We start from the raw sequence: 118,593 nt of genomic DNA on the forward strand, positions 1-118,593 counted from the left end.
TAATTGAGTCCTCATATGCGTTATTGTTGGTAGATGTAATCAGTAGTAGTCTCTCTGAGGTGTCGTGAAATAATTATGGCCGCTGTGGGAACAGAGACAAATACAGTGTTTACAATGGAGAGTGTCACTTGGTCCCTTATGCAGGCTTAGTAAACAGAGTAGAGCATGTCAGTATTTCTCGGTCCTATCAGTATGGGTAAAGTACATACATCTGTATTCATAGGTGGCCATGGGTGGCCCTGTGGCCTCAGGGTCACAGTCAAGGTGGGCCTGACCCTTATGATTGTACTTCCACATATCAAATCAACCACAAGGTTCATAACTAAACACTGAGGCTATGAGTCACATGCACAGCACAACATCTCATCTATTCCATCTACAGAGTGGACCCTGGGCCTCTCCTTCACTCTCAACCACCCAGTCAGCCATACAACCTACCACCCAGACTGACCAACCCACAACTCCAGTCATCCATCAAGCCAGCCAGCCACCTTGCCAGGCTACCAGAACCCAGCATCAGCATGTGTAACTGATCATAAATCCTCAACCGACACACCCAGAGCAAATAGCAACTAGCAGGCCATAAACAGATCAGGTACTGCTTATAAAGAGAGAGATAATTAGTCTCACTGACTTCCAAATAACAATCAAATAGCAAGCACGCACAGCATTCTGTCATGGTTATTTCATCATAATTGTTGATGTGTAAGTATGCGCCAGACCTCTGGACCTAATCACAACAGCATCTTGACTTGCATGCTTCCAACATTAATCTCGGATACAGGAATGGAAAGTCTGTCTTCTGTACTATATTAGTGGAGAATAGTGGAACTTTAAAATCCCTGCAGATATCGCAAGATTGCCCACAAGAGGGCACTGATGTTAACCTACATGCAACAGTAATGACGAATGTGAAACCAGGTCACATGGTGAGCCTAAAAGGTTAAACTTTAGAGATATTGCTATTTTTTTTAAAGAGTACTTCAATGAACAAGGACATAAATTATTTTGATTTCTACTCCATGAGTTTGCAAAATTTTAACATTGTAACGCTTGCCTTTGAAGTGAACCTTCTGGTGTAAAAAGGAACTGTCCAACATGTGTGATCATTATTTTCCAGGAACAATACAATAAAATCGGCTACATTTATTCGGAACCTCAACTATGTGGTTCGACGAAAATTCTCAGACTACTTGGACCCTCAAGAGAGCTGGAAAGACGTTCTTGTTTCTATACACAAACCCACAGGGGAGCCGAAGTACTCTCAGGTACTCGCATTTAAGGTCATGTGCTAGTCATCTACTGTACTTCGCTGATGGGAGTGACACCAAAGTTGTCATCTTTCATGACAAAATTGTTACCTTCTATCAAAGCTGTCTGTTACTTTGCAACATTAGCATTGTAATCATCAGATGCTGGTTTTTGGTTGTTCCAGTCATGGTCTGCTCTATTCTTGAACCTACCTTCAAATGACAGGAGATTTGAAGCTGGGGGACATCTAACAGCACTGTGGGAGAGGTGGCATCTTGATAAGCCACAGGTTAATGGCTGCAGCCAGTATTCTGCTACCGGGTATACTACGGTCAACGTGTGTGTTTCATCAAATATCTTGTATTGACTGTCTATTCCACTCGCTGGTCGTCTTGTATAGATTTCTTATCTATGATTTCACCCAGACATAAACAACCTCCGCTCAACCATCCCCCAGCCACATCCCAGCCACCTGTGTCTCCAGGGGAAAAAGAGACGGTAAACAACGCTGAAACCAGAACCTTGGGAAGGACAGAGGAACAGCCACTTCCAGACAGCACCTCAGAGCAGCAGGAGGACCCAATGACACTTCAGGTTTGGACTAATGTTGTATGAATTGCATATGCATGTGTTATAACCACTTGAGGTGTTATGAGCACCCAAAACATAGTAATACATGGGGTTATATAGATTATAGGTTATTTTACTAGATATGGTGACAAGAAGCTATTATAGATTGTGTTTAGTGAAATTTGACTGATCGATTGATCCTGTTCAGAAATGTGTCACAATGCACACAATATCCAGTAGATGGCAGCATTTGTGCAGTGCTCAAAAAAACGATGGTAGTGTACCAAGACTATCCCTTATGAACAGGTTGGTCCATTGATTCTCAGGTTTTCTTAGGCTTTCTTTCCAAGAGCTGAAGAAGATAACTGGTCATTTTGATGAGAGGCCAGTGAGTGACGGTGGGAGCAGACTTGGTGAGGGCAGCTTTGGAACGGTCTACAAAGGCCTCATCAATGGTAAACCTGTGGCAGTGAGGAAACTACTCTCAGTAGGTGCCAATATTATCTGTGGCAATAACACTATTCATATTGTACACAGAGTATACAAAACATTAAGAACACCTGCTCTTTCCATGACATAGACTGACCAGGTGAATCCAGGTGAAAGCTATGACCCCTTATTGATGTCACTTGTTAAATCAACTTCAATCAGTGTAGATGAAGGGGAGGAGACCAGTTAAAGAAGGATTTTTATACCTTTAGACAATTGAGACATGGATTGTGTATGCATGCCATTCAGAGGTTGAGTGGGAAGGTAACATATTGAAGTGCCTTTGATAAAGGTGTTCTTAATGTTAGGGTTAATGTTTGGTGTATTCAGTGTGTGTATGAGTTCTCCACATTTAATTAAACAGCACATTCTAAAAGGTTACTAAAACTTCAGTTTTTTACTCTTTTAGATGGAAGACATCTCACTAGAGGAGCTAAATGTTCAGTTCATTCAAGAGGTCCAAATTCTTATGGCATAAGTGTCTATTTTCCTCTCTTCTACTGTTCTATTGTAGGGAGTCCTTATAAACTAACTGACCTACTGTGCGACCATTTCATAACCATTGCAGCTCTATTTCTTTAACAGAAGCAATAGCTAGTGTGTGCTTAATATCTCAATAACGCAACTTAATGGGTCTCTACTGTAATAACATCAACAGAGAAATGTCCTGAGAGAATAGCTTTTACTTAGGAGCTGTCCAGATATCGGTTTTAGATTGAATGGATATTACTAGATTTGATTTAGCTTGAATTGTCTTTATGGTTTACTGATTTGGAAGAGAGATGTTTTACAGGTGCTTTCCCTTTAGGATGAATATGTTTGTGTGGTTGTAGGACCGTAGCCCTCCTATGTCCTGGAAACAGGAGATGTCTCACTGCCTTGGGAACAGCCAGAGGCTTGGATTATCTGCACAGCAGCAACCATGTCCACAGAGATGACAAGAGGTAACTGGAAGTTTTTAATAAATGCCTTTCCTATGCCACTTGATCAAATATTTGACATTTTAATCATAGTCAGACATGAAAATGAGTCTCCGCACACTCAGGATCAATGCACAATTTTCAATTTATTTAGGCAGAGTTTTTGGTCATCAGACCTTCATCAGAGCATGACAAAATGCATTTTAAATTGTGTATTGATCCTGAGTGTGCGGAGACCTTTTTATTTCAGCGTTACTCTTTATCCCCTGCACCTCAGCTAGGGGCGGATGTGCGACAGATCCTCTCAAAAACCATAGACAGACAACCTTGTCATATCAGTCTCAATAGTAGTTATTCATGAGTTCTAAACATTTGTGTCTGGCTGCAGAAATATTTTTCTGGATAAAGCATTGACTTTGGGCTGACACAGGCCTCGGCCATGCGGTCGTCTTCGACAGTGATGACCGAGAGGATTGTGGGTACAACAGCGTACATTGTAAATGAGGCATTCTGGGTTGAGATCACTCCCAAATCAAACATTTACAGTTTTTGGGTGGTACGTTGTACTTTACACAAACACAAATCTATGGAACTAACACAATATAAAGACATTATACAATGTTGTGTGAAATCCACACCAGCACTGATTTGATTATCACCATTGTGACACTACATGACAAGCAATTGCGACAGCACCTCATGTGGCTACACCCCTAAACATTATGCCAAACAGGTCAAGCCTTTCACACTATCACTTTAAATACCTAAATATAACCCAGAAGATACAGTGACAACAATATTGAATTGATGATGAAACTGCAACGTAAGTCAAACTCATGAAACTGAATTGCCAGTTCAGCGGTTTACCTCAGTGCCAGACTCCAAAACCTACTGACACACATAATTGTTGGACCCTTAAGTGAGAATTAATGCAAGTCAGTTAAGAACAAATTCTTATTTACAATGACCGCCTACTCCGGCCAAACCCTCCCCTAACCCGTACGACGCTGGGCCAATTGTGCGCCGCCTTATGGGACTCCCGATCATGTCCGGTTGTGACACAGTCTGGGAACAAACCAGGGTCTGTAATGACGCCTCTAGCACTGCAATACAGTGCCTTAGACCGCTGCGCCACTCGGGAGGCCTGCACTGAAACATGCACCTGTGCCCATCTACCAGCCAATTCATGTCAAATTAAATACCAATAAATTAAAGGTTGCTGCTCCTCAATGATAAATAAAGAAAACATGTTGGTAAATGTTGATGGAGGCTTATAATGGAAAGTGTGGGAACAGTACTGTATGACATAAATTATGTACTCTGTCAGCAGTCCAATGTGAGGCCAGGTCATCTGTGTGTTGGACTGATTGAACCTCATCATAAACCAACAGCTACTGTCAGTGTTCAGCCTGAACCCTGGGAACAGTAGCGTACAGTATCTTAGACATAGCCTGCTATATTATTAATGAAGGGTAATAGAGGGCTGTTGTTGGCTAGAGCCGGAGCCAGCCAGGTGGTTAATCTAAGGTCTCTGTCATCCACAGGTGTTGCTAGAAATATTGTCTGGAGTCCTGCCAGTTGATGAAAATCGTGATCCTAAGTTCCTGGTGAGTAAGCAGAACAATGGAAGCTTTCTCTTTAGTACTCGTCTGTCTTCATCATACAGTGGGATGAATGCATATGATCTGAAGAAAGAAAATATTTAACTTTTTGTATTTACTATGCAGTGTCAATCAAAAAGCTAATTACGCAGAATTACTTAGTTTCTACTCTTCGCTCCCTGTTGACCATAAGGCCACATTTGTACAGTATACAGTAGATGGCAGACAGTGTTGTATATCTCATCTGTCAGTGTGTTACCACTGCAAGCAGTAGCTGAAGGATGTATTGCTGCTGTTGATTGGTATGACTTGTTATGACTGTCACAGATGAACATGAAGGATGAGATAGATGAGGAAGAAATGGCCCTGGAGGACAAGAGGATGCTGTCTCAATGACAGAAAGAACAAACAGCCACTGATGAAAGAGATGTGCGATGCCAGTACAGTTGCTAGCACTTTAGTTGACAGTACTGTCTCCACTGGTATATCAATGGGTACTTTGTGCTTCTTAGTTATAGCTGGGAGCCAACGCTTACTACCATGTGCTTAATTGTCTTTCTCACATTGAAATAATGTAAATATTTTAATAGGTCCTGACGGAGCTTGAAGATGTTGTCAAAAGCATTTCACTGGAACAGCTGGGACCCGAGAGGGAAGCAGACAACATGGAGACTATCCCATGCCTCCCACTTTTTCCTTAAACAAAGTTACTTTGCTCTAGAGCAGTGACCAACATTTTTACAGTCTTCTGTATTTTTTTTTGCTTTAAGAATAAACAGCATATTTATTTTTTTATATATGGAAAAACAGAGCATACAGTATGTTTGACGTAAATATTTTTATTTTTAAAAAGCGCTGTTTTAAGAAAAATAAACAACTTAAGACCAAACATGACAGTTCTCATGAGAGTGTATTCCCTTGTCCGAAGATGAGGTGTTAAACTAGTGATTTGCCAAATTCCATTTGGAATCACTGTCTCTGGGACTCCCACCTTGCATTCACACCATAGGAGCTGGCACAGTAGCATACTTAGCTCTGATTAGCATTCGAGGAAGCTATATCAATGATGTGAAATACTGGAAGCCCCTGTTCTCTCCGTTACGTGACCCTCATTGACACCATAGATAGACAGATCAGTACAGACAAACAATACCTTTTCATCACAGACAGAGCAGAACACCTACATGTACAGCACTTGCATAGAAAAATACGTTTCTCAGCAGATGTGTTTTATGTAAACCACAGTTATCAAAAAAGAAATGTTCCAATATAAAAACAAAATGAAAAATGACAGGAGCAAATATTACATCTTTAAGGGGGGTTTGGACCTCTTCATAGCTGTGCACACATCGATGGAGACATTTTACCAACTTTAGGTACAGGAAACACATAACAAATTGGCATTGATCTAAGAGGAATGCAAGGAATGATTGCAAGCATGTGAACTCAACTCATGGAGGGTTCGTCACATTGGCACAAATTCACATTAGTCGCACTAACATATTTTTTTATTCTCGGCAACAGTGTAAAAACCTTTCTTACTTAACTTGTTCTAACCTCTGAATAGCTCAGTAAAATACTTTGAATGAATCACAGGCTACAAATGGACATTCTCAAGTGTGTGTTTCAGCTCAGTTGTCCATTGGCGTGCATAGTTCAGTCTCTGGGTGGGCTTCGAGGGTTTAGAAGTTTATTTTTATTTTATTTTATTTTTTTACAAGAGGTTGTTTCAAATAATCTTTCCCTCCATCACTTGGAATGTTCCATTATGGAGCGTGTGGGTGTGTGGCGGGAGGGGGGGGGGTCTGTTTAGTCATCCTCTTCTCCATCTCCAGGCGGTCTGGTGATGCGGCGTCCTCCCTTCTTCCCAGCGGGGCCCTTGGGCTTGGCAAAGGCCTGCTTGTGTGCGTGCTGCTTGGGATGGACTTCCTCATACAGGAAGTCACCAGTCAGCTCTTCCCCGCTTTCAATCTCGAGCTATGAACAGTCACACACGAATAGTGAGGCGTTGGACTGTTAACCAAACCAGGGTTGGAGTCAATTCCATATAAATTCAGTAAATTTAGGAAGTAAACGCACTGAGAAAAAAATGTTAAAATAGTGTCAGTTTGCATCGCGAATTGAAACGAAATTAACCTGAACCAAACCTACTGATTTTTTTATGAACCCTAAGACACATGGAACACTTGTATTGGTGTTAAGATAAAACAATTGGTGTTTTGGTCCTTACCTTCTTCAAAATGTCAATTTGCATGTTGTTCTCCACCATGTCCACCAGGGGATTTTTGCAACTGGAATAGAGCATCCTCTCTTTGATGCTGCACTTGTACCCCGGCATGGAATAAATGAACACTGCAAAAGGCAAAATAACAATGGAGGATGTCTCATCACAATCACAGATATACAATGCAGTAAATATGAAAGATGTATTTTGTATATAGGTATGATGACAGCTGTGCTTGGTGTCTTCAGTTGGTTCTCTTCTATTGTTCTTTGTGAAAACAGTGAATGTAAATATATTCACCTGTGGACTCCAGGTAGTCTCCCTCGTGGGAATGATTGTAGCGGAAGAAGTGATAGCGAGCAGACTCTGTGGGGATCCTCTTGGGCAGGTCTTTCACCTCGGTTGGTTCAGTGTTAGACAACCTAATGAGTTCTTTGGCAAAGTCTATTTCCTATCGAGAGTAAAATTAAACCGTACTATGAATTAACCAGATATGACAGTCGGACAATTACGCTCTAATAAAGTGTCATTTCATCTTTGTGTGATTTATTGAATAGCTCTTTTGATAATATGCCCATTATGAGAACAGGGCAGAGCCGGTTCGACGTGTCACAATTATGCCTTTGTCCCCAAATCTGATCTTGTGACACAAGCCCTTGAATTTCAATGAGAACTGACACAATGACATTTTGGTAAACAAAGAAGAACCACATCGTACTGTTCTCAATAGAACTCCTGACACCAAAATTCCTTTGACAGTCTACAGAGAAGCCTGAGGATAAAAGAGGAACAGAACTTGTTCTCAACTGACTCACCTGGAAAAGCGACAGAGGGAGAGAAGTACTTACAAGTTGTACGTAGTTGACTTGCTTGTCTCTGAATCGTTTGAGCGCCTCGAATGCGTCTCCATGCATGGGGAACGCCACTCCCTGCAGTGTCTGCTGCTTGGTGTCTACACTGATGTCAGTCTGCACCTGAACACAACACAGAGAAAACAATGTAAGACAACTGAACCTTTACCATAGTCAACACACAGCTCGCTAGTGGTAGTGCTAGTGATTCCATCAATATTTCATTTAACCAGGAAGTCCCTTTGAGGTCATTACATCTCTTTCCAAAGGGAGAACTGGCCACCTTAAATGAATATGAAGTAGATATGAGGCAAACAAATCCAGAACATTTACTTCCTTACTTTCTACTGTTCAGATTCTCCACATTGGGGATAATGACTGATGGGGCTGATGTTTCTATATCTGGACAGGAGAGACAGGAGTGATGATAAAATCACCTTAAAGACTGGAAATGGAAGGGGATTATACTGATGGATTGCACCTATTTTTAGAGCCCTGCTGGTTCCCTCGGAATTAGAAGCTCTGTCGTGTACACATGATTGAGCAGCCGATGCAGTGCACCCACCTCATGTACCAGAAGGATTGGGGGTTTATCCATCAACTTAGTCAAGGCAGTCTCTCTCTCTCCTGGCACATGAATGATAAATACAGTTGAAGTTTACATATACCTTAGCCAAATACATTTAAACTCAGTTTTTCACAATTCCTGACATTTAATCCTATCACCACCTTATTTTAAGAATGTGAAATGTCAGAATAATAGTAGAGAGAATGATTTACTTCAGCTTTTATTTCTTTCATCACATTCCCAGTGGGTCAGAAATTTACATACACTCAATTAGTATTTGGTAGCATTGCCTTTAAAATTGTTTAACTTGGGTCAAACGTTTTGGGTAGCCATCCACAATAAGTTGGGTGAATTTTGGCCCATTCCTCCTGACGGAGCTGGTGTAACGGAGTCAGGTTTGTAGGCCTCCTTGCTCGCACATGCTTTTTCAGTTCTGCTCACAGATTTTCTATAGGATTGAGGTCTGGGCTTTGTGATGGCCACTCCAATACCTTGACTTTGTTGTCCTTAAGCCATTTTGCCACAACTTTGGAAGTATGCTTGGGGTCATTGTTCATTTGAAAGACCTATTTGCAACCAAGCTTTAACTTCCTGACTGATGTCTTGAGATGTTGTTTCAATATATCCACATAATATTCCTGCAATCTATTTTGTGAAACGCACCAGTCCCTCCTGCAGCAAAGCACCCCCACAACATGATGCTGCCACCCCTGTGCTTCACGGATATGGATACTTTTTTACCTGTTTCCTCCAGCATATTCACAATATCCTTTGCTGTTGTTCTGGGATTGATTTGCACTTTTCGCACCAAAGTACATTCATCTCTAGGAGACAGAATGAGTCTCCTTCCTGAGCGGTATGACGGCTGCGTGGTCCCATGGTGTTTATACTTGCGTACTATTGTTTGTATAGATGAACGTGGTACCTTCAGGCGTTTGGAAATTGCTCCCAAGGATGAACCAGACTTGTGGAGGTCTACAAATTTTTCCTCTGAGGTCTTGGCTGATTTCTTTTGATGTTCCCATGATGTCAAGCAAAGAGCCACTGAGTTTGAAGGTAGACATTGAAATACATCCACAGGTACACCTCCAATTGACTCAAATGATGTCAATAAGCCTATCAGAAGCTTCTAAAGCCATGACATCATTTTCTGGAATTTTCCAAGCTATTTAAAGGCACAGTCAACTTGGTGTATGTAAACTTCTGACCCACTGGAATTGTGATACAGTGAATTATAAGTGAAATAATCTGTCTGTAAACAATTGTTGGAAACATTACTTGTGTCATGCACAAAGTAGATGTCCTAATCGACTTGCCAAAACTATAGTTTGTTAAGAAATTTATGGAGTGGTTGAAAAATGTGTTTTAATGACTCCAACCTAAGTGTATGTAAACTTCCGACTTCAACTGTACATATTTCAAAGCCTCTTTGCTCCCACACAGATTAATGTTGTTTATCTTCCTTTCAAAAGCTGGTCAATTGGGAGAAATGCTAGCCTGTTTTCGCCTGTCTAGCTTTTTATTGATTGTATTTAGGAGTGTGACTGAATGCTTCTCAGACCACTTCCTTATATGGAGTTGGATACATTGTTCATGTCAGACAGTCACAGCAACTAGGTTGTTTCCTCTTTAAGAAGACTGACTTTGGTTTGGTTGGAATCACGAGCCACTGTGTGTTACTTTCTCTTTGGTTAATCACATCTTACAACTACCAAGAGAAATGCAAACTTGACCAGCTTCATTGTTAGTAGCAAGTCAAGCACTGGCTATCACATAACAGTGTACCCTGATCTTATCAGTGGAGCCAAGCCCAGGCAGTGGTGTGACCTTGTCCAAGTGCTTTCCTGGACAGAATTAATGCAAAGTATCAATGCAAATGAATGATCATTCATCAACTTTCAAAGGTGGCCCCTCATGTAGGCTGACTATACAGAACATTTTAGTTCAAGACCAGTGTATTTAGTGGGAGATCTCAACAACAACATCCTATTGCTTACAGTGCATTGTGTGGGTTTTTTTTTTACACACAGAAAACACCTATTTATATAGCTATGAGTCTCGACCCATACAGGGGTAATAGAGAAAGGGGATACCTAGTCAACTGTACAACTGAATGCATTCAACTGAAATGTGTCTACCTCATTTAAACCAACCCTTCTGAATCAAAGAGGTGCGGGGGGCTGCCTTAATCGATGTCCGCGTCATGAGAGCCCAGGGAATCATTTTGGTTGGAGGTTAACTGCCTTGCTCAAGGGCAGAAGAGCATTCGAACCAGCAACCTTTCGGTTACTGGCCCAGCGCTCTTAACCGCTAGGCTACGTGCCGCAGTTAGTTGTCCATCTGCCAACTTCCTGTAGTTCTAATGAATCACAGCACCTTACCAGTGACTCTTAGTGCCAGGTCGGCATTTTGCACAGCTGTATTGCTGACCTTGTGGTCTTATGGGGGAAGGTATCACCAGCCGTCATTAATATTCAACACTGTCTTTCGGATTGAACACAATTCAAAGCATATGCTATGAGTTTACTGTACATGTTGCTATGAGTTGCTCAGAATCACTCCCACTATTAAGAGAAGTTTGGCTAGATGTCTTGGTTTCAAAGCTTATAGGTTTGAATGCACACCCATTTAACAATGACACTTTCAACCAACAGAATTACTTTTGCACAGAATCACTTTTAAACATCACAGGAAGTGTGAATACTGTTCTCTCTGTGTGTATTTGTGTGTACCTCACTGAGTTTGATCTGTCTCAGTTCCTCCTCAGCAGCAGTGAGTGGTAGTGGTGCGGCCTTGGTCACCAGGTACTTCTTGTAGCCACTCAGAGACACATCCTCCTGGGGGAGTGGGGATAATCAGGAGGGGAGAGGGGATAATCAGGAGGGGAGAGAGGATCACATACCAGTTAGCCTTTTATATACACTATTATAAACTGGGTGGTTCGAGTCCTGAATGCTTATTGGCCGACAGCCATGGTATATCAGACCGTATACCACGGGTATGACAAAACGTTTCGTTTTACTGCCCTAATTACATTAGTAACCAGTTTATAAGAGCGATAAGGCACCTCGGGGGTTTGTGATATAAAAAAAATTGACATATTTCCATTACAACAACCTGAATGACAAAGCAGACAGAAAATCTGATCTTCAAAGTTCATTTCAGAAAAGCATAAGAGGATTTCACAACACAATCTAGGCTAATACAGATAATCTAACCAACCTTTGTAGTGCCAAAGAGCTCATCTTTGATAAGCCCCCCACCAAATTCCTTCTTTAGTGTGGCCCTGGTAGCAGCGTATAACATCTTATGTCGCACCTGTTTGAAATAGAATGTATTAGTGAATACACAAAGGGTACTGGAAAAGCAGTCTGTTTACATTTAACTATACCATCCACTTTCTATAACTCAATGACATTCAGTGATTTTATTAATTTCTGATTCTGATCTTGCTGCTGCAACATAAGCCCCCATTCTTTTTCCCCATAGGAGAGCAAACTGTGCCTGGATAATCACTAAATAAATGCATCCCATTTGGATGTTTCAGTGAGTACTTTTACATGCACAGTAATCATTTCTATATTAAACTGATTATGGCAGGTAGGCAGATTACTATTGCATAATGTAAACAGTATCTTAAATTGGATTACGGTCAAAATCGAAGTAAGCATACGCCAATTAAAACACCCGGTGTTCTGTGAAATCCTTTGAATTATTAGGACATGTAAACACCTTACTTCGCGTTCTTGCGATGTATTTGATCTGCGCATGTGCGAGCACCAGCCGAGCGAGCCTCCCTCTTTAGCGCGAGTGAAGTGAGTTCGGAACAACTGAATGTATGCATCTTAGAAGTAGTTCACACACAAACTTTTTATGTCCGAACTCAGAATACAATTTGCTTCACAAAAATTGTATGGTCGCTGTGGTATAACGTTTATTTTGATTGCCAATTTTCTGCATCAAGTGGCCTGATTTCGGGTGTGTCCATGTAAACAGGACTATTAGGGAAATCATTCTTCTTGAAAAGCATGTAAACGTTTTAAAGAAAGTGTTATATTAATCTGACTATCCACAATAAATCGGAGTATTGTGTGCATCAGGGTTTCCGTTATGAAAAGGTGGCACCGGACAATTGAGAAATTTCTCAGACCCATATGCATTGGGTGCGTACCCTGATTAGGGCGTCCACCCACAGTGCTCAGAATGACAGAAATCACATTTAGATTATGGTAATTATTTGTAACAAAACATGCAAATCGAGGACGCAATGACGTGTGTCCTTACCACGCACTTTGAAGATGTTAGAATAACTGTCCACATGTACTTTTCCACAGCCAACAACACGAGTAGCGAAGAGAAAAATCACTAGCCTATACATAGGCGGCGGGTGAGTTTCTAGTTTGAGGAAGCAAATTTTCACCATAAAAATGCACCTTTATAATAAAGCATTCCATGCATCATCGCATTTGCAGATTTATGTAAAATAGCCTACTATTCGTAATGTGAGAAGTAGATTGTATACCGTAGTCTTAATTTAGGCTAATAATGTAACTAGGCAACAACCCTACAGTGCATTCAGAAAGTATTTAGACGCCTTGACTTTTTCCACTTTGTTAAGTTACAGCCTTATTCTAAAATTAATAAAATCGTTTTTTCCCCCCTCATCAGTCTACACGCAATAACCCACAACGACAAAGCAAAAACAGGTTTTTAGAATTTTTGCATATTTATACTTAAAAAAAAAAACTGAAATATGACATTTATATACGTATTCAGACCTTTTACTCAGTACTTTGTTGAAACACCTTTGGCAGTGATTACAGCCTTGAGTCTTCTTGGATATGACACTAAAAGATTGGCACACCTGTATTTGGGGAGTTTCTCCCATTCTTCTTTGCAGATCCTCTCAAGCTCTGTCAGGTTGGATGGGGAGCGTTGCTGCACAGCTATTTCCAGGTCTCTCCAGAGATTTTAGATCGGGTTCAAGTCCGGGCTCTGGCTGGGCCACTCAAGGACATTCAGAGACTTGTCCCGAAGCCACTCCTGCATTGTCTTGGCTGTGTGCTTAGGGCCGTTTGTCCTGTTGGAAGGTGGACATTCACCCCAGTCTGAGGTCCTGAGCGCTCTGAAGCAGGTTTTCATCAAGGATCTCTCTGTATTTAGCTCCCTCGATCCTGACTAGTCTCCCAGTCCCTGCCGTAGAAAAACATCCCCACAGCATGCTGCTGCCACCACCATGCTTCACCGTAGGGATGGTGCCAGGTTTCCTCCAGATGTGACGCTTGGCATTCAGGCCAAATAGTTCAATCTCGGTTTCATCAGACCAGAGAATCTTGTTTCTCATGGTCAGAGTCCTATAGGTGATGTTTGGCAAACTCCAAGCGTGCGGTCATGTGCCTTTTACTGAGGAGTGGCTTCCGTGTGGCCACTCTACCATAAAGGCCTGATTGGTGGAGTGCTACAGAGATGGTTGTTCTTCTAGAAGGTTCTCCCATCTCCACAGAGGAACTTTGGAGCTCTGTCAGAGTTACCATCGGGTTCTTGGTCACCTTCCTGACCAAGGCCCTTCTGCCCCGATTAATCAGTTTGGCCGGGCGGCCAGCTCTAGGTAGTTTCAAACTTCTCGGAAGTTCCAAACTTCTTCCATTTAAGAATGATGGAGGCCACTGTGTTCTTGGGGACCTTCAATGCTGCAGACATTTGTTGGTACCTTTCCCCATATCTGTGCCTCGACACAATCCTGTCTCAGGTCTTCGACCTCAGGCTTCGTTTTTGCTCTGACATGCACTGTAAGCTGTGGGAACTTATATTGACAGGTGTGTGCCTTTCCATATCATGTCCAATTGAATTTACCACAGGTGGACTCCCATCAAGTTGTAGAAACATCTCAATGATGTTCAATGGAAACAGGATGCACCTGAGCTCAATTTTGAATCGCATAGCAAAGGGTCTGAATACCTCTGTAAATAAGGTATTTCTGTTTTATTTTCTTTACAAATTTGCACATTTAAAAAAAAAAAATTGAATCGCTTTGTCATTATGGGGTATTGTGTGTAGATTGGATTAAATAGAAGTTTCCTCATCATTTCAGAATAAGGCTGTAACATAAAATGTGAAAAAAGTCAAGGGGTCTGAATACCTTCCGAATGCACTGTAAATATAACTAAATCACTGTTCACAAAAAATACCGTTTTTTGCATGGCTGAGCACTTGTAGCGTAGAAGCCTGGGCTATAGGCTATGTCAGATACATTTCTTATTTCTTTGCACAGGAATTACACATTTCATGCAATGCTACTACACTTTATGACTGGAGTCATTAGCAGAATCTTACATTTCTTAAAACAACAAATTATAGGGTAGCCTACTCTGCTGACACTGACAAACAGACCAAGAAAAACGACGTCGTCCATATAATAGGCCTACGAGAAGGGGAAACACGATTGGAATATGACGTCCATCTAAACTGGAGGAGGAAATTATTGTCCAAAAACAAACTTTTAAGTGCCACTGACCCAACGATAAAGAGTGAATATGTGAACTGCGTACTCACTGGAGATATGGCCGATGCTCTCCGCTGGTGCCAATAAGATAGGCTATAGGCCTACTGTTGTTCGCTCAATTAAGTTAGAATTTTGATAACTAAAAGACAGATTAGAGTATTTTCATTGTCTTCTCTTTAAAGCAATAACTATTTGCTTTCCAAACAATGTTTTCCCGCGATTTAATTTAGAAATATTGCGATATACCTGGTTGGGTCTCTACTTTTCACTGACAGTCGCAACTCAGCAATCATCTATTTGGTATTTGCCGCACACGCTGCCCAAATTGTGCATGCTGCCTTTCCTTCCGACTGTAGGCAATGCGATTTAAAACAACTTATTCATGTTTTAAGGCTAGGGGAAGGTAATGATCCACTGTGTCCAAATCATGCTTCAGTAGCATATTTTGAATTATTTTATTTAGTTCTGTACAGACAGAAGATTAATTAGGCTATATCATTTTGGTCATTTAAATACATTTACTTAGGGAAAGCTCAGCTTCCCCTAGCCTTATGGACGTGCTATAAGTTTCCAAAGTGGTGTATGACGCATTGATGAAGCCTGCCTTCCGTTGCTTATGCATTTGAAAGGCATGTAAATGGGAAGCGTGCTTCAATTACCAGTTGGGAAATAAAAATGGTAGCTATTTTTAATCGTTGCCCAAAAACTATTTTTAACACAGGATTGCATTTAGAATTGTTGCACAATGATTGGGCTTATAAAAGCGCTGACTAACAGATTTTCTGCTCAAAGGCTCTATCTGTATGCTGTGCGTGTGTGATGAGATATTTACATTTGTATATATTTTTTTATTTAACTAGGTAAGTCAGTAACCAAGATATAACAAATATACACGCACCAATTCAACTCCACAAAATTATGCAAACTAACCCACAGACCGGAATGCATGACCAGTCAAATGTATTTACATAAACTGCTATTTCCATCAATGAATAGACTAAAGAGTATTATTATTTCGCAATGGGACTTTATTTCTTCTCCCAGACAATTGGCCAGTGCCAATTTTATTTATCAGCTTTTCAAAAAAATAAAAATACTTCCAAAAGCCAGCTATTGGAAACTCTGGTGTACATGTAACTGTATTCAGTCTTAGAACATGTGCAAGTGTTTTGAAACCTCTGCAGCTTTCCAGACAAGCCTGGACCTGTGGCACTCAGCCTACGGATAGTGGGTAGGAATGTCGAGCCCTGTCTGCTAGAGTAGGATGCAGTCAGTTCTCCCTCGGTCTCTAGTCTCTGCCACATGTTATTCAGCCTACTACAGCCAGGGCACATTTCTCTCCTTGTCTGTGCATCATTCCTCTGTCTTAATTGTGCCAACTCATTCAATCTGGTAATGCTAAATTCCTTTCAGTCTCTGCCATTACATCAATTTGCAACAGTTGTGATGTTATCTGTATCAAGAGGTGGTCAAAAGCTAAATGTCACATTTGCACTTAAGTACAAACTACATATAACCAACAACAATCAGTAATAAACACAAAACATATCTGCTAAGGGTCTGTTGTGAGTCGTGAGCATGAAGAGACTTGTCATTAACATGACCGTGCAACATAATTAGCAAACATCTGTGTGTGAGAGGAGTTGCTTACAGGAGAGTGGTCAGGTGACCAGGCCATGAAGATCCACTCATAGCCCTGGTTGTTGGAGGAGTCCAGTCGGTACAGGATATAAGATGGCAGGTCGTCCTGTAGTAGAGGCAGGACTAACGAGTCATACTCTTGTTCCCATGTCTTTGATGCTTGCCTGGTCTCGCCCAAAGCTAGCTGCTCTGTAACACAAATATTATTAGAATTTAGTGGCTGAAGATTCAAAGTGAAAACATAATTTTGGTGAATAGAATCTCTCTGGGCTTTCCAACATTTCAGAAACTGTTTTAATTCTAAAAAAGATCTGTAATATATCCTTGAGAGACAACCTTGGTGACAAACATTAGATATGTTTATGGTCAGATCAGTAAAAAAATAAACACTTCTTACCATCCTCAATCACAATCTTTAAGAGTCGATATTGGTCTCCACACCTCGCACTGGCAAAGATGTCCTTCACGTCGTTACCAGCTAGAAAAACAGTGGGGAAGTGAGTTTGGTATCGGCACAAACATGCAATGTGTTCTACGATGGATGTTTCATAGTAGAAGCCTCACCACTGAAATTGGGCTTAAAGACATTTTTCAAGCTGTAATGACTTCAGTTAAACCCATGTTAAAACCTTCCAAAGAACAAACCATGCAATTATCTTCAGCCTTATCTATTTAAAACAATCTTTGCCACAGAAGTTTGGTCCACATATAGAGTTGAAGTTGGAAGTTTACATACACCTTAGCCAAATATATTTAAACTCAGTTTTTCACAATTCCTGACATTTAATCCTGTCTTAGGTCAGTTAGGATCACCCCTTTATTTTAAGAATGTGAAATGTCAGAATAATAGTAGAGAGAATGATTTATTTAAGCTTTTATATTTCTTTCATCACATTCCCAGTGGGTCAGAAGTTTACATACACTCAATTAGTATTTGGTAGCATTGCCTTTAAATTGTTTAACTTGGGTCAAACATTTCAGGTAGCCTTCCACAAGCTTACCACAATAAGTTGGGTGAATTTTGGCCCATTCCTCCTGACAAGAGCTGGTGTATCGAGTCAGGTTTGTAGGCCTCCTTGCTCACACACACTTTTTCAGTTCTGCCCACACATTTTCTATAGGATTGAGGTCAGGGCTTTGTGATGGCCACTCCAATACCTTGACTTTGTTGTCTTTATGCCATTTTGCCACAACTTTGGAAGTTTTGGAAGACCCATTTGCGACCAAGATTTAACTTCCTGACTGATGTCTTGAGATGTTGCTTCAATATATCCACATAATTTTCCTACCTCATGATGCCATCTATTTTGTTAAGTGCACAAGTCCCTCCTGCAGCAAAGTACCCCCACAACATGATGCTGCGACCCCCGTGCTTCACAGTTGGGATGGTGTTCTTCGGCTTGCAAGCCTCCCCCTTTTTCCTCCAAACATAACAATGGTGATTATGGCCAAACAGTTCTATTTTTGTCCCCATGTGCAGTTGCAAACCGTAGTCTGGCTTTTTAATGGGGGTTTTTGGAGCAGTGGCTTTTTCCTTGCTGAGCGGCCTTTCTGGTTATGTCGATATAGGACTTCTTTTTCCTGTGGATATAGATACTTAGTGATCTGAGTAGAGATTTCCTCCAGCATCTCCACAAGGTCCTTTGCTGTTGTTCTGGGATTGATTTGCACTTTTCGCACCAAAGTACGTTCATCTCTAGGAGACAGAACGCGTCTCCTTCATGAGCGGAATGACGGCTGCGTGGTCCCATGGGGATTATACTTGCGTACTATTGTTTGTACAGATGAAAGTGGTACCTTCAGGCGTTTGGAAATTGCTCATAACGGGCCACAGTGGCTCGTGGGTCTGCGTACCAACATCCATACCCCTCCCTTTCCCTCGTGACAGCAGCCCCCCTCGTGATAAATACATTTAGTTTTAAAGTTAATTTCCTGCAATTTTATAACTAATTTCATGCAATTCTACTAATGTTGCCATGGGGTGGAAAGAAATGTGCATTTTCACAGCTAATTTCCTGCAATTCTATACATTTTTGCCATAGGGTGGAAGCAAATGTTTGCCGTTTTTAATATGACAACTGATGGTCACTGGGCTCCTCCCTGGTTGGTAATTAGACCATGCTTATTACAAGGTCAGATAGCTGGCCGCTAGACTAATTTACCAATCTAAAAATATTTTACTAACATGGGCTAATTGAGTGACTGCTGATTCACAATCACATTTCTAAATTGCACCTTGTGTATTCTATTATTTTAACTCTCAACAGTATATCGCGACCCCGACTGAGTTGCCCATCCCTGGCCTAAGCCTATCCCTCACATAAGCCCATACTGAGTATAAGCCCATAGTAGGATGAACGCATGCGACCTACAGCAATCTCCTTCCCACTCACAGATTTGAACAATGTGGCACACCACTATTTTACATGCATGTCGTCAAGTTCACCATATGAACCTTTTAACCCAAGTCGTGTGCGTGTTGCTTGGTGAGTAGGATCTTCACTTATTCCCCCCCAAACAAAGGTCATAGTACAAAAACAGGATTTGAAAAAGACAAAAAACACTCCAATCTTTTTCTGACAACAAGCAGGAACGTTGGTGCCAGACAGCTAAAATACAAACACACATTGGCAAACTGGAGCAAGGCAATCAATCAATCAATCAAACACACACACACACACACACACACACACACACACACACACACACACACACACACACACACACACACACACACACACACACACAACAGTATCACTTGCTTAAATAATTGTGCAAATGAAAAATACAATATTGATATCTGTCATTGGGTTGAAAGCACTCCGATACTTTGGTTTAGGCTATTTGTCAGCTAATTTCTTATGTAAATGTCTGTTACATTTGAATGCCAGATGTTTCAATAAAGGCGTTGCCCAAGTCAAAATGTTATTTTTTTACTAGAGTAGAAGCAGAGACAAACACACACTTTTAGGACACCTAGCTACATAACTACCGTTGCTACTTCTTAGCAGAGCATCAAATCAATTATCACAGATAGCTTGCTAGCTAGCTACCGGCGCTAGCTAGTACTTAACGTTACTGTACTACAGGATGAAATGGTGCATAAATAGTAAAACATTGTACATCGATTAAAAACAGATTTTTCAATTAAGATGTATACAGTTCAAACACACTAAGAAAGCGACAACATAACTTAAATGAAATAGCTACCTTGTATGCCCGTTTGGTGGGACATTTTGTATTTTTATCGCAAAAAAGGTTGATGCAAGCAGAGAACCAAGCCAGGATAAGGAAGTAGGAAGCGGACTAGGCTAAATTCATGTGTCGTCATCATCAGCAAGGTCACGTGGTTCAACGGTGCAGGGGTGACGACGAGGTATACAACAACTCGTATTATTAAAATCCTGCGTTATTTAAATGGTAAACAGCAAATGCGATGCTTTGACCTCAGGAAGTCTATTGATATTCTACACATACACGCTAGACTGGAGGAGCTAGCTATTTTATAGGCTACTACCAATGACTGTATATATGAAGTCTAACGTTACTTCTCTGTCTAGCATGAGGGGATGCCACATTTGTTCCATTGTATCCGCTCCAGTCTAGACTGAAATGTAACGTCTGATCTGCAATGTTACATTTACAATGTTACATTTTGCAATGTTACATTTGTAACTTTTGCAATGTAGCCTATTGTTTGTGATGCAATGCTACCAGTGGCAGACTGGGACAAAAATTCAGCCCAGGCATTTCAGCCACACCAGCCCACATCACACTTCTACATTCATGTGGATGCTACCATGATTACGGATAATCCTGAATGAATTGTGAATAATGAATTACAGACACACAAATTATATATGATATTTATGCCTCTATAACTTTCTCAATCATCAATATTCATGATTTTTTTCAGGATTATCCATAATCAGGGTAGCATCCACATTAATGCATAAGGGTTTAGAAACATATTCTATTCTTATTTACAATAAAAGTGACTCTAAAATGACACAATAGATTATTTACCATTAATTTCTATTGGGCACAAAATTATTTGAAACACCCAAAACAAACAGCAAATGCATCCAACAAATTTGTAGTCACAAGCTTCATGTAATTATTGTGTGCTAGGAATATGGGACCAAACACAAAACGTTTGACTACTTTAAAAAACAAATAAGTGAATTTGTCCCAATACATTTGTTTCCCTAAACTGGGGGGACTTTGTAACCTCATAGTAACCTCATTGTATCATTTCAAATCCAAAGTGCTGGAGTACAGGGCCAAAACAACAAAAAAATATGTCACTGCAAAAAAATGTGGCAAAGAAATTAACTTTTTGTCCTGAATACAAAGCGTTATCTTTGGGGCAAATCCGACACCACACATCACCGAGTACCACTCTTCATATGGTGGTGGCTGCATCATGTTATGCATATGCTTGACATCGCAAGGACTATGGAGTTTTTTGGGATAAAAAGAAAAGGAATACAGCGACACGCAGGAAAAATCCAACAGGAAAACCTTGTTCAGTGTGCTTTTCAACAGACAGGGGGAGACAAATTCACGTTTCAGCAATAACAGGACAATAACCTAAATCACAAGGCCAAATCTACACTGGAGTTGCTAACCAAGATAACATTGAATGTTCCCGAGTGGCCTATTTACAGTTTTGACTTAAATCGGCTTGAAAATCTATGGCAAGACTTGAAAATAGCTGTCTAGCAATGATAAATTAAATCAAATTGTATTTGTCACATGCGTCAAATACAACAGGTGTAGACCTTACAGTGAAATGCTTACTTACAACCCTTTAACCAACGATGCAGTTTTAAGAAAATACCCAAAAAATAAAAATGTAGAAAAAAGTAAGAGATAAGAAAAACAAATAATTAAAGAGCAGCAGTGAATAACAATAGCGGGGCTATATACAGGGGGTGCCGGTACAGAATCAGTGTGCCAATGTGCGGGGGCACCGGTGTCGAGGTAATTGAGATAATTATGTACATGCAGGTAGGGTTGTTAAAGTGGCTATGCATAGATAATAACAGAGAGTAGTAGCAGCGTGGGGAGGTTGCTAATAGTCTGGGTAGCCATTTGATTAGCTGTTCAGGAGTCTTATGGCTTGGGGGTAGAAGCTGTTTAGAAGCCTCTTGGACCTAGACCTGGCGCTCCGGTACTGCTTGCCGTACGGTAGCAGAGAGAACAGTCTATGACTAGAGTGACTGGAGTCTTTGACGATTTTTAGGGCCTTCCTCTGACACCGCCTGGTATAGAGGTCCTGGATGGCAGGAAGCTTGGCCCCGGTGATGTACTGGGCCGTTCACACTACCCTCTGTAGTGCCTTGCAGTCGGAGGCCGAGCAGTTGCCATACCAGGCAGTGATGCAACCCGTCAAGATGCTCTTGATGGTGCAGCTGTAGAACCTTTAGAGGATCTGAGGACCCATGCCAAATCTTTTCAGTCTCCTGAGGGGGAATAGGTTTTGTCGTGCCCTCTTCACAACTGCCTTGGTGTGCTTGGACCATGTTAGTTTGTTGTTGATGTGGACGCCAAGTAACTTGAAGCTCTCAACCTGCTCCACTACAGCCCCATCGATGAGAATGGGGGCGTGCTCTGTCCTCTTCATAGGTGTTCCTTTTGTCCAGGTGTGAAAGGGCAGTGTGGAGTGCCATAGAGATTACATCATCTGTGGATCTGTTGGTGCAGTATGCAAATTGGAGTGGGTCTAGGGTTTCTGGGATAATGGTGTTGATGTGAGCCATGACCAGCCTTTCAAAGCATTTCATGGCTACAGAGGTGAGTGCTACGGGTCGGTAGTCATTTAGGCAGGTTACCTTAGTGTTCTTGGGCACAGGGACTATGGTGGTCTGCTTGAAACATGTTGGTATTACAGACAGACAGGAAGAGGTTGAAAATGTCTGTGAAGACACTTGCCAGTTGGTCAGCGCATGCTCGGAGTACACGTCCTGGTAATCCATCTGGCCCTGCGGCCTTGTGAATATTGACCTGTTTAAAGGTCTTGCTGACATCGGCTGCGGAGAGTGTGACAGTTATCTGGAACAGTTGATGCTCTCATGCATGTTTCTTGACAAAGCCTGAAGAGTTTTAAAAATAACAATGTGCAAATATTGTACAATCCTGGTGTCCAAAGCTCTTAGGGACTTTCCCAGAAAGATTCACAGCTGTAATCCCTGCCAAAGGGATGTAAATACTTATGTAAATGGTATATTTTTGTATTTCATTTTCAATACATTTGCAAACATTTCTAAAAACATGTTTTCACTTTGTCATTATGGGGTATTGTGTGTAGATGAGTGACAAAAGAAACATCTAAAAAAATGTTGATTTCAGGCTGTAACACAAAAAAATATGGAATAAGTCAAAGGTTATGCATACTTTCTGAAGGCACTGTATATTAGACAAATAAGAAAATCACTGAATAAATGCCTTGTAGATGATCAGTGGCTTATATAATACCTTATAACAGCCTAACTACATATTTCAAATTATTGCATTTCAAGTGTTTCCCCTGCCCACATTAGATACGTGTTTAAATATGAGGCTACATATAATTCAACAGAATAAAACTGAGAGAGAGAGAGAGAAGGAGAGAGACACAGACAGTTCCTTCATGTTTTGTCTCTCTCTCCCTCTCTCTGTTCTTCTACTGAATTCAATATTAAACCTTCTGTGTTTGTCAAAGAACGATGCCGAGACTAGTTTATGTGGATGCTGGTAGTCTCTCTCTCTCCCTCTCTCTGTTTTCTTCTATTGAGTTCAATATACAACCTTCTGTGTTTATCAAAGAACTATATCGGGACTAGTTCATGTGGATGTGTATCTCTCTGCCAAGGAGTGACCAGGCTTTCAACAAATTAAATAATCTGGAGATAGGCGGGTCTTTTCAGCAATCAGTGCTGTGGCTATGTTATGTAATCCGACACCAGAGTTACTTCTTACTACAACTCATAAGCTCACATGCTGGGCTGAGACTGAGATTCAGAAGTGAATAAACATTGATAAAACAATAAAAAATACACAGACAGTCCCCAAATGGACCTTTATTGTAATACATGACAACTTGTGTTTACTAAAAAGCACTGTATGTATGCCTAGTAAATGACTATTGCCTTACCTATGTGTTATAAAAGCCAATCTAATGACTTGCTACGTTATTTTGTACACTAAGTGTACAAAAAGGGAGTTGCATCCCTTTTTCCCTCAGAACAGCCTCAATTCGACGGGGCATGAACTCTACAAGGTGATGAAAGCGTTCCACAGGGATGCTGGCCCGTATTGACGCCAATGTCTCTCACAGTTGTGTCAAGTTGGCTGGATGTCCTTTGGGTGGTGGACCGTTCTTGATACACACGGGAAACTGTTGAGCGGGAAAAACCCAATAGCGTTGCAGTTCTTGAAACACTCAGACCGGTGAGCCTGGCACCTACTACCATACCTTGTTCAAAGGTACTTAAATCGTTTGTCTTGCCCATTCACCCTCTGAATGGCACACACAAAATCCATGTTTCAGTTCTCTCAAGGCTTACAAATCCTTCTTTAACCTGTCGCCTCCCCTTCATCTACGCTGACTGAAGTGGATTTAACAAGTGACATAAATAATGGGTCATAGCTTTCACCTGGATTCACCTGGTCAGTCTATGTCATGGAAAGAGCAGGTGTTCCAAATGTCTTGTACACTCAGTATTTAATTAATACAATATCCAGCCAAAATATTAGACCTAACTGGCAGTAGTAGGGTAAATGATCTGTGTCAGTGTGCGTGAGTGTGTCTTTCTCTGTTTTCTACCACAGCAAATTATCTGTCATTCCTCACAGACACAGCAGAGACTTTTTTTTTGGTCTCTCTAACTTTTTTGGCACCACCCTTCCGTTTTTCTGTATTGACTGAGTGACTGACAGTGTCAGATCGGGTCTCACTCTCTTTGATGATGCGCATTTAACTTTGAAAGTGAATTTGCGCCACCACAGCAAATCAGAAAACTGGGCTGGCCCATCTTGGTAGGGGGGCTAGCCGTTTCCCACTGGTCAGCTAAATGGTCAATACAGACGATTATGACAACAGAGAAATAACACAAAAGTCTCAGGCTCATGGGCCACCGTACATGTCCATTTTTAAAAATAATTTATATATACTTTTTTGGTCAGTTTAAACCAGCCAACCCTAATAAAAGATGATCCCGGCCCTCTGGAAGTTGCCAGAATTGCCAGACCACCCATGAATGTTACAAAATAGCATTACATCACCCATTTAATGATATTTTCAGATTTACTGTTTAAAATCTAGTCACTATAAATTAGCCTGTTTGCTGTCTCTGTTCAGCTATTCTACTCCAAAGACTCTTTGGCAGCCCACTGGGCACATATGTCAATTCAACTTCTGTTCCACGTTGGTTCAATGTCATTTCATTGAAATGACGTGGAAACAACTTTGATTCAACCAGTGTGTGCACAGTGGGAGGAATGGAATGTTAGCTAAAGATAGGATCAGTCTGCACATTATAGTCAGTATCAGTAGGCTATTTGTTGGCTGTGGACAATAACTTTAACTATAGACTAGGCTAAATATAGGCAATAGGAAGATTTATTACACATTGCAATGACTAATAGCCCCAGTGCCTTGGGAAAGTATTCAGACCACTTGACTTTTTCCACATTTTGTTACGTTACAGCCTTATTATACAATTGCTTTAATCGTTTTTTCCCCTCATCATTCTACACACAATACCCCATAATGACAAAGCAAAAACAGGTTTTTAGATTGTTTTGCAAATTAATAAAAAATGTAAAACTGAAATGCAACATTTACAGAAGTATTCAGACCCTTTACTCAGTACTTTGTTGAAGCATCTTTGGCAGTGATTACAGCCTCAAGTCTTTTTGGGTATGACACTAAAAGATTGGCACACCTGTAATTGGGGAGTTTCTTCCGTTCTTCTCTGCAGATCCTCTCAAGCTCTGTCAGGTTGGATGGGGAGCATTGCTGTACAGCTATTTTCAGGTCTCTGAAAAGATGTTAGATCTGGTTCAAGTCCGGGCTCTGGCTAGGCCACTCAAAGACATTCAGAGACTTGTCCCGAAGCCACTCCTGCGTTGTCTTGGCTGTGTGCTTAGGGTTGTTGTTCTGTTGGAAAGTAAACCTTCACCCCAGTCTGAGGTCCTGAGCGCTCTGGAGCAGGTTTTCATCAAGGATCTCTCTGTACTTTGCTCCGTTCATCTTTGCCTCAATCCTGACTACTCTCCCAGTCCCTGCCGCTGAAAAACATCCCCACAGCATGATGCTGCCACCACCATGCTTCACCGTAGGGATGGTGCCAGGTTTCCTCCAGATGTGACGCTTGGCATTCATTCCAAAGAGTTCAATCTTGGTTTCATCAGACCAGAGAATCTTGTTTCTCATGGTCTGCTTTCCGGAACACCTTACAGAATCATCCCATTGTCTCAACACCCAACATGATACCATTCTAAATAGCTTAAGAACACCACTACATTAAACACAGGATGAATGACTTTTCCTCAAACTCAAATTGTCCTGAGACCACATTTTTTCAGTCGATACTGGCAAATTGGGACACCTTGGTTGGCAAAGAGGTACACTTAATTATTTATTGTAAAGAATGATAAATCAGAGAGTATATGAGTAATTTTAATATTTTAATGATAAACTTGAATTATAAATACAAATGAAATGTATTAAAACATTCTTTAAATCAAATCAAATGTTGTTGGTCACATACACGTGTTTAGCAGATGTTAGTGCGGGTGTAGCGAAATGCTTATGTTTCTAGAGCCGACAGTGCAGTAATATCGAACAAGTGATATCTAACAATTTCACAACATTACACACAATACACACAAACCTAAAGTAAAGGAATGGAATTAAGAATATATAAATATTTGGACGAGTAACGTCGGAGCGGCATAGACTAAGATACATTTAACATTTAAGTCATTTAGCAGACGCTCTTATCCAGAGCGACTTACAAATTAGTGCATTCACCTTATGATATCAAGTGGAACAACCACTTTACAATAGTGCATCTAAATCTTTTAGGGGGGGGGTAGAAGGATTACTTTATCCTATCCCAGGTATTCCTTAAAGAGGTGGGGTTTCAGGTGTCTCCGGAAGGTGGTGATTGACTCCGCTGTCCTGGCGTTGTGAGGGAGCTTGTTCCACCATAGGGGTGCCAGAGCAGCGAACAGTTTTGACTGGGCTGAGCGGGAACTGTGCTTCCTCAGAGGTAGGGGGGCCAGCAGGCCAGAGGTGGATGAGCGCAGTGCCCTCGTTTGGGTGTAGGGACATATCAGAGCCTGAAGGTACAGAGGTGCCGTTCCCCTCACAGCACCGTAGGCAAGCACCATGGTCTTGTAGCAGATGCGAGCTTCAACTGGAAGCCAGTGGAGAGAGCGGAGGAGCGGGGTGACGTGAGAGAACTTGGGAAGGTTGAACACCAGACGGGCTGCGGCGTTCTGGATGAGTTGTAGGGGTTTAATGGCACAGGCAGGGAGCCCAGCCAACAGCGAGTTGCAGTAATCCAGACGGGAGATGACAAGTGCCTGGATTAGGACCTGCGCCTCTTCCTGTGTGAGGCAGGGTCGTACTCTGCGAATGTTGTAGAGCATGAACCTACAGGATCGGGTCACCGCCTTGATGTTAGTGGAGAACGACAAGGTGTTGTCCAGGGTCACGCCAAGGTTCTTAGCACTCTGGGAGGAGGACACAATGGAGTTGTCAACCGTGATGGCGAGATCATGGAACGGGCAGTCCTTCCCTGGGAGGAAAAGCAGCTCCGTCTTGCCGAGGTTCAGCTTGAGGTGGTGATCCGTCATCCACACTGATATGTCTGTCAGACATGCAGAGATGCGATTCGCCACCTGGTTATCAGAAGGGGGAAAGGAGAAGATTAATTGTGTGTCGTCTGCATAGCAATGATAGGAGAGACCATGTGAGGATATGACAGAGCCAAGTGACTTGGTGTATAGCGAGAATAGGAGAGGGCCTAGAACAGAGCCCTGGGGGACACCAGTGGTGAGAGCACGTGGTGCGGAGACAGATTCTCGCCACGCCACCTGGTAGGAGCGACCTGTCAGGTAGGACGCAATCCAAGCGTGGGCCGCGCCGGACATTCCCAACTCGGAGAGGGTGGAGAGGAGGATCTGGTGGTTCACAGTACCAAAGGCAGCAGATAGGTCTAGAAGGATGAGAGCAGAGGAGAGAGAGTTAGCTTTAGCAGTGCGGAGAGCCTCCGTGACACAGAGAAGAGCAGTCTCAGTTGAATGACCAGTCTTGAAACCTGACTGATTTGGATCAAGAAGGTCATTCTGAGAGAGATAGCAAGAGAGCTCGCCAAGGACGGCACGTTCAAGAGTTTTGGAGAGAAAAGAAAGAAGGGATACTGGTCTGTAGTTGTTGACATCGGAGGGATCGAGTGTAGGTTTTTTCAGAAGGGGTGCAACTCTCGCTCTCTTGAAGACGGAAGGGACGTAGCCAGCGGTCAAGGATGAGTTGATGAGCGAGGTGAGGTAAGGGAGAAGGTCTCCGGAAATGGTCTGGAGAAGAGAGGAGGGGATAGGGTCAAGCGGGCAGGTTGTTGGGCGGCCGGCCGTCACAAGACGTGAGATTTCATCTGGAGAGAGGGGGGAGAAAGAGGTCAAAGCACAGGGTAGGGCAGTGTGAGCAGGACCAGCGGTGTCGTTTGACTTAACAAACGAGGATCGGATGTCGTCGACCTTCTTTTCAAAATGGTTGACGAAGTCATCCGCAGAGAGGGAGGAGGGGGGGGAGGAGGATTCAGGAGGGAGGAGAAGGTGGCAAAGAGCTTCCTAGGGTTAGAGGCAGATGCTTGGAATTTCGAGTGGTAGAAAGTGGCTTTAGCAGCAGAAACAGAAGAGGAAAATGTAGAGAGGAGGGAGTGAAAGGATGCCAGGTCCGCAGGGAGGCGAGTTTTCCTCCATTTCCGCTCGGCTGCCCGTAGCCCTGTTCTGTGAGCTCGCAATGAGTCGTCGAGCCACGGAGCAGGAGGGGAGGACCGAGCCGGCCTGGAGGATAGGGGACATAGAGAGTCAAAGGATGCAGAAAGGGAGGAGAGGAGGGTTGAGGAGGCAGAATCAGGAGATAGGTTGGAGAAGGTTTGAGCAGAGGGAAGAGATGATAGGATGGAAGAGGAGAGAGTAGTGGGAGAGAGAAAGCGAAGGTTGCGACGGCGCAATACCATCCGAGTAGGGGGCAGAGTGAGAAGTGTTGGAGGAGAGGGAAAAGGATACAAGGTAGTGGTCGGAGACTTGGAGGGGAGTTGCAATGAGATTAGTGGAAGAACAGCATCTAGTAAAGATGAGGTCAAGCGTATTGCCTGCCTTGTGAGTGGGGGGGAAGGTGAGAGGGTGAGGTCAAAAGAGGAGAGGAGTGGAAAGAAGGAGGCAGAGAGGAATGAGTCAAAGGTAGACGTGGGGAGGTTAAAGTTACCCAGAACTGTGAGAGGTGAGCCATCCTCAGGAAAGGAACTTATCAAGGCGTCAAGCTCATTGATGAACTCTCCAAGGGAACCTTGAGGACGATAAATGATAAGGATGTTAAGCTTGAAAGGGCTGGTAACTGTGACAGCATGGAATTCAAAGGAAGCGATAGACAGATGGGTCAGGGGAGAAAGAGAGAATGTCCACTTGGGAGAGATGAGGATTCCAGTGCCACCACCCCGCTGGCCAGATGCTCTCGGGGTATGCGAGAACACGTGGGCAGACGAGGAGAGAGCAATAGGAGTAGCAGTGTTATCTGTGGTAATCCATGTTTCCATCAGCGCCAAGAAGTCGAGGGACTGGAGGGTAGCATAGGCTGAGATGAACTCTGCCTTGTTGGCCGCAGACCGGCAGTTCCAGAGGATGCCGGGGACCTGGAACTCCACGTGGGTCGTGCGCGCTGGGACCACCAGGTTAGAGTGGCAGCGGCCACGCGGTGTGAAGCGTTTGTATGGCCTGTGCAGAGGGGAGAGAACAGGGATAGACAGACACATAGTTGACAAGCTACAGAAGAGGCTACGCTAATGCAAAGGAGATTGGAATGACAAGTGGACTACACGTCTCGAATGTTCATAAAGTTAAGCTTACGTTGCAAAAATCTTATTGACTAAAATGATACAGTACTGCTGGCAGTAGAATAGATACAGTAGAATAGAAAAGAAAATAGAATAGAAATAGAATAGAAAATAAAACAGTATACATATGAGATGAGTAATGCAAAATATGTAAACATTATTAAAGTGACTAGTGTTCCGTTATTAAAGTGGCCAGTGATTTCAAGTCTATGTATATATGGCAGCAACCTCTAAGGTGCTACTGATAGCTATTTAACAGTCTGATGGCCCTGATATAGAAGCTGTTTTTCAGTCTCTTAGTCCCAGCTTTGATGCACCTGTACTGACCTCGCCTTCTGGATGATAATGGGGTGAACAGGCAGTGCCTCTGGTGGTTGTTGTCCTTGATGATATTTTTGGCATTCCTGTGACATCGGGTGCTGTAGGTGTCCTGGAAGGCAGGTAGTTTTCCCCCGGTGATGCGTTGGGCAGACCGCACCACCCTCTGGTGAGCCATGCGGTTGCGGGCGGTGCAGTTTCCGTACCAGGCGGTCATACAGCCCGACAGGATGCTCTCAATTGTGCATCTGTAAAAGTTTGTAAAGGTTTTTGGTGCCAAGCCAAATTTCTTCAGCCTCCTGAGGTTGAAGATGTTCTGTTGCACCTTCTTCACCACACTGTCTGTGTGGGTTGACCATTTCAGTTTGTCAGTGATGTGTACGCCGAGGAACTTGAAACTTTACACCTTCTCCACTGTGGTCCCGTTGATGTGGATAGGGGGGTGCTCCCTCTGCTGTTTCATGAAGTCCACGATCAGCTCCTTTGTTTGGTGACGTTGAGTGAGAGGTTATTTTCCTGGCACCACACTCCCAGGGCCCTCACCTCCTCCCTGTAGGCTGTCTCATCATTGTTGGTAATCAGGCCTACTACTGTTGTGTCATCTGCAAACTTGATGATTGAGTTGAAGGTGTGCGTGGCCACGCAGTCATGGGTGAACAGAGAGTACAGGAGGGGGCTGAGCACGCACCCTTGTGGGCCCCTATGTTGACGATCAGCGAAGTGGTGTGGTTTCCTACCTTCACCACCTGGGGGTGGCCCGTCAGGAAGTCTAGGACCCAGTTGCACAGGGCGGGGTTCAGACCCAGGGCCACGAGCTTAATGATGAGCTTGGAGTGTACTATGGTGTGGAATGCTGAGATAGTGTCAATGAACAGCATTCTTACAGTACATAGGTATTCCTCTTGTTCAGATGGGATAGGACAGTGTGCAGAGCGATGGCAATGGCGATTGTATCGTCTGTGGATCTATTGGGGCAGTAAGCAAATTGAAGTGGGTCTAGGGTGTCAAGGTAAGATGGAGGTGATAAAACCTTGACTAGTCTCTCAAAGCACTTCATGATGACATAAGTGAGTGTTACAGGGCGATAGTCATTTAGTTCAGTTTCCTTTGCTTTTTTGGGTGCAGGAACAATAGTGGACATCTTGAAGCATGTGGAGACAGCAGACTGGGATAGGGAAAGATTGAATATGTCTGTAAACACTCCAGCCAGCTGGTCCGTGCATGCTCTGAGAATGCGGCTAGGGATGCCATATGGGCCGGCAGCCTTGCGAGAGTTAACACACTTAAATGTCTTACTCACGTCAGCCACAGAGAAGGAGAGCCCACAGTCCTTGGTAGCAGGCCACATCGAAATACGGACTCCACTTTGTCTATATACTGACGTTTTGCCTATTTGATTGCCTTACGGAGGGATTAACTGCACTGTTCATATTCGGCATTTTCCCAGTCACCTTAAATGCGGTGGTTCGCACTTTCAGTTTTGCGCAAATGCTGCCATCTATCCACAGTTTTGGTTAGGGTATGTTTTAATAGTCACTGTGGGTATGTTTGGTGACTATACACTTCCTGATAAACTCAGTCACCATATCAGTGTATTCGTCAATGTTATTTATAGCTTCCCTGAACATATCCCAGTCCGCGTGATCAAAACAATATTGAAGCGTGGATTCCGATTGGTCAGAACAGCGTTGAATAGTCCTTAGCACTGGTACTTCCTGTTTGAGTTTCTGCCTATACAAAGGGAGGAGGAAAATAGAGTCGTGATCAGATTTGCCAAAGGGAGGGCAGGAGAGGGCCTTTTAGGCATCCCAGAAGTTGGAGTAGCAGTGGTCAAGTGTTTTAGCAGCGCGAGTACTACAGTCGATGTGTTGATAGAACTTCGGTAGCATTTTTCTCAAATTTGCTTTGTTAAAATCCCCAGCTACAATAAATGCGGCCTCAGGATATGTGGTTTCCAGTTTGCATGAAGTCCAGTGAAGTTCTTTGAAGGCTGTCGTGGTATCAGCTTGAGGGTGAATATGTGACTATAACCAAAGACAATTCTCTTGGGAGTTAATACGGTCAGCATTTGATTGGGAGGTATTCTAGGTCGGGTAAACAAAAGGACTTGAGTTCCTGTATGTTAACACAATCACACCCTAAGTAGTTAATCATGAAACATACACCCCCGCCCTTCTTCCCGGAGAGATATTTATTCCTGTCTGCGCGATGAACTGAGAACCCAACTGGCTGTACGGACTCAGACAGTATATCCCGAGAGAACCATGTTTCCGGGTAACAAAGTATGTTACAATCCTTGATGTCTCTCTGGAAGGAAATCCTCGGGCTGAGCTCATCAACTTTATTATCCAGAAACTGAACATTAGCGAGTAATATACTCAGAAGCAGAGGGTGGTGTGCACGCCTTCTGAGTCGGACTAGAAGTCCACTCTGAATACCTCTTCTCCGGCAGTGTTTTGGATCAGCTTCTGGAATCAGTTCAATTGCCCTCGGGGTTACGAACAAAGGATCCGATTCGGGAAAGTCATATTCCTGGTTGTAATGCTGGTAATGCTGGTGAGTTACCGTCGCTCTGATATCCAAAAGTTCTTCCCGGCTGTATGTAATAACAACAAAAATTCTGGACTAATAATGTAAGAAATAACACATTTAAAAAAAACAAAATACTGCAAAGTTGCTTAGGAGCTAGAAGCACGGCTGCCCTATCTGTCTGCGGCATTTATTTGTGTAAATTGTTTGTGGAACTTTAAGAATTTAATGTACTATTATTATTATCATTATTATTAGTATTATACTTGATTATAATTATGATGTAGCCTATATGTAATTATGTAGCCTATAAATAAAATAAAATGGGCTTCATCTAGGCCTATCAGCTCAACATTCTCAACACTACACTATAGAGTACATTTTTTGTTGTTGAATGAAACCAGAAAGACCTCATCCCTCAAAAATGACAATTCATATTTTCATCAGGGTCAAATACAGCAAAATAAACTTTTTTAGTCATCATATACCTGTATGGTTATGAATATAGCCAGATAGGATTTTTATTGTTAGTGGGGTAATATCTTTCTAAGTAAAATGCAGCTATGCTACTGTAGCTTTTGCTAGCAAGTTAGCTGATAGCAGATTAGAGGAAAATGAAATGTAACATTTGATCCTATTTAGAAAATGTACTTCATAATCCCCAGAAATATTTTTTCTGCATTAAAATGGCCTAGAGGAGTGTCCCAGTTTGACAGTAACAGGTTGTCCCAGTTTGACAGTAGGTGATTGGCATACTGGTGTCACGTCCTGACCATAAAGAGCTCGTATTTTCTATGGTAGAGTAGGTCAGGGCGTGACTGGGGGGTTTAATCTAGTTTATTTAGTTCTATGTTGTTTTGGTTCTAGTTTATTTTTTCTGTGTTGGGATTTTTGTATGATCCCCAATTAGAGGCAGCTGGTCATCGTTGTCTCTAATTGGGGATCATATTTAAGTAGTTGTTTTTCCCACCTGTGTTTGTGGGAGATTATTTTGAGTTAGTGCATGTTGCACCTCTTTTGTCACGGTTTGTGTTTTGTTTGTAGTTTATTGTTTGCTTTGCAAAGTTTCACATTAAAATAAAAGATGTGGAATGATACACACGCTGCGCTTTGGTCTCCTTCCTATGACGAACGTGACAATTGGGACACTGTCAAAATGTCAATATTCTAAAAAGGTGAGAGTAGTAAGAAAACCATTTACAATCATTTTGATTTACAATTACATCCCATTACAAAAAACACTATATATACAAAAGTATGTGGACACCCCTTCAAATGAGTAGATTTGGCTATAAAGACGAGCACACAGCCATGCGATCTCCATAGACAAATATTGGCAGCAGAATGGCCTTACTGAAGAGCTCAGTGACTTTCAACATGGCACCATCATAGGGTGCCACCTTTCCAACAAGTCAGTTCGTCAAATTTCTGCCCTGCTAGAGCTGCCCCAGTCAACTGTAAGTGCTGTTTTTGTGAAGTGGAAACGTATAGGAGCAACAATGGCTCAGCCGTGAAGTGGTAGGCCACACAAGCTCACAGAAAGGGACCGCCAAGTGCTGAAGCGCATAGCTCGTAAAATTGTCTGTCTTCGGTTGTGACACTCACTACCAAGTTCCAAACTGCCTCTGGATGCAATGTCAGCACAAGAACTGTTCATCAGGAGCTTCATGATATGGCTTTCCATGGCCGAGCAGCCAGCGTCAGCTGGAATGGTGTAAAGCTCGCTGCCATTGGACTCTGGAACAGTGGAAACGTGTTCTCTGGAGTGATGAATCATGCTTCACCATCTGGCAGTCCGACAGACAAATATGGGTTTGGCAGATGCCAGGAGAACGCTACCTGCCTGAATGCATAGTGCCAACTTTGAAGTTTGGTGGACCAGGAATAATGGTCCGTGGCTGTTTTTCATGGTCCAGGCCCCTTAGTTCCAGAGATGGGAAATGTTAACGATACAGCATACAATGACATTCTAGACGATTCTGTGCTTCCAACTTTGTTGCAACATTTTGGGGAAGGCCCTCATCCCCAACACCTTTGGGATGAATTGGAACAATAACTGCAAGCCAGCCCTAATCGCCCAACATTAGTGCCAGACCCCACTAATGCTCTTGTGGCTGAATGGAAGCAAGCCCCGCTGCACTGTGGAGGCTGTTATAGTAGCGAAGGGTACCAACTCTATATTAATGCCCATGATTTTGGAATATGAGATGTTTGAGGACCAGGTGTCCACATACTTTTGGTCATGTAGTGTATGTTGTAATGAGACGCTGAATATCATTTCTTAGTTTTTTATAACCATAACATTATTTAACTCAGAACCCTATGCAGTGTCGATTTTAGCATGTAAATCACCCTAAATTTGCCGGCGTTCTATAAGAACTCCTCCGTGTTCTGCCACCAGCGTGCGCCATTCGCCCTCGTGCGACAATGTTTGCAAACACAGAAAGGGGTAAATATTTGTATGTTCTATGAACATCACCATGCCGTCAGTGGGAAACTCAATGTGTTTGCTATATTGCAATGCACTGATGGTATGCGCCAGTCGTGGGGATAGAAGCATCCAGCCATCCACCGCGCGACTCTCCAGCTGCATCATCATCATCATCATCATCATCATCATCATCACACATAGAAACCTGCGAGCCGCTCCGGCTGTGCAAAGCAGCGCCTCGCTGCCCTGCCACGCCGCTGCATGGACTGCCAACACAATGGCAGAGGATTTGGGGGTGCATCTGTTTTAGCAACAACAGATAGCATGGATAATCCCGCCTCAACCGATTCAGCTCTCGTCGTTACGATGATTAGAGCGTCACTGTCGCCTCGCGGGGCATGATAGGCAGGAGAGAGAGCCGTGCGGGAGCGGGGCTTCTCGTTTTGACAGTACTTTTTGAGAGGGAAACGCAAAGAAGCGTGGAACAGGTAAGTGCGTGGAGTGCGTGTCTGAAGGCCTATCCATATCAAAATACCATTGTGCACTGAGGTAGGTTTCAATTTTGTAATCAGATAATTCCATTCGGGATTGATAAAGCATATGGATTGAGTATTATCTGAGATGGGCTAGATGTGCCCTGTCATTAGACACAGCATCGCTTTTGTGACGATGGGGAGGTGCATCTGTGTATCCAGTTCATCGGATTAATAGAGTTGATGTCTGCGCCCACGCGGAAACTTAATTAGCATAATACAAAAATCCCCATCAAAATCTGTTTGTTTATACTAGAGAGATCTGTTTTTGGGGGGGAGTTGGCTGTCTCAACCCACCGCACCAGCCAATGGTGGCCTTCTGCATCTGCTGTGGAAGGAGGCCGAGTTACAGCGGTGTTTGTCAGATCATGAGACATCCCGAAAATCGGTCTTCTCACTTAAAGGTCTGTAGCGTCCGAACGGTTTGCTCTACTTGGGGCTCCCACAAGCGTCTGAGGTCGGTACCGCCGATCTGCCAACTTCCGTCTGTAGGTCCGAACAGTTAGGGCTACACACTAATACGTCCCCTCTATGGAAAAGGAAAGACTCTCAGGAACAGGTAGGCCTACATGGGTTGTTCTGCTCTAGAACGCTCACAAGCCTGGTTGTTTTGCTGTAAGACACATACAAGCCTCATAATACGAGTCTGAGGGTAGCCAGTACAAGTTAAAATTATTAATGGAAGTATACACTAAGTATACCACAGTTGTGTCAAGTTGGCTGGATGTCCTTTGGGTGGTGGACCATTCTTGATACACACAGGAAACTGTTAATAAGCTTGAAAAACCCAACAGCATTGCAGTTCTTGACACAAACCTGTGCACCTGGCACCTACTACCATACTCTGTTCACCCTATAGACAATCCATGTCTCAATTTAACCTGTCTCTTCCCCTTCATCTTCTGAGTCGCGCAGTGATCTAAGGCACCGTATCTCAGGGCTTGAGGCATCACTACAGACCCTGGTCTGATTCTAGGCTGTATCTGTCACGGTCGTGATAATGGACGGACCAAGGCGCAGCATGTGTTGAGTTCCACATCTTTATTAAAAGTAAAACTTCTCAACAATAAACAAGCACCGAAACGTGAAGTAACGTAGCGCAACAAGCACATACACAAACAATATCCCACAAATGCAGGTGGGAACAGGGACACGTTAAGTATGATCCCCAATTAGAGACAACGATAATCAGCTGCCTCTAATTGGGAACCATACTCAAACCCAAACAGAAATATATCGACTAGAACACCCCCTAGTCACGCCCTGACCTACAACACCATAGAGAACCAAGGGCTCTCTATAATCAGGGTGTGACAGTATCACAACCTGTCACACAATTGGCCCAGCGTCGTCCGGGTTAGGGTTTGGACGGGGTAGCCCGTCATTGTAAATAAGAATTTGTCCTTAACTGACTTGCCTAGTTAAATAAAGGTTAAATAAATATATATATATATAATGCTATGCTAACTTAATTATGCTAATTAAGGTTCCGCGTGGGCGCAGACATCGACTCTATTAATTCGATGAACTGGATACACAGATGCACCTCCCCATCGTCACAACAGCGGTGCTGTGTCTAATGACAGGGCCCATCTCAGATAATACTCAATCCCTACTGACTGGAGTGGATTTAACAAGTGACATCAATAAGGGATCATAGCTTTCACCTGGTCAATCTACCTATGTCATGGAAAGAGCCGGTGTTCTTAATGTTTTGGATGCTCAGTGTATATGGAAGTAGTTTTGTGCCAAAAAAGGGGTTAAATATGGGTAAAAAATATATAATAATTTCCTGATCTTTCTTATATCGCTCAGATATACACTACATGACCAAAAGTATGTTTTTCTGCTCTTTTGCACACCAGTATTTCTATTTGCACATCCTCATCTGCACATCTATCACTCCAGTGTAAATTGCTAAATTGTAATTACTTCGCCACTATTGGCCTATTTATTGCCTTACCTCCTTACTTCATTTGCACACACTGTATACAGATTTATCTATTGTGTTATTGACTGTACGCTTGTTTATCCCATGTGTAACTCTGTGTTGTTGTTTATGTCGCACTGGCCAGGTTGCAGTTGTAAATGAGAACTGGCCAGGTTGCAGTTGTAAATGAGAACTTTTTCTCAACTGGCCTACCTGGTTAAATAAAGGTGAAAAAAATATATTAATGTGGACAAATGCTTGTCAAACATCACATTCCAATATCATGGGCATTAATATGGAGTTGGTCCCCCCTTTGTCGCTATAATAGCCTCCACTCTTCTGGGAAGGCCCTCCACTAGCTGTTGGAACATTGCTGCGAGGACTTACTTCCATTCAGCCACAAGAGCGTTTGTGAGGTCGGCACTGGTGTTGGGCGATTAGGCCTGGCTCACAGTCGGCGTTCCAATTCATCCCAAAGGGGGTTCTAGAATGTCATTGTATGCTGTAGTGTTAAGATTTCCCTTCACTGGAACAAAGGGGCCTAACCCGAACCATGAAAAACAGCCCCAAACTATTATTCCTCCTCCACCAAACTTTACAGTTAACACTATGCATTCAGACAGGTAGGGTTCTCCTGGCATCCTCCAAACCCAGATTTGTCAGTTGGACCGCCAGATGGTGAAGCATGATTCATCACTCCAGAGAACGTGTTTCCACTGCTTCAGTCCAATGGCAGCGAGCTTGACACCACTCCAGCCGACGCTTGGCATTGCGATGGTGATCTTAGGCTTGTGTGCAGCTGCTTGGCCATAGAAACTCATTTAAAGCTCCCGACGAACAGTTCTTGTGCTGACGCTGCTTCCAGAGGCAATTTGGAACTCGGTAGTGAGTGTTGCAACTGAGGACAGACGATTTTTATGCACTACGTGCTTCAGCACTCGGCAGACCTATTCTGTGAGCTTGTGTGGCCTACCACTTTGCGGCTGAGCCGTTGTTGCTCCAGACATTTTACAAACTGACTTGTTGGAAAGGTGGCATCCTCTGACGGTGCCACGTTGAAAGTCACTGAGCTTTTCAGTATGGCCATTCTACTGCCATTGTTTGTCTATGGAGATTGCATGGCTGCGTGCTCGATTTTATACACCTGCCAGCAACGGGTGTGGCTGAAATAGCAAAATCCACTCATTTGAATGGGTGTCCACCTACTTTTGGCCATGTAGTGTAGGACAGACACTTTAAAACAAACTTCTTTTTGATAAATGTTTTGACTATCTGTTTTTCCATGTATGAATCTGTTATTCAATGGGCCATGGGCTTATAGCAGTAAGGACAAATTCAATGTTTCCTCATAAAATGTTTTTATATATATATATATTCTAAATCAAGTAGCTTAAAAAAATCCATATGTTAACTTATTTGTCATAAACCTCCCCTGAGTCATAACATCAACAACACCTAGGGTAGCACATTATACCAAGGGTACCACATTATACCACCACATGATGCTGGTGAAATGTAATATCCACATAGCCCAGTTTGACACTGCTGCATATCTGGGGCCTTACATCATCATACAAATTCCCAGTATGGATATTTTAGGAAACAGGGTCGGAGGAGACCGGAGGGAAAAGATTTGAGACCGCCAAGAATGTGCACGGCAGTGAGTGAGTGACGAGGTGGAGTCCTGGAGCGAATAATAGTCCACAGATTTAAAAATACTCACTGTCCTGTTGAGAACTGACCCAAGCACTGCCTGGCAGTGGAACCAAAATATCAGCATGATGGTGCTAAATCTGAGGGTGGGAACAAGACAAGCAGCTAGGCAGTGAATGTGAGGGAGCTCCAAGAGACTGCCTTGTGTGATACTGTATCTTTAGATCATTTTATTGATTGAGTGAATGGTCTCTGGAAAACCTCTGATGTCAAAGGTCATCCCTGGCGAAGTAATAGATTAAAAGGAAGAGAAATGTAAAATAAATACAAATGTGACACCATTTGAGGAGTAGATGACCATAATGATGCTCTGAAACTACACTGTTGACCCGACTGATAGACGTTTCTCAGATAATCTCAGTCTGGATGATAGACCACTTGTCTGTCCTGCTGCTCTTAGTGTGGTGATCACGCTACAGAATAATCTGAGTAGTCTGAATATAGAATAATCTCAGTCTGGATGGACGTCTCTAGTTTTTCCTCTGTAATCTCATGAACTCTGTAGTATTTCCACTGTAATCTGTTGCAGATTTCACTCAGGCAACAATCTTCTCTCCCTCTTCAGGTGGACTGTGGCTTGGGGTCCTTCAAAATGGATATAGATCCCTGTTTGCGGTACTATTTCCAGCATCCCTGGTCTCGTCTGTTTGTGGCCTACCTCGTCACTTTCTGCAACTTCCTTATCTTTGCTGAGGACCCTGTCTCCCACAGCCAGACAGAGGCTCACATGATAGTGGTGGGAAACTGCTTCTCCTTCATAGTGAACAAGTACCCTGGTGGAGGATGGAGCGTCCTCAAAGTCATCTCGTGGCTGATGGCCATTGTCACCGGAATGTTTGCCGGGAAGTTCATATTCCACCGCAGGCTCTTTGGTAAGTCATCAGTCAATCATTTCAATGTATTTATAAAACCCTTTTTACATCAGCAGATGTCACAAAGTGCTTGTACGGAACCTAGAGAGCAAGCAATGCAGATGTAGAGCCACGGTGGCTAGGAAAAACTCCCATGAAAGCCAGGAACCTAGGAAGAAACCTAGAGCGGAACCATGCTCTGAAGGGTGGCCAGTCCTCTTCAGTCCTCTTCTGGCGAGCCTTAATGAGAAATACAGCCCTACAAAGACAACTGAAAAGTATTTTGTCATCTTAGGGTAATGGTTAGAGTGGCAAAGAAAACCACGTGACATGCTAAGCACGGACACACGCGCACACACGCGCACACGCACACACACACACGCACACACACACACACACACACACACACACACACACACACACACACACACACACACACACACACACACACACACACACACACACACACACACAGAGCATAAACAGGATATGAAGGGATCATGACTCTATTCCATGTGCTGCTCTCTATAAATATTGAATGGTGCAGTCTTCACTTAGGCCAGGAAAGAGAACATGTCTTGAGTGCTATTATGTTTCCTCTATGCGGAAGAATAGGTATCTGATAATGTAGCTACTCTGTCCTTCCACATTTTTCAAGCCTTAATCTATTGAATTACCCTATGAATTACCTGGATGATTCCACCATTTACTTTTAGACTAAAACTAAATGTCAGAGTTTGAAGCCACTTAGCCATTTCCCTCCTACACAAAAGCAAGCATCTTAAATGCATTTACAACACTATAGTTGCGTTGATCGTTCATAATTGCTAGGATTATTATGTCTTCAATCGGCATTCAGCTTGGCTTTCCTTTGAAAGTCATGTCAAGCCTAACTGCTTGTCTGGTTCCCACCCTCAGATTCAGCACCATTATGACGCAGCAGTCTAAGCCACTGCATCCCATTGCAAGAGGCGTCACTACAGTCCCTGGTTCAAATCCAGGCTGTTTCACATCCGGCCGTGATTGGGAGTCCCATAGAGCAGCGCACAATTGTCTCAGTGTCGTCTGGGTTTGGCCAGGGTAGGCTTTCATTGTAAATAAGAATTTGTTGTTAACTGACTTGCCTAGTTAAATAAAGGTTAAAAATAAAATTAAAAAATGGGGGCAGTCTATTCAGATCAGAGTTTAACACTTAAAGCCCAGAGCTTCAGGGCACATAGCGGGAACAGAGAGCAGAGTAGACCTCCCATCTCTCTCTCTCTCTGGAGCTGGAGCCAGGTAGGGCCAATGCACTTCACAGGCCACAGGGTAGAGCAGCGCAGGGCACAGAGTGCAGGAGGAACAGATGGGGTGTGTGTGTGTGTGTGTGTGTGTGTGTGTGTGTGTGTGCGTGTGTGTGTGTGTGTGTGTGTGTGTGTGTGTGTGTGTGTGTGTGTGTGTGGGCTTGAGTGAGTGTGAGATAGGGAAAAGTGGGGGGAGATACACATGGAGAAATGGAACATGAAGAGCGATGGTGAGCGACAGAGGGGGCTTCAGCACAACATTTCTGCAATGGCGTTATGTAATCCTAAAAATGAGAGATGAGCAGAATATAGAGCACTCTATACAGTACTCTGCAGCTCCTCTTCTCTCCTTTACTACCTACACTACAACATGGTAGGCATGCACACTTAGTTAATTACAAGTACAGTAATGTCTCATTTATGAAGAATTCTTATGAGAAATTCAGAGTGTATTTATAATTGTAATGAGAGTCATTTGTCCAATAAATGCCAAGCTTTTTATCTGGTCACTGATATTTCAACTTATTCTTTGTTTATTTGTTTTATTTTTCCAAATGAAAGCCCTTGTCTTTCCTGCGTAATAGATGAAGTTATTCATTCTGCTATTTCCATTTGTATTCAACTATGTATCAATTTGTAACTAAATGGAAACCAGACAATGTGTTGCTTGCTGACACATTCCGCTGCATCATTTATAATTTATCATGGCCTAGAAAAAAAATCGGAATATCACAACCACAAATTTTACGTTGAATTACACCAACTCATCCCACTGGCAATGTTGCTTTTTCACAGAGGACTATACGCAATACACAATTTACCTTGTTTTTGTTAGCAATAACGTTGGCTGCTACCTAGTGGAATGAGAGGAGGTGGATGGAGATCACAGTGGGTTTGGTTTTTATTCTCCGGTAGCACAGCCAGCCACTTATCAGTTTCTCTCAAAGGTGATGGATGGTTCGTGACAGACGAGGTTTAAGACTACCTCCCAGGCATATATACTACCGATGCTAATTCACCCAGCCACTAAAGGCTATGTGCTCTCCCATTGAGTGGCATGTCTTCTGGTCATTCAGTGAGAGCTTGTCTGTCTCTGTGCCTTTGTTATTACAACAAGGACATGGGGAATTTGATTTGTATGCCCATGTGAGATTGTATTGTATTCCATTTTGTATACTGCGTTTTCTGTGTCGTAAACCAGTAGGCATACAGTACATACAGCATACCTTTTTCTTTTCCTCCCTGATCCAGCACAGCACAGCACAGCATTTCATGCTTACAGCCTTCATTGTAAAACAAAACGCCTTTTCATCAAGGTAATGCAATGGAATCTGCTTCTCATTCCATGTTGTGCAGCACCAGTTTCAGATTAACATAATGTATGCACCTTTGTTTCCTGTGCATTTTCCAAGACTTGTGTTCTCAGTGAATGTTTAGCATCCTAACAGGAGTAGGTATCCCATTGACCATCTTTGATTCAGTACTATGAGCACAGGGCTTCTTTGCTTTGAGTCATCACGGTGGATTTTCCAGCTCACACAGCCGCTCAGAATAGTATAAACCCGTTTGAGAAAAGACTGAAATGGGAGACCCAGTTTTTTTGGGATACTTTGATGGTTGAAGATATTTTGAAGTTAACATCAATGCCCTGCTGTGAATGTGTGACTATTGCCTATGGTTGTTCCATTGTTAAAGCGCTCTCCACTTATGAATGCTCCTCCTGCCTGATCCTGATCCTTGACTGGAGCTGTAGCCTCAGAGATGCCATCTGGACTCTGTGACATGTTGTTACAGTAGTGATTTATGGGTACGATGGCCCTGTGCTGTGGTGGCCAAAGGTCAGAGTTTGCTTGAGCGTGTGGGTTTAAGTCTGTGTGTGTTTACTTTGCATACGTGTGTGTGTGTGTGTGTGTGTGTGTACATCTGGAACACAGCATATAACCCTATGCCTCCTTGTTGTTTCTTCTGTTTAATACACAGCAACAATTAAGTTTAGACCTCCCTATGTTAGTTGTCACTCAGAGGCTGGCCTTTCACAGTAAATAATAGAGTATTGTACTAGTGCCAGGACTCAAATATTTAAGACATGGACCAGCAGGCCGGCTGCTGTGTTGAGACGGATGGGTTGTAATGTAATATTGATGTTTGTAGCAGAGATTTGAGCAGAGGGGAATCTGCCACTATCATAGACAGTAGCTCTGTCTTACATTGGCATGTTGTTGTTTTAGAGTGAATGGATTTTTTATGTTTTGCTGTTTGATACATTTTGCATAACAGCATTAAATACGCATTAAATATGCACTAAATACGCTATATTTAGCAGAATCTTAAATGTGGTCATGATCTATTATGTGTCCAGGATCAATTGTAAACAGTGAAGTTTATCCACAAGACTGGTTTACACTCAAACATTAATAAGTAACCTCCTTTCTTGTCTTGTATTCAGACAATGAAAAGTGTTTTATTTTTTTGTTATTCATGAAGTAAACTAACTCTAAACATCTGTCTGCTTTGAATGAAAGATAAAATGGTCCAGGTGTTTGCAAAATCCAGGGAGAGAGAGAGAGATTGAGAGTGTGAAAGAGAGGAGGCAAACAATAAATTGGGCAAAGGAAATTGCTTGTTTACTTAAGATTAACGAAGTCTTTGGTACAATACTGTAGCTCTTACGACTGGGGAAATGATTTAACAAACCTCTCTGGCAGTAATCAGATGTGGCTGTTAAAACAGCCCCAGCTAGACACTGGAACAGCTGCTTTCTATTGCACATTGGAGGGAGGGAGGGAGGTAACGATGGAGGGAGGGAGTCTCAATCTTACAAGTACGCCCGCCTGTCTCTGTTTTATTGGGGAGACTTGTAGTTACCAAGGGCTGCAACTCTGGGGATCCCGGCAATGTTGTCATGGTAATTCCAATGTTGAGTGTGACGCCTTGGCCACGGTAACACAGCTGGCGATGTAATAACAGGGGGCTGCAGTGTAAACTCTGTGATATCCAGGTGGAGCGGAGCAGGGCTCTCTCCTCTTCTATCCAGCCCATCTAGGTTTGTCAGAGGGAAGCAAGTCGTCTGTTCTAGGGTCCCTAAGGAGGGCAGTAACTGTTGTTATGTATGTGTGTGAGTGGACTAACAACCACTTTGATGGTACAATACCCCAAAACAGGACACCCAGTTATAGACTCAACAGCATGTAAATTAATTGGGCTATTTTTTTTTACCCGGTAAGTTGACTGAGAACACATTCTCATTTACAGCAATGACCTGGGGAATAGTTACAGGGGAGAGGACAGGGGATGAATGAGCCAATTGTAAACTGGGGGATGATTAGGTGGCCATGATGGTATGAAGGCCAAATTGGGAATTTAGTCAGGACACCAGGGTTAACACCCCTACTCTTACAATAAGTGCCATAGGATCATTAGTGACCACAGAGTCAGGACACCCGTTTAACGTCCCATCTAAAAGACAGCACACTACACAGGGCAATGTCCCCAATCACTGCCCTGGGGCAGATTTCCATTGGGGCATGTTTTCTTGACAGGACCTACGCTGCACAATTATTTTTAAAACTAGAACCACTGGGCCTCGATGGACCCCCACTTCAAGCTAATAAGCAGTCATTCTGAATGCAACATTCTAGCAGTGTAATTAATACATGTCATGTACAGTTGAAGTCGGAAGTTTACATACACCTTAGCCAAATACGTTTAAACACAGTTTTTCACAATTCCTGACATTTAATCCAAGTAAAAATTCCCTGTCTTAGGTCAGTTAGGATCACCACTTTATTTTAAGAATGTGAAATGTCAGAATAATAGTAGCGAGAATGATTTTTATTTCTTTCATCACATTCCCAGTGGGTCAGAAGTTTACATACACTCAATTAGTATTTGGTAGCATTGCCTTTAAATTGTATGACTTGGGTCAAACATTTCGGGTGCCTTCATCAAGCTTCCCACAATAAGTTGGGTGAATTTTGGCCCATTCCTCCTGACAGAGCTGGTGTAACGGAGTCAGTTTTGTAGGCCTCCTTGATCTCACTCGCTTTTTCTGTTATGCCCCAACAATACCTTGACTTTGTTGTCCTTAAGCCATTTTGCCACAACTTTCGAAGTATGCTTGGGGTCATTGTCCATTTGGAATAACCATTTGTGACTAAGCTTTAACTTCCTGACTGGTCTTGAGATGTTGCTTCAATATGTCCACATAATTTTCCTGCCTCATGATGCCATCTATTTTGTGAAGTGCACCAGTCCCACCTGCAGCAAAGCACCCCCACAACATGATGCTTCCACCCCCATGCTTCACGGTTGGGATGGTGTTCTTCGGCTTGCAAGCCTCCCCCTTTTTCCTCCAAACATAACGATGGTCATTATGGCCAAACAGTTCTATTTTTGTTTCATCAGACCAGAGGACATTTCTCCAAAAAGACGATCTTTGTCCCCATGTGCAGTTGCAAACAGTAGTCTGGCTTTTTTATGGCGGTTTTGGAGCAGTGGCTTCCTCCTTGCTGAGCGGCCTTTCAGGTTATGTTGATATAGGACTTGTTTTACTGTGGATATAGATACTTTTGTACCTGTTTCCTCCAGCATCTTCACAAGGTCCTTTACTGTTGTTCTGGGATTGATTTGCACTTTTCGCATCAAAGTACGTTCATCTCTAGGAGACAGAAAGCATCTCCTTCCTGAAGGGTATGACGTGTTTATACTTGCGTACTATTGTTTGTACAGATGAATGTGGTACCTTCAGGCATTTGGAAATTGCTCCCAAGGATGACCCAGACTTGTGGAGGTCTACAATTTTCTTTCTGAGGTCTTGGCTGATTTCTTTTGCTTTTCCCATGATGTCAAGCAAAGAGGCACTGAGTTTGAAGGTAGGCCTTGAAATAAATCCACATGTACACCTCCAATTGACTCAAATGATGTCAGTTAGCCTATCAGAAGCTTTTAACGCCATGACATAATTTTCTGGAATTTTCCAAGCTGTTTAAATGCACAGTCTACTTAGTGCATGTTAACTTCTGACCCACTGGAATAAGTGAAATAATCTGTCTGTAAACAGTTGTTGGAAAAATTACTTGTGTCATGCACAAAGTAGATGTCCTAACCGACTTGCCAAAACTATAGTTTGTTAACAAGAAATTTGTGGAGTGGTTGAAAAACGAGTTTTAATGACTCCAACCGAAGTGTATGTAAACTTCCGACTTCAACTGTATGTTCAATTGTATTTTTCATACTATAAAATAATGCCACTGAATTCTAAGCAAATCTTGTCTGCTAAATGAACCAGTGTAGCCCACAGCCAAACTGTATGGCATAGCCAGATCAGGGCCTAACCTATGGACAACTCAGAGTATGCTATTCTGTTCTTCGGTAATAGACTACATTTTCTTCATATCATGTTTCTTTAGACCTGTCTAAAATAAATAATGGATTTATTGTGATGGTGTAGGCTATATTTAAATGGATTTATTAGACTTTTTAAAACTTAGATGTTCCAGAGGTCTGCATCAGTGGCTTGTAGGCTATGCGTGGATGCCAGGAGATGATAAATGTGTTTATGTTAATTAACGGTCAATTCACACCCCTTGATTTTTCCCCTATTTTGTTGTGTTACAGCCTGCGTTTAAAATGGGTTAAATTGAGATTTCCTGTCACTGGCCTACACATAATACCCCATAATGTCAAACTGGAATTATGTCTTTAGACATTTTTACAAATTAATAAAACATAGGGCTTTGGGGGTTTCCAATGCTTCACAAAGAAGGGCACCTATTGGTAGATGGGTAATAATAAAAATAGCAGACATTGAATATCCCTTTGACCTTTGAACATGGTGAAGTTATTAATTACACTTTGGATGGTGTGTCAATACACCCAGTCACTACAAAGATGCAGGCGTCTTTCCTAACTCAGTTGCCGGAGAGGATGGAAACCGCTCAGGTTTTTCACCATAAGGGCAATGGTGATTTTAAAACATTTACAGAGCTTAATGGTTGTCATATGAGAAAACAGAGGATGGATCAACAACATTGTAGTTACTCAACAATACTAACCTAATTGACAGCGTGAAAAGAGTGAAGCCTGTACTGATGTAAAAATATTCCAAACATGCATCCGGTTTGCAACAAGGCACTTAAGTAATACTGCAAAAAATGTGTCAAAGTAATTAACTTTTTGTCCAGAATACAAAGCGTTTGGGTCAAATCCAACACCACACATCATTGAGTACCACTCTTCATATTTTCAAGCATAATAGTGGCTGCATCATGTTGTGGGTTCACCAGGACAATAACCTTCACCAGGACAATAACCTAAATCACTAGGCCAAATATACACTGGAGTTGCTAACCAAGATAACATTGAATGTTCCTGAGTGGCCTAGTTACACTTTTAACTTAAATCGTCTTGAAAATATATGGCAAGGTTTGAAAATGGCTGTCTAACAACCAACTTGACAAAGCTTGTGTGCAAAGCTCTAAGAGACTTACCCAGATAGACTCACAGCTGTAATAGCTGCCAATGGTTGATCTTCCCGTCTAGGATGGAGAAGCTGTCATCATTAAAATATGGGGATTCTATAGGGGGAATATTGGTAGCACACATGAGGACATTTTGCTCCGTTGAGTTAATTTCCTTATTTATTTCTAGCCAGATGTAAAATGCTTCTGGTTTGACTAATTTAATAGAGTGGGTTAGGACTGATTTATACCAAGTTAGCATACCCCCAGAGCCTCTTCCCTGTTTCACACCTGGTACAGTAGTGGATGGGACTATCAGCTCTCTGTAACCTAGATGGCAACCAGTGGGTCCGTCTCCTCTATACCATGTTTATTGTAGGATGACAATGTCTGTATTTCCAATTTATTTGATGAAGTCTGGGTTCCTGCTCTTTCGGCCAAAGATAGATGACATAAGACCTTGTATATTCCAGGATGAGATAGCAAACGCATCTGAAAAATAATCAGAGTCAGCGAAACAGCGCCTCTCTGTCTTACTATATCTAGCCCATGTATCTGATGCTGTCTGGACAAAAATAAATTATCAATATTTAAATATTTGATTTGGTTGGGCAAGGAGGAACGTTAGGTGTGCCAGGCCCACTAACGCCTGCACATTACACCGGCCCTTAATATGTGTCTTTTTAGATCATCAAATAAAACGATCAAACTATTTTGTAGTTTACTAAATGAATTGAATTGAATACAGCTGACTATAATAGAAGGCCCTTTCCACTGTCAGCCCTCCACCCCTACCCTCCTGCTACGCCTGCAGCATAGCGCCCTGTGGTGGCCCCTCCTGAGGGCCTGCAGTCTCCTCTGGAACCTGTCACTGGCCAGGATGTACAGCATGGGGTCCAGGCAGCAACTCACACTGCACATGGCCTCCAAGAACTCATAGGAGGCATAGAGGACGTGCACGTTGGCGGGAGTTACCTGGTTGTGGATCCTCATGAATACCAGGGTCATGATCATGACGTGGTAGGGCACGAAGGACACCACGAACACCAGCAGGGCAGCGGTGATGAGCAGCAGGGGCTTCCCCACCCACTGACACCCGCCACAACCCCTTCTCTTTCCCCGGGGCATTCCTCGTAACACCCGCACTGTCATCACATAGAAGGCCAGCATGACACTGAACGGCAGGGCGAAGCCCAACAGAGTCCTGATGATGGAGATGGTTTTGACGTAGACGAATGGACCCTGGATGTGGTCCATGCACACGGTCACGTTCCCCGGTCTCTGGATGGCGAAGGTCACGAAGAGTTCAGGGATGGAGCCCAGGAAGAGGAAGACCCAAACGCAGGTGGAGCAGAGCTTGGCTTTGCCTACGTCCCACCACAGGCGGGAGCTGATGGGGTGCACGGTGCCGGCGTAGCGATCGAAGCTGATCAGAGTCAGGAAGAGAATACTACCGTAGATGTTGATGTTGAAGAAGATCTTCTTGAGTTGGCAGAAGGTCTGGATGGCCTTGAGGAAGGGCCTCTGGAGGCTGAAGTAGATGGTGAAGGGCAGGGTGAGGATCCAGGCAGAGTCACACATGGCCAGGTTGAGTAGGAACACATTGCTGGTGGACAGACTACGTGTCCTCCTGAAGCAGGTGTAGTTGAACAGAGCCACCACGTTACCCAGGATGCCCAGGGGCAGGGTGAAGGTGAAAAGAACGAGGAGGACGTAGCAGTACCAATGGCCGTTCTTAAACTGGCTGCAGAACGCTTCCGACTGGTTTAGGGGCAGGAACGGTACTGTGGGGGTGGGAAAAGACAATAGACAGCCACTTAAAAAACATATTGATTTCAAACAGCTTGCATTTACCCCAAAACATTACCTCTGTTGTGGGATGGGGACATTTACAAGATCACTTAATACAGTATAAAAACATAATCAAGGGTAGCCTTTCATGCCATATATAATTACATGCATTTCAGTTGATCCACATCAAGGTTATTCTAGCCAAGGTTCAGCCAGGATATATCATTATCATTAAATCAGTCCCCTGCCTGCCTGTCTCCAAACCTTCTCAACCCCATCCACCCCCTCAGTCCTGCTGTGACCAGTCACCAGGAAGTGACAGTCTGGCTATTGTACTGTATGTGCTGAGAATAATGAGCCCTGGATTCCACTGTTGATCTATTACCTTCAATATGGAAACGTGCTGTTTGCTTTCAATCAAGACTGGCTATTTATGTTGACTATGCATGCAAAGGTTACATTAACTTTTATCACATTTCAACATAGTGTCTGTGACGCTGAGAGTGACAGGATAGTTTTTTCTCTCTCGATCTTTAGAGATGTAAACACTAATTCTGAACTTTATACACATGGAATGCCCTAAATGTGTTATTAAGTATTTTTTGTGGACATTTTGAATTTTCTGTCATCTTTCTCATCACAAAACTTTCCAAACATACTGATAAGCATTTTGCTAATTAATACTATACCCATTCAAAAGACCACATTAGGTGCATCAAAGCTGGGACTGAGAGACTGATAAACAGCTTTTATCTCCAGGCCATCAGACTGTTAAACAGTCACCACTAGCCGGCCTCCGTCTAGTACCCTACAGTGAACCTTAGTCACTGTTACTAGCCGGCTACCAGCCGGTACTCTACGCTGCACCTTAGCGACTGCTCCCTATGTACATAGTCATTGAACACTGGTCACTTTAATAATGTTTACACTAATTTACCCAATTTATATGTATATACTGTATTCATGCCTCATCCTATATAACTACTTCAGTATACACCTTTTCTATTCATATACTGTCCATACTGTCTATACACACCATTATTTGTATATATATTTATATAGATTATACAGTATGTATTTATATTTATATTCTGGACTCTGACATTGATTGTTTTGATATTTCTTAATTTCTTATTTAAAAAATCATAATCGATTGGTGGATTATGTGGGTTTTGTTTTTATTGCTAGGTATTACTGCACTGTTTAAGCTAGAAACACAAGCATTTTGCTGCACCTGCGATAACATCTGTAAATCTGTGTACGTGACCAAAAAACTTCAACACCAATAACACAATAAATAATGTTTTGGTGGCCACAAACTACCGTCATTGCTCAAAAATATATGTATGAATGTATCTGTACAGGTATACACCATGATGTGTCAGTGAATCATAATGTGGGTGTGAAATAATGAATGAGGAGCTGTTCTTACCATGTTTAATAAACAGCGAGTTATTGATGAGCAGTGGTATCATGATGACAGGAGAGACAGTGTTCGGGTCTCAGGTCTCACTCACTCATTCTGTCTGTCACTCACTTAGTTGAACACCTCCACCAGCTGTGGACTTCTCATCAGTCTGGGGCTGAGGTTGGTGACAGGCTGCCTGTCTGTGTGTGACGCCCACTGTGTGAGTATGTGTGTGTGTGTGTGTGTGTGTGTGTGTGTGTGTGTGTGTGTGTGTGTGTGTGTGTGTGTGTGTGTGTGTGTTTGATTGATTGCCTTGCTCCAGTTTGCCAATGTGTGTTTGTATTTTAGCTGTCTGGCACCAACGTTCCTGCTTGCCTGCTTGTTGTCAGAAAAAGATTGGAGTGTTTTTTGTCTTTTTCAAATCCTGTTTTTGTGCCATGACCTTTGTTTAATGTTCATTATCATTTATTATTCCACTGGTTTGCTAGAATTAAACAGGGAAAACAGCGTGGTCATGCACATACCACGTTTAACGATTTCCACATTTACATGATGGTCAATGTTAATGCTGTATAATTACAAAAGGGGCCCCTTTTCAGTTCTGTGGGACTATCACTATATCACCACTAGATGGAAACAACCACACATTTTAGAATTTTGATGGAAGTTGTAGTGGCCAAGAGTCAGAGTTTCAAAATTGAATCAGATTTTATTTGTCACATGCTTCGTAGACAACAGGTGTAGACTAACAGTGAAATGCTTACGGGTCTTTTTCCAACAATGCAGAGTTAAAGATAAGATGAAAAATGACATCAAAAATAGAAATTGTGACAAGAGGAATAAATACACAGTGAATAACGAACAAAAATAAGAGTAAAAATAACATGGCTATGTAAAGGGAGTACAAGTACCGAGTCGATATGCAGGGGTACTAGGTAATTGAAGTAGCTATGGACGGCTCATAATAATGGCCGGAATGGAGTAAATGGAAGTGTATCAAACACATGAATGGGTTTGTTACCATTCTATTCACTCTATTCCAGCCATTAAAATCCATTCCAGACATTATTATGAGCTGTCCTCCCCTCAGCAGCCTCCACTGCTGTACATATAGGTAGGGGTAAAGTGACTAGGCAACAGGATCAGTAATAGATAGTAGCAGCAGTGTATGTGGTGAGTGTGAAAGTGTGTGCATGTTATGTGTGTGTGGGCGTATGTAGTATGTGTGTGCTGGGGTGTCAGTGTAAGTATGTGTGGGTAGTGTGTGTCCAGTGTGTGTGCATAGAGTCAGTGAAAGAGAGTTGGTGCAAAATAGAGTAAATGCAGGAGGTCCGGGTAGCCATTTGATTAGCTATTTAGCAGTCTTGTTTAGCAGTCTTATGGCTTGGGGGGAGAAGCTGTTCAGGGTCCTGTTGGTTCCAGACTTTATGCACGGGTACTGCTTGCCATACGGTAGCAGAGAGAACAGTCTGTGGCTTGGGTGGCTGGAGTCTTTGACCATTTATTGGGCCTTCCTCTAACACTGCCTGATATAGAGGTCCTGGATAGCAGGGGGCTCGGTCCCAGTGATTTACTGGGCCATATGCATTATACTCTGTAGCGCCTTGCGGTCGCATGCCAAGCAGTTGCCATACAGTACCAAGCAGTGAACCAGCCAGTCAAGATGCCCCAGATGGTACAGCTGTAGAACTTTTTGAGGATCTGAGGGCTGTCATAACTTTCCCGTGAGAATCCAAAGATCAGGTTACAATGGATCAGGTCTACCAGATCCCTCTCACCCGCAGAGGGGAGGAGGAATTGATGTAGGGGTTTTGTGACACCTCACGCCCGGTTGTAAATTGTATGTAAATTGGACTCTTTTTGGTCTTTAGTAGTGGTGATTGGAATGTCCCTTTGTTAAAGAGGCATTTTGCCGTCCAAAAACTCTAATGTCCAAAAGTGAACACTGGGACAATATTTCTAACATCTGAATGTGGGGAATGATGAGAGATGGTCTATGGAAAACTAATGTTGATTTGTGATGTCATTAAAAATGGTATAAAAATGTTATGACAAAAATATTGTAACTTGAACTGTATATGTCAGGTTTTCGTCCTTACGCGTAGGAAATATCAAAGATGATGAGAATATTTATGTTAAGATATGAATTTGAGTTTAGTTTTTAAACGAGATCATAGTTTTGATGATACATTGCCCAGTAAGTAGCCATGCTCGAGGGAGCTCAAAGAGCGTGTCAGCATGATGGAAATGCCCCCTTTTTGTCAGAGTGTATAAAGGATGAGTTGAGAATTAACATATCAGACCAGAAGGACTCTAGCTGCAGCCTAGATCTCCATTGGTTAAGACGAGGTGAAGACGGCAAAGTAGCCTCTCTAGCAATCAATGTTACGGCTGAGTAGCTGTTCTAAGTACTGTATCTAAGAAAGTGAATTTAAGTAGGACCATCCTATTACTCTCTTCAAATCCTTGTCAACTACACTACTCTCATCACCCCACTGGGGATCATTGACACGGCTGATTAGCTGCGTTCAGAGGACCCCTCTCCCTGGGAGTGAAAGTAAACAATACCCTGTTAGTCTGCTTCAGACTACAGGACAAGGACATTGTGACCTCTTGTGTACAATCAGAGCCTTACACTTAAGAGCTCGGGAAAAGGCCAACGGAACCCTTTTCACGAAGGCATGGGTCCAAAAGAGATAAACGACGAAGGAAGACATTCAAACACGTAAATACATTCATTACTTCTTACCCCAAATGGGCGTAGTTCCAAGTATATAAGTTTGTCTCTCTTTGATTCTCCCTTTGTTCCTCTCTACTCCTCCCTCTTTTGATAAACAAGCAGTCATGTTGTTGTTAGTCCGCAAGGGACCTGTTTCCATCGTATTAAGTTTCTAGTCAATAACCTATACCGTGTGTGTGTGTATCCTGTGTTATCATGTAGTTAGGTAGTAAATCAATAATTAAATACATTTTTGTGGTACGGAATGATCTGTAAAGCTGGGGTTTGTGCATATGCAATGAGTATGTGACGTTCCGAATTATGAGACTGATATGAGGTAATATTAATAAATTACTTTTATCGATATATATCATCTGAACTTTAATTTGGGAAATTGTAACTCGTTAAACAACTTCTTCAGTGTTGCACTAAATCCTAATGAGTTAACTGTTACATGATGAATTTAATCGAGTAACAATTAAACCTAGTTAGTTGATTTGATACATAACAGTCATCAGATGAATGTTTAGTCACGTCACAACAGGGCCCATGCCAATTCTTTTCAGCCTTTTGAAGGGGAAGAGGCGTTGTCGTGCCTTCTTCACAACTGTATTGGTGTGTTTGGACCATGATAGGTCTTTAGTGATGTGCACACCGAGGAACTTGAAGCTCTTGACCCGCTCCACAACAGCCCCGTCGATGTGAATGGGGGTGTGCTCGGCCCTCCGTTTCCTGTAGTCCACGATCGGTTCTTTTGTCTGACTGATATTGAGGGAGACCTTGTTGTCCTGGCACCACCCTGACAGGTCTCTGACCTCTCTATAGGCTATCTCATCGTCGTCAGTGATCACCGTTGTGTTTTTGGCAAACTTAATGATGATGGCCACGCGGCCACGCAGTCGTAGTTGAATAGGGAGTACACTGTACCTCTGAGGGGCCCCAGTGTTGAGGGTAAGCATGGCGGATGTGTTGTTGCCTACCCTTACCACCTGGGGGTGGCACAACAGGAAGTCCAGGATACAGTTGCAGAGTGAGGTGTTCATTTCCAGGGACCTTAGCTTAGTGATGAGCTTCGAGGGCACTCTTATCCAGAGCGACTTACAAATTGGTGCATTCACCTTACGATATCCAGTGGAACAACCACTTTACAATAGTGCATCTAAATCTTTTAGGGGGGGGGGGGTTAGAAGGATTACTTTATCCTATCCCAGGTATTCCTTAAAACCTGTTAGGGCTAGGGGGCAGTATTGACACGGCTGGATAAAAAACATACCCGATTTAATCTGGTTACCACTCCTACCCAGTAACTAGAATATGCATATACTTATTACATATGGATAGAAAACACCCTAAAGTTTCTAAAACTGTTTGAATGGTGTCTGTGAGTATAACAGAACTCAAATGGCAGGTCAAAACCTGAGAGATTCCTTTACAGGAAGTGGCCTGTCTGACCATTTCTTGAACTTCTTTTCCATCTCTATCTTTTACTAAGGATCTCTGCTCTAACGTGACACTTCCCACGTCGTCCATAGGCGCTCAGAGCCCGGGAAAAAACAGAATGTCGTCATTCCAGCCCCAGGCTGAAACACATTATCGCCTTTCTCAAGTGGCCGATCAAGGGACTCTGGGCTTATGCGCATGACCCGACCGCCCCTGCCTTTGTGATTTTTTCCTCTGTTTGCCGAAAAGGAGATTCCCTGTCGGAATATTATCGCTTTTCTACGAGAAAAATGGCGTAAAAATTGATTTTAAACAGCGGTTGACATGCTTCGAAGTACGGTAATGGAATATTTCAAATTTTATTGTCACGAATTGCGCCATGCGCGCGACACTTCTTTACCATTTCGGATAGTGTCTGGAACGCACGAACAAAACGCCGCTATTCAGATATAACGATGGATTATTTTGGACCAAACCAACATTTGTTATTGAAGTAGACGTCCTGGGAGTGCATTCTGACGAAGACAACAAAAGGTAATCAAACTTTTATAATAGTAAATATGATTATGGTGAGTGCTAAACTTGCCGGGTGTCTAAATAGCGAGCCCGTGATGCCTGGGCTATGTACTTAGAATATTGCAAAATGTGCTTTCACCAAAAAGCTATTTTAAAATCGGACATATCGAGTGCATAGAGGAGGTCTGTATCTATAATTCTTAAAATAATTGTTATGCTTTTTGTGAACGTTTATCGTGAGTAATTTAGTAAAATGTTAGCGAATTCCCCGGAAGTTTGATACATTATGAATATGGTATTCAGGTGAGGTTATCTATGAGATTATCGGTTTACTGTTGTGCGCATTCAGTTTGCCTACAAAATAGCTTTACACACATACCTCAATGGAATATTAAACTTTGTGTAACACAGAGCCGTAACAACATCATGCTAGTATGCTAGTTCTGAACGTCACATGCTAATGTAAAAAGCTGGTTTTTGATATAAATATGAACTTGATTGAACAAAACATGCATGTATTGTATAACATAATGTCCTAGGGTTGTCATCTGATGAAGATCATCAAAGGTGAGTGCTGCATTTAGCTGTCTTCTGGGTTTTGGTGACATTATATGCTGGCTTGAAAAATGGGTGTCTGATTATTTCTGGCTTGGTACTCTGCTGACATAATCTAATGTTTTGCTTTCGTTGTAAAGCCTTTTTGAAATCGGACAGTGTGGTTAGATTAACGAGAGTCTTGTCTTTAAATAGCTGTAAAATAGTCATATGTTTGAGAAATTGAAGTAATAGGATTTTTAAGGTTTTGAAAATCGCGCCACAGGCTGCAAGTGGCTGTTACGTAGGTGGGACGCCAGAGGTGGGGTTTCAGGTGTCTCCGGAATGTGGTGATTGACTCCGCTGTCCTGGCGTCGTGAGGGAGCTTGTTCCACCATAGGGGTGCCAGAGCAGCGAACAGCTTTGACTGGGCTGAGCGGGAACTGTGCTTCCTCAGAGGTAGGGGGCCAGCAGGCCAGAGGTAGATGAGCGCAGTGCCCTCGTTTGGGTGTAGGGACTGATCAGAGGAGGAGCGGGGTGACGTGAGAGAACTTGGGAAGGTTGAACACCAGACGGGCTGCGGCGTTCTGGATGAGTTGTAGGGGTTTAATGGCACAGGCAGGGAGCCCAGCCAACAGCGAGTTGCAGTAATCCAGACGGGAGATGACAAGTGCCTGGATTAGGACCTGCACCGCTTCCTGTGTGAGGCAGGGTCGTACTCTGCGAATGTTGTAGAGCATGAACCTACAGGATCGGGTCACCGCCTTGATGTTAGTGGAGAACGACAGGGTGTTGTCCAGGGTCACGCCAAGGTTCTTAGCACTCTGGGAGGAGGACACAATGGAGTTGTCAACCGTGATGGCGAGATCATGGAACGGGCAGTCCTTCCCTGGGAGGAAAAGCAGCTCCGTCTTGCCGAGGTTCAGCTTGAGGTGGTGATCCGTCATCCACACTGATATGTCTGCCAGACATGCAGAGATGCGATTCGACACCTGGTTATCAGAAGGGGGAAAGGAGAAGATTAATTGAGTGTCGTCTGCATAGTAATGATAGGAGAGACCATGTGAGGATATGACAGAGCCAAGTGACTTGGTGTATAGCGAGAATAGGAGAGGGCCTAGAACAGAGCCCTGGGGGACACCAGTTGTGAGAGCACGTGGTACGGAGGCAGATTCTCGCCACGCCACCTGGTAGGAGCGACCTGTCAGGTAGGACGCAATCCAAGCGTGGGCCGCTCCGGAGATGCTCAACTCGGAGAGGGTGGAGAGGAGGATCTGGTGGTTCACAGTATCAAAGGCAGCAGATAGGTCTAGAAGGATGAGAGCAGAGGAGAGAGAGTTAGCTTTAGCAGTGCGGAGAGCCTCCATGACACAGAGAAGAGCAGTCTCAGTTGAATGACCAGTCTTGAAACCTGACTGATTTGGATCAAGAAGGTCATTCTGAGAGAGATAGCAAGAGAGCTGGCCAAGGACGGCACGTTCAAGAGTTTTGGAGAGAAAAGAAAGAAGGGATACTGGTCTGTAGTTGTTGACATCGGAGGGATCGAGTGTAGGCTTTTTCAGAAGGGGTGCAACTCTCGCTCTTTTGAAGACGGAAGGGACGTAGCCAGCGGTCAAGGATGAGTTGATGAGCGAGGTGAGGTAAGGGAGAAGGTCTCCGGAAATGGCCTGGAGAAGAGAGGAGGGGATAGGGTCAAGCGGGCAGGTTGTTGGGCGGCCGGCCGTCACAAGACGCGAGATTTCATCTGGAGAGAGGGGGGAGAAAGAGGTCAAAGCACAGGGTAGGGCAGTGTGAGCAGGACCAGCGGTGTCGTTTGACTTAACAAACGAGGATCGGATGTCGTCGACCTTCTTTTCAAAATGGTTGACGAAGTCATCCGCAGAGAGGGAGGGGGGGGGGAGGAGGATTCAGGAGGGAGGAGAAGGTGGCAAAGAGCTTCCTAGGGTTAGAGGTAGATGCTTGGAATTTAGAGTGGTAGAAAGTGGCTTTAGCAGCAGAAACAGAAGAGGAAAATGTAGAGAGGAGGGAGTGAAAGGATGCCAGGTCCGCAGGGAGGCGAGTTTTCCTCCATTTCCGCTCGGCTGCCCGGAGCACTGTTCTGTGAGCTCGCAATGAGTCGTCGAGCCACGGAGCAGGAGGGGAGGACCGAGCCGGCCTGGAGGATAGGGGACATAGAGAGTCAAAGGATGCAGAAAGGGAGGAGAGGAGGGTTGAGGAGGCAGAATCAGGAGATAGGTTGGAGAAGGTTTGAGCAGAGGGAAGAGATGATAGGATGGAAGAGGAGAGAGTAGCGGGAGAGAGAGAGCGAAGGTTGCGACGGCGCAATACCATCCGAGTAGGGGCAGAATGAGAAGTGTTGGAGGAGAGTGAGAGGGAAAAGGATACAAGGTAGTGGTCGGAGACTTGGAGGGGAGTTGCAATGAGATTAGTGGAAGAACAGCATCTAGTAAAGATGAGGTCAAGCGTATTGCCTGCCTTGTGAGTAGGGGGGGAAGGTGAGAGGGTGAGGTCAAAAGAGGAGAGGAGTGGAAAGAAGGAGGCAGAGAGGAATGAGTCAAAGGTAGACGTGGGGAGGTTAAAGTCACCCAGAACTGTGAGAGGTGAGCCATCCTCAGGAAAGGAACTTATCAAGGCGTCAAGCTCATTGATGAACTCTCCAAGGGAACCTGGAGGGCGATAAATGATAAGGATGTTAAGCTTGAAAGGGCTGGTAACTGTGACAGCATGGAATTCAAAGGAGGCGATAGACAGATGGGTCAGGGGAGAAAGAGAGAAAGTCCACTTGGGAGAGATGAGGATTCCAGTGCCACCACCCCGCTGGCCAGATGCTCTTGGGGTATGCGAGAACACGTGGGCAGACGAGGAGAGAGCAGTAGGAGTAGCAGTGTTATCTGTGGTAATCCATGTTTCCGTCAGCGCCAAGAAGTCGAGGGACTGGAGGGTAGCATAGGCTGAGATGAACTCTGCCTTGTTGGCCGCAGACCGGCAGTTCCAGAGGCTGCCGGAGACCTGGAACTCCACGTGGGTCGTGCGCGCTGGGACCACCAGGTTAGAGTGGCAGCGGCCACGCGGTGTGAAGCGTTTGTATGGCCTGTGCAGAGGGGAGAGAACAGGGATAGACAGACACATAGTTGACAAGCTACAGAAGAGGCTACGCAAATGCAAAGGAGATTGGAATGACAAGTGGACTACACGTCTCAAATGTTCAAAAAGTTAAGCTTACGTTGCAAAAATCTTATTGACTAAAAAGACTAAAATGATACAGTACTGCTGGCTGGTGAAGTAGGCTAGCTAGCAGTGGCTGCGTTGTTGACTTTGTTTGAAAGTGTAGCTGGCTAGGTAACCTCGATAGTTTCAGTACTACACCATTATCATGGTACAAAGGCAACTATGTAGCTAGCTAACATAACCCTAATCAAGACGTTCCTTTGTAATGTATTTAGTTTCTACAATGCTGCCTGTCGGTAATAGTTGGCTAGGTTTGGAAGATGGAGTCGCGCGGGACGAAAATAGCTGGCTAGCTAACCTCGATAATTACTCTAAACTACACAATTATTAAACTTTGACAAAGACAACTATGTAGCTAGCTAACGCTACACTAGTCAAATCGTTCCGTTGTAATGTATTCGTTTCTACAGTGCTGCTAGTCGGTAAAGGTTGGCTAGCTAGCAGTGGGTTTGATGATGACTAGGTGTGTTGACTAAGTCTGGAGTCTGGAGAACGGCGTCGCGGCGCGGCGGACGAAAATAGCTGGCGAGCTAACCTCGATAATTACTCTAAACTACACAATTATCTTAGATACAAAGACAGCAAAGACAACTATGTAGCTAGCTAACACTACACTAATCAAATCGTCCCGTTGTAATGTATTAGTTTCTACAGTGCTGCTAGTCGGTAGAAGTTGGCTAGCTAGCAGTGTTGACTGAGTTTGGAGAACGCGTCGCGGAGGACGAAAATAGCTGGCTAGCTAACCTCGATAATTACTCTAAACTACACAATTATCTTTGATACAAAGACGGCTATGTAGCTAGCTAAACAAAATTGCTCAGATCAAACATATCAAACCGTTGTAATGTAATGAAATGTAATATTACCTGCGGAGCGAAGTGCAGCACGACTACTCGCTCCAAACCCACCCACGTGGTTTTGAATCTTGAGCTGTAGTCAATGAACAGCATTCTCAGGTAGGTGTTCCTTTTGTCCAGGTGGGAAAGGGCAGCGTGGAGTGCAATAGAGATTGCATCATCTGTGGATCTATTGTGACGGTATGCGAATTGGAGTGAGTCCAGGGTGTCTGGGATGATGGTGTTGATGTGAGCCATGACCAGCCTTTCAAAGCTTTCCATGGCTACAGATGTGACTGCTACGGGGCGGTAAGGGAAAGGGGGATACCTAGTCAGTTTTAGACAGGTTACCTTGGCGTTCTTGGGCACAGGGACTATGGTGGTATGCTTGAAACATGTAAGTTAGGGATCATCCACCAGATTCAGCCGTGGGACGAATTTTTCTTGATTGGATGGTCGGGGGGCCGGAACATAATTACAAATAATTTGTAGTTGGACTATTGACCGCAAGAAGCCCAAACAGATATAATGTTTGACTAAAACATAATCATTTTAAACCTTGCTGTCATAAGCGTAGTAAGGTACAGACCAAGGCGCAGCGGGTATAGTGCTCATCTTCTTTCTTTATTTAGAGTGAACACTCAAACAAAATAAACAAACGACCAAACAGTTCCGTAAGGCACACGGCTATACAGGAAACAACCACCCACAAACCCAAAGGAAAAAAGGGCTGCCTAAGTATGGCTTCCAATCAGAGACAACGAAAGACACCTGCCTCTGATTGGAAACCATACTCGGCCACACATAGAAAACGAACATAGAAAATGACAACTAGAACAAATCCCCTCTAAATAAACCAACCCCAAAACAACACCCCCTGTCACACCCTGAACATACTACAATGACAAATGACCCCTTTACTGGTCAGGACGTGAGAGTACCCCCCCCCGGCCAAAAGCCGGCTATTACCGTCTAATGGGAACCCTGTCCTGTATTGACACTTTGCCTGTTTGATCATTTGTCGGAGGGCGTAGCGGGATTTCTTATCAAATCAAATCAAATGTATTTATATAGCCCTTCGTACATCAGCTGATATCTCAAAGTGCTGTACAGAAACCCAGCCTAAAACCCCAAACAGCAAGCAATGCATGTGAAAGAAGCACGGTGGCTAGGAAAAACTCCCTAGGAAAAACTCCCTAGAAAGGCCAAAAACCTAGGAAGAAACCTAGAGAGGAACCAGGCTATGAGGGGTGGCCAGTCCTCTTCTGGCTGTGCAGGGTGGATATTATAACAGAACATGGTCAAGATGTTAAAATGTTCATAAATGACCAGCATGGTCAAATAATAATAATCATAGTAGTTGTCGAGGGTGCAACAAGCACGTCCGGTGAACAGGTCAGGGTTCCATAGCCGCAGGCAGAACAGTTGAAACTGGAGCAGCAGCACGGCCAGGTGGACTGGGGACAGCAAGGAGTCATCATACCAGGTAGTCCTGAGGCATGGTCCTAGGGCTCAGGTCCTCCGAGAGAAAGACAGAAAGAGAAAAAGAGAGAATTAGAGAGAGCATATTTAAATTCACACAGGACACCGGATAAGACAAGAGAAATACTCCAGATGTAACAGACTGACCCTAGCCCCCCGACACATAAACTACTGCAGCATAAATACTGGAGGCTGAGACAGGAGGGATCAGAAGACACTGTGGCCCCATCCGATGATACCCCCGGACAGGGCCAAACAGGCAGGATATAACCCCACCCACTTTGCCAAAGCACAGCCCCCACACCACTAGAGGGATGTCTCCGATAAGCGTCCGGCTTAGTTTTCCACTCCTTGAAAGCAGTAGCTCTAGGCTTTAGCTCAATGCAGATATTGCCTGTAATCCATGGCTTCTGGTTGGGATATGTATGTACGGTCACTGTGGGGATGACGTCGTCAATGCACTTATCAATGCACTCATCAGCTGGTGACTGATGTGTTAAACGCCTTAATGCCATCGGATGAATCCAGGAACGTATTCTAGTCTGTGCTAGCAAAACAGTTCTGTAGCTTAGCATCCGTTTCATCGGACCACTTCCGAATTGAGCGTGTCTCTGGTACTTCAAGTTATAGTTTTTGCTTGTAAGCAGGAATCAGGAGGATAGACTTACGGTCAGATTTGCCAAATGGAGGGCGAGGGAGAGCTTTGTATCCATGTAGAGTTTTTTTCCCTGTAGTTGCACAGGTGACATGCTGGTAGAAATGAAGTGAAACTGAGTTTTCCTGCATTAAAATCACCGGCCACTAGAAGCACTGCCTCTGGATGAGCGTTTTCTTTTTGGCTTATGGCCCTATATAGCTCGTTGAGTGTGGTCTTAGTGTCAGCATTGGTTTATGGTGGTAAATAGTCAGCTATGGAAAATTGTTTGCTTGAGCATGTGGGTTTAAGTGTGTGTGTGTGTGTGTATGTACCTGTGTGTGTGCGTGCCTGCGTGGCTGTGTGCGTGTGTGTCCAGCCTGGCTGAATGGTGTAGAAGGGGTTCATGAATCACTCGTTATCAGGCCTTCACTGATTGGCTCTGAGAGGCTTGCCACCGTGTTCGCTGGCTGGGCTGGCCACTTTAAGAGTCAGATCTGCCGATACTATGCAGGCTGCACCTAGATCAGAGCTAGGGCTCACTGGCACTGCAATTAAATTAATCCACACAAACCAATTCAATTATGGTGCTGTGATGAACCTCAAAAAACCACAATCCACACTAGCTAGGCACCTGCACATCGATTCATCCACAACTTTACAACTGTTTGAATGGGGTTGAAAACAATTTGGTTTCAGGGAATGTAGCCAATTTAATCTCTTTCTTCAGTATAATGGTACAGTATGCCACCACTGCTTTGTTGCATCTTACACAGTACATGGTGCATTGAGTAGTGGAGACCTCAATTTGTCTTCTGTATAAAGGCTGTTTAAGAATGCATTTCAGTATGAAAACCCAAACACAAACACACAGTGTCTGTACACCTGAAGGGAGATAATGGATATCTTTATTACGGATGTAAAACAGCATTGGAGGACTCCATCTCTCTGATGCAGTCTCAGCGGCTTTGGTTTTATTAGGGAGAATGAGGTGAGCGAGCTGGAATTGAACAGCATGTTAGGCACTCGGAGAGAGGGAGCCTGAGAGTGGGAGCCTTTGGCCTTGTGGTAATGGGAAAATAAACGGAGCATTGGAGTCCTGTCTTTGTGGCTGCTACAGCGTGTGGACACAACACTACACTGCAGCTACACAACACTACACTACACAACACACCTCCCAGGGGCTGCAACTCTTAGAGAGACTGGGGCAGACCAAAATAAAGAGTTGTCTCTGAGAGAAGCAGGCTGCTGGTACTGGGCTGGCACTGGCTGAGGTTTCTGAGGAGGAACCAGAAGGAGAGAAAAAAGCCTGCTGTGTGTGTTAGTAACACCTATATTTTAGAGGGGCCTCCCGGTGGGGAGAGAGGACTTGGGGTCAGGGCCACTGACATGGCATTGTACTGTACTGTATGAGCACTGAGCAGCAGGAGTGAGATCAAAATTGTGGTATACACTAGCCATAGTCCGATTGTACATCCCCAAGGAAAATAACATTTTCTGTTTTGCAGTGACATTAGCTTAAGCCACTATTCATGCAAAATGTTTATGTTTAGAGTTGTCATATGGATTATATTGCCTGGTTTGAATTTATTCATATTATTACCATGCAACATTTCATCTGAAATAGACGGCTGTCAAAATGATACAAGCCTTTTAGGCTATGCACTTACTTTATTATTTTCTGGGCAACGCAATCCATGGATTAGTTTAACAGATGGATTCATTCAAATTCCAAAATAACAATGTTGTAATGGAACTCAGTGTCTTCATAAACTGTGTAGAGGATCTCTGGCACCAGAGGCCAGCTGTGATTATGTATTCTGGGCAGAAGGTGGACTGCCTGAATCAATCTCATGCTCTAGCAGAGAGATATTTCCCAGTAATTGAATTCCCAGCCAGAAGAATGGAAAACACCACAGGTCACAAATATCAGCATAATCTATCTAATCATGCTGAACTGTCCTCATGGAACACAATCAAGGCAGCATCAGAGGCTTGGAACACAACAGGGTCTCAGTCAGATTGCTAAAAATCATGTTACCTGTTTAGACCAAAAAGCCAGTGATATACCAAAGAGCACAGACAAGGCAGTCTTTCCCCTATATGCATTCAGCAGTGGCGCCCTTTGCCGCTGCTAAATCACGGCCACCGCTGCAAAAAATAAAATACAAAAATAAAATGTATAATTATATACAGTACCAGTCAAAACTTTGGACACACATACTCATTCAAGGGTTTTTCTTTATTTTACTATTTTCTACATTGTAGAATAATAGTGAAGACATCAAAACTATGAAGTAACACATATGGAATCATGTAGTAACCAAAAAAGTGTTAAACAAATATATATATTTTGTATTTTAGATTCTTCAAAGTAGCCACCCTTTGCCTTGATGACAGCTTTGCACACTCTTGGCATTCTCTCAACCAGCTTCATGAAGTAGTCACCTGGAATGCATTTCAATTAACAGTGCCTTGTTGAAAGTTAATTTGTGGATTATCTTTCCTTCTTAATGCGTTTGAGCCAATCAGTTGTGACAGTTGTGACAAGGTAGGGGTGGTATACAGAAGATAGCTCTATTTGGTAAAAGTCCAAGTCCATATTATGGCAAGAACAGCTCAAAAAAGCAAAAATGACGGCACATCGTTACTTTAAGACATAAAGGGCAGTCAATCTGGAAAATGTCAAGAACTTTAGAAGTTTCTTGAGGTTAAGGTGCAGTCGCAAAAAACATCAAGTGCTATGATGAAACTGGCTCTCATTAGGACCGCCACAGGAAAGGAAGACCCCAAGTTACCTCTGCTGCAGAGGATAAGTTCATTAGAGTTAACTTCACCTCAGATTGCAGCCCGAATAAATGCTTCACAGAGTTCAAGTAACAGACACATCTCAACATCAACTGTTCAGAGGAGACCGCATGACTATCTATCTAATCTATTCATTTTAAATTGTTGATTACTTTTCCTTGCTATTATCATTCACCTGATTATAAGACAAAACATGTGAAAAAAATGTTTTGCTAATGTATGACGGGTGTCCCTGGCTCGCGGGTTTACCTGAGAGGGTTTCCCTGGGCAAGAAAAGGTTGAAGATCCCTGTACTAAGGAGATGCCATTTTAGAACAGTCAGTTCAGTTGGCAAGGTTTAGTTCACCAAAATAAATTGCACTGAAATTCGAAGGGAGGATATAGTGCTCCAGAATGGTCTTCAATCATAATTTCAATGCTTTAAAGGCTGAGTTTCTGACAAATGTTTATTTATGTGTATGAACACAGCCTATCATTTCATCCTTGTTTGTTGAGCTCATATTTGCTGGTACAGCAGACACGGGTTGCATCTATAATGGTAGCCTATTCCCTATATAGTGCACAACTTTTGACTAGTGGTCCTGGTCAAAAGTAGTACACTGACTGAGAGAATATAATGTCCAGTGAATGGACCCTGCCACTGAAAAAGTGTGTCGTCCTCATGCCCTCCTCCTATAGGTCGATATCTGCGTCTGAAAATGTTCCGTGAGGATCACGGCTCCTGGATGACCATGTTCTTCAGCACCATCCTCTTCCTCTTCATCTTCTCACACATCTACAACGTGATCCTTCTAATGGCAGGAAGCATGGGGTAAGCCACCGCTCAATGTCTCATCCTTCTCTCTCATTCTCTCACTGCTGCTTTCATTTGTTAGAGCCTCTGTCTCTCTCAGTCCCATCAATCACCTCGAGACTTTAATTCAGGGGTGGAGGAGATGGAGTTGGGATGGGTGGGAGGGCACCTGAAAGATCACCTTCAGCACCACCATAATTCTTCAATGATGATCAGGGCGGCCATCTTGGTTTATTGACAACATAAAGTCAAGAGTCAAGATGGCTTCCCCTTTACCTGCTGTTCTTCTGGTTTACCTACACTCAATGGGTAACCAGCTGCAGAGCCGTGTCAGTCACACACATCAAGCCAGTGACAGGAATCCATTTTAGCGTTTGATGTTTCAGTCAGTCAGAGAGAAGCTCCCAGTTAACAACAAACGTTCCCACAACTTTAGAGAACGTACCCTTAAGAGTCTCATTAGGTCATTAACTAACGTTTTTAAAGGAATGTTCCCGTGATGTGCAAGCAATGTTTCCAAGGGACCATTCCCTTAATGTCATAAAATATTAATGTTCTAGATGTTCTAGATTAAACGAGAACATTGCAAGAACATTCATGTGTCCAGTTTTTTGTGGGTTAGGAGAATATTTCATCAATGTCCCACCAAACATACACAGAACGTGGTTGCCATGTTCTCAGAATATAAGATATAAAAATTCTAGACATATATCATGGGAATGTTGCAAGAACATTCGTGTCCTGTTTTCTGAGTGTTAGGAGAATATTCCATCAATGTCACATCAAACATACGCAGAACATGGTTGCCATGTTCTCAGAATATAAGATATTATTGTTCTAGACACGTTTCATAGTATGCTGCAAGAACATTCATGTGTCCAGTTTTCTGTGGGTAGAGAGAATATTTTATTGATTTCCCACAAAACATACACAGAACATGGTTGTCATGTTCTCAGAACATAAGATATTAATGTTCTAGAAATGTTTCATGGGAACTGTGCAAGAACATTTATGTGTAAAAAAAATGTCATTACACATTACACCTCTTGTTACTGTCATTACATCACTTGTTACTGTTGCTGAGCCAATCCAAGGCTCTGATTGGTGAACCACTGATCCAGTCATAGATCTTTGTCTGTTGGCAAGGTTAGGGTTGTTAAAATATTAAATAAATAATTAAATATAATAATCAATTTTATATTCAGGCTGTAACAATGAAATGTGGAATAGGTCAAGCACAGAGTGCTTGTAACATAGTGTTTTCAACTTAGTGTTTTCAACTTAGTGCCTTCAGAACATATTCATACCCCTGGATGGACTTATTCCACATTTTGTTGTGTTACAGCCTGAAAATTAAAAAATATTAAATGTATGTTTTTCCTCACCCATCTACACAGAGTACCCATAATGACAAAGTTGTAAAAAATGTTTTTATGTTTTACAAATTTTGTGAAAATGAAATACAGAAATACCTCATTTACATACAGTTGAAGTTGGAAGTTTACATACACTTTGGTTGGAGTCATTAAAACTTGTTTTTCAACCACTCCACAAATTTTTTGTTAACAAACTATAGTTTTAGCAAGTCGGTTAGGACATCTACTTTGTGCATGACACAAGTAATTTTTCCAACAATTGTTTACAGACAGATTATTTCACTTATAATTCACTGTATCACAATTCCAGTGGGTCAGAAGTTTACATACACTAAGTTGACTGTGCCTTTAAACAGCTTGGAAAATTCCAGAAAATGTCATGGCTTTAGAAGCTTCTGATAGGCTAATTGACATTATTTGAGTCAATTGGACGTGTACCTGTGGATGTATTTCAAGGCCTACCTTCAAACTCAGTGCCTCTTTGCTTGACATCATGGGAAAATCAAAAGAAATCAGCCAAGACCTCAGAAAGAAAATTGTAGACCTCCGCAAGTCTGGTTCATCCTTGGGAGCAATTTCCAAACGCCTGAAGGTACCACATCTGTACAAACAATAGTACACAGGTATAAACACCATGGGACCACGCAGCCGTCATACCGCTCAGGAAGGAGACGCGTTCTGTCTCCTAGAAATGAATGTACTTTGGTGCAAAAAGTGCAAATCAATCCCAGAACAACAGCAAAGGACCTTGTGAAGATGCTGGAGGAAACAGGTACAAAAGTATCTATATCCACAGTAAAATGAGTCCTATATCGACATAACTTGAAAGGCCGCTCAGCACTGCTCCAAAATCGCCATAAAAAAGCCATACTACGGTTTGCGACTGCACATGGGGACAAAGATCGTACTTTTTGGAGAAACGTCCTCTGGTCTGATGAAACAGAAATAGAACTGTTTGGCCATAATGACCATCGTTATGTTTGGAGGAAAAAGGGGGAGGCTTGCAAGCCGAAGAACACCATCCCATCCGTGAAGCACGGGGGTGGCAGCATCATGTTGTGGGGGTGCTTTACTTCAGGAGGGACTGGTGCACTTCACAAAATAGATGGCATCACGAGGCATGAAAAATGATGTGTATATATTGAAGCAACATCTCAAGCCATCAGTCATGAATTTAAAGCTTGGTCGCAAATGGGTCGTCGAAATGGACAATGACCCCAAGCATACTTCCAAAGTTGTGGCAAAATGGCTTATGGACAACAAAGTCAAGGCATTGGAGTGACCTTCACAAAGCCCTGACCTCAATCCCATAGAATTTTTTGGTGCGCAGAACTGAAAAAGCGTGTGCGAACAAGGAGACCTACAAACCTGACTCAGTTACACCAGCTCTGTCAGGAGGAATGGGCCAATTTTGACCCAACTTATTGTGGGATGCTTGTGGAAGGCTACCCGAAACGTGACCCAAGTTAAACAATTTAAAGGCAATGGTACCAAATACTAATTGAGTGTATGTAAACTTCTGACCCACTGGGAATGTGATGAAATAAATAAAAGCTGAAATAAATTATTCTCTCTACTTTTTTTCTGACATTTCACATTCTTAAAATAAAGTGGTGATCCTAACTGACCTAAGACAGGGAATTTTTACTTGGATTAAATGTCAGGAATTGTGAAATACTGAGTTTAAATGTATTTGGCTAAGGTGTATGTAAACTTCCGACTTCAACTGTAAGTATTCACACCCTTGAGTCAATACTTTGTAGAAGCACATTTGGCAGGGATTATAGCTGTGAGTCTTTCTGGTTAAGTCTCTAAGAGCTTTCCACACCTGGACTGTGCAACATTTGCCCATTATTATTTTCAAAATTCTTCAAGCTTTGTCAAGTTGGTTGTTGATCATTGCTAGACAAACATTTTCAGGTCTTGCATTAGATTTAAGTCAAAACTCTAACAGCCACTCAGGAACATTCACTGTCTCCTGGGTAAGCAACTCCAGTTTAGACTTGGCCTTGTGTTTTAGGTTATTGTCCTGATGAAAGGTGAATTAATCTCCCAGTGTCTGGTGGAAAGCAGACTGAACCAGGTTTTCCTCTAGGATTTTGCCTGTGTGTGGCGCAATTCTGGTTATTTTTTATGCTGAAAAAACTCCTCAGTCCTTAACAATTACAAGCATATGCATTACATGATGCAGCCACCAGTATACTTGAAAATATGGAGAGTGGTACTCAGTAATGTGCTGTATTAGATTTGCCCCAAACATAATACTTTGTATTCAGGACAAAAAGTCTTCACCTCCCTTTATGGAGGTGGAGGCACCAGACGGACCGCTCGACACGGGAATCCTCACGGCCCAGTTAGAAGACCCCTACCTCCAGAACATGAGGGGCCAGGTGATCGCGGTGGACAGCGCACTATTATCCGGGGTAAGTGAGTGGCGCTACCCCCACTTTACCATCAAGCATAATTTATTGTATCAGGTAGTCAAGCACAATGGGGAGTCTAAAGACTTGTTACTCATACCCACCCAGTATGTTAGGACTGTCTTGCAGCTCACCCCCACACCCACCTTCTCGGGGCACACCTGGGGATGTAGAATACCAGGGAGCGGATTGGGAATCGGTTCCACTGGCCCGGAGTCAAGAGTGCCGTTGAGGACTACTGCCGTACCTGCCCGGAGTGCCAGATCACAGCTCAGAGGGTACATTATGGAAACCCTTTGGTTCCCTTGCCCATTATAGGGGTGCCGTTTGAGCGTGTGGTGATGGATCTGGTGGGTCCGTATGTGAAGACCGCGAGGGGACGCCAAATACATCTTGGTAATCATAGATTACGCCACCCGGTATCTGGAGGTGATCCCATTACGCACGGCGGCAGCGAACGTTATCACGCGGGAGCTCTTCCATTTATTCAGCCAGGTGGGTATTCCGCGGGAAATTCTGTAGGACCAGTGCCCGCATTCATGTCTCGTGTAATGAAAGAGGTCTGAAATCTTTTATGAATTAAACAAATGAGGACCAGTGTGTACCATCCACAAACGGATGGGCTAGTCGAACACTTCAATAAGACCCTAAAACAGATGCTGAAGAATGTCATCGAGAGAGACGGGAAGAAACTGGGACCAGCTGCTGCCCTACCCGATGTTATTGGTGCGTGAGGTACCCCAAGCGTCCACTGGGTTCTCCTCATTTGAGCTCCTGTATGGCCATCGGCCCCACGGACTGCTGGACCTAGCCAAGGAGGTATGGGAGTACCAACCGACCCCCCTTCACAGCATGGTGGAACACGTGGAGGAGATGAGGGAGACGATGACTGCGATTTGGCCAGTGGTGAGGGAGCACATGGCCCAGGCGCAACATGCCCAGGAGCGCATTTACAAACGGGGGGCCCAACCACAAGAGTTCCACCCAGGTGAGAAGGTCTTGGTGCTGATCCCCACAACGGAGACCAAATTCCTGGCTACGTGGCATGGGCCCTATGATATCGTTGAGCGGATAGGCAACGTCAATTAAAAGGTCTGCCAACCAGGGTGGAGAAAACCCCTCCAGCTTTACCATGTGAACCTACTGAAGAAGTGGCACGCACTAGAGGCGCTGTGCGCAATGTGGACCCGGCCACAGCAGAATTCGCCTTCTGTCGAAGTCTCCATGGGGAAAGACCTCAGCCTGACCTAACGACAAGCGCTCTGAGAGTTGGCCCAGCGGAATACGGCTGTGTTCTCCGAGGTGCCGGGGCGCACGGATCTCGTGGAACATCACATCTACACAAAAGTGTGTAAACGGCCATACCAGATACCAGAATCCCGGAGGAAGGCGGTCCAGCGGGAAGTTACAACAATGCTAGAGACGAGGGTACTGGAGGTGTCCCACACTGAGTGGTCTAGCCCTAATGTGCTGGTACCGAAACCGGACAGAACCGTCCTCTTCTGCAACGACTTCTGGGAATGAGGTCAGTAAATTCGACGCCTACCCCATGCCCCGGATGGATGAACTGATTGACCGCTTGGGGAAGGCAAGATACGTCAGCACCCAGGACCTGACGAAGGGGTACTGACAGGTGTCGCTGCCAGCGGTCTCCCCGGAGAAGATGGCTTTCTCACAATTCCTGGAAGCTAAAAATGTCCCCTTTTCTTCCATGGCCTGCATACTGACCAGACGTGTCACCCATTGATCATGTTTGGGATGCGCTGGATCGACGTGGACGACAGCGTGTTCCAGTTCCCACCAATATCCAGAAACTTCGCACAGCCATTGAAGAGGAGTGGGACAACATTCCACATGCCACAATCAACAGACTGATCAATGCTGCATGAGGGAAATGGTGGTCACACCAGATACTGATTGGTTTTCTGATCCATGCCCCTACTTTTTTTTAAGGTATCTGTGACCAACAGATGCATATCTGTATTCCTAGTCATGTGAAATCCATAGATTAGGGCCTAATGAATTTATTTGAATTGACTTGAGTTTCTTATATGAACTGTAACTCAGTAAAATCTTAGAAATTGTTGCATGTTGCATATATTTTGTTAAGTGTAGGTTAGTATTGTGGAGTAACTACAATGTTGTTGATCCATCCTCAGTTTTCTCCTATCACAGCCATTAAACTCGAACTGTTACGTTCACTTTTGGCCTCATGGTGAAAACCCTGAGTGGTTTCCATCCTCTCCGGCAACTGTTAGGAAGGATGCCTGTACCTTTGTAGTGACTGGGTATATTGACACACCATCCAAAGGTTAATTAATAACTTTTTTTACCCATCTACCTACATAGCCTCACAGTGGAGGTGTCATAATACCCATAAAACCTAGCCGTCAAACAGTGAAATGGTTCCAATCATTTTTCTACCATTAATTTTTCCCCTTAGGCGATTTTAGAAACACTTAAAATAAGATCTGTTTCGAGTGGACTTACCCTGGCGGGCCGTTTTGATCATGTAAATCTCTCTCGGACAAGGTGACTTTTATCAATATATTCAGCTTTATTTAATCTCAGATTCGAAGATGGTAATTAGCATCAAAGAAGACATCATGCAAACCTACAAATCCCTGCAAGCTCTTGCACGCCATTTCTAGCTGACACCTATGCTAACAGTTATTGTGTCAATTTAAAACTAGCACAAGACAGTTTACAGAATTGTCCTTTTTTAAAGAAATGTTGCCTATTTATTCATTACTACATTTCGCTAACATTAGATAGTTAATACAGAGATTCTTACCTTTGCCTCAATTTGTCAGTCTCGTCCGGGTCATCATGGAATTTGTAGTTCTTTATGATAGTCACATTAGCAGCAAATTAGCATTTCATTTTGGGGGGATAAATACATGTGAATATATTGATAAAAGTCACCCTGTCCTAGAGAGATTTAAACAACGTCATGCCAGGGTAAGCCTACACGAAACACAGCTCTTATTAAATTTGCTTCTAAAATCTCCTATGGGAAAAAATGAATGGTGGAAAAAACTATTGGAACCATTTGCCTGTTTCACCGCTGGGTTTTATGGGTATTATGACTCATACTGTGGTACTCTACAGGTGCCCTTCTTTGCAAGGTATTGTAAAACCTCCCTGGTCTTTGTAGTTGAATCTGTGCTTGAAATTCTTACAGATAATTGTATGTTTAGGGTACAAAGATGGGGTAGTTATTCAAAAATCATGTTAACCACTATTATTGAATATGGGATGAGTCCATCCAACTTATTATGTGACTTGTTAAGCACACTAAGTTTGCCATAACAAAGGGGTTGAATACGTAATGACTCAAGACATTTCAGCATTTCATTTTTATAAAAAAAATTAAAAGAACATAATTCCGCTTGACATTATGGGTATTGTGTGTAGGCCAGTGACAAATTCTAAATTTAATCCAGTTAAAATACAGGATGTAACACAACAAAATGTGGATAAAGTCAAGGGGTGTGAATACTTTCTGAAGGCACTGTATTTGACACACTTTAACATACAGTGCATTCGGAAAGTATTCAGACCCTTTGATTTTTTCCACATTTTGTTACGTTACAGCCTTATTCTAAAATTGATTAAATCGTTTTTTCCCCCTCATCAATCTACACACAATACCCCATAATGACAAAGCAACAAGAGGTTTTCTTACATGTTTTCTTCTTTCTTACATGTTATATATAAATGTATATATATATCACATTTACATAAGAATTCAGACCCTTTACTCAGTACTTTGTTGAAGCACCACTGGCAGCGATTACAGCCTCGAGTCTTCTTGGTTATGACACTACAGGCTTGACGCGCCTGTATTTGGGGAGTTTCTCTCATTCTTCTCTGCAGATCCTCTCAAGCTCTGTCAGGTTGGATGGGAAGCATCGCTGCACAGCTATTTTCAGGTTTCTCCAGAGATGTTCGATCAGGTTCAAGTCTGGGCTCTGGCTGGGCCACTCACGGACATTCAGAGAAGCCACTGCTGCATTGTCTTAGCTGTGTGCTTAGGGTCATTGTCCTGCTGGAAGGTGAACCTTTGCCCCAGTCTGAGGTCCTGAGCGCTTTGGAGCAGGTTTTCATCAAGGATCTCTCTGTATTTTGCTCCGTTCATCATTCCCTGGATCCTGACTAGTCTCCCAGTCCCTGCCGCTGAAAAACATCCCCACAGCATGTTGCTGCCACCACCATGCTTCAACGTAGGGATGGTCCCAGGTTTCCTCCAGATGTGACGCTTGGCATTCAGGCCAGAGAATCTTATTTCTGTCACGATTACCAGGATCAGTAGAGAGGCAGAGTCAGGTGCAGGAGACAGAGGTCCGGAGTAATAGTGGGATTTAATAGAAAATCCGGGAACAACACAAGAAGCCGAAAGGCGCAGGGCGCACATAAATTAAACTCGGGAAAACACGTTCCCAAAACAAAAGACGCACGGGGCGCAGCCCAGTAAATATAATTAGCAACGAGCGCAGCACTCACTCCAACTGTCCAGAGTTGACATAAAACAATCCCGCACGAAATCCTGAACTGAAAAGACACACTAAATAACCTAACTAATGACAGACAAGAAACAGGTGCGGATCAGACAGACAAAACCAAAAGACACAGAAACATAGATCGGTGGCAGCTAGTAGGCCGGCGACGACGACCGCCAAGCGCCGCCCGACCGAGGAGGGGCGCCACCTTCTGTGGATACTGTGACAGTTTCTCATTGTCTGGGAATCTTTAGGTGCCTTTTGGCAATCTCTAAGCTTGCTGTCATGTGCCTTTAACTGAGGAGTGGCTTCCGTCTGGCCACTCTATCATAACGGCCTGATTGGTGGAGTGCTGCAGAGATGGTTGTCCTTCTGGAAGGTTCTCCCATCTCCACAGAGGAACTCTGGAGCTTTGTCAGAGCGACCATCGGGTTCTTGGTTACCTCCCTAACCATGGCCCTTCTCCCCTGATTGCTCAGTTTGGCGGCCAGCTATAGGAAGAGTCTTGGTAGTTCCAAACTTTTTCTATTTAAGAATAATGGAGGCCACTGTGTTCTTGGGGACCTTCAGTGCTCCAGATATGTTTTCGTACCCTTCACCATATCTGTGCCTAGACACAATCCTGTCTCTGACCTTTACGGACAATTCCTTCAACCTCATGACTTCGTTTTTGCTCTGATATGCACTGTCAACTGTGGGACATATAGAAAGGTGTGTGCCTTTGCAAATCATATCCAATCACTTGAATTTACCACAGGTGGACTCTAATCAAGTTGTAGAAACATCTCAAGGATGATCAATGGAAACAGGTGTGCAACCTCAAAGCTGAGCTCAATTTTGATTCTCATAGCAAAGGGTCTGAATGCTTATGTAAATAAGGTATTTCTGTTTTTGATTTTTGTATAAATTTGCAAAAATGTCAAAAAGACTATTCTTACCTGTTCATTATTGGGTACTGTGTGTAGATTGATGAGAAAAAAACATTAATTTAATCAATTTTAGAATAAGGCTGTAACTTAATAAAATGTGGAAAAAGTCAAGGGGTCAGAATACTTTCTGAATGCACTGTATGTGATTGCATTGTCCATGTTCATTTATACCTTAATTATTATTCAACATTTTGTCACCTGGGATGTGAACTCACAACCTCTTAGTTCACGAAGTTCCGATCTTCCATTTTACGCCACCATGTCCGTGTCAGGTATCAGGTAATCAGACTGTTCTTTTATCATTTGTTTTATTTACTAATTGTAGATATGTAAGGGCTTCCTGTATAGTTGTCTAATGCCGGTGGGGCATATTAACCTGTTTTAATGATAGCCCTGAAAATGTAGTGTACTTTTTCCATAGCTGAGATTTACTTCAAAGTGCATTTACCGTATTGCTTACACATATCAAGTTGTTCCAGATCTACACAAATGCCTAGGGTTAGGGTTGCTTCTGGACAGGGCCTAACTATACTGGCCCAATAAGCACATGCAATAGAGATATCCCTTATTGGGTATTGAGTATCCAAGGTCGAGGGCTTGTGATTTACCATTTGTTTGTTTTGGTTGTAAAACATTAAAATGAAATTACATATTGCAAACATGCTGTCAGTGGAAGTAGACTGGGCAGGCTAATAGCTAGGGGTAAGGTGTTGTTGTTCTATACAGGGGTGGGGAATATGCTTGTATAATCTGTCAAACGGGCCAGAGCTGTGACAGTGACATCCATCATGCCCGCTCTTTCTGTTTGGCAGGAGGAAGGGAAACGCAGAGATGCATGGCTGAACGGAGCAGCAGGTCCGCTGAGACGATAAATGTTACCCGCTACCACTCTCCCATTTCATGCTTTACCATAATAGTGCCTGTACTGCCTTCAGCAAATCAAATTGTATTTGTCACATGCACCAAATACAATACAGTGAAATGCTTATTTACAAGCCCTTAACCTACAATGCAATTTTAAGAAAAATAAGTGTTAAGTAAAAAATAGATAAGTAAAAAAGAAATAATAATAATAATAATTAAAGAGCAGCAGTAAAATAACAGTAACAGCGAGGCTATATACAGTGAGTACCAGTACAGAGTCAATGTGCGGGGGCACAGGTTAGTCGAGGTAATTGAGGTAATATGTGCATGTAGGTAGAGTTAAAGTGACTATGCATAGAAAATAAACAGAGAGTAGCAGCAGCATTAAAGAGGGGGTGGGGGGTAGCCATTTCATTAGCTGTTCAGAAGTCTTATGGCTTGGGGGTAGCAGATGTATAGAAGCCTTTTGAACCTAGCCTTGGTGCTCCGGTACCGCTTGTCGTGCGGTAGCAGAGAGAACAGTCTATCACTAGGGTGGTTGGAGTCTTTGTCAATTTTTGGTGCCTTCCTCTGATACCGCCTGGCATAGAGGTCCTGGATGGCAGGAACCTTGGCCTCAGTGATGTACGGGCCGTACGCACTACCCTCTGTAGTGCCTTGCAGTCGGAGGCCGAGCAGTTGCCATACCAGGCAATGATGCAACCTGTCAGGATGCTCTCGATGGTGCAGCTGTAGAACTTTTTGAGGATCTGATGACCCTTGCCAAATCTTTTCAGTCTCCTGAGGGGGAATAGGCTTTGTCGTACCCTCTTCACAACTGTCTTGGTGTGTTTGGACCATGATAGTTTGTTGGTGATGTGGATATCAAGGAACTTGAAGCTCTCAGCCTGCTCCACTACTGCCCCTTCGTTGAGAATGGGGACGTACTCGGTCCTCCTTTTCCTGTAGTCCACAATCATCTCCTTTGTCTCGATCATGTTGAGGGAGAGGTTGTAATCCTGGCACCACACGGCCAGGTCTCTGACCTCATCCCTATAGGCTGTCTCATCGTTGTCTGTGATGAAATTGCAAAGTGGAGTGGGTCTAGGGTTTCTGGGATAATGGTGTTTATGTGAGCCATGACCAGCTTTTCAATGCACTTCATAGCTACAGACGTGAGTGCTACGGGGCGGTATCATTTAGGCAGGTTACCTTAGTGTTCTTTGGCACAGGGATTATGGTGATCTGCTTGAAACATGTACGTATTACAGACTCAGTCAGGGACAGGTTGAAAATGTCAGTGAAGACACTTGCCAGTTGGTCAGCGCATGCTCGGAGTACACGTCCTGGTAATCTGTCTGGCCCTGCGGCCTTGTGAATGTTGACCTCTTTAAAGGTCTTACTCACATCGGCTACAGAGAGTGTGATCACACAGTCGTCTGGAACAGCTGATGCCTTCATGCATGCTTCAGTGCTGCTTGCATTGAAGCGAGCATAGAAGTAATTTAGCTCATCTGGTAGGCTGTGTCACTGGGCAGTTCGCGTTTGTGCTTCCCTTTATAGTCTGTAATAGTTTGCAAATCAAATCATATCCAATTGTATTGGTCACATACACATGTTTAGCAGATGTTATTGCGGGTGCAGCGAAATGCATGTGCTTCTTGTTTCTGACAGTGCAGCAATATCTAACAAGTAATATCTAACAATTTCACAACATATACCCAGTACACACAAATGTAAGTCATATATAAATTAAGAATATATAAATATATGGATGAGCAATGTCAGAGCGGCATAGATTAAGATACAGTAGAATAGTATAGAATACAGTATATACCAATGAGATGAGTAATGCGAGATATGTAAACATTATAAGTGACATTATTAAAGTGACTAATGTTCCATTTAATAGAGTTGCCAATGATTTCAAGTCTATGTATATAGGCAGCAGCCTCTCTGTGCTAGTGATGGCTATTTAACAGTCTGATGGCCTTGAGATAGAAGCTGTTTTTCAGTCTCTCGTTCCCAGCTTTGATGCACCTGTACTGACCTCGCCTTCTGGATGATAGCGGGGGGAACAGGCAGTGGCTCGGGTGGTTGTTGTCCTTGATAATATTTCTTCACCACACTATCTGTGTGGGTGGACGCTGAGGAACTTAAAACTTTCCACCTTCTCCACTGCTGTCCCGTCGATGTGGATAGGGGGGTGCTCCCTCTGTTTCCTGAAGTCCACGATCATCTCCTTTGTTTTGGTTGACGTTGAGTGATTAGGTTATTTTCCTGGCACCATACTCCCAGAGCCCTCACGTCCTCCCTGTAAGCTGTGTCGTTGTTGTTGATAATTAAGCCTACTAATGTTGTGTTGTCTGTAAACTTGATTATTGAGTTGGAGGTGTGCTTGGCCACGCAGTCATGGGTGAACAGGGAGTACAGGAGGGGGCTGAGTACACACCCTTGTAGGACCCCAGTGTTGAGGATCAGCAAAGTGAAGGTGTTGTTTCCTTCCTTCACCACCTGGGGGCGGCCCTTCAGAAGTCCAGGACCCAATTGCACAGGGTGGGTTTCAGTCCCTTGGCCTCGAGCTTAATGATGAGCTTGGAGGGTACTATGGTGTTGAATGCTGAGCTATAGTCAATGAACAGCATTCTTACATAGGTATTCCTCTTGTCCAGATGGGATAGGGCAGTGGGCAGTGTGATGGCGATTGCATCATCTGTGGACCTATTGGGACGGTAAGCAATTTGAAGTGGATCTAGGGTGACAGGTAAGGTGGAGGTGATATCATCCTTAACTAGTCTCTCAATGCACTTCATGATGACAGAAGTGAGTGCTACGGGGCGATAGTCATTTAGTTCAGTTCCCTTTGCATTCTGTGGGTACAGGAAAAATTGTGGCCATCTTGAAGCATATGGGGACAGCAGACTCGGATAGGGAGAGATTGAATATATCCTTAACTTGTTATGGATAGGGGGCAGTATTTTCACGGCCGGATAAAAAACGTACCTGATTTAATCTGATTATTACTCCTGCCCAGAAACTAGAATATGCATATAATTATTAGCTTTGGATAGAAAACACTCCAAAGTTTCTAAAACTGTTTGAATGGTGTCTGTGAGTATAACAGAACTCATTTGGCAGGCCAAAACCTGAGAAGATTCCAAACAGGAAGCGCCCTCTCTGACTATTTCTTGGCCTTCTTGATCATCTCTATCCAAAACAGGGGATCTCTGCTGTAACGTGACATTTTCTAACGCTCCCATAGGCTCTCAGAAGGCGCCAGAACGTTGAATGATGACTTTGCAGGCCATGGCTGAAAAACAGTAGCGCATTTGGATAGTGGTCGATCTGACAACAATGAGACTGGGGGCGCGTGCACGAGCCGACTCCATGTTTTATTTTTTGGTCTTTGAACGAAAACAGGGTTTCCCGGTCGGAATATTATCGCTTTTTTACGAGAAAAATTGCATAAAAATTGATTTTAAACAGCGTTTGACATGCTTCGAAGTACGGTAATAGAATATTTTGACATTTTTTGTCACGAAACGCGCCGGGCGCGTCACCCTTCTTTACCCTTCGGATAGTGTCTTGAACGCACGAACAAAACGCCGCTATTTGGATATAACTATGGATTATTTGGAACCAAACCAACATTTGTTATTGAAGTAGAAGTCCTGGGAGTGCATTCTGATGAAGAACAGCAAAGGTAATCCAATTTTTCTTATAGTAAATCTGAGTTTGGTGAGTACCAAACTTGGTGGGTGTCAAAATAGCTAGCCATGATGGCCGGCCTATCTACTCAGAATATTGCAAAATGTGCTTTCACCGAAAAGCTATTTTAAAATCGGACACCGCGATTGCATAAAGGAGTTCTGTATCTATAATTCTTAAAATAATTGTTATGTTTTTTTGTGAACGTTTATCGTGAGTAATTTAGTAAATTCACCGGAAGTGTTCCATGGGAATGCTAGTTCTGAATGTCACATGCTAATGTGAAAAGCTGGTTTTTGATATAAATATGAACTTGATTGAACAAAACATGCATGTATTGTATAACATAATGTCCTAAGAGTGTCATCTGATGAAGATCATCAAAGGTTAGTGCTGCATTTACCCCCCCCCCCCTCTGAGGACGACTTTGTCAACCACTTTGAAAGAAGGTTGATGACATCCGCTCCTCATTCACTCAGCCTATTGAGTCCACTGGTCCTACTCACACATAACTTTCTTTCAAATACACTTGAGTGTGCTGTCTCTGAACAGTTCTCTCGCTATCTCTCTCTCAATGATCTTCTTGACCCTAACTAGTCAGGCTTCAAGACAGGTCACTCAACTGAGACTGCTGTTCTCTGTGTCACGGACGCTTTCTACACTGCCGCAGATGACACTCTCTCCTCTATTCTCATCCTCCTAGATGTATCTGCTGGCTTCGACACCGTGAACCATCAGATTCTCCTCTCAACCCGCTCAGGGCTGGGCATCTCAAGCTCTGCACACTCATGGATTGCATCTTACCTGGCAGGCTTTTCCTACCAGGTAGCGTGCAGAGGATCTGTCTGCTCCACATACTCACTACTGGTGTCCCCGAGGGCTCGGATCTAGGCCATCTCCTCTTCTCTCTATACACCAAGTCACTTGGCTCCATCATATCTTCACATGGTCTCTCCTATCATTGCTATGCGGATGACACTCAGCTACTTTTTTACTTCTCCCCCTTCTGACACTCAGGTGGCGACACACTTCTCTGCATGCCTGGCAGACATCTCAGCTTAGATATTGGCCCACCACCTCAATTTCAACCTTGACAAGCCAGAGATGCTCTTCCTCCTGGAGAAGGCCTGCCCGTTCCAAGACTTCTACATCACGGTTGACAACTCCACGGTGTCCCCCTCCCAGAGTGCAAAGGACCTTGGCTTGACCCTGGACAACACCCTGTTGTTCTCTGCAAACATAAAAAAAGTGACTTGCTCCTGCAGGTTCATGCTCTACAACAGGGGTATTCAACTCTTACCCTACAAGGTCCGGAGCCTGCTGGTTTTCTATTCTACCAGATAATGAATTGCAAGTACCTGGTGTCCCAGGTCTAAATCACTAGAGGGGAACAATTAAAAAATGTAGTGAAACTGGCTTCGAGGTCCAGAGTTGAGTTTGAAGCCTCTACAACATCTGTAGAGTACAACCCTAACTCACATAATCCAGGGACTTGTCATCTTCTGTCTGGACTACTGCGACTTGCTGTTGGCTGGGTTCCCCACTTGTGCCATCAAACCCCTGCAACTTATCCATAATGCTGCAGCCTACCTGGTATTCAGTGCCTAGTCAGTGGTTAAGTTATCAGGTTGCTAGCTAGCAAGCTAGCTAAACAATGTTGTTTGTTATCAAACCAAAGAATTGCGTCTTGCGAGTATTTTAAAATGGCTTATGACATGCACACAAAAGAAAAAAACATATCTCCGGTAATATTGGCCAAATCTTTTACATGATTTTGGCTAGAGGCACACGGTCTTCAGCTATGTAAAGGTGCTAGCATTGACTGTAGCTGTGTTCTGTGTTGTGTTCTGCACTTAAAAGGTTACATGCCATTGTACTATAACAATGACAAACGGTGCCCACAAACTGTTAGGGCCTACATAAAGCTGTCCTAACAGCAGTCCCAACATCTTACCACTGCTACACCTGGCTATCAGCGGAGCCTTGTCTGGCAACAAAACACTTCATTCAGCCTCATTTACTGCCTTTTAAATCTTGCTTAAACAAATGTGGTTTCTAATGACAATTGAGATCTACAAACTATGGCATAAGGGGACGACAAGGGGATAAGAGGCAATCCGTAATTTCGATTAAGACATTAATGAGCATAGCATGGACAGACGTAGTCAATATAACTATTTGTTCAGCACTTTTGAAATGTACAGCGACAGAATTCAGAACATGGGCCCTTCTTACAGTGTTCTCCCTGTACACCAAGTCAGAACCATAAGCTAAATAAAGGGGGCATATAAGCAGACAATGAAAACTTACAATATTCGATGATTACATTTCTCAAAACAGGTTATAGGCTACATGTGCACCACCAAGTCAGAACAGTGGGCGAAATTAAGAGGGGTAAATAGACCAAATTATTAGGGTGAGCACATGGGCTACTAACATCTTACTACACAGCATACACATAGTATTACTTTCTTAGCTACAGTATACATATATCCCAGACATATTACATAATTTATGCAGCAGCATACAATGTATTTTTGAACTCACCTTGTTGTGCTGTGCTCACTTGAACAGGAAGGTGGCGCGGCGGTCCTTCATCTGCAAATTTTGTCATCAAAGTCTGGCATTCTCTGGATTTATGGTGCTTTCAAAACAACTGGGAACTCTGAAAAAAACAAGGTCGAATCATGATGACGTCATTGATCTTCAGGTCGTAGCTCTAGAAAGTGGCCGGATTTACAATTTTGAGTTGGATGACCGTTCAAAACTTATTTTCCCAGTCGGAGCTCGTTTATTCCTGACTTCCCAGTTGTCTTGAACTCACTGAAGTGACTTTTTCGCAGTTCTGAGTTAACAGTTGTTTTGAGCATGGCACAAATCATGCTTCATTGACAGCATTGCCAATGTTGAATGTTTATCAGAGCTCCTTAATCCCAGATTTGGGACCACACAGCCACTGTCACTGATTCCTTCCAAATCAGTCATTGTTGAATTTGCGATTTCCAACTTGTTGGGTAATATGTATGTCCAATGGCCGATGAGCACCGATACGTTTTATCTATAATTTCTCTTCATTATTTCTCTTCATAGGATTAAAAAGGATTTGCCTGTAGATTGTTGACTTGATTAATGATGATGACTGCTAGATAAGCACTGAGCTAGGCTGTAACACCTATGATTTTGGAGCTGCCTTACTCAAGAAAACAAAAAAGAGACCATGTTTGTAATGCGGCTTTATTAACTCAATGATATATATATTTTTTACGTTGTTTGCAAACTGATATGTGTTACGTATTAATGCCAAAATAACATGCAAAACAGGCAAGCCCCCCCCCAAAAAAAAACAGCTAGAAATGTGGGGCTCAAAACGGCCCTTATTGACGAGTCGCCACTGTGTGCGATGAAGAAATGTCCCAAAAATGACTGCCCTACTTTAAATAGAACCATGAGGAAACCTGTAGAAAATGTTATGCTGAATTACTGAAATTCCCACAGAAGAACGTTGTTTCTTAACATTCTCTGAACATTCAGAGACCTTGACTTTAAATTGAACCACAAGGAAACCCATAGGAAACATTACGCTGAATTTCTGAAATTCCCACAGAAGGATGTTGTTTCTTAACGTTCTCTGAACTATTTCAGAATATTCCCAATGCCAAACCAGTTGGATAACGTTACTAGAACATTACTAAAATGTAAATTAAATGTAACCATGTTTGAACTTTGAGAAGTTATGTTAAAGTACTGAAATAGTGATGAAACATATTTTTTTCAAGTTCCTTAAATGTGCTGAGAATGTTCCCAAGCCAAGCAACTATGATTCCCAGAAAGTTGTGGGAAGTTTGTATGCAAAATAACAATAGGAAAACCACACTCTCACCAAGCTCTAAGAAATGGTTCTCAGAATGTTATGTGCTAGCTGGGTGGAAATCCTCATTTACCCCTCACTGTGAGCTGTAAACACTAAATGAACAGAGATACAGTGCAGACACAACGAGCCAGGTACTTTCAATTGGTCAACTCTATGTCCCAGACATAAAAAATAATAGTCTCCCTTATGTAACAAACTGCCTCTGATGTGACAGTTCCAATGACATCACATAGTCATTTCAGGTTGTGTCTTTTCAGATCGATAGATGGTGCTGTTGTAAAGCAAGTGAACGCATCGAGCCAGCAGCCCACCAAGAGGCAGTAGGAGCCAGCAACCAGCCTTTTCTCTGCTCTACTCCTCTACTCCACCACTCTGCCTTTTTTCCCTGACTGTCCTGTCCTGTTTCCTCCCGGCACCTCCTGTCTTGCTCTTTCTCTGTGTCCTCTTAAGGCTGGCGGTCTGCCAGAGATGACTAGTGTTTGCATCTCTGTTTAAGGCGGACCTATAAGAGCAGTGTTCACATTCTACCAGAGAGGACCAGGACACGCCTCAGAAGAGATGTGTTCGGGTCTCTGATGGCAGCCAATGCAGCAGTTAGCAGAGAGGGGAGGGAGGTAGAGCGGGAGGAGGATGGATGGAGAGGAGAATGGAAGTGTTCCAGCTCTGATGATGCAGTGAAACTTAAGTCTTTTGATCCGTGTCCAAAGCTTTTCTGCATCCATATCCCACGTTCCCTTACTCAATATGAGGCCGTTGTAATTTTACTGAGGCAAAGCATAAAAGAGAAGTACAATAATATCCCTTTGTGGCAAATAGGATAGGAAGCGTCTGTGTGGGAATGAATTATATTTTCCTTTTCATTTTTTGTTCAGAGAGGATAAGGCACAGTTATTGCCAAGGCTCTGTAAAGGCCATCTGCTGGCATTGGTTTCCCTCAGAATAATGATGTCTTTGAAAAAACACACCATGATGCCTTGCGCTCGGCATCCAACTGTGATGGAGCGGTGCAGGAGAGGTCCAACTGCTCGTTTGCCCCCCCCCACACACACCACATATTGTTTCTATCTCACACCCCTTTGTAGAGGTCTGGCTGTGTCTTGTGTGTGTCTGACTGTGTGTGTCTGACCTGTGTGAGTGTGGCTGAGGGGGAGGTGTGTCTGTCTCCGTGCTCTCTGACCTGTCACCGTATGCTGTCCCTGACCCAGTGCTCATTGATATGCTTTCATTTTCTTTGACCTTTCAGACTCCACTGAGCTTGATTCAATGACAGGAATTTATATATTCTCTAGGAATTACCTAAAACTTACTTATTCAAATTCAATTCATTCAAATATGATAAATGATGAGAGCGACATGTCATTACCTCCATGTTAGATGTGTCCATCAGAATTTAGAGCTGTCCAGACAAAGGACATTGATCAAACATGTAACCATGAGAGCCAATGTTTAAACATAACCCATTGTCATCAGCTATCAACCAGTTACCTTCATTCATATGTAACACCAGGAAGCATCCCTCCATTGTGGCTCCCACAGCACACAGTGTTATCCAGAGCCACACTTGTTACCGGGCGGCTTTCACATCTGGGCCATTTGCATTTTAATGTAAGTGTCAGATTAGGGGGCTTTTGTTTGTGTGAAAGCAGAGGAGTGTGACCGCCCAGGGAGTTTGACGCCCTTCACCAGCGCTCCGTCATGCCGCCTAATCCCATTCTGGCATTTTACAGCACCATTACCTGCAGAAAGAAGCCCCTAATTAGGCAGTGTTATTTAATTAAGAGAGCCCAATGTGTGGCACCGCACATGTTCCTCATGACTAATTTAGATGAGGGGGGACTCTGCTATTACCAGGCTACACTGCTGCATGGGACGGGTGGAGGCAGGGGGCGGCTGCCTGCGTGCCCCATGTCCTCACCCAGTGGCGGGACGGAGGGAGGCAGATGACCGCAGCCACCCTTTTGACTGAGCTGGGTTATAGCAGCACATAAGAACATTGTCTCTGTTTACCACCATGCCTCTGTGTTCCTTGCGGTAGAGTCCCTGTCTAGCTGAGCGGGCGTAATGCCATAGACTAGCAGATTTAAAAGGCAGAATAAATGGCATGTTGTGGTATTTAGGTTCCCTCCTGTTGACGGGAGGGATTGCCTGCCGGAGTACCAAACATAAACATGACCAGGGGTGGAGAGACCATGCTATTTTTTGTAGCTGAGGGTCGATAGTGAGAGAGAGAGAGGAGAGACAGGACTGTCATTACCTTAGTATCATAAGCCCACCTTCCCCTGCTGTTATCTGGGACAAGGGGGAGAGGCCTCACTGGGAGTTGGCCTCTTACAGGTTATCCTCATGCAGAGACATACAGACAGCTACTATCAACAGCATAGCACATTAACCTTGACAACTCTATGGGGAAGTCCACTTGGAACTGCAAATAGGAAAAAGCCTAACACAGTGTGTGTGCGTGTGTGTGCATACATCTGCATCAGTGGAGGCTGCTGAGGGGAGAACCGCTCATAATAATGGACGGAACGGAGCAAATGCAATGCCTTCAAACACCTGGGAACCATCTGTTTGGTGTATTTTATACCATTCCACTTATACCGCTCCAGTCAATACCACAAGCCCCTTCTCCCCAATTAAGGTGCCTCCAACCTCCTGTGGTCTGCATGTGTGAATCTCTCTACCTTTTCATTATGTTTCACACCAGCCAGTCATGTCATTGATAGCATTTCAAAATCTTGCCTTAAAGGCTACAGTTTTGCAAGCACTGTACTATAAATTGTTTGTGCTGCTCTGCAGACAATTTGCGATTAAAATATGATTTATAAAATGTGTCCTGACATTTCTAAATGCCACACAGTGCAGAACCAATCTTCCCTTGAGGGACATCAAACAACATGAAACGTGTCTTTTAATCAATATTTTCAAATTTGTAATGCATCTACAAGCAATAATTTTTTTATAAATGCTTACCACAGTTGATTTTGTGTGTGTGCGCGCGTGCATGTGTGCGTGCCTGCCTGTGTGTGGATGTGTGACTTTATGTAAGTACTTGAGCACTTTCCCATCTCGAGAGGAGGTGGAAAGGTAAACTCAGAGCTTGTCTTGACTATCAAGTATAAAGTCATGGTCTGGCTGTGTTTATCAAGTAAGGCAAAGCTACAAAGCCTGTCTCACCCACATGTTTGTAGCCTTAATTAGCAGGCATACGCCAGCATCTACAAGCAATACTTTTTATAAAAGCTTATCACAGTTGATTCTGTGTGTGTGTGTGTGTGTGTGCGCGTGTGTGTTTTATCACTTGTGACATTGTAAAGCCCAAGTCAAGTGGATTTATAAGCTTCTAGGACTTGCAGACTACATTTAAGACTAGTTTAATGGAAGACTGATACAGTGGATAGATACTGGTGCTGGCCTGGAAAGTGCCTGCTGGTTATTTACTCCCACTCCCCCACTGTATGAGCCAGTAGAGTGATAAGAGACTAGAGAACTCTATCTGGAGGAAGTATAATACAATATGTGGGCTGAGGTCGCTGTGACTACAAAAGAGGGGGATGGATGGAGATAGAGATTTGAAGTCGCCTTGGGAGATGATTTGATGATAGGAGAGAGGCCCTTCCATGACAGCTTGATATTCTTCAGTCAACCATTCTCCAGTCCAAAGCTGTGTATACTGTCAAATGTGTGCTCTTATGTACTGTACACACGGAGGAGACAGAAAAACATCTCAATGTAGATGACGGAGGAACCAATGCCATGTTCGTGTACTGAAGTAGGCTAGACACCTCCGAGGCTTCAGAGGTTACACACCTGCCAGGTTCTTCCACAATCACTGTTCGTGAAATTTAGAACACAAGTACAAGAATCAAGCTTGGACACTAGTGGGCAGAAAGGAGCAGGGAAGAGAAAGGAGGGGCCAGAAGGACTCAGTGGAGTACAATCTCTCACTGTGATGAATTTTATACCCCTGTAGGTACAGTTGAAGTCGGAAGTTTACATACACTTAGGTTGGAGTCATTAAAACTCGTTTTTCAACCACTCCACAAATTTTGTTAACAAACTATAGTTTTGCCAAGTCGGTTAGGACATCAACTTTGTGCATGACACAAGTAATTTTTCCAACAATTGTTTACAGACAGATTATTTCACTTATATTCACTGTATCACAATTCCAGTGGGTCAGAAGTTTACATACACTAAGTTGACTGAGCCTTTAAACAGCTTGGAAAATTCCCGAAAATTATGTCATGGCTTTAGGAGCTTCTGATAGGCTAATTGACGTCATTTGAGTCAATAGGAGGTGTACCTGTGGATGTATTTCAAGGCCTACCTTCAAACTCAGTGCCGCTTGCTTGACATCATGGGAAAATCAAAAGAAATCAGCCAAGACCTCTGAAAACATCTGGTTCATCCTTGGGAGCAATTTCCAAACGCCTGAAGGTACCACGTTCATCTGAACAAACAATAGCATGCAAGTATAAACACCATGGGACCACACAGCCGTCATACCGCTCAGGAAGGAGACCCGTTCTGTCTCCTAGAGATGAATGTGCTTTGGTGTGAAAAGTGCAAATCAATCCCAGAACAACAGCAAAGGACCATGTGAAGATGCTGGAGGAAACAGGTACAAAAGTATCTATATCCACAGTAAAATTTATTTCTTTGGGGTGGTAGCGGGTGACTTTCAGATGAGTCCCGTTACACTTGTGGGGGAGCAAAACGAGAGTCTCCCTTTTCCATAGTGGGGTGATATTCAGTTGTAGCCCAAACGGTTTGGACGCTACAGACAGAAGTTGGCACATCGTGGGGCTTGTGGGGGTCATAGAGCAAAACAGAGAACACTTTCCATGGAGTGGTCATAGTTAGTAGGCCAAACCGTTCGCTGCAGACATTTTTGTAAGAAGACCGGTTTTCTGGATGTCTCCTGGTCTGACAAAGAGGACTGTAGCTCTGTCACTTTCCAACGCTGATGTGGAAGGCTGACTTAGGCGGATGTGGTGGATTGAGACGCAGCCCATGCAAAAAAACATTAATCTTTATATCTCTCTCTTAAACTGATGGATTTTGATGTATATATGTTAATTAGATTGACACACGGGTGCGTCAATAGCTCTTAAGGTGTCTTAAAAATCCAATTGTGTTCCATTGAAAGTGCAGATTGTGGCGTAACTGGTTCACTGCTTTGTGCCACAGGAGCCATTTTGGATCCGATTATTCATGGTAGTTAGTGTACTGATGTTCCACCAGGAGGGAGCCATTTTGGATCTGATTATTCATGGTAGCTACTGTACTGATGTTCCACCAGGAAGGAGCCATTTTGGATCTGATTATTCATGATAGCTACTGTACTGATGTTCCACCAGGAGGGAGACATTTTTGATCTGATTATTCATGACAGCTACTGTACTGATGTTCCACGGCTGCCGTGAACCCTCTCATTAGGTCAGAGGGTTCACGGCAGCCGTGGAAGTGTTGCCTTTAATCACACTGAGAGAAGAGTCCCCAAACTCTTCCTCTGTGCTCTTCTGCTGTCCAAAGAAAAAAGGGCAAACATTGCTGCCTGGTAGAAGAGGTGCAATGTTTGCCCAATTAGATAACCGTGGAGGAGGTGGAGAGAGGGCAAGTGTTTTCTCTGACAAGGCCAGCTATCGGCTAGATTTAAGTCTGAGTTGTGCTGGGCTAGACAGCGTTTCCAGGACTATCGATTATAATTTTGCAGTGGGTACACGACTCCCTGTGGGATCTCCTAGGCAACTGGACCGGGGCCAAGCTGCTGAGCATCTAACTGACTTAATGCAGGTAGGCCTATAAATCCCCATTCTAATCAAGTTTTGTTTTATTTACGGGCGAGGTGATAAGTCACCTATGCCATGCCCCTCACGTTTTTGTTAATCAAGCCCTTTCACGGCAACCTAATGAATAGAGTATTGATGTCATATGATTTATATTGTAGCCTACCTTTAATGCAGCATCTTAATTGTATTTTTTTTAACAATCTATCTGTTTTCATGACTACAGAGACTGTCTATGTAGGCACAAGAAAACAGGTGCCATTTGGGGTCAATGGTTTGTCATAGGTTCTAGGAGACACTTGAAACAGGACAGTTAGATGGTAGAACTTTTACTCTACACTGAGCATGCACAGAATGACAAGTCAGACAAAAAAAAGGATGGGTAGGAATAAATTATACCACACCCTATCATATTTAACACATTCATTTTCAAAAGCAGCTCATTTTCAAACAGTGCCATTTGGGTTCAGGGGTTTGTCATAGCTGACAGCAATTCTGCCCCAGGACCACCTTCAATTCTTTGTTATGTTTTGTTACTAAGGGGAATTATGAGTTAATGGGTGAGAAAAGGGAGAGCAATTATCATTAATTGGAGATGAATACATATTCAAGTTTAATTTAAACATGCCTAAGCTCTTTAATAGGATTTAATGGGATAATCCTGTACCGCTTTGAAAGAGTTGTATTTTCATTCACAAAACCAATGTCATGTACAGTCATTGTAAACACTAATAACATATCAAATAAATGCATGGGAAAGTAAAACAGGCATGGTTGTCATTTTCCAGATGCCTCTGTCCACATAGCCAAATAAATATTTCATGGGTATTGTGTGGCAGGTTGGAAAACAGCCACAGAGCCAAAAGAGGATGAGTGGCGCTATTGACTTCAGAAACGACCCGCTGGAAAACCGCAGTGACCAGTCAGGGGTGGGAGAGGGAGGGAGGGAGGAGACCGCATCTACTGTACTTACTGCCCCCCAAAGAGAAGAAAAGAAGGATGAGGGAGGGAGGAGGCCCACCTGCTCCACTCAGCCTCTAAGATGCTGCCAGGAGATCAAACCCCTCCCTCCCTCATCCTTCTTTTCTTCTCTTTGGGGGGCGGTAAGTACAGTAGGTGCAGTTGTCATATAGACCTGGCTTGTGACCCAGTTTCTCCCAGTGTTATTACCAGGATAAGTTGGAAGATTAATGAATACCCTGAACAAAAGGCTCCTGCTCCCATCTCCACCTACAACAGGAAATAGAGGAGGAATAACTAGGACTTCAGTGAATGCATGTCATCTTTTTCCCTGCACCAAAGACAAACTGCATACCATGGTGGCATGTCGCTAAGTAAAAATGTTCTGTTAGTTCCGACAACCAACGGAGACATCTCATGCTTTTGGATAATGCTGATTTCAATTCACCTAGACACTGGTACAAATTTGCGAAATGGAAAGATAATTCTCAAACAGTAGGGAGGTAAACAATTTCATGGAAGCTCAGTGTATATTGTTTACAACCCTGAGGGCCCCACGAAGGTAGAACCGCTTGGCGCACACTGTTTTCACAGGGCTAGTTTGATTTGAATGGGATCTGACAGTTAGCATCATGACACTTAGCAGCCGCAGTGACCGTTTTCTATTTTTCCCTCTATTGACTCCCTCCCTTTCTGACCCCCCCTCTCTTTCTGACCCCCCCTCTCTCTCTCGCTCTCTCTCTCTTTCTTTCTCTTTCTCTCTTTCTCTTTCTAGGCCTCACATGGTGACAGAGTACATGGGTATCAGGAACGAGAGCTTCATGAAGATTGCAGCAGTAGGGACGTGGATGGGGGACTTTGTGACTGCATGGATGGTAAGAGAACTACCCAGTAGTAGCCCAACACTGATTAGAATCAACTAGAATATCAGCACAAAGACAGTGGGATGAGGGTTTATACCCTTAGCACCTGATCCCAGCCCAGATCAAACAGAAGTAACAGGAACAGAGCAAGAGTGCGAGGTTACAGGAAATACAGAGAAACATAGCGGCACAGCGAGGGGTGGAGTGGAGTAGAAGAGAGACAATGAGGGGTGGAGTAGAGGAAAGGAGAGACAGCGAGGGATAGAGTGGGGGGAGAACCCCGCACTCCCCTTGACGACCCCCTCGCGCCCCACAGTTTGGGAACCACTGGAGTAGAGGAGAGACAACGTGTCACGCTTCCTCAGTCTCCATTATTATTCTACTGTACGAGAGAGAGAGAGAGAGAGAGAGAGAGAGAGAGAGAGAGAGAAGCGAGAGCTGAATCCAGACATTACTCTGGCTTTTTTTTCTTATTTCTTTATTTTTTTTTTACAGTTGATTAATTCAACAAGGCACTTTCAAGATGACCTCTGTGTGTCTCCTAGACAGAGCAGATATTTTGAATGTGCCATCGGGAGATGAGTGAGCAGGAAATTTGTGTTTTTGCAACACTGCTCATAACAAAAATTATTAAATGATTTTCTCTACTAGGGCTGTGGTGGTTATGAAATATTATCAGCCGGTGATTGTCAAGCAAATAACTGCCAGTCTCACGTTATTGACCGGTAATTAACATAAACACATTTAGCATCTCCTGGCTTCCACGCATAGCCTACAAGCCACTGATGCAGACCTTTGGAACATCTACATTTTAAAAAGTCTAATAAATTCATTAAATATATCCTAGACCATCATAATAAATCCATTATTTATTTTAGACAGGTCTAAAGAAACATGATATGAAGATAATGTAGTTATTTCCGAAGAACAGAATAGCATACTCTGAGTTATCCTTATGTTAGGCCTTGCCATATGGCTTTGGGCTACAGTAGATCGTTTAGCAGACAAGATTCGCTTAGAATTCCGTGGCGTTATTTTATATTATTTTAGAGTATGACGAAAACAATTGAACATAGCTAAATAAAATAGAAAGGATATTTTCTCCAAATGATTTCCGAGGGAGTGAGAGCATTCTGTGTTGAGCAGTTAACGAAGAAACAGGTCCTCCTATATGCTTAATTTAGTGTTATTTATGCAACTTTAGTTGTGATACAAACGTTGGCTGCATGGCTGATTTGAAAAAAGTCGCATGAAAGGCATGAACTCTGCTTTGTTTCTTGTGCAGGCTGCACACACTCTCAGTCACAATTTGACAAGCACTTGGTAATATTCTCACCAGGCCTCGAATGTCATGGCAGCATCCCCCTTGTGTGGCCGTAATGCCCTTGGGCTGAATATAATAATTATAGCCTAATTCCCTTCTCACGGCTGCCAGTCTCCGTGCTCCGAGGCACCTCTCGCTCACATGGCTCTCTCAGATATCTCAGTTCTTATTAGCCAATGTCCGTCACGTGATCGGGTCCTTCTCACAAGCATCTCAGTTACGAAGTAGGCTACAAGTGAAGACAGACACATCTGGGACGCAACTGCACGTGTCTTTCTTAACGAATTCTGAGGCGCATACTGTCCACATGTACTTTTTCATCAGCCAACAAGATGAGTAGGCCTAATGAACAGCAAAAGCATTAGCCTATGTCAATCTACAGTCGTGGCCAAAAGTTTTGAGAATGACACAAATATTAATTTTCACAAAGTTTGCTGCTTCAGTGTCTTTAGATATTTTTGTCAGATGTTACTATGGAATACTGAAGTATAATTATAAGCATTTCATAAGTGTCAAAGGCTTTTATTGACAATTACATGAAGTTGATGCAAAGAGTCAATATTTGCAGTGTTGACCCTTCTTTTTCAAGACCTCTGCAATCCGCCCTGGCATGCTGTCAATTAACTTCTGGGCCACATCCTGACTGATGGCAGCCTATTCTTGCATAATCAATGCTTGGAGTTTGTCAGAATTTGTGGGTTTTTGTTTGTCCACCCGCCTCCTGAGGATTGACCACAAATTCTCAATGGGATTAAGGTCTGGGGAGTTTCCTGGCCATGGACCCAAAATATAGATGTTTTGTTCCCCGAGTCACTTAGTTATCACTTTTGCCTTATGGCAAGGGGCTCCATCATGCTGGAAAAGGCATTGTTCATCACCAAACTGTTCCTGGATGGTTGGGAGAAGTTGCTCTCAGAGGATGTGTTGGTACCATTCTTTATTCATGGCTGTGTTCTTAGGCAAAATTGTGAGTGAGCCCACTCCCTTGGCTGAGAAGCAACCCCACACACGAATGGTCTCAGGATGATTTACTGTTGGCATGACACAGGACTGATAGTAGCACTCACCTTGTCTTCTCCTGGAGAGAAGTGGCTTTTTTGCTGCCCTTGTTGACACCAGGCCATCCTCCAAAAGTCTTCGCCTCACTGTGCGTGCAGATGCACTCACACCTGCCTGCTGCCATTCCTGAGCAAACTCTGTACTGGTGGTGCCCCGATCCCGCAGCTGAATCAACTTTAGGAGACGGTCCTGGCGCTTGCTGGACTTTCTTGGGTGCCCTGAAGCCTTCTTCACAACAATTGAACCGCTCTCCTTGATGTTCTTGATGATCTGATAAATGGTTGATTTAGGTGCAATCTTACTGGCAGCAATATCCTTGCCTGTGAAGCCCTTTTTGTGCAAAGCAATGATGACGGCACATGTTTCCTTGCAGGTAACCATGGTTGACCGAGGAAGAACAATGATTCCAAGCACCACCCTCCTTTTGAAGCTTCCAGTCTGTTATTCGAACTCAATCAGCATGACAGAGTGTTCTCCAGCCTTGTCCTCATCATCACTCACACCTGTGTTAACGAGAGAATCACTGACATGATGGCAGCTGGTCCTTTTGTGGCAGGGCTGAAATGCAGTGGAAATGTTTTTGGGGGATTCAGTTCATTTGCATGGCAAAGAGGGACTTTGCAATTAATTGCAATTCATCTGATCACTCTTCATAACATTCAGGAGTATATGCAAATTGCCATCATACAAACTGAGGCAGCAGACTTTGTGAAATTTAATATTTCTGTCATTCTCAAAACTTTTGGCCACGGCTGTACTATCTCCCATAGTACAAAAGTTAACCAATTCTATTGGTCAACTTGTCCAATATAAATATTGAAATAGAAATATTCCAAACAGTTGTGGGATGCGATAGATCCCAAATTAATCAAACCACTCGCATCAAAAATGCAACAGATCAGAACATTTAGCTTAAAATGTTGATAAACTATTAAGCTATTTCTTCACATAATAAGCGCAGCAATGCTCACATGGCAGTAAAGTTGCAAAAAAAGCCATGTGCTGTTTCTTGCCTTACTGCAAACACTGGGCATCATTCACAAGTGGTGTAAAATGGCGCTGATAGAGAGGGCAACTGTGCTTCTATCCCCTAGACAACTTTGCAGTATTTCTTATGTGTTATTTCTTACATTATCAGGCCAGAAATGTTTTTGTGTTATTACATACAACTGAGAAGAACTTCTGGATATCAGAGCGGCGGTAAATCACCAGCAATACCAGCATTACGACCAGGAATACAACTTTCCCGAATTGGATCCTTTGTTCTACCCCTAGGGCCTAGGGCAATTGAACTGATTCCAGAGGCTGACCCAAATCATCGCTGGCGGAGAAGAGGTATGCGGAGGGGACTTTTAGTCCGACTCAGGAGGCGCACACACCACCCACCGCTTCCGAGTATATTACTCGCTAATGTTCAGTCTCTGGATAAAAAAGTTGACGAGCTGATAGTGAGGATTTCCTAACAGAGAGACATCAGAGATTGTAACATACTCTGTTTCACGGAAACATGGCTCTCGGGATCTGTCTTAGTACGTACTGCCAGTTGGGTTCTCAGTTCATTGCGGCGACAGGAATAAATATCTCTCCAGGAAGAAGGGCGGGCTGTATGTTTCATGATTAGCTACTCATGGTGTGATTGTGATAACATACAGGAACTCAAGTCATTTTGTTTACCCGACCTAGAATACCTCACAATCAAATGCCGACCGTATTACCTCCCAAGAGAATAATCTTCGGTTATTGTCACAGCCGTGTATATTCCCCCTCCAGCCGATACCACGACGGCCCTCAAAGAACTTCACTGGACTTTATCCAAACTGGAAACCACATATCCTGAGGCCATATTTATTGTAGCTGGGGATTTTAACAAAGCAAATTTGAGGAAAGTGCTATCGAAGTTCTATCAACACATCGACTGTAATACTCGCTCTGCTAAAACTCTCGACCACAACTTCCAGGATGCCTACAAGGCCCTCCCTCGCCCTCCATTCGGCAAATCTGATCATGACTCCATTCTGCTCCACACTTCCTATAGGAAGAAACTCAAACAGGAAATACCCGTGCTAAGGACTATTCAACGCAGGTCTGACCAATCGGAATCCACACTTCAAGATTGTTTTGATCACGCGGACTGGGATATGTTCCGGGTAGCCTCTGAGAATAACATTGACGAATACACTGATACGGTGACTGAGTTTATCAGGAAGTGTATAGGAGATGTTGTACCCACTGTGACTATTAAAACCTACCCTAACCAGAAACTGTGGATAGATGGCAGCATTCACTTAAAAATCTGAAAGCGCAAACCACCGCATTTAACCATGACAAGGTGACTGGGAATATGGCAGAATACAAAGTGTAGTTATTCCGTCCGTAAGGTAATCAACGTAAAAAAACTTCAATATAGAGACAAAGTGGAGTCGCAATTCAACGGCTCAGACATGAGACGTATGTTGCAGGGTCTACAGACAATCACGGACTACAAAAGGAAAACCAGCCATGTTGCGGACACCTATGTCTTGCTTCTGGACAAGCTAAACACCTTCTTCGCCCGCTTTGAGGATAACACAGTGCCACCGACACGGTCCGCTACCAAGGACTGTGGGCTCTCCTTCTCCATGGCCGATGTGAGTAAGATATTTAGGCGTGTTAACCCTCGCAAAGCTGCCGGCCCAGAAGGCATCCCTAGCCGCATCCTCAGAGCATGGCAGACCAGCTGGTTGTTGTGTTTACGGACATATTCTATCTCTCCCTATCCCAGTCTGCTGTCCAAACATGCTTCAAGATGGCCACCATTGTTCCTGTACCCAAGAATGCAAAGGTAACTGAACTAAATGACTTTCGCCTCATAGCACTCACTTCTTTCATCATGAAGTGCTTTGAGAGACTGTTCAAGGGTCATATCATCTCTACCTTACCTGACACCCTAGACCCACTTAAATTTGCTTGCCACCCCAATAGATCCACAGACGATGCAATCGCCGTCACACTGCACACTGCCCTATCCCATCTGGACAAGAGGAATACCTATGTAAGAATGCTGTTCATTGACTATAGCTCAGCGTTCAACACCATAGTACCGTCTAAACTCATCATTTGGGCTCCTGAGTGGCGCAGTCGTCTAAGGCACTGCGTCTCAGTGAAAGAGGTGTCACTGCAGTACCTGGTTCGTATCCAGGCTGCATTACATCCGGCTATGATTGGGAGTCCCATAGGGCGGCGCACAATTGGCCCAGTGTTGTCCGGATTTGGCTGGGGTAGGCCGTCATTGTAAATAAGAATTTGTTCTTAACTGACTTGCCTGGTTAAATAAAAAAAATGAAAATGTAAACAATTAAACTTGAGGCCCTGGGTCTGAACCCCGCCATGTCCAACTGGGTCCTGGACTTCCTGACGGGCCGCCTCCAGGTGGTGAATGTAGGAATAAATATCTCCACTTCGCTGATCTTTAACACTGGGGCCCCACAATGGTGCGTGCTCAGCCCCCTCCTGTACTCCCTGTTCACCCATGACTGTGTGGCCATGCACGCCTCCAACTCAGTCATCAAGTTTGCAGACGACAACAGTAGTAGGCTTGAACTTTGATTTGATTTGATACCAACAATGACGTGACAGCCTACAAGGAGGAGGTGAGGGCTCTGGGAGTGTGGTGTCAGGAAAACAACCTCTCACTCAACGTCAATAAAACATAGGAGATGATTGTGGACTTCATGAAACAGCAGAGGGAGCACCTCCCTATCCACATCGACGGGACAGCAGTGGAGTAGGTGGAAAGTTTCAAGTTCCTCGGCGCACACATCACAGACAAACTGAAATGGTCCACTCACACAGACAGTGACATAAATGTGAAGAAGGCACAACAGCGCCTCTTCAACCTCAGGAGGCTGAAGAAATTTGGCTTATCGCCTAAAACCCTCACAAACTTTTACAGATGCACAATCGAGAGCATCCTGTCGGGCTGTATCACCGCTTGCTAAGGCAACTGTACCGCCTGCAACCGCAGGGCTCTCCAGATGGTGGTGCGGTCTGCCCAACGCATCACCGGGGGCAAACTACCTGCCCTCCAGGACAGGTACAGCACCCGATGTCACAGGTAGGCCAAAAAGATCATCAAGGACATCAACCACCCGAGCCACTGCCTGTTCCCCCCGCTATCATCCAGAAGGCAAGGTCAGTACAGGTGCATCAAAGCTGGGACTGAGAGACTGAAAAACAGCTTCTATCTCAAGGCCATCAGACTGCTAAATAGCCATCACTAGCACATAGAGGCTGCGGCCTATATACATAGTCTTGAAATCACTGACCACTTTAATAAATGGAACACTAGTCACTACATATCTTGCATTACCCATCTCATATGTATATACTGTATCCTATACTATTCTACTGTATCTTATTCTATGCCTCTCTGACATTGCTCGTCCATATATTTTTAGATTCTAATTCCATTCCTTTACTAGATTTGTGTGTATCGTGTATATGTTTTGTAATTGTTAAATAACTTGTTAGATATTACTGCACTGTCGGAGCTAGAATCACAAGCATTTCGCTACACCTGCAATAACATCTGCTAACCATGTGTATGTGACCAATAAAATGTTATTTGATTTGAGCCTATAGAAATGTTGCGCAACATGATCTCATGGGTTCTCATGAAGTGTTTGATTATATTTTCGATGACATTTGCATTGATGTCAGAGAAGTTTGGTAGGCTGCTAATGACCATCAGCAGCATCAGAGCTCGGAGAAGCCTAGTTACCGTGACCAAACGGTCACGTGGAATTTGACTCTGGTCATGACTCGTGCCCTCTGGTGTGGCGGTAATACGGTCACCATAACACCCCTATTCTCAACAAAATCTTTCTCCACTCTCTCTGCCTGAAGGAGATGTGGCCTGCTGACAAATTACCCTCGCCTCAATGAAGTCCCTTCTCCGAAAGTCTGGATTTGCATAGTTGGGTATAACAACCCTTTAAAATCTAAATTAATGTTGATCGAAAATAAATAAACCTAGATTACTTTTAATGGTTCACTGTATAGCATGGGAATATAAACAAAGCAATGCCATTTGAATTGATTATGCCATTCCATTGCGGCGTTCCATCGGCAGAATGGCAAATTCTAAACATCCATTTTAACACTGTATTCACAATGAAATAACACAAGCTCAATCCTGTACAAATGTGATTCTGTGAATGAATTTTTGCCTCATTCAGAGATCACTCAGAAATTAATGATTACTGGAAACACTATCTCAGTTTGATGTTAGTTTATTTGTCCCTCACACATATCACGTGTTAAGTTATCCTGTTTTATTCCCAGGTCACTGACATGATGCTCCAGGACCAGCACTACCCAGACTGGGGAAAAGCTGCCAGAAGGTTCTGGAAACAAGGCAACCACAGGATCATCCTCTTCTGGTATGTTCTATTGTCCAGTCTAATGCATTTACAGTATGCTACCTCTGAGCACAATCAGTGTATGTGTACATGTGTGTGCACATGTGTGTATGCTGGGGATTATGAGTATGTGTGTGTGGGTGCTAGGGTTCATGAGTATGCGTGTGTGCATTAGTATGCATATATTCATTAATGTATTGGTATTCAGACAAAGCCCTGTGCTCCTCGTGGGGTTATACACAGTAACACACAGTCAATAGCCCTGTTAATCTTTCACCTTTAATTAGAAGAACAGGAAGAGGAAATCAATAGACACAGCAAGGTCACGAGGCCAGCTATACCCCTGCCTTTACACACACACGCACGCGCGCACACACACACACACACACACACACACACACACACACACACACACACACACACACACACACACACACACACACACACTGCTTTACCTCACTGAGCCAGAGCCAGGTCTATAACCCACTGAAACTGTTACACTGTGCCCAGTAATGCTTATTACAAGGGAGCGGTCAATGGTCGTTTTAGACAGTCCTGGTCTAAATCTATCTCACGGTCACCTGTGGTCCCAGAGGGGTTCACTCCACCAGGTCAGCATGAAAATGGTTCGCTACTATATTAAATCCAAGATGGCGTAGCAGTCAGACGTCTTTGTCTTTGTCCTGTCGTGTCCCTTGTATATATCTTTTTATATATTTTTCTTTGCATATCTTTTTAAAATATTTTCCTAAACCTCCACTTCTAAATACTCTCCTGCAACCCGCCTCACCCAACGTTGATCTGTTTTTTTTCCTAAAGTATTTCTATTTACTTCAGATCTGGAATCAACTGAAGCTAGCCAGCTAACTACCTACCAGCTATCAGTCAGGAAACCACTGCTAGCGGTCATCAGCTAACCTTTAGCTCGGAAAGCTCTCACCAGTTTGTTCAACGTGACTCAAACCAGAGCATAACGGACCTCTTTTTTTTCTCTCCATATCCCCGGATTCCTACTGCAAACTCTGAACATTTTCATCTGGATCTTCGCAACTAGCTAACCACAATCCCGGGTGACTACTCCTGGCTAGCATTTCCATCCCGGAGCAAGCACCAATTAGCCTGAAGCTAGCCCGGCTAGGGCTCCTGGGCTACCACCGAAGCACACTCCTGGGCTACAATATCCGGACCCCTTCTACTGCCGGTACGGGGCACGGAACCCCGCCGATCCTCTACGACTGGAATACCGACATAATCTGCCCGAGGATTCCAACAGGCCCCTCAGGCGCGACGTTCGCTGAAGGCCCATTCTGCTAACCACGGCCTGCTAGCTACCTAGAGCTACTTGGAACCCTACTAATCCACGACTGGTCTATCGACGTCACCGCACGAAGAGGCAAAAACAGACTTACCTCCATCGTGACGTCCCCCAAAGGCCCTTCTGCTAACTTGCTAGCCCCGGTCTACTAATTGCTAGCTTGCTAGCCCTGGTCTGCTAACTGCTAGCTTGCTAGCCCCGGTCTGCTAACTGCTAACTTGCTAGCCCCGGTCTGCTAACTGCTAGCTTGCTTTCCCCGGGCTGCTAACTGGTTGCTTGCTAACCCAATCTGCTAACTGCTAGCTTGCTAGCCCCGGTCTGCTAACTGCTAGCTTGTTACCACCAGCATGCTAACTGCTAGCTTGTTAGCCCCGGCCTACTAACTGCTAGCTTGTTAGCACCAGCCTGCTAACTGTCTGAATCGCCGTGTCCCCAGCCAGCCCAACCACTCACTGGACCCATATGTTCACTTGGCTACGCATGCCTCTCTCTAATATCAATATGCCTCGTCCATCACTGTCCTGGTTAATGATTACTGCCTTATTTCTCCTCTGTTCCTCTGGTGATGTAGAGGTTAATCCAGGTCCTGCAGTGCCTAGCTCCACTCCCACTCCCTAGGTGCTCTCATTTGTTGACTTCTGTAACCGTAAAAGCCTTGGTTTCATGTATGTTAACATTAGAAGCCTACTCCCCAAGTTTGTTTTACTCACTGCTTTAGCACACTCTGCCAACCCGGATGTGTAATGCGATGCTACTGGCGGCAGAGAAGTCAGGCGCAGGAGAGCGGAAACTGATTTACAACGGTTGTGTTTAATAACCATAAACCACCGTCAACAGAACAATACAATAAATGGGTCAAATAAAACCCGGTAAATACCAGCATACCGTGCACAAGCACTACAACAAACAATTACGTACAAGGACATGGGGGGGAACAGAGGGTTAAATACACAACATGTAATTGATGGAATTGGAACCAGGTGTGATGGAAGACAAGACAAAACCAATGGAAAATGAAAAGTGGATCGGCGATGGCTAGAAGGTCGGTGACGTTGACCGCCGAACAAGGAGAGGGACCAACTTCGGCGGAAGTCGTGACAGGATGTCTTAGCCGTGTCTGAATTCTGGCTTAGGAAAACCACCAAAAACCCTGAAATCTCCATCCCTAACTATAACATTTTCCGCCAAGATAGAACTGCCAAAGGGGGCGGTGTTGCAATCTACTGCAAAGATAGCCAGCAGAGTTCTGTCTTACTGTCCAGGTCTGTACCCAAACAATTCGAACTTCTACTTCTAAAAATTCACCTTTCCAGAAACAAGTCTCTCACTGTTGCCGCTTGCTATAGACCACCCTCTGCCCCCAGCTGTGCCCACGATACCATATGTGAATTGATTGCCCCACATCTATCTTCTGAGCTCGTGCTACTAGGTGACCTAAACTGGGACATGCTTAACACCCCGGCCATCCTACAATCTAAGCTTGATGCCCTCAATCTCACACAAATTATCAATGAACCTACTAGGTACAACCCCAAATCCGTAAATACGGGCACCCTCATAGATATCATCCTAACTAACTCTCCCTCCAAATACACCTCTGCTGTTTTCATTCAAGATGTCAGCGATCACTGCCTCATTGCCTGCATCAGTAACCTGTTAGGGCTAGGGGGCAGTATTGACACGGCTGGATAAAAAACGTACCCGATTTAATCTGGTTACTACTCTTGCCCAGTAACTAGAATATGCATATAATTATTGGCTTTGGATAGAAAACACCCTAAAGTTTCTAAAACTGTTTGAATGGTGTCTGTGAGTATAACAGAACTCATATGGCAGGCCAAAACCTGAGAAGATTCCATGCAGGAAGTGGCCTGTCTGACAAGTTGTGTTTTATCTTGGCTCTTTTTATTGAAGACTGAGGATCTTTGCAATAACGTGACACTTCCTACAGCTCCCATAGGCTCTCAGAGCCCGGGAAAAAGCTGAAGGATATCGAGGCAGGCTCTGGCTGAAACACTTTATCGCGTTTGGCAAGTGGCCGATCAGAGTACTGTGGGCTTAGGCGCGTGCCCGAGTCGACCGAATGCTTTATTTTCTTTCCTCTGTTTACCTAAATGCTGATTCCCGGTCGGAATATTATCGCTTTTTTACGAGAAAAATTGCATAAAAATGGATTTTAAACAGCGGTTGACATGCTTTGAAGTACGGTAATGGAATATTTAGACATTTTTTGTCACGAATTGCGCCATGCTCGTGACCCTTATTTACACTTCGGATAGTGTCTTGAACACACAAAGAAAACACCGCTATTTGGATATAACAATGGATTATTTTGGACCAAACCAACATTTGTTATTGAAGTAGAAGTCCTGGGAGTGCATTCTGACGAAGACAGCAAAGGTAATAACATTTTTCTTATAGTAAATGTGACTTTGCTGAGTGCTAAACTTGCTGGGTGTCTAAATAGCTAGCCCTGTGATGCCGGGCTATCTACTGAGAATATTGCAAAATGTGCTTTCACCGAAAAGCTATTTTAAAATCGGACATATCGAGTGCATAGAGGAGTTCTGTATCTATAATTCTTAAAATAATTGTTATGCTTTTTGTGAACGTTTATCGTGAGTAATTTAGTAAATTCACCGGCAGTGTTCGATGGGAATGCTAGTCACATGCTAGTCACATGCTAATGTAAAAAGCTGGTTTTTGATATAAATATGAACTTGATTGAACAAAACATGCATGTATTGTATAACATAATGTCCTAGGGTTGTCATCTGATGAAGATCATCAAAGGTTAGTGCTACATTTAGCTGTGGTTTGGGTTTATGTGACATTATATGCTAGCTTGAAAAATGGGTGTCTGATTATTTCTGGCTGGGTACTCTGCTGACATAATCTAATGTTTTGCTTTCGTTGTAAAGCCTTTTTGAAATCGGACAGTGTGGTTAGATTAACGAGAGTCTTGTCTTTAAAATGGTGTAAAATAGTCATATGTTTGAAAAATTGAAGTTTTTGCATTTTTGAGGTTTTTGAATAACGCGCCACAGGATTACACTGGCTGTTACGTAGGTGGGACGATTTGGTGCCACCTAGCCCAGAGAGGTTAATGGGTCTTCGACCAAACGTCCACCCACAATCACTGTCAAACGCTCCCTAAAACACTGCTTTTCTAATCGACCTGGCCAGGGTATCCTGGAATGACATTGACCTCATCCCGTCAGTAGAGGATGCCTGGTTATTCTTTAAAAGTGCCTTCCTCGCCATCTTAAATAAACATGCCCCATTCAAAAAATGTAGTAGTAGGAATAGATATAGTCCTTGGTTCACTCCTGACCTGCCTGCCCTTAACCAGCACAAAAACATCCTGTGGCGTTTTGTATTAGCATCGAATAGATATAGTCCTTGGTTCACCCCTGACCTGCCTGCCCTTAACCAGCACAAAAACATCCTGTGGCATTCTGCATTAGCATCGAATATGCAACTTTTCAGGGAAGTTAGGAACAAATACATACAGGCAGTTAGGAAAGCTAAGGCTAGCCTTTTCAAACAGAAATTTGCATCCTGTAGTACAAACTCAAAAAAGTTCTGGGACACTGTAAAGTCCATGGAGAATAAGAGCACCTCCTCCCAGCTGCCCACTGCCCTGAGGCTAGGAAACACTGTTACCACCGATAAATCCACTATAATTGAGAATTTCAATAAGTATTTCTCTACGGCTGGCCATGCTTTCCACCTGGCTACCCCTACCCCGGTCAACTGCCAGGCACCCTCCACAGCAACCCGCCAAAGCCCCCACCATTTCTCCTTCACCCAAACCCAGATAGCTGATGTTCTGAAAGATCTGCAAAATCTGGACCCCTACAAATCAGCCGGGCTAGACAATCTGGACCCTTTCTTTCTAAAATTATCTGCCGAAATTGTTGCAACCCCTATTACTAGCCTGTTCAACCTCTCTTTCGTATCGTCTGAGATTCCCAAAGATGGGAAAGCTGCTGCGGTCATCCCCTTCTTCAAAGGGGGTGACACTCTAGACCCAAACTGCTACAGACCTATATCTATCCTACCCTGTCTTTCTAAGGTCTTCGAAAGCCAAGTTAACAAACAGATTACCAACCATTTCGAATCCCACCGTACCTTCTCCGCTGTGCAATCTGCTTTCAGAGCTGGTCATGGGTGCACCTCAGCCACACTCAAGGTCCTAAATGACATTATAACCGGCATCGTTAAGAGACAGTACTGTGCAGCCGTATTCATTCATCGACCTGGCCAAGGCTTTCGACTCTGTCAGTTACCACATTCTTATTGGCAGACTCGACAGCCTTGGCTTCTCAAATGATTGCCTCGCCTGGTTTACCAACGACTTCTCTGATAGAGTTAAGTGTGTCAAATCGGAGGGCCTGTTGTCCGGACCCCTGGCAGTCTCTATGGGGGTGCCACAGGGTTCAATTCTCGGGCCGACTCTCTTCACTCTATACATCAATGATGTCGCTCTTGCTGCGGGTGATTCTCTGATCCACCTCTACGCAGACGACACCATTCTGTATACTTCTGGCCCCTCTCTGGACACTGTGTTAACTAACCTCCAGATGAGCTTTAATGCCATACAACTCTCTTTCCGTGGCCTCCAACTGCTCTTAAATGCAAGGGAAACTAAATGCATGCTATTCAATCGATCACTGCCCGCACCTGCCCGCCCGTCCAGCATCACTACTCTGGACGGCTCTGACTTAGAATATGTGGACAACTACAAATACCTAGGTGTCTGGTTAGACTGTAAACTCTCCTTCCAGACTCACATTAAGCATCTCCAATCCAAAATTAAATCTAAAATCGGCTTCCTATATCGCAACAAAGCATCCTTCACTCATGCTGCCAAGCATACCCTCCTAAAACTGACCATCCTACCGATCCTCGACTTCGGCGATGTTATCTATAAAATAGACTCCAACACACTACTCAACAAATTGGATGCAGTCTATCACAGTGCCATCCGTTTTGTCACCAAAGCCCTATACACTACCCACCATTGCGACCTGTACGCTCTCGTTGGTGGCCCTCGCTTCATACTCATCGCCAAACCCACTGGCTACAGGTTATCTACAAGTCTCTGCTAGATAAAGCCCCACCTTATCTCAGTTCACTGGTCACCCTAGCAGGACCCACTCGTAGCACGCGCTCCAGCAGGTATATCTCACTGGTCACCCCAAAGCCAATTTCTCCTTTGGTCGCCTTTCCTTCCAGTTCTCTGCTGCCAATGACTGGAACGAACTGAAAAAATCACTAAAGCTGGAGACTCATATCTCCCTCACTAGCTTTAAGCACCAGCTGTCAGAGCAGCTCACAGATCACTGCACCTGTACATAGCACATCTGTAAACAGCCAATCTATCTACCTCATCCCCATACTGTATTTATTTATTTATCTTGCTCCTTTGCACCCCAGTATCTCTACTTGCACATTCATCTTCTGCACATCTATCATTCCAGTGTTTAATTGCTATATTGTAATTACTTCGCCACCTTGGCCTACTTATTGCCTTAACTCCCTTATCTTACCTCATTTGCACTCACTGTATATAGACTTTTTTGTTTTCTTTTTTCTACTGTATTATTGACTGTATGTTTTGTTTATTCCATGTGTAACTCTGTGTTGTTGTATGTGTCGAATTGCTATGCTTTATCTTGGCCAGGTCGCAGTTGCAAATGAGAACTTGTTCTCAACTAGCCTACCTGGCTAAATAATGGTGAAGTAGATATATAAATAAAACTGCAAGTCAAACATGACAGTTTGATGCCCTTATCTCAAATCAAAGTTTATTGGTCGCGTACACAGTTTAGCAGATGTTATAGCGGGTGCAGCGAAATGCTTGTGTTACTGGCTCCTAACAGTGCAGTAAAAAAATTCCAAAAAGTACACAAATAATCAATAACAAGAAATCAAGAATGTCCAAACGAATCTAATTAACAACCCCAAAAGTACTGTATCAGTAATCCAAATGCAATCTATGCTGATAAACTATATATATATATATATATATATATATATATAACTATAAATATATATGTACAGCACTAGATATATTACAGTGAGTTATGTCAACAATCCAGTATATAAATATGCAGTGTGTATAAACAGTGTATCAGAAATCCAATGTACAGTAGTAGATCTATGTCCCTAATGGTGGTTATTGGACAAGACACTAGGGTCACTACTGGGATGCGGATATTTGAGCTTATGTACAAACATCAACATGTGTTGGAGTAGTTTGGAATTATCTGAGCATTTCAATTGGTAAATTACCAAGAAATGGAAGTTCAAAGTCACACTCTCCAATGCATTATGTTTCCCATAGAATTGATTGTTCTTCTATTTTAGGATGCAGGGTGTCGAACTATAGTCTCTGTGGCTCCTCTGGAAGCCTTTGTCTTATTACTGAATGCCCCCAGTCTGACTGTCACAATCAATGTGTACTCTTGGGAGAAAGTATGATTTGTAAATCTCAAATACTGGTTGAGAAAGTATGATTAATAAATATGTTGAGAAATGTATCTTGACATTATGCGACAAAGAATCTGGGTAAATCACAAACGACAGTGCCAAAAATGTGTAATCTGGACTGGAGGGGAAAGAATCCACTTTAGATTTTTAAAATGCAAACTGTGTCTCACAACATTTGAAATATGATATGATGAACTTGGTGCAAGCTACCGGCAACGCAGCCAGTCACCATGGGGATGCAACAACCCACACAACACCAGTGTAATAATTACTGAATGACATTGAAACAAGTACAAAGAGGAGCCAAATATAGTTTGCTAAATCCAAAGTCTGTAACACACAGATAAACATCAAATGATACCTAACAGAATGATTAACCATCATTAATATTTACATAAACCTATGATAACTTCCTGTTGTAATTATATTGTTGTTGTGTACTTTAGAGAAATTAGCAGAAGGCAAATTATTGTCGTCCGCCGTAACAAATGGACTAATAAAGTGGTAATTAGTAAATCTGTGGAGTGTACCAGGTTATTAACAGGAAAGTAATGCGGTTTTACTTCCTGTCTCCTCCAGGACGGTCCTGATCACTCTGACATCAGTGGTTTTGCTGGTCATCAGCACTGACTGGATCAGCTGGGACAACCTGAACCGGGGTTTTCTTCCCAGCGACGAGGTCTCCAGGGCATTCCTGGTATCCTTCATCTTGGTCTTTGACCTGCTCATTGTCATGCAGGTAGGGGCTTCCATTTCATGGCCAATTAAAAACTAGCTGGACTCCTATACTGTCCCCCACTTTTTCCTCTATCTCTCCCCTTCCTCACCCTCCCTCAGTCACGAGGCGGCAGGTAGCCTAGCGGTTAGAGCATTGGGCCAGTAACCGAAAGGTTGCTAGATCAAATCCCCGAGCTGACGAGATAAAAATCTGTCATTTTGCCACTGAACAAGGCACATAGGCTGTCATTGTAAATAAGAATTTGTTCTTAACTGACTTGCCTAGTGAAATAAAAAACGGGCACTGTGGTACTTGGATGAAAGAGGGAGACATTTACTCTGTCTGAGCCTGCATGTCTACAAACCCCTCTGCTTTACATCTTTACCCCTAATCCACCATCCCATCATCCACCCAGCTATCCAGCAATCTGGCCAGGCTTCAGGCAAGGACCTACACCCTCTCCTCCTCTGTGAACCCAGGCCTTCCTTAATGATGACTCATAAAATGTTATGTTTTCTTTCCTTTTTTCCACCCAATGTTCTCCATCCCACAGGAGACTATACATCAATGAAGGATTTGTCAGTGGCATACTCATGAATATGCAAATGTTTTGTCTGGGTAGAAAATGCATAACAGTGTTTCAAAGAGCTTTCAACCCAACCAAGCTAAATGGAGACTGGTTGGTTTGTAACGCAAGCCAGATTTAGTTTGGCTTCTGCTAATGTTTAATGAACATACTTTTGTATATATAGTGTATGTGGACACCCCTTCAAATTACTGGATTTGACTATTTCAGCCATACCGTTGCTGACAGGTGTATAAAATCGAGCACACAACCATACAATCTCCATAGACAAACACTGGCAGTAGAATGGCCCGTACTGAAGAGCTGGGTGACTTTCAACGTGGCACTGTTATATTGTAGGATGCCACCTTTCCAACAAGTCAGTTCGTCAAATTTTTACCCCGCTAGAGCTGCCCCGGTCAACTGTAAGTACTGCTATTGTGAAGTGGAACCGTCTAGGAGCAACAACGGCTCAGCCGTGAAGTGGTAGGCCACATAAGCTCACAGAATGGGACCGCCGAGCGTTGAAGTGCCGAGTACGTAAAAATCGACTGTCCTTGGTTGCAACACACACTACCGAGTTCCAAACTGCCTCTGGAAGCCACGTCAGCCCAATCACTGTTCGTCGGGAGCTTCATCAAAATGGGTTTTTATGGCCGAGCAGCCATACACAGGCCTAAGATCACCATGCACAATGCCAAGCGTCGGCTGGAGTGGTGTAAAGCTCGCCGCCATTGGACTCTGGAGCAGTGGAAATGCGTTCTCTGGAGTGATGAATCACACTTCTCCATCTGGCAGTCCGACGGACGAATCTGGGTTTCGTGGATGCCAGGTGAACGCAACCTGCCCGAATGCAAAATGTCAACTGTAAAGTTTGTTCCCCCATAACAAAGCGAGGTCCATACAGAAATTGTTTGTAGAGATTGGTGTGGAATAACTTGACTGGCCTGCACAGAGCACTGACTTCAACCCCATCGAACATCTTTAAGATGAACACCTTTGGGACGAGCCAGACCTAATTGCCCAACACCATCGCCAGACCTCACTAATGTTTGTGGCTGAATGGAAGCAAGTCCCCACAGCAATGTTCCAACATCTAGTGGAAAGCCTTCCCAGAAGAGTGGAGGCTGTTATAGCAGCAAAGGGTTGATCAACTCCAAATTATTGCCTATGATTTTGGAATGAGGTGTTCGACGAGCAGGTGTCCACATACTTTTGGTCATGTAGTGTATTTCCACAGCTTTGTTGTTGCTTATTAAAGGATGTGGAGTAGTCTAATCTGTAGTATCCCTTAAATGTCTGTTTCTACAGTATTCATTATTGAAACTACCTAGTAGCTGCACATATATAAGTGCACAACCTTATTGTGTCAATAATACTTCAGTCTACCTTATTCTGCACACTTGGCACCTGTTGTTACCACACTTTTATTATAAGCACAAATGATTTATCTGTAGTACAATAACTGACAAAACTATATAAGAACAAATCCGATATAATGTATTTTCAATGCTATTTCATTTCCCTCAGCTCAGCCATTCAATAGTTTTAAATGACTTTATTACAAGATTACAACTTTTCACAACTTCTTACCATGCCTGCTTTTGTTTGCATAGGCCTCCTTGCTTTTCACCAGGGTCCCTTTCCATCTCAGAAACAAGCCAAGGCATAGTGACCATCTTGGTCCTGTATGGCTCAGTTGATAGAGCATGTTGTCTGTAATACCAGAGTTGTAGGTTTGATTCCTGGGGCCACCCATATGTAAAATGTGTGCATGCATGACTGTAAGTGACTTTGGATTAAAGCGTCTCTTAAATGGCATATATTATTATTATTCAGCATGCTGTCAGTTTCAGTTCTCATCTCCTGCCTCATGACTACAGCAGTCTCCATAGTATGACATCCCTATTTTGACTCCCTGGCCCCAGCCAGTACCCAACTACTCACCAATCACATCACTCCTGCATTTTTCAGATTCCGTTGTTTATGATTGCTAGCCTCCTCTCGTTTTCTGCTCTGTGTACAGCAAGCAAGTTTACTGCGGTTATTTATGATTTCAATTAGTTCCCGCCGGTAGTGCTCACATGGATCTGAGGCTGCCTGTCCATGCACTTTACTCTGGTAAAGTCAATAAACACTCCTCTACTCCGCCTCTATGTCACGGCCTTTGAAATGGCTTCATTCACCTTCATATGTACGTGTTCTGTCTGATATAGTCTCAAAAATGTTGGGTTGTTTGGATGACCCAACTGCTGGGAGCAGGCATTGGGCCACTTAGTTGGGTTGTTTTCTAAAAAGAGCAAGATTGAGTTGTTAGTGCTGGGTTATTGATGCGGGGTTATTGAGATATGACCCAGTGGGTTAGATCAGAAGACTGGAGGTGTGGCTTAGTAGAGTTGTGGCTTTTAGATAGTTATGTTTGGCCACCTGTGAGTATAAGCAACTCTGTTCTGTTGTTTTGTTATCCCATGGTAAGGTTGAACACAGACACTTTTGAAGCTTTACTGAAACTAACAGAGTTCCTTAGAAGCCTATACAAATCTCAATGTTGTGATAGACATCACCTTGTTGCAATGTGTAAAAAATCCTGTTATTAATATTATAGTAGAATATGTAATGTGTAAAAATATTTAAGGAACATTTTTATTTGCAGTGTACAAACTTAAAGTGGCACTCCAGTCTCCTTTTTACCTAATATGTCATCTGATTTACAAAAGGCACATCTCAATAGGTGGTCCAGGTAAGTCATGAACTAGCACAAGTGAGGGGGGTGGGCCTTTCCTCTTTTGTTCTCTGTTCTTCCTCTATTGTTCCTCTATTGTTCCTCAAGCGAGGGGCAAGGCCGACGACATCATGACGTCCCATCAAACCAACTCCTTGAATGTCCTACTCCTTGAAGTTTGCAATTGTCTAACCACTATATTTCTCAAAACATATCTTTTTTTACCTTATAGTGTGTGTACTGTATTTATATTTGAGATAAAGCTTTTCAACAAGAAAAGTAAAAAACATGATGAACAGGAATGACATTTACTCTCACGGATGGCCAAAAATAACTGTCGGAAAGCCACACCCCTAATAAGCCACACCTCCTGAAAAGAACCTGAGGATTACGTTAAAAAAGACCCAGCTGCTGGGTCAACCCAGCATGAAAATGAATAAAACCCAACTGATGGTTAAATTAACCCATGTTTGGGTTATCCCAACACTAAACAATACATTAATTGCACCATAACGGCGACAAGCGATGCCCACAAACTGTTAGAGCTTACATAAAGATGTCCCAACAACACAATGGAGTGAATCCTTACCACCACTACACCTGGCTATCAGCAGAGCCTTGTCTGGCAGTGAAACAATTCATTCAGCCTTGTTTACTGCCTTTTTTTTAAAACATAACTGATATGGCTGACCATATCTCCCTGCATATTACATCATATAAGACATTTTTGGACTCACCTTCTTGTGCGTGGCAGTCCTTCATTGGCAAATTTGGTCATCAAAGAAAAATATTTACAATTCCGAGTTGAATGACCTTTCAAAACTTATTTTTTCAGTCTGACTTCCCAGTTGCAATGCTTGCGGTTAGCCACTGTCACCGATTCCTTCCTAACAACTCATTCATGAATTTGCGATTTCCAACTTGTTGTGAAATGTTTATGTCCAATGGCCGATGAGCACCGATACGTTTTATCTATAATTTCTCTTCATTATTTCTCTTCATATGACAAGCATTAAAAAGATTGTCTACTTGATTTATGATGATGACTGCTAACTAAGATTTTGAAAGTAAGATGTTGTCCAGTCAAAGCTACTGTAGATATCACGTGATTAGACCAAATTTTATCTGTGGCCAATGACATTGAGCTTTCTTGGAAGGGCACTTCTAATGCAACTCTATGGCAACACCCAAAGGGCTCACATTCTTGATGTCTACCTTTACTAAAGGCAGGTGACGTAGTGTCCCCATGAGTGACACAGCCACTGTGTGAGTGTCTCTTCCAAAGAATCAATTGTGACCTAGCGAGCTTGTAACTATTTTGTGTGCTTCTGTGCATGCGCATGCATGTGTGCGTGTGTGCACTGTTTACTACAGTATGTCCTAGAGACTCATTATTTATTGTGAGGGGGGCACATGACTTAAATGTCAAGCTTATTAGTGGGACTGTATCAGGAAACGAAGTACAGTTGAGTAGGTGGAAGGTCTAATTAATATCAAGGGGGAAATCCCTTCTCATATTTTTCCATATGAACATTCATACATATGGATTCTTCATTCACCCTAACATCTTAAAATGTCTAGAATTTTATAGCATTAGAAATGGCTGCTGTTTAGGTACATAACTAGACTGTTAGAATCTGAGGAAAATGCAGCTATTCATAAAAAGATGGAAAGATCTCAGTGTGCTTTTGTTGTCTAAGATGACCAGTATGTCCCTCTATCTGTTCAGCACTCATCACATTCTTCCCAGACATTATCGCTTGTTTATTTCAGACAATGTTCCATCTATACAATATTGAGTCTGTATTGACTATTCCAAAGCAAAGACTGAGACAGGGAGGGCAACTTATAGATGTCTGTGAGTGATTCCTGAGGTGTTTTGACATGAGAAAACCTCAATGCACACAGGCACAATACAAGGCCATGTAAGCACACACTGTGCACTGCAGGTCACAGTTAGGCTTTTGACCTCTGTGGTAACTTACCTGTCAATGGACAACTCCTCTGAATCCCTAGTTAGTATCATTTTATAAATGAAAATAAATCCCTGCTACACACGCACCATTAGACTTTGGAGCCTGTGTGTTGTTCAGATTCTTCTTTTGTCTTTGCTTTTATGCTAGGTATTACATGATGTATGTTGTTTACTTCAGTAAAAGCTTTCACTATCAGTAAATGATTTTGATGGGCTGCTGTATTTTGTATTTGCATTGTTTGATCATATGTTTGATGCCATTAGGATTGGGATTTTCCTCAGTTCATGGGCGACCTGGATATGAACCTGCCTGGCATGTCCACCACTCAGCTCAAGTTCAAACTTCCTGTCTGCAAGAGCATCTTCAAAGAGGAGTACCACATCCATATCACAGGTACATATATTAGCAAGCATACTATATAAGTAAACATACTATACTATCCCAATTGATTTAGGTGGTATAGAGGGTTACCACTATTACTTCAATATTTTTACATTCCATCTGACCAGCTGTGTTTGGATGGTTGCACCATGACACTGGCCTAAGATGAATACAGATCAGATATACCCGTTCTGACATGTGTCTTCTTCATCCTACCAGTGTTGCTTGTTTCTTCCCCCCACCCCCCCCCCCGCACCTAGCATTCCTACTGCGTCAGACAGAAAGGTGCAATGTGTATAAACATATGAGAGTAAACTCTTCCATTTAAACAATCACCTAGGTTTCATTCTGTTCCACAGCATGCCCCAAGTATTGATATTATTAAATGTGTTGCACTTGTTTTCTTTAATTTTAAGTAATTTATTAAACTCGTGGGGCGACAGGTAGCCTAGAGGTTAAGAGCGTTGGGCCGGTAACTGAAAGGTCGCTGGTTCAAGTCTCTAAGCCGACTAGGTGAAATATCTGTGGATGTGCCCTTGAGCAAGGCACTTAACCCTAATTGTTCCTGTAAGTCGCTGCCTTTAGATCAGTAAACCTGGAGAGATTGCTACCATTAATATTATGACCTCATTTCATTAAGTGTCAATGTTGGACCTGATACCTACAAATAAATTCTCATACGCCTTAACACACATACTGTCTGTCTGTCTGTGTTTTGTCAATTGATTACCTTAAATTCATTTGATTCATAAAAGCTTTAGAATTTGTCCCAACAGTACAGCAATCAGTGAACTAAAGAGCATGTCAATGTCAGCTTGGGCACAATAAATACAATAAAACTGGATTTTGACATCTAGAAATGACCCTCCATATTGTTTGACCCTCTATATTGTTTGTCCCTGCAGGTAAGTGGTTCAACTACGGCATCATCTTTCTGGTGTTAATCCTCGACCTGAATATGTGGAAGAACCAGATCTTCTACAAGCCCTACGAGTACGGCCAGTACGTTGGTCCAGGGGAGAAGATCTTCACTGTGGAGGAGCCCCACACGCTGGGCAACTTCAACCGCAGCACGCTCACCTACAAGTGGCGCTCCAGCCACGTGGACCCGCTGACCAACCGCTCGTACGTGCATCGCGACATGTTCCTGCATAGCCGCTACGTGGGTGCCAGCCTGGAAGTCAAGTGCCTGGCCTTCATCCCCAGCCTGGCTGCCTTTGTCCTCTTCGGCTTCTTCATCTGGCTGCTGGGACGTTTCCAGGACAGCGAACCCTTCCCGGAGGGCCAGGTGGACAAGACGTACGAGAGGATCAAGAGGAAGTCTCCATCTGAATATAGTAAGGACATGGGACTCACGCCAGAGGAGGTGCACATCTCTATGAGTGAGGCGCTCAAACGTTCCGGAACCCCCATGCTGCTGTCGGTGGACGGGCATCACTTTGCTCTGCACTCTGCCACCTCCACCAACTCCACTTCGCCTGTTTCCATGGAGACCCAGGAGACGCATCCCAGCATTGTCATTGAAGGCGCGGAGCTGAGAGAGCCGGCGGTTTCCTTTGATGTCGGCAAACTGTCACCGCCCTGACCTTACTGCCCTGAGGGGAAATACTGCTATACGTCTACTAACAGACACACAGCCTGGAGGGAGGAGAGGAGACACAGGAGAGAGACCAAACTGAAACTCAATTTTAGTCTAGCTCTTTTTCAGTCTGGGTAGATTTTGAACCCAACACTGATTGAGTACTCCTGGAGCAGGAGGATGTAGCTACAATGGCCACTTTGTTTTGCTACTGTGATATCCCTGATGGCTTTTTATTATTATTATTTATTTTAATTGTAAAACCTCTAAGCTGACACCAACACAATGACAAACAGCTTATTTTAACCTCCCTCACTGCGAAGTTCTATTGTCAACATGGTGCTCTCGCTAGATTTGACGTTTTTATAATATCAACATGTTTTCTCTTATCATGACATTTTGGTGCCTATATGGGGAACTATTTCTACAGTCGATGTATGACACAATGGTCATGGCTAGTTTATATTGTAAAACTAGAGTATTACAGTTGAAGAGGTGCCTTGATAACCCACGTCCACTAAAGGACAGCAACATAGTCTATACTATAGGCAGCAAAACAGAAGATGTCTGATAATGTGTCTGTCTTGTTTATTTCAATGTTCAACTTCACAATGTTGGACAATGTTTACCCTTTCAGACTTTATCACAGGTTTTTGAATTAATTTGTTATCTTGATAATATCTCATCTCCCATCTTCACGTGTCTCTTCTCTTGTAGTCATAGAAATGACTGGATTGCTAAACATCGTTATGATGATGATAATACTATATGACCACCTCTTCATTTTCTGGTTGTATTATCAAATGCAAGATAAAAGGCATAAGCTATTTTCAAATAACATTCAAAAGTCACCTCATGATTGCTTATCTGGTCATTATACTCAGATGTAATGCCAATTAGGTCAGAAAGGTCATTTGCCCTTGGCGGGGTAAATGTGCTTTTGTTATAGAAGGAGCGAGAAGTACACCAAATCTAACTGCTGCACCTTACCCATATCATATCCCCCAGCAGTATATGTACCACAAGTACGACCTTTGTTCGAAGCCAGTATTTGGGTATGGTTTGGTTTGAGAGAGCACATAGAGAATGTGACCTCTTACAGCTGACAAGCAAAAGAGAGTGGGAGTTTTTAGTATTTATGAGAGTTATGAGCGTTATTATATCACATACGTTAAGTGTGCAACTACTGTGTACCAATGCTCTGTTATTTAAGTGTTGTCTAACAATGTGTTGTGCGTCTGAGTTTGTGCGCGCGTGCGTATGTATGTGTCAGATACAGCGAGAGCTGACAATTCTGTGAAGAGGTCAATGTAGTTAATGTAAGTGGTGTATGGTCCTTGGTTCAGTGATCCCCCTTATACACTATACAGGTCAGAGTCCTCATTACAGCTCAACTTATTCCATTTTGGAGACATGGCCTCGCAACAAGGGAACAAATTGCTAAATGTATGGGGCAATGGCTAAATGAGTGTGTTTATCTCACTTGAAGTGATCAAGTGATATGTTTGTAAAATATTGTGCTTTGGTTGGAACTGAATTGTCAAGCCCTGACCTTAGAGATCCTTTTTATTCTCTATTTTGGTTAGGTCGGGTGTGACTAGGGTGGGTTATCTAGATGTTGTATTTCTATGTTGGCCTGATATGGTTCTCAATCAGAGGCAGCTGTCTATCGTTGTCTCTGATTGGGGATCATATTTAGGCAGCCTTTTCCCACCTGTTGTTTGTGGGATCTTATTTTGAGTTAGTGCATGTTGCACTTCTGTCGTCACGGTTTGTTATTTTGTTTATAGTTTAGTGTTTGTCTTGCGAAGTTTTCACATATTAATAAAGATGTGGAACGATACTCACGCTGCGCCTTGGTCCTTCTCTACAAACAACCTTGACAGAAGATCCCACCATAAACGGACCAAGCAGTGTGGCCAGGATGAGTGGACATGGGAGGAGATCATGAGTGGAGTGGGGCCCTGGACGCGAAGTGGAGAGTATCGCCGTTCAAGGGAGTAGATGGAGGCAGCAAGAGAGGAACGGCGATGATACGAGGAGTTAGAACGACAATGGAAGCCCGAGAGGCAGCTCCAATTTTTTTTGGGGGGGGGGGGGGGTCACATGGGGAGATTGGCGGAGTCAGGGTTTAGACCTGAGCCAACTCCCCGTGCTTACCGTGGGGAGCGTGTGACCGGTCAGGCACCGTGTTATGCAGCGATACGCACTGTATCTCCAGTGCGCATTCACAGCCCGGTGCGCTCGTTGCCGGCTCCCCGCATTTGCCGGGCTAGAGTGGGCATTCAGCCAGGATGGGGTTGTGCCGGCTCAGCGCTCCTGGTCTCCAGTACGTCTCCTCGGTCCAGGATATCCTGCGCCGGCTCTACGCACTGTCGCCAGTGCGCCTTCACAGCCCAGTGCGTCTTGTGCCAGCGCCCCGCACTTGCCGGGCTAAAGTGAGTATCCAGCCAGGACGGGTTGTGCCAGCTCTATGCTCCAGACCTCCAGTGCGCCTCCATGGTCCAGTATATCCTGCACCGGTTCTACGCACCAGGTCTCCAGTGTGCCTCCACAGCCAAGTACGTCCTGTGCCTGCTCTTCGCACTCTCCCTGAGGTGCGTGTCACCAATCTGGTGCCACCTGTCCCGGCTCCACACACCAGGCCTCCAGTGCGCCTTCCCAGTCCAGAGCTTCCGGCGACAGTTCCCAGTCCAGAGCTTCCGGCGACAGCCCACGGTCCGGAACCTCCTGAGACGGCCCACGGTCCGGAACCTCCTGAGGCGGTCTCCGGTCCGGAGCCTGCGGCGACGGCCGGCGGTCCGGAGCCTCAGGCGACGGTACCCCCCGAGAGGTGCGGACTCCGGCCGCAAAACCTGACTATAGGGGAGGGTTCGGGTGGGCATCTAGCCTCGGTGGCGGCTCCGGTGCGGGACGTAGACCCCGCTCTGCTCACGGATCTGCCATCCTCGGTGGCGACTCTATTTCGACGACGGCCGGCGGTCCGGAGCCTGCGGCGACGGCCGGCGGTCCGGAGCCTCAGGCGACGGCCCGCGGTCCGGAGCCTAGGGGAGGGTTCGGGTGGGCATCTAGCCTCGATGGCGGCTCCGGTGCGGGATGTACACCCCGCTCTGCTCACGGATCTGCCATCCTCGGTGGCGACTCTATTTCGGCGACGGCCGGCGGTCCGGAGCCTCAGGCGACGGCCCGCGGTCCGGAGCCTAGAGGAGGGTTCGGGTGGGCATCTAGCCTCGATGGCGGCTCCGGTGCGGGACGTAGACCCCACTCTGCTCACGAATCTGCCATCCTCGGTGGCGACTCTATTTCGGCGACGGCCGGCGGTCCGGAGCCTGCGGCGACGGCCGGCGGTCCGGAGCCTGCGGCGACGACCCGCGGTCCGGAGCCTCCGGCGACGATCCCCGAAATAGAGTCGCCACCGAGGATGGTAGATCCGTGAGCAGAGCGGGGTCTACGTCCCGCACCGGAGCCGCCACCGAGGCTAGATGCCCACCCGAACCCTCCCCTAGTCAGGTTTTGCGGCCGGAGTCCGCACCTTTGGGGGGGGTACTGTCACGCCCTGACCTTAGAGATCCTTTTTATTCTCTATTTTGGTTAGGTCGGGGTGTGACTAGGGTGGGTTATCTAGATGTTGTATTTCTATGTTGACATGATATGGTTCTCAATCAGAGGCTGATTGGGGATCATATTTAGGCAGCCTTTTCCCACCTGTTGTTTGTGGGATCTGATTTTGAGTTAGTGCATGTTGCACCTCTGTCGTCATGGTTTGTTATTTTGTTTATAGTTTATTGTATGTCTTGCCAAGTTTTCACATATTAATAAAGATGTGGAACGATAC

The 118,593-nt window shown here is 43.6% G+C and overlaps 3 protein-coding genes and 1 pseudogene across 4 annotated transcripts; 2 read left to right on the forward strand and 2 right to left on the reverse strand.

The window, feature by feature from the left end:
- The first annotated feature begins 229 nt into the window (after window positions 1-229).
- LOC106573784 (interleukin-1 receptor-associated kinase 4-like) lies at window positions 230-5,556 on the forward strand (annotated as a pseudogene).
- A 98-nt stretch (window positions 5,557-5,654) lies between these two features.
- On the reverse strand, window positions 5,655-19,972 carry twf1 (Twinfilin-1). 2 transcript variants are annotated; one of them, NM_001140132.1, is given in 9 exon segments: window positions 5,655-6,808; window positions 7,062-7,183; window positions 7,356-7,506; window positions 7,904-8,029; window positions 11,207-11,311; window positions 11,697-11,792; window positions 16,628-16,806; window positions 17,015-17,095; window positions 19,828-19,894. In NM_001140132.1, coding segments are annotated over 9 exon segments (1,053 nt in total). In that variant the 5' UTR covers window positions 19,853-19,894; the 3' UTR covers window positions 5,655-6,640.
- A 15,030-nt stretch (window positions 19,973-35,002) lies between these two features.
- Window positions 35,003-116,601, forward strand: LOC106573612 (transmembrane protein 117). Its single transcript, XM_014148813.2, has 8 exons — window positions 35,003-35,492; window positions 39,746-40,052; window positions 65,847-65,979; window positions 91,135-91,234; window positions 98,928-99,025; window positions 107,397-107,556; window positions 113,062-113,191; window positions 114,085-116,601. Exons 1-8 carry the CDS (start codon window positions 35,403-35,405, stop codon window positions 114,762-114,764), a joined length of 1,698 nt encoding a protein of 565 aa, XP_014004288.1. The 5' UTR covers window positions 35,003-35,402; the 3' UTR covers window positions 114,765-116,601.
- LOC123727821 (P2Y purinoceptor 1-like) lies at window positions 48,097-51,132 on the reverse strand. Its single transcript, XM_045697222.1, has 2 exons — window positions 50,996-51,132; window positions 48,097-49,556 (listed from the first exon to the last, which is right to left on the reverse strand). The coding sequence occupies exons 1-2, from the start codon at window positions 51,036-51,038 to the stop codon at window positions 48,550-48,552; spliced, it is 1,050 nt and encodes a 349-aa protein (XP_045553178.1). The 5' UTR covers window positions 51,039-51,132; the 3' UTR covers window positions 48,097-48,549.
- Window positions 116,602-118,593: the final 1,992 nt, after the last annotated feature.

This window comes from Salmo salar, chromosome ssa16, assembly GCF_905237065.1.
Source record: "Salmo salar chromosome ssa16, Ssal_v3.1, whole genome shotgun sequence".
Taxonomy (NCBI): domain Eukaryota; kingdom Metazoa; phylum Chordata; class Actinopteri; order Salmoniformes; family Salmonidae; genus Salmo; species Salmo salar.

Bases quoted from the DNA above. Each gene is read 5' to 3' on its own strand.
- LOC106573612 (XM_014148813.2), top strand. From the start codon at position 35,403: ATGATAGGCAGGAGAGAGAGCCGTGCGGGAGCGGGGCTTCTCGTTTTG. The intron at 99,026-107,396 runs GTATGTTCTATT...TGTCTCCTCCAG, and splicing joins CACAGGATCATCCTCTTCTG to GACGGTCCTGATCACTCTGA. The intron at 113,192-114,084 runs GTACATATATTA...TTGTCCCTGCAG, and splicing joins GTACCACATCCATATCACAG to GTAAGTGGTTCAACTACGGC.
- twf1 (XM_014148661.2), bottom strand. From the start codon at position 19,852: ATGTCCCACCAAACGGGCATACAAG. The intron at 17,096-19,827 runs GTAGCTATTTCA...CTGTTTTTCTAG, and splicing joins CCACCAAACGGGCATACAAG to CTGGTAACGACGTGAAGGAC. The intron at 8,030-11,206 runs GTACACACAAAT...TGTTGTGTTCAG, and splicing joins GACAGATCAAACTCAGTGAG to GTGCAGACTGACATCAGTGT.
- LOC123727821 (XM_045697222.1), bottom strand. From the start codon at position 51,038: ATGATACCACTGCTCATCAATAACTCGCTGTTTATTAAACATG. The intron at 49,557-50,995 runs GTAAGAACAGCT...CCACCCCCACAG, and splicing joins CTCGCTGTTTATTAAACATG to TACCGTTCCTGCCCCTAAAC.